A 139,570-nucleotide genomic window follows, 5' to 3' on the forward strand; every position below is an offset into this window, starting at 1 on the left:
AGGTTGCCAAGGTTTTAGTCTCGCTCCTTCCTGCACCTCCCAATAAGACATTTGCCTCAGCTGCAAAGACTATTGACTACGCACGATTTGTGATCGAAAAGGGGCAACAAGGCCCCAAGAGGGAGCTGATACAACCTCAACAACAGAACAATTCTTGTGATGCTCAATGGTTCATTCGCTTTGGTGATGCTATATCCAAGAACACCCTCTAACTCTTTCACAGTTTATCTGTATCCATGATCCATTCCGGATAGAAAGGAAAGAAGCCTTTTTTGGAGTACACGTTTTGTATTCTCTTCAGGCAGTTGACAAATAGATAGACCATCAAGAGAATAGAACTCATAGGAAATTATGTATTTCAGTTAGTACGACAATTTCAATCATACAGTATAATCTGAAGTATATTTCTAGTATTTTGCCCTTCATTATCAAATTCTAGGTCGGTGTCGAGTTTATTTCTTTATTAACCTGGCAACCCCAAGAACTTGAGGGATAACCAGGAGTAGTTCGGACTCTAGGAGATAAGGCTTCTTCGGGCTATAGTTTAAGGAGTAGCCTGTTACAAGTTATTAGTTTCTTCATTTGCGAGTAGTAGTTGAGATTGTTGATTCAGCCTCTCTAGGTCCGGCTTTTCCATCCTGAGATATCTACCTTAATTGAGAATCTGACCTGATGGCTTCAGAAAATGAAATTTTGATTTTTCATGATGCTATGATTTCCTGAGAAGTAATTTTGGCGGGGGAACTTGTGTTTTTCCATGGCCATAAAACCCTTCTATAGACTAAGATGTATCTCTCGGGTGAGGCATTTATTATCGACTGGCGTGTGCCTACTGTCTACTGTCTACTGTCTTCTGTTAATCAATTAACGTATGGAGTAATTTACGTGTCTTCACGGGATAGAGCAACCATAAGGATCAGCCTTTTGATCAATTAATTAATTCAGAGGCGGCAAGGTGTACCCGGACATTTGTGCTTCTCACGAGAGGTATTAATTATACTTATAGTTTGATTGTTGTCGACTACACTGGGCCCTTCATCTTCTTTTCCGATGTATACTTGATTGATATTTAATTTTTAGATAAAAAAGACAATATTAATGTTGATTGATAATTGATAAATTATGCTACTTTGGTGCTAAATATAAGTGCTAAAGTTTACCTTGACTCTAAATATAAAATATTAATCTATTTTTTTCTGTGAATGTATCCTTAATAATTGCATATAATAAAAGGGTTTTCATATAATGCACATGTTGAGAGATGATATTATAATAAAATTGACTTATATTTGTTATAAACAACTAATTTAACTAATTTCTTTAATATTCACAAATCAGTAATATAAAGAGAATATATATATATATATATATATATATATAATGAGAATGGAAACCAAAAAATGGATTAGTAATTTAGCATGGTGATCTCGCAAGTAAAAATCCTCCAAGATTGTAATTTTTTTTAAAAAAGAATTCATTGTTCTTTTTTTGGGGGGTCAAAATAAAATAGGTGAGATCGAGCCTCAATTGAACGTACATTTCTGGATACATGAGAAAATTCTAAAAACATGTTTGGACAATTCAAAAAAGAGTTCCCAAAACTGCTAGGGCTTTCTTGTACAATTCAAGTCTTGGATCCCCATTTTACCACTTCCTAGATGTTACCTTCGCCAGAATCAGCTTCTTCCTTTGAGACAGCTTCCATATAAAATAAAAGCTCAGGATATATTATCCCATTATTAAAGCAGCGACATTTTTTGGAGTTTTAACAGTATGTACAACCTCCTATGTCAAAAAAAAACTTCGTTGTATGAGTTGTAAAACAAACCAACGGATTAATGACAATTATAATGATTTAATTATGAAATTATACTTGGATCTGATTCTACCTGCCAACATACGCGCTTGATTAACATCTGGTCTCTCATTCATACACTGTAGGTATTGCTTCACACAGGGCCTATGCTCTTCTTCTTTGATAGAGTTCATCTTCTAGAAGTTGAGTTCAGAGAGAAAAATGGAAGATCTAAGTGATAGATATTCTCATAATATACTATATCTGCCAATAACCACTATGTTACAATTTGAAAGAGGGATATATTCACAGCTAATCACATACCTGGTTCTGAAGATGAAAGTAGCTGGGCCTGTTCTCCTTTAAGCCCTGGAATTTTGAATAAGTAAGAAGGTACACATGTATCATTTTAGATAAAATGTTCACTTTAAATATTCTAATAGGTTTTTCATGAAGCATGCTGAGAAAGAACCTTGGATGTTGGCTGCTTTTTTGTAGTAGTCTGCTTGGCTTCAGAACCCAGAGAGAGCTAAAAAATCCAGCCACAACAATATTTTTAAAAAGTGAACAAAAGGCATCCTCTTTGCTTTTAAGTATGCATTGTTATATTGGCTTCCAGTGGTATATACATGGCAAATCGCGAAGAAGATCAAAATTAAAACCCCTAAAGTTAATACCTTGCTAAGTAATTCTGAAGGAGGTTCATTCGACAACCTCTTGTCATTTATCCCCTTTTGAGAGCGGAAAAAACAAAATTAGAAGCGATTTCTTAAAAATTACAAAATTAAGCACATTTACCAAAATAACAAATTTAGAACAAACGAAGAATTAGAAAGAACATAAAATAGAATGTATTACCCATACGTTTTCCTGTTTGATATTTCGGAAGACGCCTCTTTCACCTTTAATCGAGAGTCTCTGATACCAGCACAATACAAATTGAAATAAGTTAGGCTTTGAAAAGAAAGAATGAAATGCACCCACACAGCAACATCATTGACAATAAATTACCAGTTTTGGGGGGCTGCCCCTGAGCTTGCTAGCAAGTTTACATTTGTCCTGCCTCGATTCATCAGTAGAGTTTTGTCTGTGCTCGAAAAAAACCATATAGAACAGAAAATTCATAATTGACCAATAATGCAAATTCAAGATATACAAGTATGAATAACTTGCAAGTCTTCTCTTCAGGTAGATCGCTAATACATTACAACACGTCCACCTCTACTCAAAATTTAGATGCTCATACCTTCTGAAATCCGTTGTTTCTCTATTTGAGCTCGAACTGCAGTTAGAATTATGAAAAACCTACAAAAGGAAAGACCAACCAGAAAGGCCTTCTAAAAGTCAGTACTGGAATAAGCGGAGGGGATACTTAACATAAAACTAAATCATCTTATTGACATGAAACAGCAATGAAAGAGAATAATTGCAGAGATGAGACGGTTAAAGCAAATTCTGTGATATTACTAACATTATTAGATGTGTGTTGCATAGCTCTCTTGGATGTCTTCAAGTGGAACACCTGAAAAAATAAATAAGTAATAAAGCAAAAGCAATCAGTAACTCAGAGTGTGCTTACTCGCACCAAATTGTTGATGGATTGCATATAAAAAAGTGGATTGAAAAAAAAACAGAGAATACAATGAACAAAAGCTAATTACATTAAACTCTGTCAGTTGCAGTGTCCTCTTCTTAAAGGATAATGAAGGACCCTCTAGGATCTGCCAAAGTCCAAAGATTGCTTATTAGAAGACTACATTTACATTCCTATGAAATTTGCATCTTTTTCTTTCAGAGGTACAAATTGAAAGTATCCACCTTTTTATTTAATGGCAGTGCTTTAAACATGTGAGAACTTGATTTTCTACGTTCATCTGATTCGTTGTTGGTTCTAGACCTGAAATTAAAACGACACAATTTTACTAAGCAATTTTTCTGGGAGAAATGTGTGGTATTCCAACAAAATGATTGAAAAAGAAGATATACTTATGTCTTCGTGCTCTATGAGCTGTTTCCAGGTTGAATTGTTTAGGAATAGTAACTTTCGGTTTAGAGCTTGAATTGATGTCAGCAGCATCAACCTGCGGAAACAATTCAAAAGTGCTAGAATACATTGCCTCAACTTTGATGCTAAATTATTTCATGTATAAAAACAAAGCAACATATAAGATAACATAAAATAAATAATTCTTTTTTGGACTACATACCTTCGGCTGCTTATGAGTAAAAGGAGGTTGATGCTTAAGATGTGCAACCTATCAAACAAATTAAAAAAAAAAAAAAAGAAGCAATGCCAAGTGCGTTCGATGTTAACTAATAGCATAATTTCTGGAATTTAGAAGTTCAGCTGAATATACAAATGAACTGAAAGAAGAAATCTAACAAATTGAAACAGAGCACCATATAAATTTTTAACCTCAACGACCACATAAAGTACAAACAATAAAAGAAGCCAAACATTCAGTTTTCTCATAAATAAAAGAAGATCTATTTCAATACAAAAATAAATACAGCAGCATTTCATTAATAGTGATAAAATGAAAATATATTAAGAGGCAATAACATAAGGGGGAAAGAGCAAAGAAATGAGCAGCGATAGCTGCAATATTAGATTCAGCCAGAGCAAGGAAACGTTTTCAAAAATGTCATGAGATAAGATAGCTATGAATTTGCGAGCATAGGATATCTGTACAAGGAAGAATATACAAAATGAATGGGAGCCAGAGCATCAAGAGATAAACCATTGCATACCTTGCGCAAGTAACCAGCTTCTAGCTTCTGTCTTTTGGTTTCTTTGCTATCTGTAGAACTCTGACTTGGAGACCTGCCAATTTAAGCGTAAGGGGAAAAAATTAGTTATAAGGCCAAAAAGCGGGGGAAAGAGACAGGTAGTAACCGAAGAGTGAAAGAGGGAAACTGACCAAAGAGTTCATTAAAAAAATATAAGAAAAGACATCTAAATTTGAGAAAGTTTCATATCCATATATTTTACAACTTTTCATAAAAAAGGGTACCACAGTAGTGAGTGCTTCGAGATTAGTTATATTCATTTACAAAGTAATAAACGAATCTTGGATTTAAAAAAGAAAAAAATCACATACTGAGGCAAAAACCTGGCCGAATGTTATTAGGAGGTGAGATATGATTTACACCTTAAAATTCGAGGGGTATTGAGGAGGTCGGAGGGATTCCTTTGCTTGGCTAAATGACTTGCCGTGGGCTTCATTAAAGTGGACATTTTTGAACGAGCTGACTTGAAGAGAGACTTTGTTTTGCCTTTTAATGCCTGATTATGACATTTAGGTCCTGAAAGTAAATCTCTACTTAGTAATAACACAAATATAAATCATTCAAAGTGAAAGATGTTTGGTCCACACGAAGCTCTACTGAAAAGTTAAAAAATTCCATTCCGCAGAAAAATTAATCTCCAAATTTATAATATTTAGACATATGGTGCCGATAGCCTTGTAGCTTGGTGACATGTATCAGTGGGAGGCCGCAGTCAGCAAGTATTTTCTTACATTAGTACATATATTCACACGTTCGTTCTGATTTCGCAGCATCTTTTAAAAATATTGAGGACGAACGGACCGGAAACTGTACCTTCGTTATCGCCCCCAACTGCTGAAACACCAAGCTCCATGCGGTGACCAGAATTGTCGCCAATGGTATTCGACCTTTTGCCATATCCACAGTCAGCTGGGATGCACATGATTTTCGATGAAGTGCCTTTTCCCAATCTCAACTTCAAGACATATGCTATCACAGCACAATGAACCAAAAATAAAATAAAATTCAGACCCAAAAATTCCTGCAGAGTCAATTAGAAATTTATAATGCAGCTTCTCAATGAGTTCGTGACTTTGTTCCAGGATTTACACCAAAATAACTATTCCCCAATCAAAGACAATTGAACAGCATCATTACTGTGATCAGATATAGAAAACTCGGTGTTCATAGAATCCTTACGTGAAGGCGGGTAGCTTCCTGCGGATTCAAACCACTGTTCAGCTTCCACGGCATCCAAAAAATTCTCCTGCTGAGAGAAATCATGGAAGCGAGGAGCGTCGAACTCATAATCAGGGTCAATGTCTTCCCCATCGGACAAGGGTTCTACCACAAACTCTTCGAATTCTTCTTCCATAACCTTCCTTCTCTTCTCATAGCCTGTCACATGAAGCAATGCTCAAGCAATGAAACTATCAGCTACCATCGAAATCAATTTATTAGGCTCAAAATGATTAGTCAGGGTCGAAAGCATTTTCCACCTCGGGTCCTCAAATGCTGATTTACTTTCTCATATAAGAGAAAGAAAGCTATAAAAGTTCGCTGCCTCAGAGATAAGCAAAACCACCACGCGAGGAGACGGTTCTTTCCGATTATCTTCCCTCCCTTTCTCTATCCTCCGTAGAGAATGAGATGAGGGAGAAAATCCCGGTCATTCGTTGCAAAACTCCAAAAACAACCTCGGATCTCGTCCTCCCACTCGTTCCTAGGAAATTCGTCGTTATTTATTTCCCGGAAAAAGAGAGAGAGAAAGTTCGAAATATTAATTTAATACCATTTTTGCATAGAAAAAAGAAAATATTTGGTTCTGTTATAGTATTTCTCTTCTGCAAATCGGAGAGAGAAAACAGTGTCGGAGAGCACGGCGAAGATTTCGTTGGAGACGAGGGAACGCAGACAGAGAAATCAATGAAAACTCAGCATGTGTAAGCGCCTGAGCGGGTTTTATATGTAGCGTAACGCCCCGACTCCCGGCAGAATCCGTGAATTTGAAATTGTTGCGGGTCCACAATAAACACTGCGGGAAATCAAATAGCCATATGACCATTGTATCCCTTTTTTTTTTTTTTTTCTTGAAGCATCCTTTATTTAATACCGTCTCCGCTCTTATTTATAAAATTTTATTTGTACTCTATAAATTAAATCTTATAATTAAGATCAAAATAATATGTTATTTTTTAAATTTAAATGAATGAAAGTTAATAGTCCAATAAATCAGATGGAAATGACTCCACTCCCAAGATACTTACGGTTTTTTGGTTTTGTGTTTTTTGCCATCCCACAACACTTATGGCTTGGTTACGTGGTTGGAAATGAAGTGGGAAATGCAAAAAATATTGAAGAATTAATTTTGAAAATAAAAATTATCCGTGTAACTTAATTTTAGAAAAAATATAAAATTATTAAATAATATTCATGAAGATATACTTCCATAATTCTATTTATAAATCATTTTCAGAATATTTGATTAGAATCAATAAAAGCCTTCAATTCTATTAGTCTTGTCTCAAAAGTTAATAACTTTTTAATTTTATCCTCATTTAATATATATACATTTTACCAAAAAAAATGTATACAATAATAAATAAATGACAAACTAGTATATTTAAGTTAAAAATTCAACCATGTGACTTACAAATATGATAGGAAAAATTTTGTCTCCATCTTATAAATAGAACTATAAGAGTAACAAGTAATAAACAAAAAGTTTGAAGAAGTAAAAAGTAAAACTATTATATGGTCATTGGCTCCATTTTTTAAAATTCAAACATTTTGTGTTGTATCCATCATTTTATATATATATATATATATAACATTATAAACATCATCTTTCTTCAATTCTAATCAAACCTCTTCATCATATATAAACTTTATATGCTATAAAATGACAATGAGATTGAGAGTGATTGAACATGTACCCTTTGTCACGTTCTTGAAAAGTAGGAACATGTGTCCCAGCAATTTCACGCACATACAGTGAAAAAAGGGAAGCTTCATTGGCTTGATCAGCATACAGAGGGAAGTTTCGTTTAATTTGTTTGATTCATTTGATGATATAATTAATTGTGGTTTTGAAATTCAAAAAAGCATTTGAAATGGACAGAAAGGGCAAAGAGTATAAAGACAGAATGGTCATTTCACTTTCCAGTCAGAAGACAAATCTGCTCCCGTGGAAAAGGGGAGGAGAGGAGCGTTTCCCATTTGGTAGTAATTTCCAAAAAAGTCCTTCACCGAATCTTTTTTCTGTTATTTCAGTTAAAGGATCCCTCCGTCTCTTTCTCCCCTTACAATCTTACATCAAGTGCCCTGGACTGGCCCTTCCTAATGGGCTTAAGCTTATAAATATTCCAAATTTTGTTATCTTCTCAAGTCCATCATATTGGTTCGGCTCGAGTCTAACAGCCTGTATAATTTTTTTAAAATAAGAGTATTACTTCTTCTTTTTAGTATAAGTTTTAGTTGATTAATTTAAAATATTAAAAAAATTAGTTAAATTAATTATTTATAATCAATAAGTTTTATCTTTTTAAGAATATTCTTGCTAATAATGTAAATTGGCAAAAACTACTATTTGATAGGATCCTTAACATGTGCAATTATTACAAATATTATTTTAAAAAAAAAAGATAAATATGAAAAATAAAATAAATTAGGATCTTATATTTAAGATCAAATTAAAAGTCAAACTAACTCTTATATTAAATACAGGGGATAGTAATGCATATGTAAAATCTCTAAGTGACCGCAAATAAATAATACTTCCTCTTGTCCTAAATTCAATGGTTAGGGTTGTTTTGATCTACCGATTAGGGTTCAATATAAGACTATAAACCAGCTCTTAATAATAATAATAACAACAATAACAACTCCAATGCCCCCAAAAATATACGTGTGTAAGCAATAGATCTGATTCCTTGATGATGGCAAAAATAAAATAAGATCTGATTCCTTGATTCTTTACTTGTCTCATCTCACATGTGATGGTGCAAAAAGATACTACTAAATAGGAAACTTTTCCTTTTCCTTTTTCTTATTTAAATTATATTGACAAATATACTTTAACAAAAATTGTAAAAAAGACCTTAAAAATAGAAAAATTATAAATAAGAACTCATTATAATATTAGTATGAGTTTTAATAATAATTGATAAGCAAGTGATAACAATTTTATCAATAGATCTCTATGTGTAATTTTTCAATTTATAAAGGTTTTTTTTTTTTTTTGCGATTTTCCCCATCCTTTAATCTCAAACTCACACTAACTTTTTTTGGCCGACTTTAAAACTAATTACATAATTCCTTTATTTCTGAAAATCAATATATATATATATATATATATCTTAAATTCTTAATGCATGCATCTTATACTAATCTCAGTAAGAATGTACAGGGGCCACGAGTATGGCTTGATATTACGTATCTTCGCAACGAAGGTACCAGAATGTATAAATGAGCTCACGGAAAAATAAGCACAAAACGAAATTTCTGAATTCTTCTACGCACGGCTCCTTCACCTTTCCCATGGGCTCACCGGCGATCCGTTCGTTGGTACCGGCGGCGGGGTTGCTAAGCCTGTGACAGTGGCCTGAATCCGGATCCTCCGAGCTGCGGCCATGAGGCTCGTGGTGCCTCTCCAGGGTGTGGTTCAAGGCAGAGGAGGCATTTTGCTTGGCTCTCTGATCCCCTGCGCTCTCTTTTACTTCCTCCAGCTCTATCTCAAACGGCATCGTTCCGATGAACCTTCTCGGGCTCCTCCAACTCCGCCACCGTCGGGGATCCCGCCGTTGGAGGGTGTTCAAGTGTCGTCCCTCGCGAATTTTCTTGCGGAACCTGACAATTTGCCGTATGACAATGTAATGGAGAGAGTGGCCCAGGATTCTTATGACAGATTCAATAATCCAAACGGGATGATTGAGCTGAGCTCGTCCGAGAACAAGGTTAGTTTGGTTTTCATTCTATCATTATTTGCTTTCGCAAAAGGTTCAATGTAGTCCTTCTATCCTCATTTATTGCTTTGACGTCAAGCTAGAGTCCCGTGCATTGTAGAACAAGGAGTAACATAATCTGTATATAGTTCAAGCCCATGAACATTAGTCACTAAATTTAATATTTTGTAATGTTAATGTTAGCTTGATGGTTTAGATAAATTAACAAGCCATTCTAAATAAATAATATTTAAATTAATTTAATGATAAATTTGACAGTTAGATTTTAAGACGGAAGGGCAGCATTGTATTTATGTATTTTCTATTCTGTTATGCAAGTTTTATAGTCAAATATATAATTTCTATGTTTGAATTTTTGAATAATGTTTTATACTTATTTTCATTACAAGGATTTAACTAATTTCATGAATTCAGTCTACATTAAATCCGATTTAAAAGGATCAAATTAAAATCTTTTATGAAGTTAGAGGACTCAATCATATATTGAAGCCTAAATATTAGTTTCTTTCAATGTACTTCTTGACTTAGGTTGGGTTGCATTTTTCTTGTTCTGGGGTTTGTGATAATCGAGTGTTTTAATTATTTGTAGCTCTGCTTGGATCTAATTGAGAAGTGGTTATCAGAGAACATGAAGAAATCGCTAGTAGGGAATGATTTCACTCTTAGTGTTAATGGGATTGCAACTTACCAGCCGTTTGATGGATTGGAGGAATTGAAAATGGTGAGATAGATTCTCTTTCAAGTGATGTTCTTACGTTCTGAGTAATGTCAGTTTAATTATTTCGGCCTTATTCTTGGACAGTATTGGAGGATCGAAATACCTGACTTGTTTATTATAACATCAGTCTATTTTTGAAGAAATATTGAAGAATATTTGAGAACAGATATAATTCATCACATTCTGTCTATAAAAGATAAGCTTGTAACGAAAATCCGGTCACTATAATGTCTCCAAAATTTCTTTGATCCTGCTTAGAAGACAATTTCTGTGCATTTCCCTAATACAAGGCATTTTGTTCTTCTTTTGTAGGCCATGTCAAATTTTATATCTCAAGTGATGGGAGGGATGGTGAAATTGGACCCGTCAAATATGGTGCTAACTGATGGAGCCACTCCTGCTATTGAGATCCTATCTTTCTGCCTGGCAAACCAGGGAGATTCTTTTCTTGTCCCTACACCTTATTATTCAGGGTAATAAATCAGAGCCTTCTGGATTCATGGCTCTAACTGATTCCAAAACCTAATGGATAATTTTTTTTTTTTTTAAACAGATTTGACAAGGATGTGAAATGGCGAGCCCGAGTGAACCTAATACCAGTTCACTGTCAAAGCAAGGACAATTTTGCTCTGAGCATCACTACTCTTGAAAAGGCATTCTCTCAAGCTCACAAGCCTGGAGTCAAAGTTCGAGGAATTCTCTTCTCCAACCCTGCAAATCCTGTTGGCAATCTGCTGACACGGGACATGCTCAAAAATCTTGTGCACTTTGCAGAAAAGAAAAACATCCATATCATTGCTGATGAAGTACTTGCAGGATCAGTATATGAAAGGGACAAGTTTGTGAGCATAGCTGAAGTTCTTGATTCAGAAGGCCTCGATAAGAATCGAGTTCATATAATATATGGCCTCTCAAAAGACCTCTCACTTGCAGGCTTTAGAGTTGGGGTTATATATTCGTTTAACAACACTGTTTTGGCTGCTGCTAGGAAGCTAAGTAGGTTTTCTTCTTTATCTGCTCCCACACAGAGGTTAGTTATTTCAATGCTTTCAGATAGAAAATTTATTATGGAGTATTTTGAAACTAACCAGAACAGAATAAGACAAGCGCGGAATGAACTTGAGGCTGAATTAAGTAATCTAGGAATCAAGTGTGCAAAGAGCAGTGCTGGTTTGTACTGTTGGGCTGATATGAGAGGATTGTTAAGGCAACCTCATAGTGACAAAAGTGAACTTGAGTTATGGAAGAAGTTTATAAATGTTTCCAAGATTAATATAACTCCTGGATCAGCCTGTCATTGTATTGAACCGGGATGGTTTGGAATTTGTTTTGGTGCACTAACTTCAGAAAACATTCCTGTAATTATTGGAAGGATTAGGAAAGTTGTTGAAACTTGTAAATCTTCCTGTTGAGGCTCCATTGATATTTTTCATCACATCAATAAAATCATCTACATACATGCATGCTCAGGCGCTGGTATCTGAAGTTATTCGGCAGATCTAGTGGGTATATGAATCTATTATAACTATAATAATATTTCCAAGTTGGAAAAAATGGCCTCTGAATAGTGTAGTGATGTGATTCATATGACTTACTCTCTTTGTACTTTGTAATTTGTTTAATTGTGCTTCTTCTTCTTTTTTTTTAAAAAGGAAAATTAATTTCTGTGGGACCCACTCAGACTGGAATTAAGTTATTTAAAACAGAATGTTGGGCCGTGCTAATAGGAAATAATTTTTCTAGGGATTGAAATGCAAGAAATAAGACACAAGAACAGTGAATCCTTATCCTATTAGGTGAAGTTAGCTACAATGTAGCACATTGTTATTGTGCTCTATTAATGACCAAATCTTTGAATAGATCGTTAAGCTAAAGGTCTCGTTCAATAATTTTGTTAAGTGTTTTTTTTAGTCTTTTTCTAGAGGACTCCACACTACTTGATCAATTATTCTCACTAGCGCATCTGATGGTTTTTTTTTTTTAATGTGTTTGAACCACTTCAAATGATTTTCTACCATTTTCATCCAATGGGATAGAAAATTTATTTTAAAGAAAACAAATATGTTAGGCTGTGATTATCCGTATATTGATGGAATCTCATAATGTTTTGTCAGAAGCTGTTACCGAAGTTAAAGGAAGGAATGTGCACATTTGAGTTCATTTAAATTGTAAAATCTCAAATAACACTCCGGAAGTAACATTCTTTTACAATCCATAATCCTAACGTAGAAAGCCCACAAAACCACACCAGAGATGCTAGAACTGCTAAACTTAATTCAGATTCATGTTGGATCAGTAGGGACAATGAGCTTCTGATCTTTGGGGAGCAGTCTCCCCAGTTAAACATTCCTTGATACAGCTACACCAGTTTCAGTCTGGGCAAAAACTTTTTGTCGAACAATCCTTCAATCATCTTGCAGCTAGAAGCAAACATGAAGCATCCAAAAGCTTCCTTTTTTCTAATACTCTGCGTCATCCATTAAGCCAATCAGTAAAACATGGTTTTGAAATGGAATTTCAAGTTTTTTAGACTACAAAGATCCTAGCAGAGGGAAGATGTGTTTAAAATTTTGGAGAAGGAAAATATTAGTTTAAATCGTCTGGTTTGGAAAATGAAATGAAGGAGAAAAAGAAATAAAATAAATAAGTTTATGAATGAAAAATGTCACACACACACACACGCCTAGATGGGAAAAAAGGTAACAGAAAACTCTGGTTAAGGATGAGCAATGATAATACGGTAAAATATATCCTTTAATAAGGGAAAAATTATTACATATCTCAATATCTATATATATATATATATATATATATATATAGGATGTTACCTTTCCATGAATGCTAATAAATGAGGCTTGATAGTCTTGCTTTGATTGGAAATTTGAGATGAAGAAAAAGGTTTTTATACAAGCAAACCCTTTTCGAGTATAGGTTTTCCTTATCACGACAAGCTCAATTATGAGATTTTCAAAAGAATGTAATGAAAATATTGGGTAATTATACTTAGATGGATTCGTGTCAATCAAAATCAAAACTAGTTTAATCATGGAATTGCCAAAAGTGGGCCATCAAGATTCGCATTGCTATACACATACTTCTAGTCAAGTGGTTTGAACTTCACAAGCAAACATAAAACTGTACATAATAGCCATAGATAGTTATGATTTGTGACGAAGATTTTTACTTTTTTTTTTGGGGTCAAAATAACATATTAAGAAGGTTTGACATCTTCTAAATATATATATATATTTATAATGAGTAATATTATTAAAAAATCACGAATAATGTTCATGAGTATAATTTTTCCCCAAAACAAAGACTAAATCATGTTAAATAATTGAAAGATTGAATTGCTTCAAATATTTTAAGATTCTCTCCAGGTGCAGGAGGATTCAGGTGTGAAGAAATATAAAATTAGAGAGGTTTGGTGGGCCCGCTGTGAGAATGATCTCTCTATCTCTCTCCACGTAGACCCTTGTGCACTTGGAGAGAAGCTCAGCTCGCTTCAAACACAAGAACAGGAGAAGAAAAAGGAGGGAGATCGAATTACCCTTTGAAGATCCCTGTTTCCCATCTGAACAGCTTTCCTTCTGCAGCTTCTTCTTCTGCTCATCATGATTAGCTCTCCAAGTGTTGGTGGCTTCCTTAACATGGCAGTGCTATTATCTTCCTCTCCATCAAAATCTCTGCTTTCCTTCAGTTCCAATGGAGTTGAAGAAGATCCAGTTTTCTCAAGGAAGCCAGTGTTAGGTGGAAACAATGGAAATAGACTCTCGAGGAAGGAAGCTCCAACCAGACTTGACCTCCCTGTTTCATAGCTGCTTGTGCTGCTTCCATTCTCAGAAGCTGGGGATGAACATGATGACTCAACAATCTGTTCACAGTGATGCTCACTCAATGAACTTTTCTGCAGCGGAATCTCAGAAGAAAGCTTATCTGATGCTGGTAAAGAAGGATCTGAACAACCAAATGACTCTGGTTCAATGCTAATTACACTGTCATACATATCAGTATCACTACATTCAGCAAAGCTGCTATCACAGCTTCTTTCTCTGCAGGCAACATGATATGCTGAAGATGAAGATGAAGATGATGGAGATGCCAAATCAATGAACTTGGCTTCTGAATTGAGTGAGACATGAGGAATTGGTGTTCCGGGCTTTTCCTCCCAAGCAAAAGGAATAGAGGCAACTAGTTTGATTGGAGGCTTAGGAACCTGAGAAACTGATGCTGCAGCAACAGTAGCAGAAGAAGTTGAAGAAGATGAAGACTCCATATCAACGAGCTTGGTTTCTGCATCGAGGGAGAAACGAGGAATGGGTGTTCCAGGCTTTTCTTCCCATGCAAAGGGAACAGAGGCGATTAGTTTGATTGGAGGCTTAGGAACCTGAGAAACTGATGCTACAGCAGAAGAAGAAAAACACGATGAAGATGATGAAGACTCCATATCAACGAGCTTGGTTTCTGGATCGAGGGAGAAATGAGGAATGGGTGTTCCAGGCTTTTCTTCCCATGCAAAGGAAATAGAGGAAATTAATTTGATTGGAGGCTTAGGAACCTGGGAAACTGATGCTGCAGAAGAAGAAGAAAACCATGATGAAGATGATGAAGACTCCATATCAACGAGCTCGGTTTCTGGATAGAGGGAGAAATGAGGAATGGGTGTTCCAGGCTTTTCTTCCCATGCAAAGGGAACAGAGGCAATTAGTTTGATTGGAGGCTTAGGAACCTGGGAAACTGATGCTGCAGCAGAAGAAGAAAAACACGATGAAGATGATGAAGACTCCATATCAACGAGCTTGGTTTCTGCATCGAGGGAGAAACGAGGAATGGGTGTTCCAGGCTTTTCTTCCCATGCAAAGGGAATAGAGGCGATTAGTTTGATTGGAGGCTTAGGAACCTGAGAAACTGATGCTGCAGCAGAAGAAGAAAAACACGATGAAGATGATGAAGACTCCATATCAACGAGCTTGGTTTCTGGATCGAGGGAGAAATGAGAAACTGATGCTGCAGAAGAAGAAAAACACGATGAAGATGACGAAGGAGGCTCTGGTTTCCAATCTTTTTTGGGGGTGCCCGGTCTTAGTTCCCATAGAAATGGAACTGAAGGTGGTTCCCTAAACCTGACCTGCTTCCTCTTCTCTGATTCATCCATTTTTTCCCCGCAAGGGAAAACCATGATTCTGATTGCTCTGGGGCATTTATATAATATGCTTGAACCTTGAAGTGGTGGGTGGGTGTAGTTTCCACTAACGCATGTAGTTTCATATTAACGGTGCCATTTTGTGTTACTGGGATTAGGCAACCTGCCATCCGTCTCTACTTAGTTCGCAAGTGCCTAACTAAGCCATGATCATTATCTGACTTCATCAAACACTATAAGACCCATTGACTTCCATTCCCATCAGTCCCCGCCTACTCCTATGCCTCTTGTCTTCCATTCATTTGTTCTGTTTTTATTTTTATGTTGTAATCCTTTTATCCTTATTAATAAAGTTGACTTTTTTTTTCAAATGAAAATTTTAGGAAGGAGTTTGGGCTGAACCCAAGTCAGAGATAGGATGCTTGATCCAGCTTCTCTTAGATGATACTACTTCTGATCTTAATTATAAGAATTAGTTGACTAATTTGAGGAGATTAAGGAAAGAAGTTAAGTTAGTTATTTATAATAAATAGGTGTTGTTTTTTTTAAAATATCCTTGCTAATCAAGTGTATTGGCTAGAATTATCATTGTTAAAACGACTATCTTTAAAAAAAATATATAAATACTAGAGACAAAATAGATTGACGATATTTAGGACCAAAATAAAAGTTAAACGAGATCTTATATTAAGTACAGGAGGTAGTACCATGTTAGGTAGGACAAACTTACAATAAATCGGCAAACATTTACATAGTCACCCTCAGATCTAGAATGCCTTCCCAAATGCTGTGAAAGAATTGAACCTCCTCTTTTTTTGATGAGGGGGTGCGATTCTTTATTTCTTTTTTCAATTAAAAAAGGCAATTCATTCTAGAAGATACAGAGCAGAGTGTGATGGATCTTACTTACATGGGCTTAACGCTTGAAACCTGATGGGATATTTTGCTGGGATGGCCCAAAATAACCAAGTCTAATTTTGTTGGATTGATTTGGACAGACAGGTTTTTCTCCATGTTGGGCCAAGCTAAGCTTTGTGACTAATTAGGCCTAACCCAGTCTTTATTACTACTTTCTGATTCATAATATAAGAGTTTGTTTAATTTTTATTTTGATTCTAACATAAAACTTCAATTTAATTTTTTTTTCATATTATTCATTTTTTTTCAAAGTAATCTTTATAATAATAATAGTTCTAACCAATATACTTGATTAGCAAGGATATTTTAGAAAATATAATACTTATTTATTACAAATAACTAACTTAACCAGTTTTCTTAATTTACTCAAATTAGTCAAGTAACTCTTATATTAAGGACTAGAGGTAGTGATAAATAATCTTTTTAATAAAAATTTATATGAAAAAAAAATCAACCATTTTCAATTTTGAAGTTTAATTTTTTAAGTGAACCTCCCAGTTTTAAAATAATTACATCGAAAGAAGAAATAAATGGTTGATTATTAAATGGGTTTCTACAATTCTATGGGCTGATGAGCTAAAACTTTTCATTTCTTCGGCCCACTTGTGGCTCAAGGCAATCAAAAGGTCAAATTCCTTAATCACTTTTTCTTTTTCTTTTTTTTTAATCTCACTTTTATTTTACCTACCCATTTTTTAGTAATTAATTGTTCTTACTCTTTATTATTAAAAGCATCTCTAGTCACTTGCTTTTTTCTAAATCGGGCAGTTGTTTTTCGAAGAGAATTTGCATACAAAAATGGGGAAAAGATCCCACCCACTGAAACTTCAAATAAAAGGTCATGTTTCAATAAAATAAAAAAAATAAAAATTTATGTATTGTACTTATTTTGTCGAACCACTAAAAGGATGGCCCAATAGAAAGTGATGGTATTTTTTTTTTTTGGTAAGAGAAAGTGATCGATATTTATTTATAAAAAGGTGAACATGTAAAATCGATGAGAGAATTTCATGACTAAGATTATGAAATAATTTTAATACACATACCATATAAATTAATTTGATCTTTTTTAAATTACATGTCTATCCTTTTAATCTTACCTATTTGACAACGAGTTCATTATCAAAAAAGAAACTAAATTTAAAAAGAATTATAACTCTATTTTTTTAGAGATGCATTTTCGCCAAAAAAAAATTTAGAGATGCATAAATTACTTGTGTTTTAATTGCGAAAATTTACACAATCAATCTCAAGATCAGTGTTAATTTCTTTGATTAAGAATACAATTCATTGAAAATAGTTTTTAAGAAAATTTTTGAAATCATAAATTTTATTGATTCTAAATTTAAAAATTTAATCAATTTTATATTAGTTGAATAGGCATTCGATGATAAATAGTAAAAAAAATATTTTAGTCAAAATAAGTCATTTTAGAATAATTTATTGTTTATTCATATGTGTGTGTGTGTGTGAACAACTTGATCGAAAAAAATAGATTTTTGTCTTTGTTAGATACTCTACTCTTGGATAATTTAATCAAACAATTAAATTAATCAATAGTGCCTTAACATAATTGTAGTTAGTCCTCAAGTGCTTCCTTACTTTTGGCCTTTTGATTGTTTCCATTTCATAAAATAAGTAAATGGAATGCTCAAGGGAACCATAGCTTTATTCCATTTACCCAAATTAATTATTATTTGGGTGGGCCCATCAACAATTTTATATCTGAGTTTCTTCTTTCCACTTCTCAATAATTACTTACGTGTATTAATTTAATTTCCAGATTAACAATGTCAGCATCAGATATCATGTGAATGAAGACCCAGGCGACCTATCGGTTAGCAATATTAAAATAATCCATTGTCATTATTATTACTGCCGTGTTCTCATTTATTAAATTTATTAAATAATTAAATAATTGATGCTCGTTAAGGTGTAACTTTGTTACACTGCATCCTAAAAGTTTAAACTCGTTAGTCTAAATTTTGCAAATGAACAATTATTGTTTTAAGCATATTAAATTATTACTAGACAATAACAAAAATATAAAATAAAATACTATCTACGGTCCTAATTATAAGACCATTTTTATAGACTAAAAATAAAGTCTTATAATTAGGACGAGAAACAGTATGTCTTTTCATCGATGTAATTGGGAAAAAAGAAAAAAGATAAATGGGGTGTTGGAAATTCTTCAGGCGTTTAAACATAGTTAATTATATTTTTTCCACAAGGAATTTTGAATAATGAAGGTTTTAACTTTGAATTAACTAATTACTCCATAACTTTCATAAATTCTAGAGGGGCCAAATCTTCAAATCTATTTAGATTATGACTTTACACAATCTGATCATTCTTCAAATCTCAGCTTTTCTGCTTTATGATTGTGAATACAGCAGATATTATGATTCAAATTGTGAGCTAACTGTGCCTTTCACATATGATGCAGCAAAACATCTTATCCTGATATTTGAAATATTTAAAGTAATTTGTGAATTATACATACAAAATTAATGTCATACCAAGATATAGGTGAACTAATTGCCTAGTAGTTCATGACCCATCATATGAACCACAAAGAATGATTCTAAAACAAGTGGTGCAGCCATGAAGAATACCACCATCAACAATAAATACTAAACAATGCAAGTATCAGTCATTGTTAACATGGATGGAAAATTAATTATAAGCTATCAGGGAATATTTCCACATGATTAGAAGAAAAAGTATTTATGAATATATAATCATCCTGCATTTCTTGAACAGAGTTTACTCAAAACTCAAATCATTTACACATTTATATGTCTATACTCCCATATACAATGATCCCACCAACATACTTCAGCTTATGTAAAATCAAAGCCACTTCAAATATGAAAAAGAAACCATATCAGAAAAAACAGAACCCAAGAGATCCAAAATCTGCACTCTGATTTCTCTTCTTTCAAAGCATAAAAGTATTTGTTTTGAGTAAATTCTTATGCTCTGATTCATCTAAATGGTCTAAATTTCTATCTGAACTGACTAAATTAACCGAACAGACAAGAAAAAAACGAATATTATTTCCTCATCCAAAATTATGAAAATCTCTAGCAAGGTTTCTGCAAATTAAGCAAACCAAGATTGAGATTGGCACACTGAAACAGAGCTTGAGCAGTCATTTCTCTCTCAAATCTGCAGATATAATTCAACCCAACAAGCAGCTCGGTTATGGCAGCTTCAGTCTTCTCTTTATTAGCAAAGAACAAAGTCTGCAACAGCAACACATTATTACTTTTCTGCACCAAATTCTGCTGCTCGAAGCTTCTTTCACTCTGCCACTTAATCATATTATGTGCCAATGGCGATAACCACCCCAGAATCCTCCCTAATGCGTCCCTCCATTCTCCGGCAAGCACAGCATCACTTGCACAAAACCCTACTCCTTTCAATCTTGACCTTAACGATGATCTTATGCTATTGGGCAACATAGCGTACAAGTCATCTCTTGCGTCCAGTCCAACCAAGTGAGGCGACTTTATCATCTTCTCCATCACTATGATCAAATTGGCATAGTGCAGAGCCAAAGCTGCAGCACCAAGAGTACTAGGAGGTGGGTTTAAGAGATTGCAATGAGATTCAAAAAACCCAGATATTGAATCATTCTTATCATCTTCAAGCTCTGGACTTTTCAATGGCCCAGAAACAAATGTACAAGAAGAAGCGTTCTGGTTTTGATCTGAGGGATAAATTACAGCAGAAGTTGATAGACTACGAGACAGAGAGGGAAAAGAATTGCCTATCGCAAAAACATGCTTGATTCTAGCTAGAACAGTGAAAATTGTCCTCACAAGCAATGGAACCACAGAATCGAAGGTTCTATTCCATAAAGATCTATCTTTCAGATCCTTTACCTCTTGTTTCTTCCAGAAAATCTTCTGTTGAAGCTCATATGCCTTCTTCTGCTCTTTGTTATCGTTACAGTGTTGCAGAGTCTTTCTCAGCCCACTTTCTAAAACTGAAATTTCGTCCATTTCTTTGTACAACGCTGCCGTGAGAGTCACGTAACGTTCCATTTTCTTGTGACAGGCTTCGATTTCTTTCGGACCCGACAGGACCCAGCGGTTCGGGTCGATCCCCGAACCGGCAAACCCGCGGAATATAGGGTCGAATGATCGGATATTCGGGTCTTGGCATTTGAGGCAGAGTCTAGAGACGGAATCGACGAGGATCCTGAGGTTTTCGGCGAACTCAGCGCAGACGAGGCTGAGGAGGAAGGACTCGTCGTTGGAGATGATCTTACGGACGCCTTCCAGGGAAACGGCGTCGTTTCGCAGACGGATTATGCTGGGATCGGAGAGTGAGTGAGAGAGGTGGAGGAGCTTCGACATGAGTCCAGCGATTTCGAAGGCCAATACTCCGACAACATGTCGTTTATTGGACTTGAAAGACGGCTTCTTCAGGAGACTCGGCTTCGAGGGTCGAACGGAGTCGAAGCTGTTGGTTACCGCAGTTTTGACCTTGACAAGCAAAGTTTCGAGGGCCATGAGGAATTTCTCACGGTGCCAGAAGGACGAAGGAGGAAGATGACGACGTGGGCACTGATTTTCTCTCTGGGTGGTATAAGGAAAAACAATGGATCATAAGTGGACGCAAGAAATGAAGATGAAGAGCTTGCGGAAATCCATGAGATAAACAGAACAAGAAAATTGCGGAACCAGAAGCTACATATACGAACAAGGAGGAGGAAGATGGCGAAGTGGGTAGTGACTGATTTATTTGTTGGTGGGTATGGGGGAAAACAACGGATCAGATGTAGAGGGAAGGAATGAGGACGAAGTGCTTGTGAAAATCCATGGGGGAGAGAAAGGAGAAAGGAAATTGGTTAAAGCTGAGGGAAACAGAAGGCATAAAGGAAGAAGGTGAAGTGGCAATGAAAGAAGAAAGGTAAGGAGAAGAGATGAGAGTGAATCGGAGGAATGAGGAGAGAGAAAGAGGGAGAGAGAGAGAGAGAAGGCGGAGGAAGTGGGGAGTAAGAAGGGGGAAGTATATAACGGCGAAGAAGAAAGAGAGGCACATGCAGATGCAGACGCATAGGGAAATTGTGGAATCAGAAGGGCCATGATGTACGAAATTACATATAAGGACCTCCATTTTGTCAAATTTTATATTCATTACATTTTTGAGAATTTACATTAAATGATTTTTTAAATAAGCTTTATAGAGAGTTAACTCGTTTTGTCATTTTGTCCGGGCTTCTTGCCTAATGACACTGTTTTGAATAAACTTTTCTAAGTTGGGAAACATTTGATTGAGTTAGATTTAAGTATTATCCATTAGCCCAATCAAAAATAGTTCTCTTAGAAGCTTTTTTTGTGTGCTTAAAATCAAATTCAAAATTTTGTGTTTAAATAGTCAAAACCTTTTTCATTAAAATCAATACATATTAGCTCTGATCATAATTATAAGATCTTATTTATAAATTAGGATTACAGGCAGTATTAGTTAGTATGTTAGTATGTGAGTTTCTCTTATTGTGTAAAGAATGGTAAAAAAAAAAAAAACTTGTTTAGTGACTCTTATTGTTAAGGAATAATTATTTAAAAATTAATTAGAAATTGGGGAAAATTTTAAATTATTATTGCAATTAAATTAGCTTAAACGATGCTTTCTTTTCAACACAAGAAAAACATCAAATAATGATTTTTGTCAAAAGAAAAGCAAATAATGAGCTTTTTAAATGTAGCCAATATGGGTTTTGAGATGTAATTTCAGGTTGAATTGATTAGTGCCAGTTCAGGTTATGATTCAGACGCCATAAAAGCGCGTAGAAGCTTCACCCATCATTACATTAACCCACTTTACTTTTTTCTGGTTGATTTTTATGGGAAGAGATGTCACACACTAAAGTTTTTAATTATTCATAAAATTTTAACTATATTCTTATTTCAAATATTTATTTTTTGACCCCTAATGTAGTTCTGTTCATTGTATCCTATAATGTGTCTAAATTCAACTTCTTTAAAAAATTTAATCAAGTTGCAAATTTTGTTCAGTATAAAATGATATGAATCTCACAACAATTACACTTACATATTATGATTTATATATAAACACAATCTTAATTAATTTTTATTTTTTGTTATTCTCATAATACTTATGGTCAAATTTCAAAAGAGAGCTTTATTTATTTATTTTTTGGGTGAGTGTTTTGAGGCAGAGGAACACTTTTTCTAAGATGATGTTATGTTATATTGTTGTGTAAGAAAAGAGGGCCATATCATTATTGGCTGTTTCTCTTTTGAATCTTTAAATATAAATCAATTGTTTTTGTTCTCATTGATTTGTTTGTTTCTTCTCTATTATTAATTATTTAACTACTCTCTTGAATATTACCAACTCCGATTTGATTTCCCTCCCAATCTGATCACATGCGAGGAGATTAATATAAGATTATAATTATTTGAAAAAAAATTAATTAAAAATAACTATGGTGTTTATGGGATTATTATTCAAATTTGGAAGGAAAAAAAAAACTTCAAATGTGTTTTAAGGTATTTTTCTCATATTTTGCTAGGAGATCTGATAAAACCTGATAGAACGTATGCAAATATTAAGGTCATTTATTAGTGTAATTTTGTTAAAAGGTTGGGTCTTGATTGTAATTTTTCCAAATGGAAAGAGATTACCATTTTTTGAAATTGTGATAAACAAGTTTTTATCTTCAAACCTTATCATGTTTTCCCATCATAAGAATCCTAGGTCATAAAGTTTCTACGTAATACAAAAGGAAAAAAGAATAGCTATGTCTATGCCGCTTTATTGATTTAGTAAATTTAATTATATTTATCACTTCAGTGATTAAATAGAATGCACTCAATGTTCCTTAAACAAAATTGATTTTGATTTTTTTATAAAAAATATTATTGCAGAAACAAAAACAGCGTCAAGAATACAAAGTTAAAGGAACACATAAACCAACATCAAAGATAACAAAGTAATAGAACACCTAATTTGCAGCCTGGTTTTGACTTTTTAAAATTTATTAAAGGTAACACTTATTTAGCAATTAACTAAAATTAACTAAGTTATTCTTAGTAATCAAGCAAATCCCATTTCGAGCTTAAAAGAGAGAGTTTGAATTTTTACTATGGAGAAAACCGCACTAACTATGAGAGTTATTCGGTTTAAACTAAATAATATTGCAGTCCTAAATATAATACCTATTTTGTAGTATAAGGTCTTATATTTAGGATCGGAAGAGTACTAAAATTCGGACTAATAATCAATAATATCTATAATAGATAATTGCTAAAAAAAAATCAAATACAATAAGAAATGCCATGTGAAGGCCAATGGTCTCTAAACTCATGTTGGGATTGTTTGAATAATAACAAAGTAAGAAGAGTATTAATAGTTAATCCCAAGAGGGGAAATATATAAAATTAGCATGAAAAGATTATATACATGATGCATGTGTTGGACTTATTAAAAATGAACATGGAATGGCTATAGCATGTGTGCCTATGCATTTGTGTTTGAAGTTTGAATTGGATTATTAATTAGGAGATTGTAATTAACACAGCTTCATGTGCATGCTACACAAAGTTTGGCACTGTCTGGGCATTCTTATTTGGCTTACTTCAATTAAATATTTGTTTCTTCTATTATAATAATTCATGTCATGTTTGCAACATATATATATTAGATACAAGAAGTTCAGATTCTTTTTTTTTTGCTTGAACAGGTTAAGATTCGAACATACCCCATAAAATCAGACCCTTATAACGTGGAGTTTTATTGTTGGATATTATTATTTATTTTATACAGATCATAACTACTCTTTTTAGTCCTTATTATAAATCACTCTATCAAAAGTGAAATAATCATCCTAAAGTATTCTAATATAAAATTAGATTATACATAAGCCAAGTAAATTAGTCTAAAGAAAAATAATAAATATAAGAAATAAAATAGATTGAGATATTATATTTAGTACTAAATTTAACTCTAAATTAGCTTTAATATCAAGAATGAGAGGAGTATTAATTATATATATTTTTAAAAGATTGACTATTTAAATTTAAAGCATTTTTTCACTTTTTAATAAATGAAAGAAAATTATTCAAAAGATTATTTGAGTGCAACGGATGCAATCTCAGTCAAGATCAAGATATAACTAATAAGCAAATTTGAGGATCGAGATTTGGTGTTTCACGTTTGAGACAATGTTTGAAACACAAATTAATAATGTCAATTAAACAACTAATTAAAGAAAATGTAGTAATTATTAAAGAGCTTAATTTGTCTTATTGCTTGCATGCATTGAACTTCAATCGCTCCAATCTTCATTTCCAAAATCAAGGAAGATACATTCGATTCTCTACCGACCATCGTATTTAAGTGCCCCCGAGCACATATATTCTTATCCATCTATCACCCCCAAAAAAAAAAAAAAACTCAATTATATTATTTTTTTATTTAAAAGTTTTTTGTCTATTTTTCTCTGCTACTATTATGTTACTCAAAACTAAATCACAGTTATCTATCTCATGCATGTTAAGAAAAGTAATTTAAAATTATTTTTATGTCTGCTCTTGATAGTTAATGTTTCTATCTCTCTTTACTTGTTGGCTTCTAAAATAAGCATTATTTAATGTTAAGTGTGGGAAAATTACAATAGATTATAAAATTTACAAGATATGAATATTATGATTCATTTATGCTCCATACTACAAACTCTTTATAAGACACTTTTAACATGTTTTACATAAATCAAGAAAAATCTTAAACTGTATTAATTCTCTATTAAAATATAATAACTTTTTAATTTTATCCCAATTTAATATATACGCATTTTAAAAGAATAACTGTCTATACTATAATAAATGAAGGATAAATAGTACATTCATGCTAAAAATTTAATGAAGTGTCTTATAAATATGACCAAAAACAATATGCTCTCTCTATCTTATAAATAGGATCAAAGGAGTATTTTAGTTATTTGATAATTTTAAAATATAAATTAATCTAACCTTTTGAGAGTGATTTTATCGAACGTTCTTGAAAGGACACGATATACCTTTTTTTTTAATAACAAAATATTATAGTCCATTCAATTTTTCATTAATATTTATGTATTTTTATAAGACATTGATAAAACAGATAATATTTTTAAATCATGATGCCTTTCACGAGCACAATAAAGAGAATGATGATTATATATACATATAGGCATATATAACATCGTTGACATTTATAAGGCTGCATATACAAATATAATTCAATTCTCTCGTCTCTCTGGATTTAAATAATAAATATTAAATAGTGCTCCTATTAATTAATGGATATATTAAGCATTGAAAATTAAAATTCAAGTTGACTTATAGTTTGCGTAGCTAGCTGTATGATTCCTTGCTTTAATCATGTGGGTAAATAAATATATAACTAAAAAGGTGCTAATAGGGATGAAGTGGTGGGATGATAATTAGTGATCATAGTGGTATAATTAATTAGGTAATGTGATGAGTTCGGAAAATTAAGGAATCTAAAATGACTTCTGACTTATTGGATTTGATATGCTTAATTTATCAATTTCCACTATGATAGTTTCCTACAATTTGGTCTAGTTAGGCACCATTCTTGATTTAAAGCAACCCTACAATACCCTGTTCACATACTATCAATTGAATAATTCCATACTCCTCCGGTCCTTAATATAGGACCCAATTATCGAATTAGTTTTGGTTCTAAATATAAGACCAATTTCTCATATTTATCAATTTTCTCTAAATTACCCCTATAGATACTCCCTCAACCATAATCAAGTACAAGAGGGAGAGGAGGTTTAAAAAAAGATGATTATGGTGTTTTAGGAAAAACGTGTCATATTTGTTATAATTAACTAACTTACCTAACTTCCTTAATCTAATCAAATTAGTTAAATGGGTCTTATATTAAGGACCGGAGGAATATTTTGTAACAAATAATAATTTTACAATCTCTATGTTAATTAAAATTTTGGAATGTTGTAAGTTTAGAGTTTAAGATGAGTTTAATTACTTTTTTTTTTTTGCATTGATATTTTTTCCAGCATATTTTTTTACATTGATTGATGGCTGATGATGAAAATTGTCTCTCAATTTTGAGATATTTCTAAATTAAGTATATTATAATTTTTTGACTAATTTTTTTATTGATAATTAATGCTATAAATTTGTAGTAGTTGTGCAATAATAACACTTTTTCTTAAATACTATAAGTGATAAGTGATAATGACATAGCATCTGATCGTTACTTAAAATAAAAAAAAAGAATTTGATCAAAATAAATTTATATTTTTTCCCGCATACTAATTGACGTTATATCACTTAATATCACGCATTAATTTGTAACTACAAAAAAGAAATTTAAAAAAAGAGAAGAAAAGAAAGAAACAAGACCCAACTCACTAGGGGATGATATATCATTTGTAGTTTAGTTAGGATAAACATATTATTGGGGTTCAACTGGTAATCATGAAAGTTTGCCTTTTTACTTTAATAATTAATAAATTCTGGCTAAGAGATTAGCATCTAATCTAACAATAATTAAGGTTAATTATTATATAGGCTAATATAAAAGTAAAGCCATTAAAGATAGTTTGGAAAGAGATTTAATGGATGTGAACCACACATAGTCCTATTGCACTATAAATAAAATAATGCAAGATACCCGCGCCCATAAACAACCATATAAATTGCTCATAAAAGTTCATTTAATTGGTAATGATGCAACTTTTGTTTCATAAGAATGCATACTTCAAATCCCTCATCATCTTTGGATTTTTTTTTTTTTAAATAAGACAGTTGTTTAAAACTAGATAAAATGACACATATATCAGAGGATGAACTCAACAATATATCTAGTATCTGACTGTTGGGTTAAGGTCTTTAAATACTCTAGTAGTATTCATAAAGGAATATCTAGTATCTGAATTATTTTGCCCTCTTAGATGTCCTAAAAGTTTATTTTCGTAATACTTTTATCATGAACTACTATCTATCGTTAAATTTAACTGTTAAAAATACAGGTCAAATCATAGAATTTAACAGTCAAACTAAGTGGATGGCAACCATGGAATATTTACTACAAAAAGTAGCTTCCAGGACGTATGAGAGCAAAAAAACAAAGATATTAAGTGTTTTTTGGTGGATACTTTCTAAACATTTAAGCCTTCTAACTCTTTTAAAAGTCTAGAAGATAAACACTAATAACTTGAAATTATAAACGAAATTAAATTCATGACCTCTCACTTATTAAGAAATATTTCATGTGGTTAAACTACATCAAGCTAGACAAATTAAAAACCAAGTTGAGTATCTATAATTTATAAACACGATGATATGTTATGCTGCTATTTTAGGTGGATACGAAAGACATACGTATGAATGTCAAAAAGAGTGGACCCAAAAATGGGAGTGGACCTAATAACAATAATAATTGAAAAGAGGGAAATTGTAAAAAGGCATTTAAATGTGAAAGAAGAGGAAATGGAAATGAAAATGGAAGGCTGTCTTTTCATGTCAAACCAAACACACTTCTCTTTTTTTCCCTTCTCATTGATGGATATGCCCACCTCCCCCCCCCCCTTCTTAGTGTGCCTTACTAGGATTCCACTACTTTCCCTTTCTTTATTTAATCATTTCATTTTAATCTCTTCTTAAATCATCTTCTTCATTATATCATCCATTAATATATTTATAAATAATTTATAAATTATGGGACCCTTCCTAATTTTAATAAAGTTTAAGAGTCTAACTTACATTACTTTTTTAAATCACAAGCAGTATTTATTTACAAGTTGTAATGCAATATAGGAAAATGTGTTAATTTTTTGTAAATTAATATTTCAAAAAAAACTATATAAAAATTAAGAGTGTGTGTCAAAATTACTTTTTGTTATTTTTTATCTCTTATTGAATTCCCCACGCCTCACAAAACACACACGTGTTTGCTTTTATAAATATTTAAAAAAACCTTTTCAATTTTTTTCTTCTTGCGGTCATCGGAAATGAGGGACTGTTGTTTCACTTTGACTAGACGTCATATTATTATATTATTCTTTAATTAAATAATTGTCCCAAAGTATTTTATACAAAAATATCAAGAAACCACATAAGAGAAATTGCGATAAAGGAAAAAAAAGCAGACATAAAAGAGAAGATGCTCACATTTTTTAAAGGATTTTTTAAAACTTATATTCAATTTTTATAATTACATTAAAACTTATATATTGCAATTAAATGCTTCATTGATTATGATAGTTACTCTACTTCTTCTGTTATTGTTTTCTTTCGATCATTCAAATAGATTTGAATGAATGGTAATATTTTACTTTTACTTTTGCTTTACTCATCTAAGTTGCGGGTAATATTATCAAGTTCGATTTAAAAACTGGTAAATTTTGAAACTGTGCCAGAAGATCACCTTAAAAGTATTATAGCAAAAGTGAGTAAATACAGGGAGAATTGCAATGAAGTCTCCGAAAAAAAGAAAAAAAAAACCTTCGGTTTCTTAATATAAGATTCTGTTTGATTTTTATTTTGGTTCTAAATATAAGATCCTAATCCACTTTGTCTCTCATATTTATACATTTTTTTTAAGATACTCTTCTAACAATAATAGTTCTAGTCAATACAATTGATTAGTAAGGATATTTTAGGAAAGACAACACATATTTATTACAAATAACTAACTTAACTTCTTTCCTTAATCTCCTCAAATTAGTCAACTGGCTCTTATAAATAGGACCGGAGGTAGTAATTACTAAAAAATTCTAATAACAATTTAAACAATCTGTAATAATAAGTTTCAGAGTAAAAAATAAAAATTTCTGTGACTTGTTTTATAATTATTTTACGAGACCTCATTGCAATAAATATAAATGATTTTTTTTTCGGAAAAAAAAAAAACTCCACAACTGCACTGAAGAACTAATGCGTACGTGTGTCATCATGATTTTGCATTACGTGGTAGGCCAAATGATGAATACCACACCCACGTGCATGAACCCTTCCGCACACCGGAAATAATACGCACAAAACTGACTTTTGGCTTTTAGTTCCTACGCGATTATTAAGTTTAGATGAATCTTACTAAATCCGGTTTTTTTTTCTAAGATCTACTTTCTCTGGTTTAAAATATAAGTTAAACTTTTTTAAAGATGTTGATTTTTTTATAAGATAACATTCACTTTTTCTAAACATTTAATGAGTTTTTTTTTTAAATTTTACCGCTATATATTCTCTTTCCTCTTTAATTTATTTATTACATCTTTTACTTATTCTCTTCATTAATAAGGATATGTTAGAAAAAAAAAATATACCTTACACATTTATTGTTTTAAATTAATTTTAATTAGTTTTTTTGATAAACGTAATAGATAAAGTTTAGCTTATATTTTGAATCGGAGGAAGTAATTTTTAGTTTAATTTAAATTACAAATTAAATCATATAGCAAGAATTTGATATAATATTTCAATTCTTCAGGTTAGAATGAATTTACTGTTCAGAAAACATTTATAAAAATCCTTATAAATTATTTATTAATGTTTAAAAATCTTCTATGTATGCAAGTCAAATTCTTATAAATGTTGCCTTGAAAAAACGCAAATCTTAAACTTATAAATAATACTACCTCCTGTCCTAATTATAAAACCTCATTTGTAGTCTACAAATGAGGTTTTACAATCAAAACAAAAAGTAATACTATTTTTGATTTTCCATTGAACTACAAATTAGATCTTACATTAAGAAGATAAAAAAAAAAGAAAAGTAAAATTTAAAGTGTATGAAGGAAATGTAAATGATTCAGTATGATATACACAATGCGATAACGGAAAAGGAAAGAAAAAACGATTCCTACACGATGGGGCTATAGGCTTTACTAGAAAGAGGAATTACAATAAGGTCTCAAACAAAAAATAATAATTAAAAAATAAGTTCCACAAATTGTCATTCTCATTATAAGACTTGTTATTATAAACTGTTGAGGTTGTTATTAAAACTTTTTGATAATTATTTCTTTTTTATGAGATTTAATTGTAGTTCCCTCCTACTAGGAAAGATTGATGACAACATTAATAATTAAAAAAGGCTTAGTGGCTCAGTTTCAGAGGTTAACATGGAATTTTCAGCTATTAAATACATTGATAAAATTTGGTTTGCGTGTCATATCTTGACAGGGGCTTTTAAATCCAACTTGTTTGATATTAGCGCACTGCATTTAATAAAGGTGACAAATATTTGATTGTGATCATAATCACAAACTTAAGTAGAATAGACTGGACAAATATTGCTTGTTTCATTTCCCATAATTCTTAGACCAACCATATATAACCACATTCATTCATTCACTCAGTGTCCTTTTCCACACCCACCACACCAGAAGAAATCTCAGCTAGGAGTGTGCATGAAGTCCAAATATCCGCTGAGCCTGTCCGAGCCTAAAAAAAATTGCCCAGCCCAGCTCAAAAAAAAAGAGCTAAAAAAAAAGGACATCTTTGAGCTGGGCATTTCATGGACAGGGCTGGGCATCAGGCAGGACATGCTGCCCTGCCCATTTGGCCCTGCCCAGATTATATATATATTATAATTTATAAAATAATATTAATATATTACATTTCTTTATCTAAAAAAAAAGTTATCTCCCTCCTCTTTGCAATTTAATTTATTATTATTACATGTCTATTAGTTTTCCATTTTAGGGGATCTAATTCTTCTAAAGAAACAGTAGTATCTTGTTTTTAACTTGTTCTTCGTGAGTTTTATTGTGTATATCCTATTATGTATTGCTGTTGTAGTGTTGGCTATTTATAAGTCAATCTTCCCCTCTATGCCATTAACAACTTTCTTTGTTAGAGAATGAAATTCATACATTACATATTTGTATAAATAAACAATTTTGAATATTTATGCAAGATAGAAAACAAGATTGGGATATGAGCATGGAAAGAAAATTGGGGTTTAATTATCTGAATTACATGTTTTTTTATTTAATTTATATTTAGTTATTTTGTATTAATTTTTTATGAACAAGTCATATGATGGAAAGAAGTTTTTTAGTTGTATGGACTACTAACCGCATTGTATCACATAATAAGTATTTACATATTAAAAGTGGTTATATTAAATTATTATAAGATTATAAGATTTTTTATTTTTCTTTTTACAATTATTTTCACCCTATTTTTATATGGTCTATGTTATTCCTATTAGCCAATTGTTTCAGTTTTAATATCTTTTTGCAATCCTTTAGGTAACATTTAATTTTTGCTACTTAAATGGATAATCAAGTTTCTATTACATCGCAATCCCTGACTCCCAATGGAATATCTCAATGTACTTCAACCCCTCTTCAATTTTTTCAGATGTTTTATTCTTTTCTCAACTTTCTGGAGATTAATACAAACCGTTTGAATTTCAAGACTTTAATTACAATCTTGAGAGTTGTTTTGTTCTAAATAGATTATGAATATTATTTATTTGGATATTTGCTAAGACTTGTTTTGAATTATTTTTGGATAATTTTAATGTGTAAAAATGTAAAATTATGAAATGTAATTTTCAGGTACGAATGAAATTTTTTTACATGTAATATTAATAGGTCATCACCACTTGGGCAGCAAAGCCCGTCCTGCCCAGCCAGCCCATGCCCAGCCCAAAATGATTAGGGCTTCTACCCATGCCCAGCCCAAAATGATTAGGGCTTCTATGGGCAGGGCCGGGCAGCGGGCTGCAAAATACAGCCCGTTCATACTTCGGGCTGGGCATCGTGCAGGGGTCCTGCCCTGCCCAGCCCATGTACACCCCTAATCTCAGCCAACATAGACACAAATTACACATTAAAAATGGCGTCCATTGATTAGCGCAAGCTGCAACAAATGCAAAGGAACCAAGAGGTGGCCATGCACAAATGCAAAGTCATGTCCAAATGGTGTGCGAGTAGATGAACTCCTCAAAATCAAAATGCAGAACAAGAATAACCCCATGTGTAGCTACAGAGTTCTCCAGATAAACACATGATATTGTGTCGGGCAGAATCACTTTCAATGACCTAAACATACAAGTTCCCTATTGTCGTACAAGAGATCGAAGTGAACAAGCTCAAATGCTATTTGTGACTAAACTACAACATTTGCAAACGGCTAACTAGAGAGGCATGGTTTTACAATTCACACCATACAAACTAAAAAAAGAAAAAGAAAATACCAGAGCTTCTAATGGTTCACTGTCTAGATTTCTTGTTTGCCTTGCTTCCAAATATAAGCTCAATTCATGTTCCATCAGCTTCATTCGAACTGCTCAAATGCTCACAACTTAGAAAAGCACAAGTTTATGGCGAGGATGCCACCATAGGCTCATCAAGGACAAAAACTGAAATCCCAGTTAAAGTAATTTTGGCTATCACTATCACGCCAGTGTTCACTGCTTGCACGGCTCGTTAGCTAGTTTGGCTGCACTGTAATGACTCACCCAAGACTTCAATATGATTGGATCAAAATTAGTCAATTGCCAGGAACTCGGCTTGCCCTGAGCAGCAAGGTTTCCTGAGCTACCAAGTATGACTGCATTCACAAAAAGCTTGTTCCAATGGACAGGTCAATCAGATTTGATAGAATTTGTGATCGAGTTGTTCCAACCTGCTGAGCAATTTCAAGCTGCTCCTCCAAAGGAAGCATTTCATAACTGCAACATTGTAGATCAAAGTGATTATACTATTCAAAACTAGGAACTGACAAATAAAAAGAAAAAAAAAAAAGGGAGCATCCCACATAAAGAAGTTTGAAATTACTAAAACAGCTTTGGAAATAGCTTTTGACAACAAGGAATTTGCAGTACATTTTTGTAGAAATTCTTTATTTGGGATTTAGTAATTTCAAATTTATTCTCCCAAGAAAGAAAGAAACAAGGGTAATAATTATCCAAAACAAGGTCAGCCTATAATTTCCCGATATATTTTTTTCTCTCCGTCAAGCAATGATTGATTAACCTTTCAAAAGATGAAGAAAATTACATAGAATATGTTAAGGTGCTATCCAGTAGCGTTGAATAATGATCTTGAGATTAAGTTTCAGTGTCAAACAACGATCTTGAGATATTCCATTATAAGTGAGCATGACTACAAGGAGAGAAGTTATTCTAGTTGCCCATCAACATCTTCCTAGAAAGCTCCATCAATCTTAATTTGATCAAAGCTAATAACACAGCTTGAAATAATTTCTCCCTATAGATTACTCACTGGCATAGCAGCTCACAGTCAACTATACTGTCAGGGCCTGGTCGATGAGCTTTTCCATTGGAACGAAACTGTCTGAAAGCTTTTGGATTTAAGCCAGCAACATGAGGTACAGCATCAACAAGCTTTTTCTGCAAAGATTGCAGCCTCCGAAATGTAATTTCATCCAGTGGCGCAATGCAACCGATACTGCCGTCAAGGGTACCAAATAATAAAGCAAAACGATTTGTTTTATCTGACCCTGGACCAGTGCCAGTCCGGTCAGAAGAGGCAGTGGACAGCATCTGCAAACGCAAGAATTTAGTCACATGTGCTCCAACATGAAATTCAGCCCTTGAAAGAAGCTTCTGTCCCTTCCAGCTTTCTGACATCTTTGGTGCATAGTAAAAAATCTGCTCCCAGGATAACATTACTTCAGAAACAAAGGAAAAGGCTAATCGACTCGACATAGAGCTACGTGAAGAAATATTCTCACAAAAGGAACAACTAAGGCAGACAGCACTACATAAACATACTAAACTGAGGAGGAACTCTTGAAGATTATGAGAATTTAAAAGATCAAATATCAAAGAGAAAATGCCTAGAAAAGAAGACAACATATTGATCATATTGAAAAGGTTCCAGAATACACTGATGAGAAATTCAAGTAGCTCAGACAATGACTAATGAATTAAAGCAGCCCCAATTTAACCATCCGGCAAGAAAATTTTTCATATCCACAAATATTTTCCTTCAAAGACATTTTTTTGGCCAACTTCTTCAAAGACATTAGATACATAGTAAATTGCATCACATAACGTTCAATTCCCAATAATTATAGAAGATATAAGTTTGCCAGTATTCTTTTTCCTTTTTCTTTTCCATAACCAAAACTTGCCGACCATGAAGATTCAATCTTTAAACTGAAAGAACTTGACATATTTGACCAACTAACTATTGTGAAAGTATAGATTAAAACAAAGATATTGCTGCATAATCGTAAGGCATACCTGGATGTTCTTTTGATCATCTGAAACCATGAGACTCAAAGTGCTTCCATCAATCAAAAACTCAGTTGCAAAACAATCAAGAGAACCAAAATCCTTGGCTAACAAGCTAAGTTGAGCACCCTGTTCCTTCCAATTAAGGAAGTAAATGCTTTTATGGATGTCACCAATAAGTATAAAGTTTTTGACCTGCAATGAGATCAGGAATAAATTACAAAAGAAAAAAAATAAGCATTTGAAAAATTTCTATTAAAAGCACAAACTTTCTTGGGGGCAAAGAGAAAAACAACCTGGGGAAGCTATCTTATTCTTTCAAAAGACAGTTAAAACTAAACAGAGAGCCGAAAAAAAGCTTGTAATAATGCTGAGGCATATCAGCAATGGAAGCTAGGCTGACAGCACCACGAGCAGTACATTACAAAAGTAGGCAAAATATTATCCCATAACATAAGCAGGGACAAAGAGATGAATAAGAGCATATTACTCAAACCAAATACATGAGATAGCCCCAAAAGCTGCACACTGAAACAAAACTTTGGCCTCTCTATTCTTACTAAAACCTAGAAATAAGCAATTGATGATATCCAGGTATCTGAATTTCTCCATTATTATTCTGTCTTTCTTGAGCTTTCTAAGTTGCAAACTTTGTCATATTTAAACATCCCTAGATATTATTAAACATCAAAAGTTTATTAAATATAATATTCTCCTTTTCATTTAATGTAAGGTCATATTACAATGTTAGGATCTTGACATGTATTTATTGATTTTAGAATGTGCTGGAATCTGAAATTTTATAGCATATGCCGTTCAGTAATTTTATTATTTAGCAAGGAAACCCTTTTGACTAGTAATCCTCATTCGACTTATCCAAAGCTTGGTGGGCTTATATTAGCGGGGATATAAATAAGCTGCCTTGCCCACTTTATCGTTGGTCTTGGCATTTTAGGTCTAGATTCTATGCCCTCTTGGGAATTTACTTGTTATATGATGCAAGAGTCCTTTAATATTGGCAACCATAGGATCCCTTTCATTTACTCCAAACTGTGGGAAAGTGGGCTGGCTGTTAGCGGCCCATGAACCAGTATTTTACCCTAAATCTCCTAGATCATTTAATCATAAATGCTGTAGTCCAGGATCATTTAATCATAAATCCTGTAACGGTCAGATTGAGATAAAATCTGATCATATCTGATTATTATCCTATCCCATGATTCTAGAAGCTATTTAGGGAAACCAAATCAGATCTATAATAATTAGGAATATTCTTCCCCATCCTATAAATCATGTAAATTGCTATTCAGTGAAATATGTTGTGAATCATTCAGAAACACTAATATGGTATCAGAGCACTGATCTGAAAATATTCTCAATGGCGTTCAAAGCTGCTCTTCTGCAGCCACGCGCCTTCGCTGCTGAGGGCAGCAACTCCGATCCCTTACAGCAAGGGACACCAGCCCTAGTCCCTCAGTCTGATGCGTTCTCCCAATTCCCGGTTACCCATCGCCTAAATGGGCATAATTACCTACAATGGTCCAGATACGTGTTGATGTTTGTTCGGGGACGGAATAAGGAGATCTATCTTACTAAAGCTCCACCAGCGTCCACCGACTCCCAATTTGCAACATGGTGTGCAGAAAACAACCTAGTAATGGCATGGCTTATTAACTCCATGACTGCCGATATAGGAGAAAACTATCTTCTTGCCACCACAGCCAAAGAAATCTGGGATTCTGCTAAAGCTACCTATTCTGTCACCGAAAACACAGCAGCTTTGTTTCAGGTTAAGCGACAACTCCATGACCTAACCAAAGGTGATCAAACTATTACCCAATATTATACTGCTCTAATGAAACTTTGGCAGCAAATAGACCTCTATAAGGTCCATGAATGGCCCAGCACTGCAGCAGCCATGTATTACAAAAAACTAGTGGATCAAGAACGCTGCTATAAGTTTCTTCTTGGTCTTGATGATTCCTATGAGGATGTGCGAGCAAGAATCATGAGTCTCAAGCCACTTCCATCTCTACTTGAAGCATTCAACACTGTTAAATTTAAGGAAAGCCGAAAGGTATTAATCACTGCCTCTAATATTTCCTCTACTTCAACTAACTCCTCTATTCTCGCTGTCAATGGCCCACAAAGTGATCCCAAATCAAAAAAGGGTAATAAGTGGTGTGACCACTGTCACAAGAGTGGTCACACCCGAGAAGTGTGCTGGAAGCTGCATGGCAAGCCTCCAAACAACAAACCTAGGGGCAAACCTGGCAGCAAGGGAATGCTAGTAGGTGTTAACTCTAATGAAACCATTAGTCATGATGAACTGCTGTTACTGCGCAAATTTTTGGATAAGCACCTGCCCTCTACTCCTGACAGTGAGAACACTACCCCTTCTGTCACTCTAGCCCATGCAGGTACTGCTCTCACTCATGTTTTTCATAGCCTGACTACATCTAAAAATCTATGGATTATAGATTCTGGCGCAACTCATCACATTACTGGATTTAAGGAATTATTTTCTGACTTTAGTGATTTTTCCATACACAAAACTGTGGAAGTTGCAAATGGGCAATTTGCTCAAGTCAGGGGCTCGGGAACTGTGATCATTACTCCTAATATTACTCTACATAATGTCTTATATGTTCCTGAGATTGAATGCAGCTTGCTCTCAGTACAACAAGTGGCTGAAAAACTTCACTGTCTTGTTACTTTTGATAACACTAGCTGTGTTTTTCAGGACTTGGCATTAGGGAAGAAGATTGGCGCTGCTAAAGTATGGAATGGCCTTTACTATATACAAGGGTCCTCCCTACAAAAATCTATTTGTCATTCTGTCTTATCCCCTATGCCCCTTGATGAAATAATGTTGTGGCATTCTAGATTAGGCCACCCTAGTCTACGCTATATGCAAGTTTTATTTCCAAATATTAATGATACTGCTATTGCTGAATTTCATTGTGACACTTGCTATTTTGCCAAACAAGTTCGAAATACTTATTCTTCTCACCCATATAATCCTTCTCACCCCTTTTACCTTATACATAGTGATGTTTGGGGGCCATCTAAATCTGAAACACATTCCAAAGCTCGTTGGTTTGTAACCTTTATTGATGACCACACAAGATTAACTTGGGTTTTTCTAATGAAAGATAAATCTGAGGTTTTTTCGCTTTTTCAAAATTTCTATACCTTTATTAAAAATCAATTCCAAACCTCTATCCAGATTTTGCGAACTGATAATGGCAAAGAGTATTTAAATTCCTCTTTTACAAATTTTTTAGCCACTAATGGTATCCATCATCAAACCTCTTGCACCTACACTCCACAGCAAAATGGCATCTCTGAAAGAAAAAATAGGCACCTACTTGAAGTAGCTAGAGCCCTCATGTTTGAAACAAATGTTCCTTCAAGATTTTGGGGAGATGCTATACTTACTGCTACACATTTAATAAATCGTATGCCTTCCAAAGTCCTAAAATTCAAAACTCCTCTCCAGACACTTCTTGAGCATTTTCCCAACTCTGCCCTCTTTACCTCCTTACCTAAAAAGGTATTTGGTTGCACTGCTTTTGTTTACAATGAACATGGGGGGAAACTGGATCCTAGAGCAATAAAATGCATTTTTCTTGGCTACTCTTCAAACCAAAAGGGATATAAATGCTACTCTCCCATCACTAACCGAATCTATATTACTATGAATGTGAGATTTGTTGAAACACAGCCATATTATCACAAATCACCTATTCAGGGGGAGAATCAGGGAAATAATTGGATAATTTGTGATCACTCTGACAAGCAAACAGAACCTTTAACCTACACAAACCCTTCCATGCCTCTAGATATACATATTACCCCACCATCTATACCTGCCACATCTCCAGAACCCCAACACAGCCTTCAAAATAGCCCAGAAAGGACTGACCAAACCCCAACCAGACCTGAAAACTACCTAAACAGGCCTGTACCTCAAAACAGAAACTTGTTTGAACCCCTAAACTCTATTTCTGATCAAGATATGACTGAAAACTTGATAGAATCACCTCCTCATAGCGAAGAACAGCAAAACACTGAACAAAGGCCCACAACTAATCCAACACAGAATCATGATTCTGCACCTCAACCTAGTCCTGAAGATCTCCATTGGCCCATTGCTTTAAGAAAAGGTAAAAGGAGCTGTACTCAGCATCCTATCAGTAAGTATGTGTCTTATGCTAAGCTCTCTCCTCATCTAAAGACTTTTGTAGCTAACGTAGAAAATGTGAAAATTCCTAAGAATTTCAATGAGGCTATTTCAGATCCAAATTGGAAGCGAGCTATCGAAGAGGAATTAAGAGCTCTACATAAGAATAAAACCTGGAAAATTACAAATCTGCCTAAAGGTAAGACAATGGTAAGTAGTAAATGGGTATTTACAGTAAAATATAATCCAGATGGGAGTATAAATAAATATAAGGCTCGGTTAGTTGCTAGAGGGTTTACTCAAACCTATGGCATAGATTATCAAGAAACCTTTGCTCCTGTAGCAAAACTCAACACTGTGAATGTACTATTGTCTATTGCTGCAAACTTGGACTGGTCTTTACATCAACTTGATATTAAAAATGCCTTCCTAAATGGAGACCTAGAAGAAGTTTATATGGAAATCCCTTTGGGGATGAGAAATTCAAAAAACTGTGGGAAAGTTTGCAGGTTATACAAATCTTTGTATGGACTAAAACAGTCCCCCAGAGCTTGGTTTGAGAAATTCTCCCAAGCAATTAAGGGACAAGGCTACAAACAATGTCAGGCTGATGATACATTATTTATTAAGCACTATGATGACAAACTAACAGCTCTCATTGTATATGTTGATGATATAGTATTGACAGGTAATGATGAAAAAGAAATTGCAAGGCTGAAGGAAAATTTAGCAACAAAGTTCGAAATAAAAGACCTGGGCCCACTACGATATTTTCTTGGGATGGAAGTGGCACGAACAAAAAGGGGGATAAGTGTATCCCAACGAAAATACACACTGGACCTCCTAAAGGAAACAGGGATGCTAGGATCTCGGCCAGCCAACACCCCAATGGAACTAAACCAAAAGCTGACAATAAAACCCGATGGAGAAGCAGTAAACAAAGAAAGGTATCAAAGGCTAGTGGGGAAGCTCATCTACCTATCCCACACTAGGCCTGATATTTGTTATCCTGTTAGTGTAGTAAGCCAATTCTCAAGCAGTCCCCAAAAGGAACATATGGTAGCAGTTTACAGAATCTTAAGATATCTGAAAAAGACTCCAGGACAAGGACTATTCTTTGCAAAAGGTGACTCTAGAGAAGTGGAACTCTTCACAGACGCTGACTGGGCAGGCTCTAAAAGGGATAGACGGTCCACCACTGGTTATTGCTCCTACGTATGGGGAAACTTAGTAACCTGGAGAAGCAAGAAGCAACCGGTAGTTTCAAGAAGCTCAGCAGAATCAGAATATAGGGCTTTAGCTCTAGGTATTTGTGAGGGGATATGGCTTGTAAGGCTTCTTAAGGAGTTAAAGATGGAAGGCAAGGTACCAACAAAGGTGTGGTGTGATAATCTCTCAGCAATAAAAATTGCCAACAATCCTGTACATCATGATCGCACAAAGCACGTGGAAATAGATCGTCACTTCATCAAAGAAAAGATTGACAATAAAGTGATTGACCTAGCCTACATACCCTCAAGATATCAAATTGCAGACGTGATGACAAAGTCCTTAACTCAAGAAAAATTTGAAGGTTTCAGAAACAAGCTAGGAATGATCAACATCTATTCACCGGCTTGAGGGGGAGTGTGGGAAAGTGGGCTGGCTGTTAGCGGCCCATGAACCAGTATTTTACCCTAAATCTCCTAGATCATTTAATCATAAATGCTGTAGTCCAGGATCATTTAATCATAAATGCTGTAACGGTCAGATTGAGATAAAATCTGATCATATCTGATTATTATCCTATCCCATGATTCTAGGAGCTATTTAGGGAAACCAAATCAGATCTATAATAATTAGGAATATTCTTCCCCATCCTATAAATCATGTAAATTGCTATTCAGTGAAATATGTTGTGAATCATTCAGAAACACTAATACAAACAAATGCAGGTTATATTCAAGTGAACTCAGTTGGAGCTTTTTGAGATATAATTTTGCTGGGTTGATTTTCTCGTGTAAATAAAGGTATGATAGATTCTGATGCTCTTGGCTTAGATAGATATTGCTTGGAAATGGGTAAAATAACAGGAAGCAAGAAACATTTTGAAATGGCATTATTGAACATTAATTGAACAAAGATGTGCACATGGAGACTGAAGATAGATGCAAGCTAAAATTTCAAAGATTTTTTCAGTTGACTTTCTCATCGCAAATAATAAAAGATTTGAGAAAATATCACTTACAATGTTTAAGCTCACAGCATGCAATGGTGGAGCATCAAAAAATGCAATGCCATTAAGCTCACTACCGGTCCACTTGTGCAAAATAATTTTTGGACCAGAAGCTATTAATAGATGACCTTGCAGTGAGGCCAAAGCAGATATGGCACCTTTCAACTCTTTTGAGTAGACCTCCGTAGCCTGTAAAGTAGAATAAGCGATATGATGTCCAAAAGAAAACATTAAGCTAAATCAGAATCAAAGACTTTAAATATTTCATCGCTTCCCAGAAAAGAAGTTCTAAATTTACCAGCGGTTGACTATTATCAGTGTTTTTTCCCAAAGAAAACAGAAGGACACGCCCTCTTGCAGCAACATCCTCTCCTTGCACATAAGCAGTGCCAATAGCTAAAAGTGTTTCATTCTCCTTTGTTTCTGTATTCTGCAACAGGCTTGCACCAATAAGATTTTGTGAACAGAGAAGAAGAATGAAAACAAGCAACTACGAAACTTACAATTAAGCACACTATTTGCTTCAAAAACTAAAGAAAGACAACTTACCAGCAGTATAACCATTCTCACAGTAAGGGCATTTTCAGAACTTTGCATAGGTATTGTTGCTCTTGTTTGCCAAGGGCCACCAGATTTATCTGGCTCCATAATACGGATCTCAAATTCATCAATAGTGTAAAAGCGGTTTTGCTCATCAGAGCTCAGATTCTGATTCTCTGTTTGTTGGTTGACCTCTTGATCACCCAAAGATGAAACAACTTGATTAAGTGGCTTGAGAACCTGACAAAGATGGACAACAGAAATGCATTACTGCCTGAATGGACAAGCAGAGACAAAATGGAACAAAAAGAAGAGACAAACAAGGAATCAATTTGTTCCATCTCATTGTACTACAAAGAACAAACAAAATATGTACTCACAGGAACTGACACTATAAGTGGGTATAAATTCTTCTCTGCAAAGTAGGTTACTTGATGAGGAGTAGCTTTTAATGGAATCTGAGGATATAATAAAACAAGTCAAATAAAAAATGATATAAAATTAAATTTTTTTTTATATGGAAAGGGTACTTAGAGTTGCAAGACGAGCTTCCCACTTTCTGTACAGGCCAGTAGCTATCATAGCTTGAGCCAGAAGGCAGTTGGCAGATCTTTAAAACACCCTAAAAAGATATTTTGAACATAAATGTCAGCCACAGTTGTAGATCTGGTCACTAATAAATTATCCACACAAGGCAGAGTTACAAGATGTACCTGTGATGTAACATATATGAGACCATGATTGCAGTTCACATTGTGAAGGACAGTAAAAGCAACAACAGACCCATCGCATAGCTGACATAGAAGAGATTAGTGAGCTAAGTTGCATTCGCATGTCAAATTATGACCAACAACAAAACAAACAATAATTTGATTTTTTAAAAAAGGAATAAAAATTCAATTAAAAATTATTAGTTAAAACTTAATCTTCTCAACAATTTCATATCCTTCCAATTGTACCCTTGAGAGAGATAAACGCCTACAATTATAGTAGTCGATTAAAACACCCTCTCATTGATTACATTAATTTGTTAGGGTATAATTCAAAGTAAATTATAAAAACTACACATGCATTTGTTAGGGTATAATTCAAAATAAATTATAAAAACTACACATGCCCTATACTTTGGACCAAGCAAATCTTCTAGACACTGGTGTGAGTAAAAAACAATTTTCACAAACCATTTTCCTCTTCAATAAAATAAGACCGAGATTCGTTCTAATAGAGGGAAATGAGTTCTACAAAATTAGCGTTTGATAATTATTTTGACATCATTATTCTTCTATAATCACCTTGTCCTGTGATCTTTGACTCATAGCAACACAGGAACAGAAAACGAGAGATAAAATACAGGCCCTTCTCATTCTTTTAAGGGATCCCCGAGTTTGATTACAAATAAATAATACATGGAGTAGAGAACAGAAAGAGAAGGATATCTCGTCTCAATATTCTACATTCTGCGATGAAACCTGAATATAGCAAGGCTTCTCAGTATCATTGTTCAATATTGAAATTTTAGTTCTCAGCTCAGGCCCTGGGTCGGCAACAGTAAATTTTGAAAGCATCTGATAATCCAAAGTTGTCTTGATTTATCTACTTATCATCTGTCTCGACAATTCTTGATCATTAACACTTCCAGATTTCGACATTGTTGATGATTTGCACTTCCAGTTTTAATTTAACCATTAATTTTGTCAGCAAATGAATTTAATTAACATCCAATTTATCCCACTTGTTCTGTGTGAGTTCTCCAATAAAACATTCTGTACTTCAAAAAGTATGAAATTTATTAAATATGCCCATTCAGAGAAAACCATTTAAATACTAAAGGGGCAGTTTATCACATCACACTGAACATCTATAATTGCATATTGATGGATTGGTTCTGACCTGTGGATGAACACGAAGACGTTCTCTCAGCACCATAACCCAAGCAGGTCTAGACCCCGACAAGAAAAAACCTTGGTAACCACCTATATTCTTGAAAATAGTAATTCTCTGAGAAGGGGATCCACTTGATATCTCCTCCCTGGCATATATATCTAAGGGGACACGAACATATCTCAAATTTCTAAGCCTAGAAGCATTAGTGCCATTTAGGCCCACAGGTCCTTGTGCAGATGCTGAATCCTCAATCTTGGAAGTACCATCTGAACCTTCATAAAAGTAAGCATGGTAACAAAGAATTGTTCCATCACTCAAGATCCCAAAAATAAATGGGCGGCTATACTGCCCTGACCATCTCTGCATCGCCAACTCTACAACCTTCATATTCTGTACATTTTCCTTCCTGCCTTGGTTAGTCACTTCACCAGAACCTCCATCAACTTTTTGAGAATCTTTTGATGCCTCCGTCACAAGAGTATCGACAAGGTGGCTCTTTCCAGACATAAAATTTTCCACAGAAAAAACACAACCGAAATTTGGGGTATCAAACATTTCAAGGGCACCACTTTCAAAACAAACAACACAATAAATATCCCCATGATCTTGAACTGCACCGTCAGTGCCATCAATTGCCTCACCAACACCAGTAGAAAGCCATGCATCAGTACTTGTCTTCCTTAGCCATGGATCAGGTCCCTTATCATGGTAAAGTGTGCAAGCAGATACTGGTTTTTTTGAGCTTTCAAATGAAGGAGTGGTGACAGAAACAGTGCAGGTAGTTGGATCTGAATTAAACATACAGGAAAAAGGCATAAGAAGATGAAACCCTGCAGCAACTACAGAAACCTTATCCATCATATTTAGATGTTTGTCCTATGTCCTCGCCAGTGGAAAGTGTCCAAAAAAAAAATTATGAAAACAAATTATATGTGAAAATATTAGAGAAAATATGCAAAGTATTATACTACAATAGCAAGCTTTATCCCACTAAGTAAGGTGCATTACATGAATCGTACAATACCATTGTGTTCTATGTAATGTATTATACCACTGGGGAAAAGAATGCTAACCAAGAATTTACCTCCAACCAAAAGTCGAATACTTCCATCACTCATTCTGAGTAGTACATATGGATCAGCAATGGAGACAGATGACACAATAGCATTCTCAGGTCCAGAACTAGATTCAGAGCTTGAAGCTCCAAAGTTTACATCTTGGGTCATAAATGACCCATCTAGGATGCGAGCACCACGTTCATAAACTTGAATTACTCGACGCCTAGGTTCATAACCAGGACTAAATTAGTCATATCAGAGTAAGGTTATTATAGGTACATAATGACATTTAAATGTAATGCTAAAAGAACAAAATTCATCATTTCAAATATTGCAAGAGCAAAGGATTGAAATGAACACAAGGCACCAAAAATGGGAAATATAAGTTTTGCATCTTTGTTCCTTTTTCAACAAGTCAAGTCAGCCCATGTTTATAAAAAATTCATCCCATAACAAGAAATGAATAAGTCGTGGAATGATCATAAAGATAGCCATAAACAGAATAAAGAAAAAATGGACATTCGGATCATTTTCAAAATAAAATCCAGGTCTACAAAATAATAAACAGATAAATGAGAAGTTTAGTTGAATGGATATAAGACCAATAATGTTATATGGTAATGAACGTGGGCTTTAAAAGAACAACACGAACATAAAGTTTGTGTGGCATCTATTGAGAAGAAAATGATAGAAAATCATTTAAGGTGGTTCAAATATGTACAGAGAAGGAAATTGTAGGCACTGATTAGGAGGTTAAATAGTTAGTTGAGAGTCGTGACGAGGGATAGAGGAAGACCGAAAAGATCGCTTCATAAAGTCATTGAATGGAGCTTTTTGGTGAATAATGTATCTAAAGATTGGCACTAGATAGCACAAGTGCATTGTGTTATCAATGTAACCAATCCCATCTAGTAGGATAAGGCTGCTTGTTGTCTAGAAAATAATAAATAACCAAAATAATTAAAGCCCGGAACTTTTGGTTTTTTTTTTTTTTTTGTTGAAAAAAAAATCCTGGAACTGGGCATGTTAAAAGTCCAGAAAATCCTTCAGCAACAAGTTAGCCCACCTTCCAAATAAGTTCCCAGCAGCAAGTGTCTTTCCTTGAACATAATAGTCAACACTTTCAGTAACCTCACTCAGAAGATCAGCTGTTTCCAGTACCTGATGGTAAAATAGTATCAGTCATCGTAATGAAACAAAACTGCATCACCGCCTTTTCCCCCTCTAAATTATGTTAAAAGGAAATTTTGATGTTAAATAAAAAAATAAAAAAATAAAAACAGAAAAGAGATTAAACAAACGAAAATTGATAGCAAACATTTGGAAAGTGCATCCATGGCCATGCAGAAATTGGGCAAAGGAGAAACTCAAGTCGGCAAACTCCCCCTCCCAAAAAAAAAAAAAAACTTTATGGCGTTAACAGGTCCTTTAACCTTCAGAAAATACACCAGCATTCCACTATAAAAGAAGACTAGATGAGATTATGTAGCACTCTTCTAAACAACACTATCTCTCTTTCTGTGCCTCAGTCCATGAAGAAGACTGTTAAAATTAGGAAGAAGCCCCAAGCAAAATCCTTGCCTCTAGGACATCTAAAGACAAGGAAATACCCCTGAAAATTCAAGCATTCCACTCTAGCCAAATATACCAAACCACTGTAAATATTGCACATTGCCACAAGTTCATGAGTTATAGCCTATTTTTTCCATCCAAAGCCTTGGAACTCATGATGAAGCAACGGTTCTAGATCGCACATGCATACTCCATTCAGACCAATTAAGAACGTAGAAATAGATAAAGGTCATAACATGGTGGACTCTATTAGGTCTCCAGTTACACCTCATTTATTCTACTTCTATGTTGTCCAAAGAAAAGGAGCTTCAGTTTTTAAGTTGCGTTTTTCAAGGAGGAAAACTTCCTTAGACAGATAGTGTTAATACTTATGAAAATGCCTCCCCATCCAGACATCCTAACTCTGTCGCAAACAATAGCAGATGACAAACAAACAGCATACACCTCACAATTGGCCATCCAACATCATATATTCAACTATAATGAGGCTCTCATGACTACCTGAATCTCCTACTGCCAACCGATTGTCAGACATTCCCATCCCAAACAGCACTAAAACTAGCAACCACTAGACACAATATGTATCAATTATAGCTTATCCTTCTAAAATCAAACATTCAATATATATATATATATAGTTACCATAGTACGAGCCTCCAAACTTATGATAAGATAGGCATGATACTCATCATCATCATCTACCAACTTGGAAGAATCAGCATTATGAGAGCGTGTGTTCTTATGATAAACAGTCCAAATTCCTTTGCAACCAGGAAGTTCAACCTGAAAATATGCAGAACACATAAAGAGAAGAGGTTATGATAAGACATGATGAAATATTTTTTACCACTTCGCTGCCTACTTTTCATAAGATAATACATAAAAGAGCTTCCAATTTATTCAGTGTAAAATTGTCTAATGAAACAACCAGAACAAGTAAGAGCAATAAACCACAATCAAATGTTTGTTGTCTTTATGAATAATGAATCTATTTCAAAATCAATACAATATAGCATTAAAAAAACGTCAGAAACTTTGGCACAGTAGCACATAGAAAAAATTACAATTACAAGATTATTTCATTAGCATAGGCAGCAAGATTAACAGTCCTTTCTATTTTTAGAGGAGAAAAACTTTGTCATAAAGGCCCTAAGCATACCTCAGTTATCACTTCTGGACGAACTGATTGCCGAAGAACACAGAGTGAACCATTCTTTCCATGACCAGAACAGCATACCTACATAGTTGCACAAGATTTGTAAATCAATTGACGGCGGAGAACTATGATCATAACTTTGGGATTTAAGTCAATGCCCAAGGAATGCTAAGATGTGAACAATATGAATCAGGCATACGACACAATTTTTTTCTCACTCTTCCATTTTATCCCACTACCAAGGAATGACAGTCATATTAAGGAAAAAAATGAATAGGACCTCAACTCCATCAACATGCAGAGAAAAAGCACATGTAATGGGAAATTAAAAAGACTGACCAGTTCATAGTTACTCTGTTTAGCAATTCCAGTTGCATTTGCATCAGCATTTATCCTTAAACCATATGAGAAGTCCTTCAAAGGACCAACATTAATCAACGAATCCCTTACTGCAAATGAGAAGGTTTTCTGCAGGCACCATGTATCGTGTTCAGTAATTCAGCAAGTTTAATACACAAAGTTCAGAAATGACCACTATTTCATTGACGACTAGAAGAGTGAGCTGAACACATGAAAGATGTCTACTTTATCACTTCTGTGGCCTTTCCTTTATGCAAACTCAAACATTACCTGTGCTGATTCTGTTTTATTTGGCGTAGATCCAAACAGGGAGAGCTCCTCACCACTAACCATATCTTGCAAAGCATCAGAAGGAGACCTGCGTAGTCGCTTTGCTGAAGGACCATCACCTTCTATATCACCAACCTGCAAAAATCACAGGAGGATATTTGTAAACAATGTTAGAGAGAGAAAACCATATCAACAGATAAAGATGCGAAGGAATTCCCTTGAATAAACTTATTGAACAAAGAAATAGCTATACTAATTTTCCATCGAAGTTCAACAAGAATAGCTTATTTGTACCATTCAGAAATAAACCTCTTTTAAAGAAAATCAGGAAAACATTAAATATGATGATCAGCGAAGGTAAAGACATCCAATGTGCACCTCTTCCTTTAGATTGGATGACAACATTGAAACCCCAGATCCACAAGAAAATTGCACCAGCATACTGTCTCCTAATCGGCTAGCGAGGAAAAACAAAGAATTCCCAATTGTTGTGATACCCTAAAAGAGTAGCAGATATTCAAAATATGTTGAAAATCAAGCTTTAAGGTTAAATTCAAATCTAGCAGAACTAGCACAATATGTTAGACTTCTGCAACTTACCGATGACAAAACTGAAGCTTTTGATTTGGAAAGATCAAGTCTCTGGACAACCCTGAAAATAGGGAGACAGCTGTTGATTTATGCCATCTCTTAAGTATAGGATGCTCAGTCATGCTTGTAGTTTTATGTTTATAGGACAATGAGTAACAGTAATATTATTCAAATGAATCCAATAAACAAAATAAATAATGTGAAACAGTGAACTGTAAGAGAACAAGAATGACCTACCTTCCATCATAAACAAGAGTAAGCAGCAACAATTCACCAGTTTTTGTTGACAGTAAGGCCACATCACTCAACAACCAAGTTGCATAGGCAGCATCAAGTTCCACGTTAAAACTTGATCTTGGCATCTCTTGACTGGAATGCAATTAGAAGTTATCAAAATGTGAGGATAAATCTAGAATCGCAGATCAAACAAAGTCCACAAAAATTTTCAGCACCATGAACATCACGACAATAATTTGCAAATAAAGGAGTAGGCAAGTTTGTGTACAACATTACAAAAAGGACAGCAACAGAAGCAAAAACAAAAATATAAAAATCAAACTGAAAATGAAATAAAGCAGAACAGAACATACATACTCTTGCAAAAACACGACATTCAAGTATATTTAATAATACAGTCATTATTTTCTTTCTTTCTTTCTTTCTTTTGGTTAAAACCCATTGAACTTCTCAGTACTAATGTATGTTGAATAAATAAAATTAAATAATTCAAATCTCCTTTGTAGGAGAAGAGAGGTGGGATCAGTACCTACTATCAAGTGAAACAGCATAATTATTCAACGCCAATGCACATGAAGCAGACTGCAAAAACAAGTTGAGTAAACAAACATACATGAGAAAATGCAGATACATATGTAAGTAGGTATTGCCCATCCTTTTCTTCTCTTTATCTAAAAAATGAAAGGACACGGTAGTTCAGAGAGAAAAAAATTTATGTTCCCATTTATTTCTCATTTTATAACCCAAAAAAAATTGCAATTGAAAAGATATGTAATAGTCAAGCTACATCGAAGTAAGTACCTGACTGTGATAATGAATAGTATTAGCACCAAACACAAGAACACCACCTATTGGTGATGGCACTGCAAGAAGCTTGTAGACATCATGAGGAAGATTCTAGCAATAAGAAAAATCAGATAGCTTCAACATTTCATGCAATTAGACTTATCCAAGGCACCCAAGACACATAATATATGATAGATTTCATGTAACGCAAGTATCTCATAGTTATAGTGGAAGTTAAGATGCTAAAATAACGGACTCAACAGATATGATACAATCATTTTCCAATTTACAAATGACTGACCACTTGATGGGATCTAACAACTCAAACAGTAGCAAACAAAAAGGAAAACATGATTTATATTGAAAGGAAACTATTTGCTCACCCTTTAGAATACCTATAACTACAAAACATGAGCAAGTGACATGAAGCCTTCAAGTAAGAGAAAAGGCAAACAACAATGACTAGGGGCCAAGGAAAAAAAACGGATAGTAGTCAACAAACAGTAATCTATAATCTATAATTATTTAAACTTGCATCAATTTACCATATCATATTATCATAACAGAACCCTGACAACCTGTTCCCTATTTCCTTTCCTTTTTTTTTTTTTGGTTTGTTCCTTACCCATTAAGCCATTATTACACCACTCTTCCTCACTTGTTTTTATCTTCATCCTTACAATCACCACACATCTTGCTACCTCCACCAATACTACTCCAACATTCATTGAGGATATCATTTTTCTACTTACGCCCAATGAGTTTATTACCATTATAGAAGTTATCTCTAAGTATCACAAGATGCAATCTTATCTGGTTCAAAGGGCTAAACCAAGACATTCGGTAAATTAACTTCATGCAAGACCAGGTGATAACATTTCAGTAATACACGATTCTCCATAGATACCCAACATATTAGAAAAAGGATTTTGATTTGCCAGAGATTCTGTGTGTATAAGTTGGTCGATCATTGATGTTCTATACAAATTAAACTTACAGCAGCTGACCATATGAGTGGATGCTGCTTCAAAGTTGTACTGATACTCAGTGCAGATATCATGCAAGTGTGATGCTTCCATGAGACACGCCCAGACCAAGTAAGCTCCCTTTCATGCAGTATCACCATCACAGGTTCAATATAACCTATATAATGAGTTATACTAATCTTTAGAAGATTTCTAGAGTGTAAAATAAAGGAATAAGAATAAAGTACTCGTTATTTAATTTTATCATTCAAATGCGATTTGCCAAGCATTATATTGTACTAATAAACAGTTACCAAACAAGGCAAGACATGCTCAAACTCAAACCTCAGTCAAATGCACAGAAACCCTACCCAATTAAATTTATTTTGCACATGGTTAGCTGATAAATTAGAATTTGTTGCCATCTCTTCATACATTATCCAGTGGTTGGTTTTGCATATTGTATCTTTGGCACCCGTACCCTACAGCCTTGGAACAATGAGCAATCTATCTTGATAAACTTTATAGGGTTTGGAACGAATAACAAAGCTGGATTTTGCGAGTGTGCAGATTTTGCAGCATTATAGTGCATTAGGTTAACAAGGAACGGTTTAATATTCAAGGATGACTTCCTATCTCCCCAGTTGCAGTGGAAAAATAGCTTATACGCATTCCATTTGGCATTTGCACAAGGCCCATTTAAAGGGCGTGTCTCAAATCGACCAAGAGATTGGTCTTGTAGCATATCATGCTTGATCATTATGGATTGTTGGATGTCTTCTTTTCTTTTCCTTCTAATATTCAGTGACAACTCAATAAAAGAATATCTCGTCCTCATCCCTGATAATTCGCTTCCCCCTTTAAATTTTGAATTTTTACCCCAAACTAACATAAAGAACAAAGAGAGGAGTGGAAGGGTTTCCATCTTATTTATGAGTTAAAAGCTACTACATGCCATTACTTTAGAATTGAAAAAAAAAAAAAAAAAGAGAAAGAGTCAAAATGGTTTTCCCTCTTCTGGTTTGTAAGTTAAGAGATGATGCATGTCATTCTTTTAGCATCAAAGTTTCACGGGTGGACAGCAGATTTCAGAGTTCATTTTCAGATAAGAACCAGAATTTCAGATGTATCAGTATATTTCTTTCAAAAACAAAAACTTACAAAAGGAAGCTTGACAACCTTATGATTGTAAGAATTATGTTATGTAATTAAAATTATAAATAAGGAAATATTTAAATAGGATAAATAGGATTTAGATAGGATTTAATTATATTAGTAGGATTTGGATAGATTAGGATATTTAGATAATATTTAGATAAAATTAGGATATATATTTGGATTTATATCTATTAGGGCTTTTGATTATAAATAAGTACTCAGTATCCTTTGTAACTAAGTTTTGGAATGTGATTAGAAATTATTCAGTTTCTCTTGGTCTTCTACTCTTCTCTAAGTCTCCTCTTTTTCTATTACTCTTTTCCCCTTTCTCTTTTCTCTTTCTCTCTCCTATTTCTTTACTTTCCTTAACAAATTACTTTCAAAAAACAATTGTTCATAGTAACTCCATCAGCCATGTTCCACAACAAAAACTTGATCCAAGCATGACTCCTGTAAACATTGTCTTTAAATTGTTAACATTTACAAGTATAAAACCCACAAGAGCCCATCAGTCAGTGACACTCCATAATACAAGAGTTACAATTTTCTCGCTACTCAATAATACTTGTCACACTCACCATGTACAAATGTAAAATCTTTTACATGTCTCATGTCCAAGTCTCGTAGACTCATCATGTAAGAAGACTCAATACGAGCAGCAACTGCAGCTCCAGAACCCAAGGCATCGTCCTCTACAACTAAACCAGACCCAGCCTGAAAATTTTCATTGCATAGATAAAAGAAATAAAAAAACAACCAAAAATATAATTAAAGAACAAAAGTTCCCATGGGGGAATACACAAGAAAAAAGAAAGATAAGAAATCACAATTATAACTCTATTGCAGACTAATTATACACTGAAATCCAAGTCATCTGATCAAGTGAAATGCGAGAAAATCATATATCACAAAAAGGATTTTAAATTGACATTTATAAAGGAAGATAGACCTGTGTAGCCTTAAGTATAATCATTTGCAAATCATAGACAAGAACTCCGCCACACCTGCCTTGAGGATCAACCTTTACCAATGGGCCTCTTGCAAATTGTTCTCTGCCTCTTTTTAAATGGAGCCACTCTGGACCTTCAAAACAATGCAAAGAACTGCAAACAGAGTAAACCATACACAGATGAGCAACAGAATTCAGACAGAAACGACAGGTGTTACCAGAAAGAGAGAAAAGGACAGAGTATATTCATTCGACAATTTGGAAAATAAGGATAGGTACAGCATATAACCCCCTTTTCCTAGCCACATCATCAATCACACTCTCTTTCCTCTAACTAACTCTCAGGCAGTGCGCACCCGAGCTAAGATTATTTACCATAATATCCTCTATAGGAATTAGCATATATCACCAGGTGAATACATGCACAGTCAAGCAAAGAACACCTTGAACTCAACTATAACTATCAATATGAATGAGGTATGCATAAATAGAATCTACAAACCAACAAGGCGAATACGGAATACACCACCAATCCCAGCAAATCACATTGTTAACTTAAGGATGTAATACACAACAAGCACACACAAGTACATCCATATAGAGATGAGAATTAAATTAGAATAATGACCATGCAAATACAATTATGATCATAATACAATGGTATTCCTTTAACCTAAAGACATCCCAAATAATAGTATTATAATTTCAGACAAAATGGCATCCAAAATAAGAAGAAATAGTGCCATTATCTCCTTGAAATAAACAAGCTCCACAAAAAGACTTCCATGATTCCAACCACTAAGAGAAACACCCGATAACTTTCCAAACCCCATGCTATGGGATATGATTTGCGACCACAAATGTCTAGCAGTGCTCGACCATCTCCATGCTCAATTTTTCAAACAAATTAAGAAATTTTAATAATAAAGAAGAGGATAACATATACCTCCTCCTATATAAATAATAAATAAAAAATAAATTAAGCCAACAGAAAACTGGAAATCCATGTGAAAAAGTGAAAATATAAGAAAGAACCAGCAAGGGAATAAGAAAGTTAACACTGTAAAACCCGCAATCCCACTATGTACCTGCCAAAGATGCCTCCTATAAAAATAATGAAAAAAGGATACCAACATTTAACATCATCTTTTCTAAAATTACTTCCTTCGGAAATAATCATTCCCATTCAATAAAACATAAAAAGAATTTTGAAGGGGTCCCATTAAAATATTTAAAATACAAATACACCTTATCCCATCTAATCAAGTTCAATCAGAATATTTCACGTCCTTATCATTTCAGGTAGAAAGCTCTAAAATTCCTCCAACCATTTAAAAATTAACTGAGGATATAGCACGTCAAGAAACACACAGACAAGTCTGGCAAAATAACTCTTAATCCAAGTTACACAGTGAATTTGAACGCAGATTTTTCCGTAAGTCACCTTTCCTTAAACATGTAATCCAGCTATACAGTTCATTTGAATGTACATTTTTCTACAAGTTATCTCTCCGTAAACATGATTAAGATTTTCAGTGCAGAGTAGCATAAAGCAAAAAATCACCCTTAATAACAGAATTTAACAACACAAGAGTCTGTGTGAGTGTGTTCAAATGACGGTTTGAAATTTCCCCTCACCTTATTCGAAGTCCATGATTAGAATCATCATATTCCAGAACTGAAATTTTCGCATCTTTAAAAGTTAAGATGATAGAATCTCTCTTCCTAGAAGCTTCACCGCCTCCAATGCTCAATACCTCCATGGTTTCGACATTACCATGCAACCTGGAGCGGATAGGAGTCATAACAAAACTGAACTAATGCGCCCAAAAGACTGATTTTAATTCTAAATTCCAGCGTGGGTAAACTGAACGCAAATTTATTCTCCTTTCCCTACTCTTATATCCAAAAAGCGGCAAACCTGTAATGGCAAGCCAGCTCAAGCGTGGCCCCAACAATGCCATCCATGAGACCACCACGCCTGGATTCCACATTACCCTTCGGCTCTCTGCCAACTTCTTCTTGCACCCTCACAATGTACACTTCCAGTAAATTCGCCGCAGTAACGATGAGATTGGGAATGGGACCAATCTCGCGCCTCGCCGGCCACTCCGAGTCAAGGTCATCGGTCTGAATCGGAGGGATTTGAGGTACGAAGTCAGCGCGAGAATGCGTGATGAACCCAGAAGCGCAATTCTCTATGCCCGTCGGGCAGTGCATCATCTTATAAGCAGCAAAGCTCATCTTGAGAGTGAGCTAATGCGCGTACAGTAGCAGTGGAAAACGGAAAAGAAGGAAATGCAAGGTACAAAACTGAAGCAGGCTAAACCCTGAACTAGGGTTTTGCTTCAGACCGTGCTAAACTGTTGCCAACCCACGAATGTGTAGGTTGGCTAACTTCAGAAGATGAAATGAACTCGCGGGAGCACTCAAATATTCCAGCACGTCAACGTTTTGATTTTGTCGGGCTAGAATTTTGGGTTTTGACTCATATTTAGACAGAATCTCATGAAATTCTTTTGAAACAAAAGGCTTTTTTTTGCCATGAAAAAAGAGGATCCCCCCCAAAAAGAAAGAGGATTTCATAAATATAAATAGTGCAACATTTTTTACATTTTTAACAGGCATTCATTATATTAACAAGAAACAAAAACCGGACCGGTCTATGAACCGGTTAAATTAGTGGGTCAAGGGTTACTGGTTCAAGTCGGGGTTAACCCGTAATCAAACCGGTTATCATTAAAATAATATAATTTTTAATTATATGGCAAATATATTATATAACAATAAGAATAAAAAAATACATTTTGTGCCTAAAAAATATCTAAAAGTTGACAGAATTTAAATTTTTCAAATTCTCATAAGAATAAAAATGAGTATTTTTTTTTAAATATAAAACTTGAAATATTAGCATCATACGGATTTTATATCTATTTTTTTCTTATAAACTTAATTAGAGGTAAACCTATACCTGCATATATGTAGCCTATGTCATGATCACCTATACCTGCTAGTCTACAAGTTTAGATGGGAAATAGGGAACATGGGCTTTAACCATTGTTTTTTCCTATTATCGAGCAATTTTTTGGATGTCATTATTTTTTCTTTTTTCAATGTGCAACACTGAGCAAACTGCTGATATGATATCCCTGTATCACCTCAATCCCATACTTTCTTCCTTCACAGTTCACACACTCTTCTACTTCTTCTCTCTACTCCATTCGTCCTTCTCCATCTTTTGCTTGTCTAGATAATAGAAGAAAAAAATAGAGCCTGGGGAACAAGAGCTCGGGCATGGGCTTACTAGAAAAAAACAACAGTGATGGAATGAGGAGTGGCTAAAGCCTAGAGCAGTCGCCACGCAGACAAGAAAAGAAGACGAGTTAGAGTGACGACTCTCAAGCAAGACGACGACGACAGAGTTTTCCTGTTTAGGGATTTGGAGAACACAATCACGAAGAGCAAAACAAAGAAGCAAGGACAAACGAAACCAGTGTTCATGTAAAGTCGGAACTCTTCGTTTCCTTTATTTCTTTTTTTTTTAAAGAAAGAGAAAAACTATCCGCCATAAAAAAGCATGATCCGGCTAACCCAGCAAACTAGTGGGTTACTCCAGTTATATTCGGTTCAGAGTGGTCTGTAACAGTTTAGTCTAGGTTAGGTTTTCCCGGTTTAGGATATGAACTAGACAGGACAAATGACTGGTTCGCCAGTTTTCGGTTTGAACTAGCTAGTCCGATCCGGTTTTTTGTACAATGTATATTAATACTTTTTTCATAGGAAAAATTAGGGAAGCATTCCTTACTAGAAGCTTTATTATACAGTACTTTTTTGACTTGAGTTTTGTTATACAGTACGATGCTTTTTTTATATAATAATTTATAAAATCATTCTTATTAATAAAATTTCAATAATAGACTCTTCCCTAATTTTTTTTCAGAGTTTATGACATCTGACCAGAAGCCATGAATATTACCATGGTACAAAAAACGGGACCAGACTGGCCAGTTCAGACCAGAAATCGGCCATTTGTCCAGTCTGGTTCATATCCTAAACCGGGAAAACCTAACTCGGACTAAACTGTTACAGACTGCTTTAAACCGGATATAACCGGAGTAACCTGCTGGTTGCTGTGTTAGCCGGATCATTTTTTTTTATGGCAGACAGTTTTTCTCTTTCTTTCAATAAAAAAAGAAATAAAGGAGAAGAAGAGTTCCGACTTTACATGAACATTGGTTTCGTTTGTGCTTGCTTCACAGCTTTAGTTTGCTCTTTGTGATTGTGTTCTCCAAATCCCTAAATAGAAAACTCCGTCATCGTTGTCTTGCTTGAGAGTCGTCACTCTAACTCGTCTTCTTTTCTTGTCTGCATGGCGACTGCTCTAAGCTTTAGCCACTTCTCATTCCATCACTGTTGTTCTTTTCTAGTAAGCCCATGCCTGAGCTCTTGCTCCCCAGGCTCTATTTTTTTCTTCTATTATCTAGACAAGCAAAAGATGGAGAAGGACAAATGGAGTAGAGAAAAGAAGTAGAAGAGTGTGTGAATTGTGAAGGAAGAAAGTATGGGATTGAGGTGATACGGGGATATCATATCGACAGTTTACTCAGTTTTGCACATTGGAAAAGAAAAAATAATGACATCCAAAAAACTACTGGATAATAGGAAAAAACAATGGTTAAAGCCCATATTTCCTATTTCGCATTTATACTTGTAGCAGACTAGTAGGTATAGGTGATCATGACATAGGCTATATATATATATATATATATATGTGTGTGCAAGTATAGGTCTACCTCTAGTTAAGTTTATAAGAAAAAAAATCTATATAAAATCCGTATGATGCTAATATTTCAAGTTTTATATTAAAAAAAAACTCATTTTTATTCTTATGATAATTTGAAAAATTTAAATTCTGCCAACTTTTAGATGATTCTTTAGGCATAAAATGTATTTTTGTTATTCTTATTGTTATAATATATTTACTATATAATTAAAAATCATATTATTTTAATGATGACCGGTTTGATTACGGGTTAACCCCGACTTAAACCAGTGATTCCTTGACTCACTAATTCAACCGGTTCATAGATCAGTTCGATTTTTTATTTCTTGGATATTACTCGTATTAATGATGATGTTGGGAAAAAACAAATTGTCAAATTAAGATCCCTTTGCACAATTAATTTTCTAGTCAATAACTTTTAGCTAATTTCTCCAGCAAAAATGCAAAAAGGAACTACATTTTGAAAACAAAAATTAGTAGTCCCTACAGGTTATTATGGTTGAATAAACAGTAAAATCTATTTTGCTGTACTATTAAGACTTTTATCGTTTTTTTTTTTGCCAACAATTAAGACTTTTATAGTTTAAAAATTTATGATAAAAATTTTCTGCACAACTTATAATTAAACTAAGTCTTATAATTTATAAGATTTTTTTTTATTTAATCGGCATGCCTAACTTTTGTAAACATTTATTAAACCGGAGCAGATCGTATGCGTCTTCAATCTAAACGAGAAGCTAGATGGATTCACGACCTGTGAATCCACATAGAAAGAATGAAATATTTCCGTGAAAATTTTAAAAAACAAAAGGGGTGATTTGCCTCCAAGAGAAGAAAGACAGTTTACAGATGGATCCCAATCCAAGGCTTAAATATTAGAAAGGCTTCAACCAGTTATACAACTTGATCAATCGAAGATACAAAATCAAAAGACTGAGTTCTTGAACTCTTCTCCAAAAGCTTGTCGGGATACTGAGAAAACTGCAGAGCCTCCAATTGGCGTAGCGCAGAATTTGGAATCAAGATGTCTAAAAGGACCATCATGCAGAAACTTTGTTGGTAAACTTGCACTGAGAAAGAGAGTGGTTTATTTGCAACCTCAATAAGTTACTGAAGCAAAGTTCTTAGGCCTGCTGCTTGAAGCTCAAATCAACATCACCGTTCAACTGTAACAAACAAACGAAGCGGAATAAATTAAATTAATATACGGAAATTATATGGATATGTCCTCTTCTCCTCCCGGGGGGGGGGGGGACACTTAAATTTTGCTAGAATTCTACAAAATTCTCTTGTATTTTCAAAACCTACACAACCATCCCCTGAAGCAAGCCTTCTTTTTTCATTTTTTTGGGGGAAATTTGTATGCGAATGAATATCAATGAGAAGTCTCTAAAATTTCAACAAATAAGAGATTTGTATAATTTACTTTGTTTCAAGGAAAGTCTGTCAGTTTTGAAAAAAGAAAAGATTTTTGTATAAGTTCCGCAATATTCAACGGAGCTTTGCATTGTTTTGGAAAAAGTGAGATCTATGCACGTTCAGTAGAATCAAGAAGGTCTAATTCATTTTTTAAAAAAAGGAAAAATATAGGAACTATTGAGTAATGATTACAAGAACCTAGTAAAAATAATCAGAAAGAAAGAAAGAGAAAGAAAAAGAAAAAGGGAAATCTGTTCCCCAAGTATGACAAATGGCACATTAAATATTAGGTAGTCATGATCAGTCAAATACAAGCAACTGAGCTGGAAACTTACCAATGTAGCAACTTCTTTGGCTTTTTCATCATTGAAGCCCAGGGCAGCCAGGATTTGGTGACCAGCTGATTCTTTTTGTGACCAAATTCCTAGGAGCAAATGACTCACGGTTATCTCCCCACCTTCACCTGCAACTTATGAGCTCATGTTACAACAAGAAAAGCCAAAACACCAAACAAGATATCTCCAAAGTTGTACAGAGGCCACAACCCCAGGCTCAAAAGACAAAGTGCCAAAAGCTATGCCTTGCAGATCCGCAAACGTGGACTTCGATAGAGTGGCAATTAACTTTATGTCAGCAATGATTTAGATAGGATTTGAACTGACTAGGAACATGGCATAAAGCTCGAAGTTGAAAACCTATATTAGCATGATGCATTTACTGAAGAATTCATAATATCAGTGGCATAAGTTCATTCTGTCAACATGATGCAGAACATAAGTTTTTACTGAAGAATTCATAATATCAATGGCATAAGTTCATTCTGTCAACATGATGCAGAACATAAGTTAACACTTGAGCATCTTTCTCACAGGTGAGACACACGAGATGAACTTCTTTCTGCTTGACCCACCATATAAAACACAGGGACTTTTATTTCACGCACCAATAACTCAACCACAGCAAATAGTAAGCCTCCATTTCAACATATATTTAAGATTAATTTAATTTCTACACTCCAATTGAGGACTTTTTTAAAATAACAGACCCTACATGAATAGAATTGTAAGCCTTCAAAACCGAACAGCTTAATCTAGCTGAACAATTGTACATTCATGGCATTATATACATATATATATAAGAGGAAAAAATTAAGTATTTCTGGGAATGGAACTGATAGCCAATGTATAGAATTAGTTATCATATGATTGAGGAAACCAACAATACCTGACTTCAATTTCTCTTCAACAGCCCAATCAACGGATTTTTGAGCTGGCTCAGTCAATGGAGGATGCTCAGGACTAAAGAAGTACATGTCAGATTTCCCAAGAAGTTCTAATGCTTCTTCCCGTACTTTGAGAAGAGTAATTCCATTAGCTCGCAAGAACTTTGCCGCTTTACTTGTTCCTAGAAGGAGAAAAGTAAAAAATTGCTTGAGAAGCACAACATAACGAAAAACTAAGGTGGTATACAAAAAGATATACAATAAAGAACATAATTACATAGTTTAACTTCTTAACACAGGGATGAAGTATTTTGGTAACATAAATGAATTCCATAAGAATTTTCATTGTTCCACAGCTTTTTAGTTCCGAACAACTAGCTTGAAAGAATCACACAGGTGTTGAATCATAAATTTCTTTTTCCTTCCCTCTTTCTCCATTCTCACAAAAATTGTGAAGAATAGACATTTCTTAAATATAGGAACAAATTTGCATGGCTATACACCAATATGACAATGACATCAACTGAAACAAGAAGACCTAGGCAAGAAAGCAAATTATGGTCTTTTTCTACAGTACCAGAAACAAATTTTAAAATATTCTGTTTACATCCTTATCCATGGATGTTGAAAGTAGGACTTGTCAAAAAATACATATAACTCCCCACAAAAAGGTTAAACATGCCCCATTTAATATGATAGAAGATATGCTATTCAGTATAAATTCGGTCAGATCAACTACCAATGTTTGACCACTTATATTACTGTAACTTAAAGGGTAGTCTTGTACCAAACCTTCTACTAAAATACCCATCAGAAGGGCTTCTGTTCCTGTGTTGGGATACTTGAGCTTCCTCGCTTCCAATTCCGCCATCACAAATGATTTTATCGCCCTTGCTGACCATCTAATTCCACCGAAACAATTACCCCACGAATCAAAATACATGCACTAACATTTAACAACTTGGTATTGAGAAAATTTGCTTCTGTGAAATTGCATAATACAAAATTGACCCTCAAAAGTGACAAACTCATCACGGAACGATCAACAGCTCCAAGTTTTAAACTTTGAGAACTAAAAGGCATGCGGGTCTAATTATTTAAGGCCAAACAGCTAGTTTACTATTTTCATAAGAATGCACTCACTTTGGAAAATTCTCAGGAGTAGCCGCCGGGGGTTTCCTGCAAAAAGAAAAAACCAGAAACTTTAACCGACCTAAAACCTTATCCGATCAACCCATCACCATAGCAAGGATTTACCATCAGTAAGGAGAAACCTACGTGGACGGAAGACTAAGCGAGACGGTGGCGGATGCCGCACGGCAATACTTGCCATGGGGAAAGGAACGACATGGGCTTGAGGTTTGAATCGCGATTCTTGTTCCGAATAGGGAGCTCAATGTGAAAGTAGAAGGTAATTGTAGGTGGTTGGGCTTCGAAGATGCTGAAGAAGGAGGAGCCTGAAGAGAAATTGTGCGTAATGAGGGGGAGAGCGCGGGAACGGCGGCCATTAGAGAAAAACTATAGAGGGAGAGGGAGTCAGGGAGAGGGGTTTTCTAGTGGGTTTCGGTGAGTGAGCATGCCGTCTTTCATGAAGGACCACTCGACGCTCGGAGATAGGAAGGGTGAGCTTTGGAAGAAACGTTCTAAGTTCGAACAGTGGAGGGGCTCGCTTTTCCTATCTGGGATTTTCTCTAAAAATTAACAGTTAATGGTACATGTATTTTCAGGGGGAAAAAAACTGTTGGGAAAACTTTGGAAAAAAAATTCTAAAAAATCTTTAAAATTTTAAAATTTAAATTCAGAAATGACAATAAAAATATATTGTCATTTATTTTTTAAATATTATGAATTATTATTAAAATATGATAAATAAGTGATTTAAAATTTTAAAATTTAAAAGTATTTTTTTTGGAATTCTCCCAACTTTAAAATAATTATAAATCAGATCTAAACATTTTGCAATTTCATTTTGAGCAAAAGATTGATTTAATATTATATTTTCATGATGATGAAAATATTCTTCAGTAATTAAAAAAATTACAACATTCATCATCAGTGTCACTAGACTTACTAAAACCTTAATTTTTTTGACCATGACTAAAACCTTAATATTTTTGTTACCATGACTAAACTACTTTGAGCAAACAGATGGTTTGGTCTGGGTAGTTGATGGTTCAGATCTAAGAAGGTTGGATGATTGCAAAATGGAGCTGGATAACCTTTTGAAGGAAGAGGTTTGTTCGATATTTATTTTTCATCAACTGAGCAAACTTGCTTACTCAAGTTATTCTTTTGGAATATTATATCATTAGTCCATCCTCCTCTTGTTTGACTAGCTTAAACTGCTATACATGCTTTGAGCTAGTCTACCACGTGTACAAGGCAGCATGCTGCTCAAGGATTGCTGCCTTTTTAGTAGTCCCTTTGCTTTTCCTTGTAATAACTTGCTTCTTTACTTCTGAGAAGATTTATCCACTTAGATTTAGAAGAAGAAATATTTTCTGCGACAAAACCAACCAAAGTATTTCCTAGCCATACCAATTTGGGATGCCAGATTGAATCCTCTTTCTCTGTCATAGTCTACATTTTTTCAAAAGTGTTTAGCTTGTAATACTCGGTGTTTTCATATACAGAGACCATCTGGAGCATCTCTACTGATACTGGCAAATAAGCAGGACATTAAAGGCGCCCTTACACCTAAAGAAATAGCCAAGGTGTGCTTATAGTTTGGGATGCTCCTTTAATCAGTAGCATCTCAGGAATTCATACAATGACCATCACTAAGATTATGATATTAACAACATATATAGAGTGATGATGCTACATCTATGATCAGAAGGCTGATATCCTAATTTCATAGCATATGCTGGTACAATTTCATGTTTAAGTTGTTTCCACCTGCTATGTACTAAATAAAACTCCAGAGGCAGTGGTAGGTGGGTGCTATAGCCCAGAATGGGGGCTTATTATTGCAATTGAATTCGCTGGCTGGCTCATGATTGTAATTTGTAATTGTATTTGCTCCTGTTATCACCAAAAAGGAAAAGGGAATGAAAGAAAGAAGAGGCATCTGAAAAAGGATTTTAATTTCTGAAATGCTCTCTTACACAGGTGCTGAACTTAGAAGCCATAGCTGTGCCCTTTGAACATGGCGGTGCTCTGAGCTGGGTAGTTCCAAGTTTATTAGAATATTTAGACTTGCTATATCTCATCATTTTATCTGAACTAAATTTGACTACCGGGGAGATTAAAAATAATTTGCAGTCAAATGTTAAATTTCAAAAACCTTCCAAATATGATGACCATGAAGGAAGATTTCTTGGATTTTATGCAGTTTATGGAAGGTTCAAAACCGATAAATATAAATTGTTGTACTGTCTGAAGAGGAGCAAATACATGCTCCTCTCTTTCAATTCTTCTAGTGTCTTGTCTTCATCAATTATTCTTCCTTTTGCCCTCCCATGTCCCACCTTCGTTATGCATGCTCCCGTCTTGATTCCTCATGGTTTGCTCTCCAATATGAAAATGACAATATACTCTTTCCCTTCTTGTTTTTTTTGACGAGAACTCCTTCCCTTCTTAAAAGACCAGAACTCCTTCCCTTCTTAAAAGATAGAAAAAAAGGTTTATTTTGATTCTAAATATAAAATCCTAATTTATTTTGTCTCTTAATTATTTTCTCAAACTCTATTTTCTTATTTGCCAAATCAAACTTTTTTCATATACTACTTCCGGTCCTTAATATAAGACTTTATTTGACTTTTATTTTGGTCATAAATATAAGATCCTAATCCATTTTGTCTCTCATATTCATTTTTTTTTCAAGGTAATCCTTTTAACAATGGTAGTTCTAGCCAATATACTTGGTTAGTAAGGATATTTTAGAGGAAAAAACCTATTTAAGACAAATAAATAACTCAACTTATTTTCTTAATTTCTTCAAATTAGTTAACTAACTCTTATAATTAGGACCAAAGGTAGTATATGAAAAAGGTTTTTATCAAGATAGTTTTCAATACAAATGAATAAATGGCACTTTTGGGAAAAAATAATATATTTTTTTTATAAAAAATTACTGTAGCTAATTTTTTTAATCTCTATAAATCTAATTGTTATATTTAAGATGGAAGAGAATACTTTGAAAATTTACTCACCATTGGACATGTATGCCTGCAAAGTGTTAACACTATCTCCTCAAAATCTCAAATATTTACAACTATCTAACCAGCTATCAAGTTCGCATGTTTGTAACTCAAAATTCAAGAATTTACAGCTGAATTAAAGCTAACTGTTAACAACTACCACATCAATAATCTAAGACTGCCACGTCAGCTTTTTACACCTATATCAATTATCTACGACTGCCACGTCACCTATTTACACCTGTCTCTTCATGATTTAAAAATGAGGAAATCCGAACGAAACAAACAAGTTTATGCTCAACATTCTCAGTGCTTAGTACTACCATTATTTACGTGAATACCGGTGCCTTGCACGAAGAGAAAAGCATAAAAAGGGCAAAACTTGTCCTGATTTCACTCATATATTCGGAACATAAATTGCAGGGTGAATTTGTCATCAGATGCTAATATAGTTCCCGGAAATATTTCTTTATTGGCATTCCAATGCCTTGATTGATTCATATTCATTTCAGCGACTGAATGCTCGTTTTTACATCTATATCGCAGAAATCTCGATACGTGAGGTTGCAACATTCTCATTCATTCCGTGATCCCAATGAGTTTTGATTTTCCCCCTGCTCTAGGTATTCGAATTACGTTGAAAATCATGCCATTCTCCTCGTGGCCCGGAGCTATGGAGTTCAATGCCGATTATATATGATCGCCTTCTGATGTAATGCAATAGTTAATATTAGACTGCGAATATTTTATAAGATATTTACTCCTACTTTCAAGTGTTTTTGTTATTTCCTTGATTATTTGTGGGATAACAGGGGCTTTCTGGGGCATTTTCGCTACTGAAACCTCTGGTTTTGTTAATCTTACGTTGTTCTGAAAGTTTTTATGCTTCAAGAAGCAGTTTAAATTCAGAATGTCTTCCCATCCGAGGTCTCTTTCTTGGATTGTGGTTTCAATGGGGGGATTAGCTGTGTTTTTAATTCTTGCTTCCTGGGTTCTTATATCTTATCCCATTGGTTCCACAGTCCATAAATATTTCTACGGTGTAGAGAGTGTTGAAAAGTTTGATTTGCCAGTCTCTTTAATCAATAGCACTTTTACAAATGTTAACTTGAATGAAAGCTTAGATCTAGTACACAATAATGCATCTCCTGATCTACAATCTCCGACAGTTTCCTCTAGCTATGTGTCAACTGATACCAACAGAGAACAGAATGATACCATAGCAAATTCATCAGCACCCTTCCATGAATCTACTTCACCAAAATTTCCAAAAACCATAAATGGAGTAGAAACTTCTGCTACTGTGGCTTCTAATCCACAAGCACTTGCGGTACCATTGGTATCCAGGGAAGACGCGGTTAATATTAGCTCGTCCATTCATTCAAGTTCAACTTCTGCAGCGGACAGTGGTAATAATTCCAGTGATGTCACAAGAAATGTTAGAATTAACAAGCCTGCTTCTGTGGATTTGATTAATGGGTCTAGTATTACGACTACGTCATTAAATGGGAACACTACGCCTCCAGATTCCACATCAAGGTCCATTCCAGCATCATCTGATACGCCAAAAAATGCATCCGTTTTAGGTCTAGTTGATTCAGGTTTGTACTTCTTATCCTTTTGCCCTGCAATTCATCATTTCGTTTGCGATCTTGTTGTATATGATCAATTATAAAATCAAGTTCTTATTTTTTTTTTTGGCTTAGTTTTCTCTCTTTCTCTAATGATCTCAAAAACACTGTTCTTTAAGACGATGTCATCATTATTTGAGGTTTTATGTGCTCAATATAATATAATAATAGCTACTACCTCCAGTTGACTAATTTAAATAGATTAAGAAAGTTTGCTAAATTAGTTATTTGTAATAAATAGATATTGTGTTTCCTAAAATACTTTTGTTAATCAAGTGTATTAGCTTTGACGTTTGATGAAACATTTAAGATATGCAACTAGTATAAGGATTATCTTAGAAAATAAATGAATAAATATGAGAGACAAAGTGAATTAGGGTTTTATATTTAGAACCAAATTGAAAGTCAAACTAGCTCTTATATTAAGGATTGGAGCTAATATTATCTTTTCAATCAGGAATTTTTGAACACTATCATTTTTAAAATGATGTTTGCTTTGTATATTGTGCAGGATGTGATTTGTACCAGGGCAATTGGGTGCATGATCCATCAGGACCATTATATACAAACAATTCATGCCCTGTATTAACTCAAATGCAGAACTGTCAGGGTAATGGAAGGCCTGACAAGGATTATGAGAACTGGCGATGGAAGCCCTTTCAGTGTAACCTTCCACGATTTGATCCCAAGAAATTTTTGGAGATAATGAGAGGGAAGACTTTGGCTTTCATTGGAGATTCAGTAGCTCGAAATCAGATGGAATCAATGTTGTGTATTCTTTGGCAGGTTTTTTTCTTTATTCCATACTTTGTGTAAAAGTAACTTTACCACTTGCTTAGCATCTTGAAGCTACGACTTATTTCTATGTCGTTAAATTTCGGGAGTGATTGGTTCATGAGCATGCTAAAGAGTTAAAGAGCAGCCTGATGTATTTTATGCGAGTCACGTCGACATTTTCCCCTCAAAGATGGGACCGAGTGGTCCTCCATTTTTCATGCCAACCTCTTTCCGTAATAGTTATCCCAACAATGGAAGGAACCTTGGACTTAGCAAGATCAAGCCTTAGTTTTGTGCCACCGAAATGGTTTTCTTGCCAGAAAGTGGCAAGATCAATTCAGAAACCTTTGATGCAAATTCTTCTTCATTTTTTCCAAAACATGTTCAAGGATAGTTATCAAGTATTCAAGTGGCTTTTCCATTACATTGATAAAGCATCTTCATACCAACTGTTACTCTAATGGTGGTTGATGATTCCCATCACTTCGTTATATGTCGCCTGTTCTTGTGTGTGTGTATCTGTCCATTATACCTGTACATGTGTGTGCGCAGTGAGCATGCATTTAAGCATCCATTAATCAACAGAGAAATGCATGACTGGAAAATATGTTTGTTTTCAGGTAGAGGTACCCAAGAACAGAGGAAACAGAAACATGCAGCGATATTATTTTAGGTCCACATCTGTAATGATAGTTCGGATATGGTCCTCTTGGCTTGTGAAAGTCACAAATGAGCCATTTGATTTTGCTCCAGCTGGGGTGGATAAGCTGCTTCTTGATGCCCCTGATGAAAAGGTCATGAACTTTCTCCCAACCTTCGATGTGGTTGTCATTTCTTCTGGCCACTGGTTTGCCAAACAGTCTGTGTACATACTGAACAATGAGATAGTAGGAGGACAGTTGTGGTGGCCAGACCAGTCTAGACCTATAAAGGTTAATAACATAGAAGCATATGGGATATCTGTTGAAACAATCCTTACTGCTTTTCTTAACCATCCAAATTACACTGGGCTTACCATTCTGCGCTCCTATTCACCAGATCATTATGAGGGTGGGGCTTGGAATACTGGAGGATCATGCACTGGGAAGCTTAAGCCTCTTGCTGCTGGTGAACTGGTGAAAAATGGGTATACTGACACAATGCATGAGAAACAAGTCAATGGGTTTAACCTTGCAATAAAGAAGGCAAGGAATAGATCAAAGTTGATATTGATGGATATCACTGATGCCTTTCAGTATCGCCATGATGGTCATCCAGGTCCATATAGGAGCCCCGACCCGAATAAGATTACAAAACCTGGACCCAATGGAAGGGCCCCACCACAGGATTGCTTACACTGGTGCATGCCTGGTCCTGTTGATATTTGGAATGAACTTGTGTTTGAAATTATCAGGAGAGAATATAACAGTGGAAGGTCATCATGAAGTTCATTTCTTTTTAAAGGTATTGCTATGGAAAGCCCTATTTCATGACAAGTGGAGCTTTTCGACCTACCTAAAAAGTTTGTCAATAAGAATCTTTAGGTAAATATAGAAATCCATCTTTGGGAAAAGCTCTACATTGGGAGTTAGAATTTTTCATTGCAACACCCTTCTTGCGATGATCAAGCTATATGTGTTTCTGCACGAGCCGAAATATGCAACTTTGAGAAGAGAAGAAACTAGTTTTAGGAAGTTTGATTCATTTGAGGACTAAGGTTTAGGAAAAAGTTTCTATAGAGTTTTCCAACAAAAATATAATACATTCATACTTTTCTACTGTTAAGCTATTGGAAATTTGGAGTTAGTTGGTGCTCCTGGATAGGCTAAATCTGTTCACTTGATTATTTTGTATCTAACCATATAGGCTATGTCTATGACATGACTTTGGACATCACCTTCAGCAATGTAGTTATTTATTTATTTATTTTTGCCTTCATTTAATTTAGTTGTTATCCGTTGTAATAAGTGAGGTATATTTTTGTTACCAATACGTTTGTCGATTTGACGTAGCGAAAGATATATAACAATGCCTTCCTCTTACTCGGGACATGTCTGCTGTTTTTCAGTCTTGAACCAGCTATGGATTTTTGTTCATTAATAAATGCCTGCAATTTTCACCCATGTGAACACATTTATAAATTTACTGTTTATTACATCTTTGAGGTGGTAGGGGTGATGTTTCTAATTAAACACTTGAAAATGTATTGGCATGAGAACCAATTATAGTGAATAATATCAATGTTAATATAAGAGCTGATTGACTAATGTAAATAGACAAAAAAAGTTTATTAAGTTGGTTATTTATATAAATAGGTGTTATCTTTTTTAGAATACCCTTACTAATTATATGTATTGGCTAAAATTACTATTTGATAGAATATTTAACATGTGTAACTGTTACAAGATGGATTTGGATCCTATATTTAAAACCAAATTAAATGTCAAACAATCTCTTATATTAAGAATCGGAGGTAGTAATTCTTTAATGATTGTTCTATTTTGCTGGTAAAAAAAACGATTATTCTATTCTGTTTTAATCCCATATTGACGCCTTTTTATTATTTATTCATTATGAATATGAATATAAGGTAGGAGTCTAGGAGACTCATTTTCTTAGAAAAAGTAATTTAATAAAATAATTTAATATTTACCCCGTTAAAAATCAAAATAATTTTTTAAAATTTATTTTTTAGAAAATTTACTAAAGGAACAGAAGATTTTGTGGAAGTATAATTGAAATAAACGAATTTAGAAACATTTATCCAGTGTAATCGGTAAGATCAGGCTCGTCATTAGATGAAAGATTTTGGGGATCATCGTCCTGATTTCCAATTACTAACGGGCGATTTCAGGCTGCTTACCTGAAATTCATATTTACCCCCAGGATTAGTAATATTTTTTTTTGCCATCACTCCCATAATTATTATTCATTGTTCTTTTTTTTTTTGGGACTTATTATTCATCATTCGTTTTCTTGGAGAGAACGCCATACGATCGGCCCAACGGTTAAGTATTGTAACGAAAAATTAAAAACCAAATAATTTCGCTCGCAACGCTCCGAAACGGACCAACGGCTATAGTTTCTCTCCTCATTTTTATCTCTCCTGCTTTCTAATTTCTCTTTCCCGAAAATCTCAATTATATTTTCTCTGGAAGATCATTCCTCCGGACCTCTCCTCTCCTCGGGAGCGCAGAAAAAAGAGAATTTGGATTTCCAACACAACCTATTCCCCGCTCTCCCGTTCAGGTTAGTGCTTGGATCATTTGTTTCATCTTCATTTTGTTTCTTTTATTTTCTCAGAATCTTGTTTTCGAGGAAGGTGACAGAAACAGCAGCGAGATTTCCTTGTTTAGGACAGAGGGATTAATAACTCAATTTAAATATATCCTTTTCACTCTTGAACCGTCTCTCTGTGGTTGTTATTCTCAATTTCTCACTGTTGAACCGTCTCTCTGTGTTCTCTTTCTCTTTTTCTTATGAATCATATATTTCTATCCCGTTTTTCAGAGCTGATATATGTATTAATGGCAGAATGCTCTGTTTTTCGTTGGAATTTGAAGTAACGAGTTCTGAACTTCTGATTGATCAATTATCAGTTTTCACTAGCACCACGGGGGATAATGAAAAGAACAATTACTATCTTAGTTGTTTTCATTTTCGATTTTGGACAGTTTGTTTTTTTGAGGTCAAAGACAATGGGATTAAGACAAATGATATTCTCACAGTAGGCAGTAATATAGGATAATATGTTCTTCCAATTAGCTCTTCGGCTTGTCCCATGTAATAAAGGTGCGGCGTGGATTTTTTTTCCCTTCAAAAGTGTCTATAAAGAAAACACTACGTGCTGCATGTTCGGCAATTAAAAATTGAGGGATTGATGCCCGTCCTTTAGGCAATCGCTTTGAATTCTCTCGTCTCAATTAAAATTCTTTTGTAGTATTCCTTGTGCGGGTGGATTTTTTTTTTTTTTTGGAGGGAGACAGGAACACAATTTGAGCGTTCTGTCATTCTAACTGAATCTAAGATGATGGATTCCTGTTTCTTGTATTCGTTTTGCTAGGGCCTCTAAGATGATGAATAATTCTATGCTGGCATTCAATTTCTCTTGATTGGCTGCTCAACTAGTGAGCCGTCAGTCTTCTCATGCAAGTTTTTTTTTGGCTTCTGTAGATGTGAAGACATTTCAATTTATAACACCATCGATTCCCTCCGCTTTGATTTTTTTTTCAATGCTTCAACCTTTAAAATATCCTTTAAAATAGCTTGTTTTTGCAGATAAAAGTGCTCCAGAATGTCTAAACTCCAAAATGACCCTTTTCTACAGTACGAAACAACTTGCGGATCACTTCTATATGAGCTTAAGGTATGCATTATATTTTTCTGATCGATATTGTAAATCTCCCTCCCCCTCCCCTCAAAAGCCCAGTATGTACCATTAAATTGGAGGTGATCTCATCAAAAGTTCACTTTCCATGATCAGAACATTTGGGATGAAGTTGGGGTGTCCAAGACTGAAAGAGATAAAACATTATTTGAGCTCGAACAAGAGTGTCTACATGTGTACAGAAGAAAAGTAGATCAGGCAAACCAGTCTAGAGCTCAGTTAAGGCAGGAAATCGCTGATTCTGAAGCAGAACTTGCAACCATCTGTTCAGCAATGGGAGAACGACCTGTGCATATTAGACAGGTTAGAAACATCCTGCACATTTTTTTATTGACAAGGATATTTTGTAGATTGCTGATTTATGTGCTTTGAGATAAAGCCATCTTAATGAGCTAAGTTGCAAAATTTTTTTCCCGAAACTATTATAGAGATCTGTAGCAAAACTGTATCTATGTGGTTACCATATTATGTATCAAATGAAGAAATAAAGAGGAGCAATTTGCATTCTTGCCAAAAGATGATAAAATTTAAAATAACTATCTGATACTATTTTGAGTTAGATTTTTTGCTGTTGACATTATTTGCTATCCAATTAGACTGCTAAGGAGGACTGGTTCTCTCTTCCTTTGTTCTTTTTCTAGTCTGATAAAAAAGCAGGAAGCTTGAGGGAAGAGCTTCAAATTATTCTTCCAGAGCTGGAGGAGATGCGGAAAAGGAGGTTTGACCGAAGAAATCAATTTCTAGACGTCCAAGAGCAGATACAAGGCATATCTAATGAGATCTATGGCCCCGAAGAATCTGCTCTTCTGAAAAATGATGTGGAGGAATATGATCTAACCTTGATAAAGCTCGAAAAATTGCACAGACAACTGCATACACTTCAAAAAGAAAAGGTCAATTGTTTTCTGTTTGGTCATATTTGAACAGCTAACTTTGGTCCTCTTTGGTACTGATTATGCTTGTATGCTCTTTTTACGCAGAGTGAACGTCTCAAAAAGGTCCAAGACAAATTATATACACTAAAATCTTTAACTTCAGTGCTTGGTTTGGACTTTAAGCAGGCGCTCTGCGATCTTGATCCTAGTTTAGGGGACTCTGAAGGATCTAAGAGTGTAAGTAACGATGCAATCCAGCAACTAGATGCTGCTATACAAAAACTGCGGGAGGTTAAATTACAGAGAATGCAAAAGGTAAATGCTGATTTTTCCTTTTCATTCTTTCTTTCCTTTTGAATTAGAATTTTTTGCTCTTATTTGAGGCTAATGATGGGAAAGACATTTGCTCTTCGTCTGGCAGCTTCAAGATCTTGCGACGGCTATGTTAGAGCTCTGGAACTTGATGGATACACCAGTCGAAGAGCAACAGAAGTTTCAGAATGTTACTTGTAACATAGCTGCTTCAGAACATGAAATGACTGAGCCTAACACCTTGTCTATGGAGTTCATTCATTATGTAAGTTATGGTTAGTTGGATTATGATAACGATATTATTTATTTTACGCGGTTCATAATTGATGGAGAACTTGTGCTTTAACGCAGGTTGAGGCCGAAGTAACTAGGCTCGAAGATACAAAAGCAAGCAAAATGAAAGAGCTGGTGTTGAGGAAAAGAACAGAGCTAGAGGAGATTTGTCGAAAGACACATTTGGTTTCAGAAGGCAGTGCAATCGAATGTGTTGTTGAGGCTATAGAGTCAGGCAACTTTCTGCCGAGTGACATGTAAAGACTCGAATTAAGTGTGTCTCCCGCTAGCTAAGCGTGTGCATCCTCATTTCTGCTGCAGGATCTGTAGACCCAGCTTGTGTACTTGAGCAAATTGAGCTTCAGATTGCCAAAGTAAAAGAGGAAGCGTTTAGCCGAAAAGAAATACTTGAGAAGGTTGAGAAATGGCTAGCTGCACGTGACGAGGAGACTTGGTTAGAGGAATATAACAGAGTTAGTTGGTTACATCCTCCTTTAACATGTTCATTTTGGATATATCTCCTTTTCAATTTGGCTGCTCATTTTGTTTTATCTAGGATGAAAATCGATATAATGCTGGCAAAGGAACTCATCTTATTCTCAAGCGAGCTGAGAAAGCCCGTGCCTTGGTTAATAAAATGCCAGGTAAACATTTAGATCGATACATATTTTAATGGTTTGCCTTAAAGTTGTAGACGGCATTTTTCTTTTCTGGCCCAATGATATAGACAGGACAAAGCTAAGCTTGAAAAATGAACCTGCATAGCATACACATGATCTTTTCAATTTCATGCTAATGTGCTGTTAATAAATTTGAAGGAAAACAAAAGTATTCTTGTGTGCTCTCTTGTTTAATAAAAACCCTTGATCTGAATATACATAAAATAGGTTTAACCCTTGAGTTAGATAAATATTATGTTAACTTGACATAATCAATATAATCTTTTATCCTAAAAAATTATGTTAATACTAAAATCTATAAAAAAAATCAATCAATTAAAATAAATATGAGAAAAATATATGAAATAAAATATTTAAATATTTGAACTCTAACTCTGTGCTTCAAGATGGGGTTGATTAGCATCTATCCTCCAACTTGAATATTAGCTTGTCAAACTTCCTTGAGCTGACGCCTTGGTCATCAAATCTGCCACTTGTGTGTTATAAGAGACCTAGCTGATGTTTTTCCCACAAGAGAAAATAGTATTTTAAGACAAACATGAAAAAAAATACAAAGCCCAAAAACAGAAGTCCATCAAAACAAAGTCCTAAAACTATTTACATTCTAGATAGATAGCACAACAAACCTAATTCTAACAAAAGATCAAGGAAGATGCTGCGCTCAAGAAAGTCAAAGCCCTTGCTGTCTCTTCATCAAAATATACTAGTAGAAAAATTTCACCACCTACATCAACGCCATTGTAAGGGGTAAAGGTTCAAAGAAAACTACCTTAAACATCCTACAGTAAGAAATACTCATTAATCAAATCTGGTCGTTTTGCGGCGTTGAGACTCTTGTTGCCAGCCTTTTGTCTGAATGAACACGCATGATGTAGGCAAATGAGGGATCGATGACAAGGTTTTAGAGCCACTGATTAGATTCATGGTAAGAAGAAGATATGGCAAGTGGTTGATATTAGTGAGTAGAGGCAAAGGGCAAAAGGATGAAGAAGAAGGTGGTGAGAGCAACTCGAAGGAAGATGAAAAAGAGGTAGTGAATGAGGGCATGTCAAGATTAAGAGAGTCATGACTTGTGAGAATGATAGTAGTTAGTGTTGTCCCCTCTCAAACTTATTGCTCTCACGTCTGTAACGAACACTTCCCAAGCCTTCTGATTCACTCTCTGTCTTGGTACTTAAACGAAAAACGTTGTCTTTCCTTGCCTTCTTGCTTTTGTCTTTACAAAATGCTCCTACTTCAATTCTTGTATTCTCCAGAAAAGGAGAAAAAAAACTACTTGGTACTAATAAAAAAGACACTCTGCTGTGTGAGGGAAGTGAAAAGAAAACATGTCTTAATAAAATGACTAGTTTTGATCAGTGAGGTTTTTTTAGCCATTAGATGAAATAAATGGTCAAGATTAGGGCATCAGGGAGGGCACTGGACGAGGGGTAGCTAACACCCCCTCCCAAAAATCTGAAGCACTTAGACCAGCCAAATGGAGAGAGTAGGAGGAAAAGGAGAATCCGTTCTCAACCACATAACAAGCAAAACCGGTTCATGAATCACATTTCCATGACTAATGCTTCGAATAATGCACCACCGACTGGAACCACTATCATCCCTCTTAGAGATAGAGTGGTTGAAAACTAAGTTCATCACTATCATACCTCAAAAAATGGGAATTGAAGCTTTTAGGCCAAGATATGATCTATACCTTCAAATTACCAATAAGGCTAAAGTTGCCACAATCAAACCCTTTAGATTTGAATATTGTTATACAGACAAACCACACCTTTATCAAAAACCCAAAAAAAATTGACGCCGATATAACAAAACATAGACATCTCTAACCTAGCAAAAAATGTCAATTGCAAATCTACAGATCTAATTGATGTTAAACATCCCTTATTCAACTTTCCCCTTGATGCTCCCTCATCAAGCTCTAAAATCACTTTTTTGGCCCATGGTTATGTTGCACAGCTGTTTAAATCACTTGTGTTCAACACTCAGTAATGAGTTTGGATGATCACTCATCAAGCTTACCTATTTACCTATTTGCACTCAGGAGCATTCTGAATGCTTGCTCATCGAGCTTTAATATCACTTGTTTAGCTGATGGTTGAGTTGCGCAATTATTTAAATCACTTGTATTTGTCATTAAACGATTCCCCCCTCTATCTTGGTAAGCTTAGGGAGCATCCAAAAAAGGGTAGAATCCAAAGCATGCTCGGTAGCAACTAGAGGATGCTTATAAATGGACTTGATGCCATATCCTAACCAAAAGCCTTAAAATAGTGAGTTTAGGGAGTGATCTATTTTGGAGAAGTGAAGGAGAAAAGAGGTAGAGAGTCGAGATAGAAGGGAGAGAAAACAAGAAAGGAGGGGGAATTCAAACTAATAGAGAAGAAGAGGGAAAAGTCACTACTCAATATTATTCAATTCTTAAGGCTTCTACAAAATAAGATATACGAAGGGAAGCAACAAGAAAGAAGTTAGAGAGTCTAGATAGAAGGGAGAGAAAATAAGAAAGGAGGGGGAAATCAAACTACTCAATATTTTGTAGAGGGGAAGAGGGAAAAGTCACTACTCAATATTATTCAATTCATAAGGCTTCTACAAAATAAGATCTGTTGATAGCTATTTATAGCCTAATGGGTACCTAAGTGGGATGGGTAACCCTACTCCAAAAAGGGAAGAGGGAAATCAAATTACTAGAGGGGAAGAGGGAAAAGTCACTACTCAATATTATTCAATTCATAAGGCATCTACAAAATAAGATCTGTTGATAGCTATTTATAGCCTAATGGGTACCTAAGTGGGATAGGTAACCCTACCCCAAAAGTTAGCTACTGAGATGGGAGAACCAATTCACTTAAAGACTCTATTGAGCATTACATTCTATTTAACGTGGGACTTAGTATCCCATACTACCAAGTTTCCATCAATTGGCCTATGGAAAACCGACTTCTCGGCAGCTACACTTTATGACACTTCACTCAATATCCTACCGATCAGAACCCTCCGTAGATAGCTCTCTCTGGGACTGTCAACAGTCTGGATCTGGTACTAATTGATGGGTATCTAAGTGGAATGGGGAGCCCTACCCCAAAACCTAGTTGTTGAGGTGAGAGAATCAACCCACTTAAATACCCCATTGAGTGTCCTATTCTACTCAATGTGGGACTTGATATCCTATGCTATCAAGTCCCCATCATAGCCTCAATTCTAACCCTAGGAATTAAAAGAAGAGCACTCTATAATCTTAAAATTAAATGTAAATGACATTCAATGAAATAACTAAATATATGAAATTTCTTAAAGTTCTAATCAATCATTATTTCATATCCCATCATTTCTTCACGACTTGAAGAACTTAGCTCCTAACTCACCTATGTGTGATGTGTGTGTGATCTCGAGATGCGTTAGTCGTCCTCCAACAACAAAACTTGACTCTTCAAGGTGACTTGAACAATAGTGATGTAATGGCAATCAAGACTTTTAAGGTAAGTCAGCGCATGCAGACAAGAGGGGTAGAGAAACTAAAGAGGAGGGAGAGAAAAAGTAAAAAAGGTGGGGGAAGTTAGACTAATGAAGGGGAGAGGGAAAAACTCATTATTCAATATTATTTAATTCATAATGGGTCTACAAAATAAGATGTGTTGAGGGTTATTTATAGCCTTACTTCTAACCATAGGAATTAAAGAAAGAACATTCTAGAATTTTAAAATTAAATAGAAATGACGATTAATGATGATAGAAGATAACTTTCAAATCAACATTAAAATCAACTATTCTCTAATAATAAATAAAATTATGAAATATCTAAAATTTTTAATCAAGCACTATTTCATATCCCATCATTTTCCCCCGCTTAAAGAACTTGGGTCTTGATGAGTTAAAATGGAGGCATAAATATGGGGAAGGAAGGGTGGGATAAAAATCTCAACATAGCACTTTGATCAAATGCTAGACAGATTGCTAGTAATACATGGCAGTGAATGTATCATCATATAAGAAAAGATAAGATTCATAATGAAGATTGATGAGAAAGAGTTGGCAAGATATCTATTGAAAAGAAAATTATATAAAATCTTTTAAAGGGGTTCTGATATGTAGAAGGAAGGTTGTTGGAGGCATGTTGAGGAAAATAGAATGGACACTTTTGAGTTTTGTGAAGAGGCTAGAGGACAACCAAAGGGAACATTTAACAAAGTCCAACCTAATAAAATAAGGCTTGTTATTGCATTCAATCTCCAATAAAATTTTATACCAAACTTTTTATTGAAAAAAATTATAGTCACCAATGTGTTGCTTGTACTTGTATATACATTATTACGATGTCTTTATGCACAGCAATGGTGGATGCCTTGACTTCAAAAGCGATCGCATGGGAAAAGGAAAGAGGAATTGAGTTCACATATGATGGTGTATGTAAGATGCATAAATGAGTTGGCCTTGTTTTGAAAATTTGATGTCACTTATTGTCTGTATGTTACAAGTAAATCCACCCCAATGTCCAAATAGAGTACTGCTGTGTATATTTCAGATCTCTCTGCTTTCTATGCTTGAAGAGTACAATACACTACGGCAAGAGAAAGAGCAAGAACGTCGTAGGCAACGAGTATGGATCTGTTACTGCATTGAAAGCTCAGTCACATTCTTTGAAGTGTCATTTCAATAGATAGTGTATATATATATATTCCTTCATTTCAATTATAACTTGTCAGAAAAATTTTATCGTTGTTTCAGGATCTGAGGAGACTTCAGGGACAAATAGTAGCAGAACAGGAAGCAAGATATGGGTCAAAACCTAGTTCATCAAAGCCTCAAACTCCGAGAAAGGCATCTAGGATGCCCGCTGGAGGTGCAACTAATAAAGGACATGGTGGAGCAACGTTTCAAACAACAAAACATGATTCGAAAGGTACTGAGTCACGCTCAACGAGGAAGACCGACAATGCTCACCAACTTGATGAATACAATCATTTGGATGATGGCGACTCTTCTTTATCATCAGGTAGTTTCTATTTAACTGTTGCAACTTACTGTTTATGGTTTGCAGTATTCTCACTTTGTAAGAATTTGGTAACTGTGTTTCTTCCTGTTTGGCTGAGAAGAGAACACAGAGATCAAGCAATCATTACACATATTAAGCCGCCTATACTCTGGATTAAGGAAGTGGTAAGAGGGTGGGTGGGGTGTGGGATGGTATAGTTTCTAGGTCCAAAGATTGTTAACCAAAAGAGCATAATTGTTGGTAAGATCAAAATTTTGCTTCTGTTCTCTCTCTCTTTTTTTTTTTTGGGTCCATTTTCTCATCGAAAGCAGTGAAATAATCAATCACCATGAACAGAAGTTAACGCTTATAATTTGCCAACAGAAGAAGGATATATTTGTTCACGTTTTCCTTTTTTTAGACGATGATGCTCCAACAGATTCTCCCCACTATTCTTGACGGCTTTGTTATAAGAGTGCTTGTGGTGGACCCCCGGAAGGTGTAGGCATTTTTTTTGTCTTTCATATTGAAGCAGGAAGTCAAAGCTACATCAGCTGATAAATTTTCCCATAATTTCTGGCTGGTATATTTAGCAAAGCTCTTTCCTTGGTGTTTGTGTTTCACATCGGTCCCACAAAATAGCCATAAACAAGAATGTATATATATTTCTTACCATGTTTCTCTCATACTTCATAGACCACATTCGAACTCTCACATGTTGTCTTCCACCTCCTTTGATTATGCAGCAACAATGTACGGCGTTGCCGGTGTCACTAGAAAAAAGCATTCACTTCGTGACATAAAATCTCCTATGACGAGACAACCTTTTTGTCCTATATCTTCAGCAACAGTATCATCAAGAGCAAACATGGCAGATAAGTTGAGCGTACAGAGCGAAAAGTCGCAGAAAGTCATGGCACTAAAAAATGTGTCATTCACTACTCCCTCCAAGATAGCGGCAACAATGATAGAAGAAGATGCTGAAGAGAACAAGACTCCCAAAGTACTGCCTATCCCTATCCCCACCACACCGTCGTCGGCACTTTCAGTCTCCATGAAAATGGCTATGACTCCGGCCTCCTCCTCCTCCCCTGTCAGTTCCATTTGGCTGTGACTCTGTGGTTCAAGAGATAGAATACTCCTTCGAGGAGAGAAGAGCTGGGTTTGTGTTGTGGTAGCATTTTCTTTTAAAGAAAATCATTTGAATTCTTCTGTGGTAGAGAAGCTTTCAAGTCAATTGTAATTGGCTTCCCAGTCATGTACGTATATATAGTCTATCATATTCTCCATTCTGGAGGTTTTCTAACTGGATACTGTTTTGCTGTTTTGCTGTTTTGGGCTTTTTATTTATTGGAAACATGTCTCTCATTTTTGTGCCTGTAAAAATATGCTTGATTCGTGTCACTTGCGTCCAAGGCTATATATTTATACCCATAAACAAGAATCTGTGAGTGATGGCAAACACTACAAATGGCCAAAAAAAAGAAGCCCAAACAATGTAGGGCACTGGAACTGGACACAAGAATCCAAATCCAAGAATGGGTCAACAATATCAATAAATTAGTGTAAAAATTCTAGTTGATTACAGCAAATAGGACGAAAACCGGCACCCAGACAAAACTACCCCCTTTGTTTAATCTTATTGATTTTTTCTCACTTGGGGTATTATTGCTCCTGAATTGTATGTAGCACCCTGCAATAAAGTTTATCCCGCGATGAAAGGGATTGGTGCATATACATTTCGCATTTATTTATCTTCCCAAACAACACTATCATTTGAATTGGACATGTGAAACAATCTGAACACGCGAGGGGACACTGACAACACTGTTTTATTGTTTGACATGCTTGCAAATTAGAAAAGGATCATAATTAGGATGTGCAAACTTTAACGGCTACAAGAGTATCAAGCAAGAATGCTTGTTCCCAGCCCACAGTCCCAAATTTTTCACAGTTGTTTATAGTATCACTTGGCACATTGGAATCTCTTTTCTATTTTTAAGTTGTTATGAGAAGAGATTATTTTAGAGGTACATGTTCAAAAATACATATTTAAACATTGGAATCTCTTTTCTATTTTTAAGTTGTGATGATAAGAGATTATTTTAGAGGTAAATGTTAAAAAATACATATTTAAAAAAATTTCTCTAAAGTAGTGACATAAAAAATTCAGAGTTTTGAAAATTTAAAATCTGACTTAAGAACCTTACAGTCATAAACATCAAATTAACCACTTGCTTGTTGCTTCTTGTGTCCTTTCTTTGCATTGGGTCTAATTCTTTTATCTGTTTGTTAGATTTTAGAGTTATCTAATTTGCTGTCCAATAAGAGATTAATTTTTCATTGTTAATATGGGAAAAAAAATTTTAAAAAAAATTTTCTTTTACTATGACACTGATTGAATAATTTATTTTTAAAAAAATATTCAATAAACAAACATAAAAAAGAAGGTGAAAGTAATATTTGGGAGTAAAAACATTTTTACAATTTTTAAGCACCCTTTTACGAGAGCATATAATTAACTTTAACTTTTATTTTTCACCAAATAGAAATATTTATGGTATCATATGCTTCATCATCATCCAATCTAATGTATACTGTATAATTATATAGTATAGATCTTTCTGGAAATTATTAAAAAAAATTATAATGTGATAATATCTTAATTTATTTTGATTATCTCATTGAGTGAGGACTTTTCAATTTTAAGAGTTTTGGTCAACTTTAATTTCACTGTAAAGATAAACAACTTGTCAGTAGTTGGAGCAATGGGGATGGCCAGAAGCTTAACTTTACAGCTTTGTGGGTATAAATATTTAAAGATCTTACTTAAATAAACGACAAATTCAAATAAAAAAGGTATTTCCTCTCTTTTCGAAAAACAATCATATTCATTTTTTAATTTGTTCAAATTCAAATTAGGTGCATCCCTATTCACATTCATGATTCATTTAATAGATCTTAAACCACTTTTTATTAAATTTACAAGACGGACGTGAACCAATTTCTTAACCGCAATTTATACTTCCAATTTTGCAATTAAAATATTAATTAATAATTAAATCACCAATATTTAATTACTTCATTAATCTTATTTAATTATAAATTTTCAATTTTCAACTTTATTTATTTACTACTCCTTTTCCTGCAAAACCCTAAATTCACATATCACGCCGGAGAAATTTGTGAAGCAGATGAGTTAATTTTCTCCGTAATTGTTGATATTTTTTCTCGAAATTCTGGAAATTTTGAAGCTCTCTGTAGTTCCTGCAATGGTGGAGATTTGAGTTTCAGCACTGTATATTTGTCTCAGAAGAGGTTCAACTTCTGCGATTGCACTGCTAGATTTTTCGTCTGTTTCATCATTTCAGAGAAAAAGCTTTTGATCTGTTGAAGTTTTCTGTCAGCTTGCAATTTTCCTTTTTGAGCTCGAACGTCATTGTTGTACTATTTCTGGGTTTCCTTCTCCTGATTCAAATATATTCCTCCGCAGAAAGCAACAACATTCAAGATTATATATATTATTGCTCTAATTATTTGGGTTAAAAATAAGGTTTGAAACCTTCAATGGCTGGGGTTTAAGCATTTTTTGAGGTTTTGGTGTTTCTTTTGTTTTCTCTGATTTATATAAATGGAGGAAAAGGAGAGTTTTGGTTCTGGGCTTGTGCTGAAGGATAACGATGCCCCGGACAGCTTCCACGTAGCTTCGAGGAATGAAAACTCCGGTCAGTTCACCGGCGGGACCGAAGCAGCGGCTCCGGCTCCTGTAAGTGCTCCAGCAACGGTGACGGGGACGGCGACTCCAGGCACAGATGTTAAGAAGAAGAGAGGGAGGCCAAGGAAGTATGGTCCCGATGGCTCAATGGCCTTGGCGTTGTCTCCCATGCCGATTTCGTCGTCAATTCCGTTGACCGGTGACTTCTCCGGTTGGAAGCGGGGCAGAGGGCGGTCTGTTGAATCTACGAAGAAGTCGTTTAATAAGTATGAGGTCGAAAGCTCAGGACCAGGTAGTTTAAATTTTCTCGCACTTTGATCTTTCACTTCAGTTACTGCTTGAGCTTTGTTTTACTGTAATATCTTTTGCTGGTTCCGTTTTACTGTTACATTTGGTCTCCTCGAACATGGGATGACAATAAGTAGGTTGGATTCTTTATAGCCTTGTCATTTACTTCTGAGGCATGGGAATCTTATCTGACTTTTTCCTTGGTACATATCCAACCATGTGGACGGTTAACTAATTCCTTTGATCTTTCTTTTATCAATGCATATTTATTTTCTGGGATTCGATTAGTGTCTTTATAATGGTATAATGGGACTTGTAGCTTAGATTCCTTTCAGATCTGGAATAGAAGTTGGAAGGAGGAAGGGATAGGTTACTGTAAAATCTATAAAAAGGTGAAGTCAAGTCATCTATCTTTTCAGGAAGGGCAAGATTTTTTTTTTTTTAAATAATTACAGAGAAAGTGATGGACTAATAGGAGGGGCTGACATGTCCAGTTGTTTCCCGGCAGAGACCTCAAACTAAAATGTATTTTTAAAAGCATGCTTCCTGCCTTGCAGGATATGATTGGCCTGGAACCTTGGCATATTGCTAATTAATGATGATGAGCAAGTATTATTCTTGAAATGACATGATTTCGAATGAGTACTATTCATATTTATATTATCGCCATGGATGAAAGAGTGAACTCTGGGATGATGGTTTTAAATTCTATGAACGTTAGTGTTCTCTGTGTTAGATACATGTGCATGTCACAAAAGGCAGGACTTGTGACACTACATTTTATGGTAGTTAATTAATTTGTTATGTTCAGCTTTGAAGCAGGACATGCTGATTCTTTATATTTAAAGGCTCTATGCTGGTTCTAATTGTTTGACGCAGCTTTAATTGTCTGGTTAAAAAATAGATTTATATACAACAGAGTTTATTAGTTTAGATATGACATTGATTGCAACTCCTGTATGAGGCCAGAGTTCTTAACATGCTTTCCCCTTTGTTTTCTTTTTTTTTTTCTTTTTTTTTTTAAAGAAAATAATTGTGGTTATTGTATTTCTGAAAGAAATGAAAAGTGTGTTGCATATGTCTGGATGCTGCATGAAGTTTACTTGATTTTGTGAATTCCTTTTATTTAACGAAACAATAAGTGCAACTGGATCGTGTTCCAGAAATTGTCATTCTCAACTAGTAACCAGTTATTCTCCGTCTCTCTATTCATTTATCTACCTACGTTTTATAGGTAATGGACTCGCATACTCAGTTGGTGCCAATTTTACACCTCATATACTTACAGTTAACGCTGGCGAGGTATTCATTTCATTTGCCTTTTGGCTCTAGATATCATGAATTGGTCGGATTCTATCGTCTGTGTATGATATAGAAGAAATGCATGGTTAATCATTTCATTACTGTGTACCATGCCATAATTTTTTAATCTGATGTGTCAAGCGTAAATTACCTAGGCACACGTGATGTATTATATTTTCCTTTTTGCATGAAAAAATGTATGTTTTTAATAATTTATTTATTTGAATAAAATGTGTATGTATTTATGTATGCCTGCATGTTTGCCAATATTTATGACATGCCTTTAACAACCTATGAAATAATTGTGTGAGATTGAAATTGTTCGCTTCATAGTAATTATTAATGACAATCTAGTCTTTAATCAGGAGTGGTGGTAAACCCCCCCCCTTTTTATACAGAGTAGTGTTAACTATATGCTTCAGTGAATTCGTACGAGTATTTGCATACATATGCCTCAATATGTTGTTTATATATGCATGCATAACATTATTATAATGATAACAATCAATGGAATCATATCACTGTTCCCGAAGATTGTGAATGCAGGAAAATAAGTGTGTTGTCTTTGTTGTATTTGTGTACGTATTCTGATTTTCCACTGGTCTGCCATAGGATGTCAACATGAAGGTCATGTCCTTCTCTCAACAGGGATCTCGTGCCATTTGCGTTCTTTCTGCGAATGGCATGATTTCAAATGTAACACTTCGACAACCAACTTCTTCGGGTGGTACTTTAACTTATGAGGTGAGTGTAGTCCTAAATACTTCTCTACCTATAAAGTTCATATAAAACAGTAAGTGGGTTTCAAAATATGTAACATCGACATTCTTTGCGCAAATGCAACCTGCTCTTTCTGGCATTGCACCCACTAGTCGATGTTAGTGTTAGGTTTTTTTTTAATTGTACTTTTTAATATCTTCCCTTATTAGTGGCTTATTCGATGCTTTTATAGGGACGATTTGAGATTCTTTCTTTGTCTGGTTCATTTATGCCAACTGAGAATGGGGTAACAAGGAGCAGATCTGGTGGAATGAGTGTGTCTTTGGCAGGTCCAGATGGTCGAGTGGTTGGGGGTGGACTTGCTGGTCTGTTGGTTGCTGCAGGCCCTGTGCAGGTACACTATCTTAGTTTTAAGGGAATATTCATTACAAAGTTATAATATTCGAGCACTTTCTGATGTTGTGAAGTCTACGTTCTTAAAAGCTCAATCGCTGCAGTCTTTCATTTTTATAATTGAGTTTCAACACTGGCTACATGTTGGCCTGAGTTCCCCAAAATCTAACTTGTGAGGGGCAATTTAGAGATTACATATGAGATTCACTTAGTAGTTCAAGGTTTTTGAGTTGAAAAGACACTTGACACCGGTAAAGAACCAAATTACATTCTCATACATTTTTTACGCCTCAGGTTGTCGTGGGTAGTTTCCTTCCAGGTTACCGGCAGGAACACAAACACAAGAAGCAGAAGACGGAGTATATATCTACTGTCACACCTCCCCATTTTAGTCCTGTCTCTGACCAAGAATTTCATGTTAGTTTTGGAGGAGTAAAGCCTATTCTAACACCAGCTTTTCAAGGAGACAATGCTGCTTGTTTTAGCAATGTTCAAGGCTCCAGGGACTCATCTACCGATGATAGATCGTCCTTTCCTGAGAAGGAGTCCAACACCAGCCTATCAAATGCTGGGATTCCTGCTTAAACATGGTTGCTGGTAATGCAATATTCTTCCCAAGTCACCCGCATCTAGGCTCACTCACTCTTTCTGACACTTGACATTTAACCTGTCAGGTTCCGGATCAAGGGACCTTGATAGTCAGATGAGTGTTTTTAACTGTTGTTGTACCAGTTAAAACTTAGGCGTTAGGAAATATGTTTGTTGGGTAGGCTTTCATGTGTCTGTTCTTATGATGTATCTGTAGTGTAACAGTTAGATGTAGGAAATACGTTGTGCTATTTTCTTCCTTTTTTCCACATTGGCTCGGAATGACCGAAATGTTGAGTGGAATGCGGGTGTCTTCTGAACTGTAACACTAAATATCATTTGTTGTTGAAAGAAAAAATTGCACCCGAGTTTTCATCGTTATTTTGGTTTCTTATTTTCGAGTCTCTCATTTGACATCTGTGATAAACTTGTTTGATGTTGGTGGTGCTTCTCTTGAATTGAAATTAGAATTAAATCATTGATTGGCTCTACGATAACTTTGCTGTACTCGTTCAACGGTTCAAGTGACAAATGATGATATGTAAAAACCTTACGAGAGGTTAGATGGTAGATCGAAGAGCATCAAAAATGGAATTCACAAATGTTCCTTTCTAGCTGGATTTGTAAAATCTGAATATTTTCAACTGATAAACAATTTGTACTATCCCACTTTAATCCATTCTTTCTAAAGTTTAAATTCTTAATTTTTAATTTCAATTAAACATTTGAATTGGTATTGACTCGATATGAACCACACAAAGTCTAGAAAATAAATCATACTAATTAAATTATTATATATTTAGAGAAACATAAATATTTTAAACAAAATTAAATAATTATATATACATCGCCCTGGAGAAAAAATACCTAGACTGAAAATCCAATGGATGCATCATAAGTAAATTTTGGGGCATGATTTCTAATTTGTCAGTTCATGATTAAGCATCATCAAAAATTCATCAAAAGGATTTATACCCAGATCATTTCAAGCAACAAAAAGGAAAAATAGCTGTAGTAACACTAGGGAAAACGAGGGTGACCAAAAAATTTCCTCAGATTTCATCGTGTTCAGAACTCATTTTGCTATGCAACATTGAATCTCATGATGACTATTGAATTACGTTATCCAAAGTAAAATGCAACTCCATTGACAAAACTGTATAGGTCTAATTTTTGATCTTTTGGGACTTATGGAGAGTCCTACTTCAATTCAAACTCATTCAAAACTTGTACTCACAAAATATTTGACACTTGAGCCTATGATGGTGGCAAATGTATAAATATAGGGCGCTTGTTTCCTGCCCTAATGGGAGAATCTGCAGTGAAATCAGCGAACATCGATCAACTCAACATCAAATACAAGCCAAGAATTTGGAGGTATGCTTCCAGCACGTTTATCTCCATAACTGTAACCAAAAAATATAACCCAACTTAGCACAAAAAATACACAGGAAAGTTTTACAAAACGCTCAACCTTTTGAGGGATCCGGTTCCGCATATTTAATCTTTCTTGGTTGAATTATAAATCAGAATTGCAGCTGAAACTGAAGAGCATCAATTCTAGAGATGGCGAAGCTCTTTGTTAGATTTACCCAAATCATTTAAATACAAATCATGGGGTCATAAATATGATACCCCATTTATGATCGGGTAAACAATTTTCAGCAGCAAAACCAGATTAAAACAATCAAGAGTTAAAAGAGGTAATGTCGAAAGGGAAATTTAATTAGTCAATGGGACCGCTGAAGATAACAAAATGCAAGGAAAATGAGGCAAATTCATACCCCATGGATGGTGGAATTGTGATTCTTCTTTTGTCCCCAATTCTCATACCTGAGGGAAAAAAAAGAAAAAGATAATTACAGTAAAGGAATGTTGTGACAGCTTCAAAAAGCAAGTAATAAATTAATTACACATTTCTCCTAAATTTTGTTCAACTCACACAAACATTCTATTTTATATTTAGTCCCATTTTTTTGATATCAAAATACCCTCCATCTATTTTAGTAAAAGATGTATTTAAGCAAATGTAAATTTGAAAAAGTATCATAACTGTTACTTTAAGGGAGATCTGTGTATATTTCAAAATATAAAGGCATATCAGTCTCATCAGAATTCAAGTAAATTTAGTATATATTACCATTGACCCCAACGTCCCAACCCTTTATGACTTGCCCTATACCTGCAAATCAGAAAGAAATTAGGGAAAGATAATATGCAGGTAAAGATATATTTTGCCCACTCACATCAATAAAATATATACCAAGGCGAAATTTAAAGGGTGCTCTTCCAATATTTGAGTCAAATATTTTCCCATTTTTCTGTAGCTTGCCAATGTATCTAACACTGATCTGAAAGAAAACTAGATCCCGTGATTAGCTGAACAGATTAGAGAAGTTGGGAAAAGAAACCAAATACTCTAAAGTAAAATTATTGTAGTAGTGACGTAACATGCATAAATTCGTTTGTGGTTATATCCATCATGGCCATGCGGGAAATACCAATAAAAATGCCTATAGCCAATGTCAAAGGTTATTTCTTTTTTTCTTTTTTTTAATTTACAGTGCAGCGAGTTTAAATCACATGAACTGCACCCTGGACCAGAAGCATCAGAGCAACTATGGATAAAGTAATAATTAACAGAGGTGCTTAATTCAGGATGTCTTTCAACTTATTTCTTAGCAATTGCTCTATATCACTAAACCAAAATACTGAATAATTTATCTGACATCACTTCACGGGCATTCAGACTTAAATCAAGATAAGTATAAATAAAGATTGAAACACGTGAGCTCCTAAAATATTGAAACTTGTAATACATAATACATAAGTTCTCATGCCAGAATGGGAAAAAAGCTGTACTTGGAAAAAAAACACGCATAATCATTATTCAGACATTCCAACCATCTAAAAATCAATAAGTTCAATATAATGAACGACCTGTTTTCCAGCAGTAGCTTTTTTGCCATCTGGTTTACCCATGGATAGTTCCTCGACAACTAACCCATTTGGGAAGGTTCTTATTTGAGATGGCTTGGCTTCTATTTCCTCCTCTCCTCTCTCAGAGGGGGATATATTCTGATTTCCCGTAGCTGTGGAAGTTTGATTTGCATTAGTTCCCCCTTCATCCTTAGTCTTCTTCTTCTTCTTCTTTTTCTTCCCATCAAGAATGCTGTCCATAGGCACAAGAAATTTAAACAAGGTGATTAATTACAAAACTTGATTACCTTCAACTTAACGTTCGTAAAACATAAGCTCACAACACATCAGATCACATCCCTTCTAGTTCCACATTTTTGTTTCAACCTCTCACTAAATCTACAAATTCTAACCCCAAAACCTTCCTTTATGTCATTAGCATTAATTTGCAATTTTAATGGTTTGAGCTGCTTCAAATTACAGGCTATTCAGAGTTTCTAGGAGCAAGAGCTTGTATTTTGTGAGCACTTATGAGCTTAATCTGCAATCTACAATGTTAATAAAGGAGAGATTTCAGTACAAATGACTGCACTATGATCTAATTTCAAATCAATGAGAATTCCCCAGGTAAGGAAGTTGACATGTTATAAAATACTTTCCCTAATTTATTAAAACACAAGAATACAGTATGAACAAAACAAATCGATGATCTTACTTTTCATTGTATGCATTTCCTTTACGCTGATCCTCAGCAGGAGAATCATGATCCGGGCTGGGTGTTATTTTCACCTCAGCAGGATGCTTACCATCTGAACTAGCATCATGAGTCTCAATGCTATCACCAGATACTTTAGCACTGTCCCCTTTACCTTGTTCTTTCAACTTCTTTTTCTTTGTCTTTTTCCTGAAATCATCATGAGAAATATTTAGTGCAACACAGACTTCCAGCGGGAGGACACCAGGGGGGGTCGATTCTTCTCTTTCTTGTAATACAATTTTATTTTGTTTTCATTCCCCTTACTCCTAGAAGAGTGACAGAAAATGTCATAATAAAACTAGTTCTTAGAAGTAATCAATCTAGTATCTCACCCTTCAAGATGCTCATCTTTGTCAGCACCTTCAACTTTTCGTTTCAGTGTTGCAGCATAGTCATCATCTTTCACTTTCTTTTTCTTGGCCTTCTCAGTTTTCTTATGTGTCTTTTCTCCTTTTGCTTCTTCCATCAGAGAAGTAGAAATTGGAAAACCATCTTCATCTTCACTTTCCAAAACATGGACACCCTTATCACCCCTAACAACAATTTGCTGCTGGGAATTTTTGCCATCCTTGGAGTTAGGCATTTGAACCTTTTTCTTTGACTTCTTGGAAGCATTATCTCCACTTTCGGGCTTATCATCGTCTACTATTTCCTCAATTACCACTGTAAGAGAAGCAATAGATCATATAAACTTGATCTGCATATTTCAATGTACGTTAAAAACATACTGTGAATAGTGCATCATATGGGATGATTACTATGTATAGCTGCAATACACAGAAAAGATTATAATGGTCACTGTTTTTGTATTGAATATAACATGTGCAAAGAATGACCAATAATCAGATTAACATTTCATCAATAAACATTGATTTGAGCGCTTCTCATGCGTTGTACTTGGGTATGACAGTCCAGCGGACATAAGATTTGAGACTATATTTAATTTAATGCTCATGCATCTGTCTATATAAAACGTCTTATAAACACCTGTTAGGAATAATAACAGAAACACGCATGCTGATTTGATGGTTTAAGAAGGTTCAGCAAAACAATCAAATTACCTCCACTGTTTGGGACAGGTGAAGGTGGATAAGACTCAATATCACTATCATCAATGAAGCCATCCGCATATTCATCTTCAGTGTTGTATTCAGAAGACTCCTCTGTCTCTGTATCGGCAATACCCTCTCCAAAAGAATCACTTTCACATTGTCATAGGGAAACATGGGAAATATATAATAGTAATATACCGTGTACTGTCTTCATCAAAAATTACACACACACACACACACACGTGAACAAAATTAAAAATCAGATCAATGGCACTTATTCAAAAAGGATACTACTCATAGTCATCCCTAAGTTCATCCCCATCAGCAGCTTCAAAGAAACCAGAGAGATGGATACTTCGTGGACCAATGACTGAGAAGGCCACTAAATCATCTTCATCAAACTCAAGATTCAAAGGGCACGACTCAGTATTATTTGGCAGCAATGAGCATAAAAAGACTGGATTTTTATGTCCAGTAGAACATTGGAGAATGCTTTTCTCAATTGATGAGCCAAGGCCTAAGGTTGCCTGAATTATTAAGAGAGGAAATGGAGATACATAAGGAATCAACGTTGTTTGACTCAATTTAGAAACATTGAAGTCCCCCATGCATTTAGCAGACATATGGATACAATTATACATGCAAGTACATGTATGCTAATCACTAAGAGTCCCTGGTTAAGTTGGTATAGAAGAATCACGAAATCACCTAATTACACTTACTGTGGATGCTCGTTATGGAATGGATTATAGTGTATAAGATAAGGCAATGATAGCTCTAAGTTTATCATAGTATGTTCAATCAACCTGATTCTTGACTTGCAGAAATAAAACATATTACAACCTTAAGAGCTATTATAACTTAAGAAGCATGACCATTGGCAATTGACATGACAAAATTATAAGTATCCGACACAACATAAAGCGTAATGTTGTAAACGCAGGACATAGATATGGACAAAGCTCCTTGCTTGAGGTCTCTATGCTTCCTAGAGTAATAGCAGAACTCAGAAAATCAATGAGAACTTAAACTAAGGACACAGCTTCGATTTAGTATGTGAAAAATAAAAACTTGGACTTCAATGTGCAAAAGAGACCTGAGTTACATGAAGCTTCCCCTGCACATTGTCCGCGTGATAAGGATAAGGTTTCCCAGGTTTCACTTCGATACCTGCGGTTAAAAAGGAGAATTACAACTAAAGAAAAGTAAGTCAAGGGATCAAAATCATCGAGGGTCAATAAGAAAAGGTCAAAAGCAGCAAATCCCTCTATCCAAGAAATAAAAGTAAGAATCAAGATTCATTTCTAAAAACGGGATGCGTTGGGATGCTGAGTGAAGAACAAAAAAAACTAGCCGAGAAAACTTTAGCTACTGAGCCCGTAATCAATCCGGGAAAAATAAATGAAATGCGAAAGAAGATAAAAAAAAAAAAATTATGAAGAACAACGAGGTTACTAACCCCAGAATCCCATTGTTCCAGTGAAATCCTCAATGACGTTAGGGTTTCAGGATTCCACAATGGAATTCGCAGCTCTCTTAAACCCTTGACAGCCCGTCTTAAAAGGCCAAAACCCTACAGTTTGCACATGCAGTGATGCGCCGTCTCAGCTCAGGTCATGAACAAAATGTAAATGGGTTACCAAAAAAAGAAGAATGTAATTACAATTAAAAAAAAAGATGAATGTAACACTGATAGCTTCTTCTGTTTTAAGGTATAAAATAATCAGAAAATTAAATGTTTCAATGTGTAAAACTTGTTAATTAAAATATGGTACATATAATTTCTCAAAAAATTACGTATTTATTAGTATAATAGTATAATTGCGTGTTTAATATATACTACCTCCGGTCCTTAATATAAGACCATGTTTAACTTTTATTTTGATCATAAATATAAGACCCCAATCCATTTTGTCTCTCATATTTATATTTTTTTTCCAAAGTAACCCTTCTAACAATAATAGTTCTAATTAATACACTTGATTAGTAAGGATATTTTAGAAAAGACAATATCTATTTAGGACAAATAACTAATTCAATTTACTTCTTTAATCTCCTCAAATTAGTCAACCAACTCTTATAATTAGGATCGGAGGTAGTATGAATTAAAAATTTTGAAAAAGATAAAAATTTGTTGTATATTTTCATTATTGCCTTAATGGGGCCACATGCTTCCACCAATAAACGATCGGTTCTTTTTTTTTTTTCCGTATAACTTTAAAAATATACAAATATTAAGTAGAATTTACTTGAGTTCATTTTAAAAATGACCAGAATTGTGCTTAATAAGCTACTTCATGAATTACGAAAAAAGTACAAAGCTTTGAGTTTTTAGTGACAAAACAATGACAATTCTGCCGCTTGGCAAAGCTTTAACTTCCCTGTTTTATTAATTTACGTTTTTCAAAGGCTAAGTATTTGATTATTGGACTAATAAACTAGAAGATATTCAGAGGGTGTTTGGCAAAATCAAAACTAAAGTTTCAGAATCATTTTTTTATAAAACGAGATAATCTCCTCTGTATATTTAAGTAAAAACATTTTTGAAACCTTTCTATCCAAACACCCTCTCTAAGTGTGATTCGCCGTTCTCTGTTCAGTTCACAATTGGCAGAGGCGTTGGGTATCGACCACGCAATACAAAGAATAACAGGGCAGATACTCCAGAAGCCGCAGCTAAAAGCGCAACATCGTTTCGGCTCTGCGGCATCGCGTTTCTTTTGCTTTGGCCTGGAACAAAATTCGAACTTTAATCTCATTTTTACCAGTCGTACATAATTTGATCATCCCCTGTATCACTGTGGAATCACACCATCAACGAGAAACCAATATGGAGAGCGCATCGGAGCTGGTAGAATTCCCATTGTTGTTGACCCCGATCGATTCCAATTACAGAGCCTGCACTATTCCTTACAGATTCCCGTCTGATAATCCACGCAAGCCTACTCCTACCGAGCTGTCTTGGATTGATCTCTTCTATAATTCTATTCCTTCGTTCAAGTACGTTTTTTAGTCATTTTATTTATTTGCCCACTACTTCCCAGAATTGCATGTCACACAAAAGGAAGCACTGCTTGTGTCGAGCGTAATTACTTATTTGCCTAGTTTATGCGACTGGTTCTTGATCGTTTGACTGTTGTGCAACAAAATACTATTTCACATATTTCTTCGTGCATTTTCATATCTGCTCTTATTCTTGGATGGGTTCCATGATCTTTGCATTGATTAGTTTGATTCTCGTTTCCAGTCAAAACCTTTCAGAGCATTGATTGATGTTGAATTTAAACAAATTATATGCTTTATGGAATGAATAACCATCACAAGGCATAAAAGACACCATCTTTCAGCTTTCCAATGGCAGCACGGCTTACTTGTAGAATTTAGTTTCTGTGAAGCAGTCGCCTCTAGTCCCAAATGGCAGCTTTCATTAGGATTTGCAATTGTTACGGTCCCGAATTTTCAGGAAGCTACTTTTGTCGTTCTGCACACCGTCATGACCCGAGTTTTTGTAGTGTCCGTTGGATCTCGGTTGTATTCACAAGCATTTGTCTTTACTTAAATTGTTTCTCCTGTACTGTTTGATATCAAGGCTAGATGCTCTTCTTGTGAGTTATAAGTTGGTACTTAAGTTGTCAATGTCTGCTACAAGGCTAAACACACAAAGATCGTTGTTCTCAAGCCTCAGAAAGCCAGTCCTTCTTTTGAAGATGTAGCTCGGGAATATCATGATTTAAACTTTAGACTAGCAATTTATAAATTTTCCTCGGAAATGGGTTTGGGTTAATTTGATACTATTGCTTGCTACCAGAGGTACTACGAAAGGCTGGTTTTTGTACAGGTATTCGAACGGAGTCCTTGGAAAGCTAGAGCATTTGAATGTTTGGTAATTTCAATGCTGAAAAAGGACCAAAAAGAACATGTAAATATTGAAGTGTTCAACAAATTAATGCTATGGTTTTCAATGTAACTTGTGTGGTTCCAGTATGAGTTTAGACAGCTGAAGGGGTAGGATATATTGGGCTTGTTATGGAATCTCCCTGGACCAATAGAGGAAATATTGAGAGCCATGATGCGGCTCTAATGTTTTAATTCGTTGATTTGTACGGGGTAACGTTACCTAGCATATTAAGACTTTGGCTTTGATGGGTTCTACAGTTGCTAGAATCATTTAGGTTGTAACAAAATGAACTTTTAATGCTGTCTGCCTTAGGATATAGATCGGAGTACCTTTGAGGTAAGAGAATAAAGTTGAGAATATTAATGAAGATGCTATAGTCACAGTTTCATTACATTATAGAATCAATCAGAGAGCAGCTTGCTGTGATAATATGTAAAACTGACCACTCCATTTATCGCTTTTGAACTTTTCTCCTCGAAGGGTAAGGAACACTGTTCTAAGGTCTAATTCTATAACCTTCTGTTTCTCTAGCATAATTAAGAATGCTAAGACATTAAATAAGACTTTACACATTTAAATAGTGGAAACAAGCCAAAATACAACTCATATTCATCAAACACAATGGCTTATAAAGTATTCCTAGATCTGAAGATATCAAAGTAATCAAAGTAGCAGCCAACTAAACCTATGAACCCTAATAGTTATGGCTTAGTAAGGTTAAGAAATATAATGTATTTTTCTAATATACTTATAAAACAATTGTATGTGTTTACATCAGCAATTAATCTAGTATTATACAGGAAGCGTGCAGAGAGTGATACTTCTGTTCCTGACGCTGCTTCCAGAGCTGAAAAATTTGCTCAAAGGTGATCTCTTGCTGCTTTTTTCCTACTTGCATGAAAAGATTTATCGTGTGCGTTTTTTAGTTAGCAACATTGAGATGAGCATGCTTTTGGAAAGTAAGCTTGGATGAAATATTTAGTTCTTAGGTTTGGAGGGTTAACTGATGACAGGATATTTATATGATCTCTTATTCACCTTAAATGCATTTTCTTGTAAAAGGTATGCTGAAATACTTGAAGATTTAAAGAAAGATCCAGAAAGTCATGGTGGGCCTCCAGATTGCATAGTATGTTCTCTGGGTTATTTTGTTTTTTGATTTAGTTTGTCCAAACCCCTGAAATAGCAAAAATGTAAATATATTGGGTGATATATCTAATTTCCTCCCATTTTCTCCCTTTATAATATGGGGCGGGGGATATTCTAGCTTCTCTGCAGACTTCGTGAGCTAGTACTTAGAGAACTGGGATTCAGAGATATCTTCAAGAAAGTCAAGGTAAGTTTCATTCTGAAATTTCCTGTCTTTTATGCTGAAGTAAAGCATCAGGATATCTGTTTTGCACGAGGATAAAGGCACATTGAATGGCATTGTTTCCAAATATGGAAGACTGAAAATGATATCTACTACCATTATTGAAGATTTATTAAAAATGCTGTTATCAATCTTATTAAGAGAGGTGTAAGAATGAGATTTTGACATATATGTTCCTTTTCATTTACCAGTGATTTGTGAATTCTTTCGTGATTATATGTACTAGGATGAAGAGAACGCAAAAGCCATCTCCCTATTTGAGGATGTTGTTCGCCTTAATGATGCAATTGAAGATGAAGGCAAGCGACTTGAGAATCTAGTTAGAGGGATTTTTGCGGGAAACATATTTGATCTTGGCTCTGCTCAGGTTGGTTATTTTTCTTTTACTGCAATGACATCTAGATGAGTCCACATAATTAAAAATGTGGACCACAGTGAACTAAGCCTGCTTCTTGATGTGAGCAGATATTGTTTTGTTAAGCCATGTCTGTTTGTAATATATTTTTCTTTACTCTTTCAAATTAAAAGCCCTATGCCCCCCTGCTTTTGCTTCTGGCTTAGTTCCTCTGGTGGATATTGGCTCCATAGTGTGGCTAATCATCACTCAAATCGATGCTCCTTACCTGCAGTTAATTGGTATTGGCCAGTGTTTTTGGTTAGTTGTTTCTGGTATCACCTTCCTTGAATGATTGAAAGCATAGCCTAAAACTTTTGCTTCGGAAACCAGATATATGGAAAAACATAAATATGTTCTAGTATGTATGTTAGCAATACGGAGGTTATACGTTTACCAGAAAATAATTTGTTTTGCCATATTTTATTTTTATATGCCAGCAATTTGATGATTATAGCAATGCTTAGTTTATGTATCACCTTCATCTTTTTACGATTTCTTGAAGCTTGCAGAGGTTTTCTCTAAAGATGGGATGTCCTTCTTAGCTAGTTGTCAAAATCTTGTCCCTAGACCTTGGGTTATTGATGACCTTGACACTTTCAAAATGAAATGGAGCAAGAAGCCCTGGAAGAAGGCAAGTATAGTGTTTGTGTGTTATATAAGAAACAAAACAATTTTAACATTGGATTTCATCTCTTTTGGCATATTTTATGCTGTAATAGTGTCTTAATCTGTTTATTCTAAAATGACAGGTTATCATATTTGTTGATAACTCTGGTGCAGACATCATTTTGGGTATTTTGCCCTTTGCAAGGGAGCTTCTTCGGCGTGGGAGTGCGGTATGCAGAAATCCATTTCTGTTTTTTATTCCTAAAAAGCACAGTTGACAATGTATTGAAGTTTGAAACAGTTGTAATTCATTTTTTTTCCCTTGGTGAAGAGCTTGAGGATCTGCTGTTCTTGTTATTTTGCTTTTCATTTCACAGGATTCATCAAGAAACTAATTACTGAACCTATATTTGATTTTCAATTGACTATGTAATTAGACCTATGGAATTCTTTGTTCTATTCATAATATGTATTGTTGTTATGACTTTCATGTTTCAGGTGTTTGGTATCTTTTCCTTAAATATTGGTTTAAAATTGAGATTGCTTTTCAATTTTTCATGCGTGGTCGAAAAAGGAAAAAACTTGTTCTTGCACTGCTCCACCTTCAGCAATGTTGATGAGATTCTATTTCGAATTCAGGTTGTATTGGCTGCTAATGACTTACCTTCCATCAATGATGTGACTTACCCTGAGCTAGTTGAAATTATATCCAAGGTAATTGCACATTTGATAAACTTTTGGTATTACTATATAGTTTGCTAAATGTATAATGTTGGTCATCAGCTAAAGGATGAAGAAGGGAGGCTCCAGGGTGTCGATGCTTCAAATCTATTAATTGCTAACTCTGGCAATGATTTGCCGGTAAGAAAATAAGCTGTGTCACATATATATGTATATATTTGTTAGGTCAGTGGCTTGACTGATAATCAATGCTTTTAATGTTTTTCAACTTGTTGCAGGTTATTGATCTTGCGAGGGTATCACAAGAGCTTGCATATCTGGCCAGTGATGCAGATCTTGTCGTCTTGGAAGGGATGGTATGTTTGTCACTGGATATTAGTGGATCATTATAGTCACAATGATCAAGATGCATGCATTGTTGGGCTATGACGGTCAAAACAATGTAGCTAATAAGGAATTAGGATTTCAGCAGGTGGGGTTAAGGATAACAGGACTGTCAAGCATTTTTTGGAATATAATAAATGAGTCTGGTTGGAGGAATATTCTGATGTATCTTTTTGACCCAGAGGAAAGGTTCTAGGCAAAGATTGTGGAAAAAGGGAGAAACAGATTGCCAAAGAAGACTTTCTACATTTGGTTCCTTAGACATCAAACCGAATGATTTTGGACTGTACAATCCATGGAAGCAAGCTTCATAGCTTCTTGAATAGTAGTTCTAATCTTCCATCAGAGTTGGAGACATTGACCCACCTATTGTGGAAGCACAAATTCAATTAACAAAGCAACTTTCTAAGCCAATAAGGTTGGGGGCCCTTGCTTAACAGCTCAAGCTGTTGGGTCAGGTAATAATTCTTGACGTAGAAAAATAGCTAGGTGGATCAAGGGGCTTGATGTTCTAATGATCAATACACCCAGTCTGAATCAAAAAGAAGAAAGAGGGTTTTAGCATGAAGTAATGTCTATAGCAATATACGAGGCTATTATTGTATGTCTTGATCATCCTTTGTCTTCAGTAAACCACAATGAGCCTGCACTTTCCCTCTTCATGCCACTTATAAATAAAAAATGGGAACACACCTGGAGACACTAGAAAAGTCCAGTAAATTTTTTTGGACTTATGAAACTTAGCCAAAACCTGGAAGTGGAGCATATTTGCCTTGCATAACAAATGGGTTCTTAAGGTCTCATACATGTCTATTGTTGGAGAACAAAGAATAGTTTCAAGTCACAAATTATACTATGTTTTGGATCCTTGGGATTTTCGCATGTCAAGGCGGAAATTGTAATTCTAGAGCAGCCAGGGGATCTTTTGATTTAGAGAAACTATTGTCTAATAACTAAGACACTTTGTAATGTTGCTATCTTAAAGTTGAGAATGTTGAAATTTAATTAATGAGAATGAGGTTAGCTTATCATCTCTGTGGGGTTTCACCTTTCTCATTCATTCATACAAAGGGAATTGGAAAATTCTTTCCATATCGTCAACCCCATTAAGCCATTTCACGCCTAAGCTGCTATGCTGTGGCCTTAATTTCCCAAGAATACAGAGTATTCAATCTGCCTTTTCTTTCTTTCTTTCTTCTTCTTCTTCTTCGGATTGGGAAACTGCATAGATCATTAACTGATGGCCCTCCCTCTCCCTTGGGTTTATGCCCTGATCAACTCTTATTTACAGCTACCATCTTTTTCTTTTTCTTTTTTATAACTCAGTATAAGATCAGCATGTGATCTTCATTCTCACAGCTTTTCACTGGGACATCTGACTTTCCCAAGTCTGGTTCCATTATATGGTATATTTACAGGATATGTTACCTGGTATAGGATATGATGGAAACTTGGTAGTTCCTCTTCCACGTTTTTTTAACTGTATTAAGCGATGTCAGTTAAAATGAGTTAGAAGCTGACCTTTTTTTCCCATTTGAGACAGGGTCGTGGAATCGAAACAAATCTTTATGCTCAGTTTAAATGCGATTCGCTCAAGATTGGGATGGTAATGCATTTACCACTTTTAGTTGCTTCTTACTACATGAAAAATTGAACCTTTTTTTTCCTTTTTAAGTGCATGTTTCTCAAGATGTCAGCGAATATGAAGATGAGATCGTACCAATTGGCTTGTTGATGATCTTTCAGAAATGTGATTGGTACCATGAAATTTTAATTTTCAGGTGAAGCACCCAGAGGTTGCCCAATTTCTAGGAGGACGTCTATATGACTGCGTATTCAAATATAACGAAGCATCCAGCTTATAAGGATTAAGCATCACTCTTTATTAATCTGCTAATGCTGCTTATGCGACACATATATTTGTTTAGGGTTTAGTATTTCATTCTGGAATTTGAAACACGCTTGCATTGATTTAGATATCCTGCTGAGTGCATGGCTTGCGTAACGCAGAGACTGTAATATTGCTTTCTCGTATCATCATCACTTGAATCTGTTACCATCTAAACTCTTGAAATTATTCTTCTCCTATGAGGAAATAATTTTGCATTGATGTTTTACTCAGATCATTATTGGTATTAACTTTGTATGAGGTGATGGATTTATATAATACCTATAAAGACGTGTTACATTTCCTATAATATTTTTACTAAAAATGTGTATTAACTATAACTGCTATTTGATAAAATCTTTTACATGTATAACTATTGCAAAAACTATTTTATTTTATTTCACCAAAAAAAAAAAGTAGATTAGGGTAGGACCAAATTGAATGTCAAACCAGCTCTCATATTAAGGATCGGATTTAGTATTGATTAAATATAAGTAAAATTATACTTCTAATCATCTAACTTTATACCATGTTTTAGTTTGGTTCTTTGATTTTATAAAGTAATTCTTTAGTTCTCTAATCCTAACACGGTTAATTTTATGAGTAAAGTAGTATTCAATAGCCTGATGTTATTTTTAAGTTACATCTAATATTCTAATTTTATTTGTGGTGTATTTAATATCTTGATATTATTCTTTTGATGCATACAACCTACCTCTTGGCCTCAGTTTGTAGCCATGATCTTACCATGCAATAATATTGTTGGTTGTGGTGTCCTTTTATTCTTAAATTGTTCAACACTTTAATTTAGTTGTCAATTTGGGTCATTGTTATAGTTGTAAGTGGAGTTTTTCATGTTTTGCCTCATAAACTTTCCCTCAAATTGGCACCCGTCATCCTATATTTGGTTATCTGTCTGAAATTCTCCTATTTTTTCATAAAATATAATTGGTTATTTTATAAAAAAATAATAAAAAGATAAACCATAAAGACCTAATGACGACCATCAAATCCATTTTGCTAATTAATTGATTGTATGATTCAGTTGACTCTGGTCATGCTAGCTAAACGTGATTTAGCCACCAACAAATCCATTTATGAGGAAGCAATGGCGACATGTTACGTGTGTTTCATTTTCAATTTGTCAAAAGTGTATTTATTAATTTAAAATTTGAAAATATTATTATAATGTAGTTTATGTTTGTATTTTTTTTCTTAAAGAAATCAGTTTAATAAACCGAAGATTGTTTGAATAATATATAAATTTAAAGTGTTTTTAATGCATAATTACTAAAAGGATATGCATTTGGTGGTATATAATTTTTAATATTTTGAATAAAAATACATTAAAAATATATAATTTAATATGTTGAATGAAAATATCCCACATGTTTTCAATTTTCTTGGCCAGAAACACTCCTTGAAATTTTTTTATAAGAACCCAGATCACATTCAATGCTGGTGGAAAAAACAGGAAAAAAAAAAAATCAAAACGATTGCATTCAATTGGGCTGAGGTGGGGAAAAAGAACCCAAATGCAAGATTACAGATTCAAGATCCATTGTAAAGAATTAGAAATTCAAATTTCATGACAACAAATTGGACGCCAATAATAAATTTTTTTTTCCAAAAAACTTAATTTGATTGACTAATAAAATCAAATCACGCCAACTACAGAGTTTGGAAACTGATTTTTAATGGTGATTTTTTACGGATATATATGACATTGATATTAATATCAATTTAGACAAAAAAAATTGAAATGTGACAGTTTTTTTTTAAAATTAATATATGTGAAGAGAAGAAATGGTATTATTTAATTTGGAAGTTTCATTAAATAAATATCAAGGGATTTTGTGTTTATGGTGTGTTTACTAAGGAAGTGAGGCTATCGTAGAACTAAAGACACTTTAATTATTACAATATTACAAAAGCCGAATCTTCAGACTGGCCCCCACCTCTCCCAAAAAAAAAAAAGTTAATATATGAAATTGATGGTGTGTTTGAAATTTGAAATCAGATGTACCTTACTCATAACTAATAATAATAATAATATATTTACATATTAATAATAATTAGTAATTAAAGGCACATGTGAGAATATGAATTATGTAATCATGAATGATGATGATAATAGACAATTCATGATAGCTCCATAAATAAAAGCATCGTATAAAAAGTTTTGTTTTATTATACCATTATTTTTTACATATCACATGGGTGCATTGATGCCTATTAACTCACAAAAAAGTGTTTAGTTACCACTTTCAAAAAAAAAAAATTATTTAGGTTAAGAAATTATATCTAGAAACCACTAAAAATGGTTTATTTGCAGGTATCATTTTTTGATAAACAATTCTCTTGACTAAAATGAACTTTCAGAACTTCTTCTCACTTAAAAAAAACTCCCACCTTTGCTAGTCAGCGGGAGTCACCACTGTCATCTACGACTGAGGAGTATTTGACAAAGGATGGTTAAGATGATATTTTATTTATTCATTTATTTATTGCTAATTACATATAATTTTTTATTAGAGATAATTTATTCGAGATACTGTCAGGTACTAAAAATAGACACATCTCCTAGTAAGGTTTTGAACATTAGTTCACCACATTATGAAAATTAATCCATTCTACTAGATTCAACCCCTATAGTTTAAAATGAGATTTGATCTCACTGTCTTTTAGTTCCTAACAATACATATAATTATTGAGCAGCTACATCTTCCTAATAAAATGGTATAAAATAACTATCGAACTTCAAACTTCATGGCATATGAAATCACTTGGACAGCATGGTAAACACTGCTTCTGATTCTAAATATAAAAATTAACTGATTAATTTGAATAGATTAAGAAAATAAATTAAATTAGTTATTTGTAATAAATAAGTGTTGTCTTTCATAAAATATCCTTACTAATTAAGTGTATTAATTAGAACTACCATTATCATAAGGACTACCTTAGGGGAAAAAAAGTATAAATACGAGGGACAAAATAAATTAGGGTCTTATATTTACGACGAAAATAAAAATCAAATAAAATCTTATATTAAGAACAGAAAATAGTATCAACAATTGATTAGTGAATAACCGTGCTATCTTAGTAAGTGACAACTATTTTCATAAACACAAATTTAATTGCAAATTACTATAACAAAATAGTGGACGCTCATACCATTTGAGTTAAAAGGTGGGGAGCAGTAATGTCATTTCACCGAAATATTAAAATCTCATGCAAGAGGATTGGTCTGAAAATTAGCAGTATTTTGGAGATTGATTTGGGATTTTACAATTTTGGAGGTATTTTAATGTCCTTTTCCCTTTGATTTAAACAGATGGACTTTTCTAATCATTCATGCAATGAATCTAATGATTGTCATAATTAATTAAAAAAAAAAGCATTGAAAGCAATGCGTGTACAGCTGCTTTAAAATCAAGTGTAAATAATAAAAAAAAGAAGGAAAGAAACTATTTTATCATTTTGTGGTAACTGTAGAATCAGTTGATTGTCTTAAGCTCTACTCAACTAAATTATATCTTTTTCTTACAAAAAAGGGTAAAATACTCAACAGAAAGATATTTAAAAAAAAAAGGAAATTTTTAAAAAGCGCCCAATTATAAGGGTTGCTTCTGAGCACATCACTGCATAATTTGGGCGTTCATGGCTCCAAAAAGTTCATAAATAAAGAATAATTTTTTATTTTATTCTTTTGGTTTTTGGTTTAAAGGTGACTAAGACATTACACCTCATATGCTTAACAACCACAACACATGCTTCAACTAGCTTTGACCTTTTGTCCCTTCATTTTTTTCTTTTTACTTTTTTTGCATGTATATTTCCAGATATATAATAAAATAATTACTTTTCCGACCCTTTCTAATCCTTCCTCATCGGGGAAAAAAAATCCCCAGACACACTTTAACAAGTGGTCCTAATAATATTTTAAATTTGAGTATAACGTTTACATATTTGTTTGTGTATATATATATATATTCAACTTGATTAAAAAAATCCCTGCACTCATTCTTCGATAAATAAGCTAGTTAATAAAATTTGTATCAATTTTTATTTTTTAAAAAATATTTTTTAAACTATTATTATTAATTACATGTATTAAAAGAAAGTTTTTATCCATAGTTTTTAATAAAAATAATTAAATGTGATGTATTAGGATAATTAATATATGTTTTTATATTGATTTTTTTATAAATTAATTATTTACTTCTTATATTTAAAAAAATATTAATGGATGGGAGATGATGAGAAAATCAAGGGAGGGCTACTTTAATTCATGGAGTGGTGGCTGCTGCTCTTCGCAGATGTCTTAATATTATGAGCTTGTGATCTTATGTTTTACATGGAATCTAAAATAAGTTCACTATTCAATACTTATTAATAATTTATATAAATTCTGCGACGAATTTTAAATATTTTTTATATGTTATGAAAACTCGATACTTGATTATTAAAAAGAATCAAGGGCATGTTTGAATGAAAAAAACATGTTGCTTGGACATCGAAGGCATAAGCAAACAACTTACTACTTCTAATTCAAAATATATAAGAATTAGTCAAAAATTTGATTTAGTTCTAAATATAAGACGTTAATTTATTTTGTCTATCATATTTATTTATTTTTCTCACATAGTAAAAGGTTTTCATTCTAATGTACATGATTAATAAGGATATTTTAGGACAAATTACTTATTTATTATAAGTAACTAACTTAACTAATTTTTTCTTTAAATTTACAAATTAGTTATTTGCCTCTTTTATATTAACAATCTCAGTTAGTATTAATTATTTGATGTATGAAAGGCCTATTTTGTTTGGAATAACTTATAATTAGATTTTTAATCATAATTTATAAAATAAAGATAAATTTTATTTCAATCTATGTAAAATATGTTTATAAGTGTTTTTAATATTATTTCAAACGCGCTCGTATTTTGAGTGACAACGATTGACTGACGGGTGAAGCCTAAAGTATGTTTGGAGATTTTCTATTATCTCCTTATTATATGTTTGGCTTGAGATGGATGTTGAAGAGAGGAGGAGATAGAAAAAATTTTAATAACTCATTCTAACAATAAAAAAAGCGGGCTTATAAAGTTTTAATGAAAAAGACATGAGATAAAACAATAAAAAATTAAATTAAAAATTTTTAATCTTACTTTTCTATTTTTCAAAATCAAAATCATTGAAAAATTTTTTCTTCATCCCTTTTCCACATAGACTACTAGAGGTCATAAAGCCTCTCCCACACGGGAGAGGAATATTTCTATTTAACTTCCTCTCCACTTCTCTCTGTTTATTATTTTTATTACTGAATTAACATCTAAAGGTTAAGATTTAATATTATTATAATATTAAATAATAAAAATACATATAAATAAATTTAATCTATGTTTATAAAAAAATTAACCTACATATGAATAAATATTATCATAATCATGATAAAAATAAAAGAATTATAAAAGAATTTTTAAAAATCTATTGATTATGTATGCATATTAATTTCTAACTGCTTTATATATATATTTTTGTTTAAAATTAATATTATAATAATGCCGTTATAGTGCATTAAGTCTACACTATTAGATATTGGATATTGATTAATGGTAGAGACAGTAAACAGAAGGCAGGCAGTGGAGATGAAACTAAATGGAGACATTCTTCTCTCCTCACACACATTCTAAAATTTAGGATTAATCAACTATTTCTCCTGTTGTTTCTCATGTCAAATTAATATAAGATCTAGATAATTAATTTGTAAAAAAAAAAATTTAGCTAGTTATTTATAAAAAATGTGTTGATTTTTGTTTTGAAATGCACTCTTCAATTATTATTTGTATTTAAACTATCTTTTAATAAAAACTCTTTTACTGAATAATTTAGAAGAAAGAACTATAAATTTAAGAGAAAGAGAGTAACAGCTAAATATTGAAATAAAGTTTTGTTCAATATTTTTTACCTCTCAATTTTAAACAATTATAACTTCTCCTTGTTTTTGAAAAATATTATACCTGGTTTATGAAATAAGTGATTAAGTGTCATATTAAAAACTCTCTCCGATTCGCAAAATATTATGAAAGTAATGACTAATAAAGCTAAAATTTAAATATTTGAAGAAGTCCATATTACATTAATTTTAACATTCAAAAATATTTAAAGGGAAAAATGCTTAAACTCAAACCTAAATCACTTAATTTTACTTCAGACTTACTCAAACCTAGAATTTTTTTTAGCTGGGAAAAATTATTTTTTTAAAATCTATATATATATATATATATATTTTGCCTCTAAATCTATATATGCAAAGACTCTCGGTTTTATTTTAAAAGTTTCTCAAGTTAAAATATTCAAACGTAATCTGTCCTTTTTTCTTTTTTCTTTTTAACACAAGAATAAAATAAGTTAGAGTCCACCTTTTTTTGGTTGAGAAATACAAATTTCGTTGGCTCGTTGTGCGTCCCCCACCTCTGAACAAACGTTTCTATTCCTCCTCCTCCACCTCCTCCTTCACTCTCTCCCCATGTCCCGTCCTCATGCTCTCGTCTTCTCCTCTTCTTCTTCTTCTAGCTCGCACTGACTTCTCTTTCCCTCTCCCTCAATATACACCATATCCCTCTAAGCAACATAATTCTTCATCCACCAGCTGGTGCTTTTACGCTTTCCTCCTTTTGCACCACCCACACTTCACAATTCCCATCTTCACTTCTTGTTTCACCGGCGACGCCCACAAGCTCCGTCGCGTCGGGGTGTGACCCTTTATGGCTAAATGCCCCAAAACGAAACACACTGTCAGCTTGGTGCACTTACCACAAGCTCAACTTCATATGAGAGCCCCGTTCTCACCTTAAATCTAAGAGAACCAGAGAAGCCCAATCTCAACACCAACTCGAACTCCATTTGTGCAATGACTTCCCCGAACTCAACATCCCCTGACCTGCTTCCTTCCGCTGCGGTTGAGGACATCGCCATCAAGGCTGTGAACAAGCGCTACGAAGGCTTGGTCACTGTGCGGACCAAAGCCTTAAAGGGCAAAGGAGCTTGGTACTGGGCGCATTTGGAGCCTATTCTGATTCGGAACGCCGATTCTGGCCTTCCCAAATCCGTCAAGCTCAAATGTTCTTTGTGTGACTCCGTTTTCTCTGCGTCAAACCCGTCCAGAACTGTGCTTCGGAGCACTTGAAGAGGGGAACATGCCCCAATTTCAGCTCTGGCTTGAGACCCAATTCTTCAATTTCGCCTATGCCCATATCTACTGTGGCTTTGCCTAATTCAAATAATCACAACAAAAAGAGAAGCTCTCCTCACATGGCTGTTACCTCTCCTTATCAAAATCACTCCTTAGCGTTGGTTGAGTCCTCTCGATTTTGTAGTGAACTGGGATACTCACCAACCCAACTTAACACGGGGACAAATCAACAGCATTTGATTTTGTCGGGTGGGAAGGAAGACTTATGTGCATTGGCCATGTTTGAAGACAGTGTGAAGAGGCTCAAAAGTCCCAAGACCTCTCCTTGTCCTGCTTTGAGCAGGGAACAGCTTAACTCTGCTCTAGAATTGCTCGCCGATTGGTTTTACGAGTCATATGGGTCTGTGTCTTTATCAACCCTTGAGCACCCCAAGTTTCAGGCCTTTCTGAATCAAGTGGGTTTGCCAACAAATTTGCGTCGTGAGATATCGGGTCCTCGACTTGATGCCAAGTTCAGTGAGGCCGAGACTGAGTCAGAAGCCAAAATACGAGATGCAATGTTTTTCCAAGTAGCTAGCGAAGGCTGGAAGAACAATAATTGGTATAACTTGTGTTGTGGAGGTGAGAATTTGGTTAAGTTTACTGTGAATCTTCCGAATGGAGCTAGTGTGTTCCAAAAGGCTGTCTTTACTGGGGGAGCTGTGTCTCCCAAATACGCAGAGGAAATTTTGTGGGAAACAGTCACGAGTATTAGTGGGAGTTCTGTGCAGAGATGTGCAGGAATTGTAGCAGATAAATATAAGGCCAAAGCGTTAAGGAACTTGGAGATTCAAAATCATTGGATGGTAAATATCCCTTGTCAGCTTCAGGGCTTCATTAGTTTAATCAAGGATATTAACAACGACCTCCCACTTTTCAGGGTTGTCACTGAAAATTGTTTAAAGGTTGCAAATTTTGTAAACAATGAATCCGATGTCAGGAATTGTTTCCTCAAGTTCCGGATGCAGGAGCTTGAGTATTCTGGGTTGCTTCGTGTTCCTTCACCTAAATGTGATCCTCTTAAGAACTTTGCATCTGTATTTCCAATGTTGGAGGACATCTTGAGCTGTGCTAGAGTGATCCAAATGGTTATGTTGGAGAACTCGTTTAAGGCAACATGCATGGAGGATCCGCTAGCAAGGGAAGTTGCTGAAATGGTTCAAAGTGATAGGTTTTGGAATGAATTGGAGGCAGCTTATTCACTTGTAAAACTTATCAAAGGAATTGTTCGTGACATGGAGGTTGAGAGGCCACTGATTGGTCGATGCCTTCCTCTTTGGGAGGAGCTGAGAACCAAAGTGAAGGAGTGGTGTGCAAAAATAGCGTAGTGGAAGGACCTGTAGAGAAAATACTTGAAAAAAGGTTCAGAAAAAATTATCACCCTGCATGGTCAGCTGCATTTATTCTCGACCCGCTCTACTTGATTAAAGATACAAGTGGAAAGTACCTTCCCCCATTCAAATGCTTGACACGTGAACAAGAGAAAGATGTTGATAAGCTATTGACAAGGTTAGCTTCTAAAGAAGAAGCTCATATTGTGTTGATGGAGCTCATGAAGTGGAGGTCAGAAGGGCTGGACCCACTTTATGCTCAAGCTGTTCAGATGAAGCAAAAGGATCCAGTGACCGGGAAGATGAAAGTTGCAAAATCCAAGTAGTAGACTTGTTTGGGAAACTTGCTTAAGTGAGTTTAAATCCCTGGGGAAGATTGCAGTGAGGCTTATTTTTCTCCACGCAACCTCGTGCGGATTGAAAAGCAATTGGTCTTTCATGAGAAAAGTTGCTGGGAACAAGCACTCAAGAATTGCATTGGAAAGAGCTCAGAAAATGATATACATTGCTGGTCATGCCAAACTTGAAAGGCGGGACATATCAAATGAGGAAGAAAAGGATGCAGAAATGTTTTCCATGTCAGGTAGTGAGGATGGCATGCTGGCTGAGGTCTTTGCTGACGCACCCTTAGTGTAATATTCTTTTCTTCTGAACTCCTATAGAATTCTGTAATTCTAGAATTTTTCATATTCTTTCCAGATCCCTTCTATTTATCCATATTTTCTGGTGGAAAAATTTTGGTGACTTGTGATTGAAATGAAACAGAAGGATAGTCGAAGGAGTCTCTAAAGCATGTTGATGACTGAGGCATCACCTTGGGTTTTAATGAATTATCAATCTTTCTTTCATTCGCCATTGTTTTGGGTTATGGTTAGAAAAGAAGGAACCCTTGCTGATTCATTGGCAAAAGAATCTTGGAAGAGAGCGAGAAGAATGTCACACGAATTTTGTGGAATGAATATAAAAAAATTGGCCAAAACGATAAACTGCATTTCAGTTTTTCTGTAAGTGCCTATGGCATAATTTTGAGTTACTATATCTCAAAACCAGAAAAGGTCTACAATGCATAATTTATGATTGGTTGTTAACCTTAACTGTCGTTCCTGTGTTTTTAGCCGTTGAGAGTGCTGTTGGAAACTTGGTATCATGTATGAAAGCAAAACATCCAGATGTTAAAACATGATTGTTGGAGCAAAATTTATTTTATTTATAAAGACGCAATAACTAAGTTGTAAAGATAACATACCTTTTATTTATTTATTTTTTCAAGGGGCTTGGGATTTAACATGATCCTTTCAGATAAGAAGGATGTTAAAATAGTGAATGGCATTTTGTTGATATCTCAGTTGACATGGTTATGACTTCATATGCCATAACACAATAATATATTTTCAAGGCTTTGCCTGTGATGTTAAATTGTGTAAATCAAACTTTCTCACTGTTTGACTACCATGGTCGTAACACCATACACTTGCTGAGTTTGACCAAAGAACCAAAGACGAAGGCCTTACTGCTTTGAGCGGACTGCTTGATTTAGAAGTTCAAGATGCACAGATTCTTTGGCAAAGTAAAGAGTTTGTGCTTGTCAGTTGTCAAGAAGAGCTTATACTAGTAACTATTCCAATTTCTCTTTAATAACAAGAACTGGGTAAATTCTTGGATACTTATGATTGGATGAAGAATTTCACATTCAATTCATCAGTTGTGTCTCCTTGTCATAAAGTTGTTGAAAAATGCCACAAGTCAACATGTATTAAACAAAAATACTATGCAAACCAGTGAATCAGTAACTTGTCATAAATCCACTTTCAAGCACACTCAAACTTCCAAAATGGTACGTGCATGTGATTGCTCTCTCTCCTAGTCTCTTTCTTCTTGAGAGGGCCGTTAATGCATGTGACTGCATATCCTCTTACAAAGTCTCTTTCTGTGTTTCGACAGTTTATGACATTCTCACAACTCCTTTCCTTCTAGTTTCTTTCTTTCATTCTAATTAGAGAAACATTGTTGCAGAGTGGTCCTCATGATGCTTGGCCCTAACTAAAGATCATATGATTTTGGTATTTCAATTTTGAATAACACACATAAAGACACCCATATATATGAAGAGGAGTAAATATCAAGAAACTCATAATATGTAAGATTCTAACTCATGATGGAACAATATCTCACAGATCATGGTGTACTCTTGCCACTAGATGCTGTTTGTTTTCCTGTGGAAGGAAGCTGCGAAGTTTCATAAAAGTAGCATCGGCTCCCAAATTTTGAATGTTACCTTTTTTTTTTTTTGGTTGCAGAGTTGGAGATGCTTGTACTAATAGGGTGGATAACAAACATAAATTTGAAAATTGGTCATGACACATGACCTGGGTCAACCTCGGAAGAACACAAGAAAGAATCTTGGTGGCCAAAGAAGACGCACTTGTAATAGAAAACCTGGCAAGCATATCCCTGGGCGTGTTTGTTTCTGCAAATTTGGTTAGGCCCACAATGGAGGGAGTGGTTGTCTAAGTCATTGCTTTAATCTGTCATGGTCAAAGAAAAGTGAGGTATGAATGGCTTTCCTTCACATCTATCCACTCTCTCTTTCTGTGTTTGTTGTTTCTGCTCAGCTAATTGTCCCACAACCTTTGGTAACTTTTGAAACAGTATCTTTTTGTGATAATTTACTAGTTAATCATGGGACCATGTGCGTAGTGTTTATCTGATATTTGGTAGTTTGCAGAATTAACCTCTAGGCTCGCCATGATTGCTGAAAAGTCTCTGGGAAAGTGGAAGCAAGATTGAGGCCGAGAAAAAGGTGGAGGCAAGGAGGCCTGTCGGCATGAGGAGCTACATGATATGGATGAATGGTATACTGCAACATTGTTTATCTGTTTTTGCGTGCAATTTCAGGTGATTATATTTTACCTGGAACAGAAACTTGCTAGTTCATGGAGAGAAAGAGTGATGCAAAGAAAGCAAATATAAAATATACCCCCCCCCCAAAAAAAAAAAGAAGAGAATAATGTCTTCTTTACAGTATTGTTTGCAGTATTATACTTACTGGCAAGAATCTGGACTCCAACTATGTCCATGATCTCTCACCATGGATCGGAGTTTCTCCACCCACCTCAAAGGCTAGACATAATGAGAGAGAGTGTCTCAAAGTCAAACAAGGAGGTAAAAGGAAAAGATGTGGGCCTGAAGTAATTAGTGGTAGAGTAGAATGCTGTATTGCTGATTTCATATCTGTTTATCTTTCTACTCAATTTGGTGTAGTGAGAGTCCATCATGTCGGCAGGGCCAAGCTATTCTGACTGCTTACCAACCAAAAGGAAAGAAACCCTCTATTTATTTTTATAAAATTAATTGTTATTATTGTTATTTTGATGTAAAGGTTTTATTCTTTGCTTGTATTGCATGGCATAATTTTAGTTTCATTGCATAGTGGCTCCTTCTTATATGGAAGAGGAGGTTGTGATGATTGGCACAGGACAATACTTTCTTTTTTGCAAGAATCTTCCCGCCTTCAATGTTCCCACATGATTAATCTTTATTGTCTATTACTTTTTACTTTTTTTTGGTTTCCCGCTTCTACAATTCTCATTTCTTTGTAATTAGAATTGAAGATCATTTAGTGTGAGTTACACCCAAGGTTTTTCGTACTTAGACTTAGCGTTTTATTTTTAATATGATTTTTCAAATGAAAATTTTAATTTTTTTTATTAACATAGTCATCAATAGCTGTTATTCCGTGCATTTCCCCCGTTTATCAAATTCCAATTGGCTAGTTTAATACCACAAAATATTAAACTATTATATGATTATGAAAATTTAAATAATGGAGATTAGTGTATTTCTTTTTTAAAAAATAACGATAGTGGAGTAAATGTTATTGAAAATTTTGAAAAGAGAAAATGGGGATGAAAATAACGTAGAATTTCTTAAGAGTGAGGGAGATTAGTTGGATAATATTCAGATATTACGAAAGCTGTCTTTGTTGAAAATAATGAAGAGTTACTGAGTTAGGGTTTGCCGGTTTGGTATTTTGAATAAATTTGATGGTATTGAAAGAGGAGAATCCAAGCACACTATGGTGATAAGGTCAAGACAATTAATCATAAAAATAATGATAATTAAACAACTGATAGAAAATAGAACGCTAATGATGATGATTAGACAAAAGTTCTTTCTCTGCCCTAACCTTTATGTCACATAAAATTTTCTCACCACAACCTACTGGTATCAATCCCTAAAATCTACATCAATAGACTTTAAAAAATGTGTAAAAATTCTATCTTTGTGAGTCACTTTTATGCTTTTCCTCTCTAGATGCTTTAGGATTTATTTGAAGTAAAATAATTATTTAATTTTGCAAAGCAAACTATGCAAACTTTAATGCTAAAGCGAATATTTTGGTTGTAATTGTACAAGCAGATTGATTATTCCATTACCCCATATTTGGTCTTTTTAATGTCAATAAGCTAACTAACCACAAAAGCTTGAAACTTCGATATTTGGATTTGAAAATTCTTAAAGTGTGATGATTACAATTATGACATTCTAATAATAATTCTTCTATTGTATCATAATGTGGTCAGTGAGTTGCCAATTTCAAAATCTATGGTTTGTTTAATTTTGTTTGTCAAATCAATTAACTAGGGCCTCTTCCTCTTTAACTACCCTCAGTTTTTTATTATTAAGAAATTAATTTTTATATAAACCTCATTTCTATTATCAATTATTTATAATATTGCAATTTATGCCATTGAAAGAGAAAAAAGAGAATATAGAATACTACCTCAGTTCGTCCTCTCCACCAGCTTTTCTTTTTCTTTTTTTTTAGGCAAAAAGATTATGTGAATTGGATCCCATAATTATTAGGATTAAGACATGTTTTCAAATTTAAACAGTTACTTACAAGCACAGAGTTGTTACAGATTGTCAACTAATAAAATCTTCATATTAAATTGAAATTTTAACCTATAATTTTATGAGTTATAAATCAAATTCTTACTAGTTGAACTAACTTTTGTTAACTTTTTTTTTTCCTTCTATTTAAACATTGTTTTTTCTAAGCTTATAGATAACATGGACAAAATATGACTTTAACCTTTAAAGGATTCTTATTTAAAATTTATTGAATTAGGAATTTCAATTGAGTTGATAATAAAGTGTCTTTCAATAAAAAAATCTTTCACTTTCCCATCTCTCTCTTTTCAGATATTATTTTCTTGTCTGATAAAAGATCCTCCTGCCATGTTTATTGCCTCACTTTTTTTTTTTATCTACTTTCTCAATTCCAACTTCTCAATTAATTTATTAACTAAATTGAAATTCAAATACTCAATCTCACTAACGATGACAAGATCCTACTATAAATGAGATTTTCTAATTGTAATAATGGATTCTTGTCCCATTTTCTTTGCAAGGTTTCTGGCTAGAGCTAAAGCTAATAGTAGAATTGGATAAGCATGTTTTGTTTGTTATGAGCTAGACATGAAGAGCTAATTAATTAAGCAATAGGTTCTCAAGCTTAAAAAATAAATAAATAAATAATTGGAATTGGTGTATGGTTGCTTTGATTAGAAGCCATATTAATAACAATGTATTATTGTACTGTTATCTATCACATGGTGTTCTACTTTGCAGTTTCCACTTATATAGTGTTTGACCCTACAAACAAACTAGGCCAAAGCAAAAACAAACAACCAAACATCTCTCTCTCTCTCTCTCTATTTAACATTTCTTCCCTTTTCTCATTCTGTCTCTCTACTTCTTCTCCCACCAATCTTGCCGTTAATTGGCTCTCCTGCTCATAACTGGCCCCACTTTTCAATTATATACACTTCTTCACCTCACTTTAACTCTTAGATGAAAGCTAAGCTTGTCTGGATTGGAGAATATTGAGGGGGAAAAAATGAAGTGAACTAAATGTTTTATTGATTTTCTTTTCTTTTCATCTCTTTTCTTTTTCTCTTGATTATTTCAAATGAATAATTATTTTAAAATTTTTCCTCATATAACTACACTCTATGACTAAAAATAAATATTGCATCACAATTTATATTAAATTAAGAAAGTGGGTCTTCATAAAAAAATAGATAATGGGTCCTAACATTAGACAAAAGAGAAAGAGTTAGGAGAATATGACATGTAGTTTGGTAGAAAAAGAAAAGGGGGGTTGGGGTAACAAATTAAGTATAGTGACTCATATAATGTCACCAATCAGCAAGATTTTGAGTACTCCTTTGGATTACTATACACTTTGGGAAAGTGACCACCCTCACCCTATCATCATCATCATTCTTACTTGAATGCTTTATTTAAATTTTATTCCCTTTTCCTTTCTTTCTCCAAAGCAATGGATCCACTTCTTAATAATATCTCATCCCATAATAATGTTCAACTTTCCCTGGCTTAATTTTCCTTTTTATTTAAAAACAATTCAAATAGACCTGAGAAGAAGCCTCAAGATTAAGCTCAAGGATAATTTACATTTTGATTAAGAAAACAGGAAGATAATTCAAAGATTTGGGAAAAACCCTTTGTTAATTACTTTCATTATGATTTTTTGTCGTATTAGTTAGAACTCAACACTCAAGAGACTAGACAGTAGACTATTACACCCATGAAGTCTCCATTTTACCTTACCTTACCTAACAATAGTGGTTTATTGTATATGGTATGATCCTCACCTAACTAGCTTTATAGTATTCTTCTTTCTTCTCTCCTTCTTCCTCTTAAGTTATGTTTGGTGTAGTTGAAGGAAGGATAAATCATTAAATATGAAGTCATTTATATGTAATATTTATTATCCTCTTTTATATATATAAAAAAAAATAGTCCTTTTGTTATTAGTACCTTCACTTTTTTTCCCCTAATTTTTATGATTATTTTCGAGTACAAGTATGAGAATTATTGATCACCATTTTTTTTGTTTCATTTTCTTTTGCCAAAAAGTGTCTGTATGCTGGCAATCCAAACGATTGGTTTTGTTGTTTCATAGGCATTCAATATGATAGGCCTTGTTAACTTTCCCTGGAGAGCTCACAATATGGGCCATTTGAGCAGCCCGTTTCTTATTTTCCAGGCCAATTTTACTTGTTCAATGCTTAGATTAGAGGTCCATTTATCCAAATCAAGACCCCTTTTGTATATTTCAGAAGCACAGAATAAGATTTTAAAAAACAGTATTGTTTGATGACCTGCTACATTATTATATAAGGTATTATTTTAATTTAATCAACCAAATCAACTTATCAAATCAAAGATCTGGTTATTATTCCTATGAATATAAGCGAAAGAAAATCATAATGCTGAGCACCACCTGGCCAGAACTCCTACGGGATGTAGCAGTTTGCAGATGAATATAAAAGTGAAACAAGTTTTTAAGTGCCTGATTCTTAGATCACAACCTTTTAAACAGAATACCGTAGCTTACACTTCAATTAATAGCTGGCTCTTAAATATGTGTCCTGCCAAATAGAGGAGCAAGTTGGGTCGGTTGCTTCTTATGTTCTAAGAATTGTCTGCACATCCCTCATGAATCCCCCGTTCAAGTGCAATGTTGCATTTAGCGAGAGCAGTAGAAATGTTTTGTTTTCACTGCAGTCTATGTTTTCTGGCTAATTATGTCATAACCCAATGTTCTCTTACTTGGAGAAGATTTTTGTTTTCCCAAAAAATATTAATACAATCTTTAGCTCTTAAAATTTTGTCTCATTTTGATTTTAATTCCTGAAATTTGAAATCGGTGGGTTTTTTTTTCTTTCCAAATTTGATTTCATTTGGATTTTGGTCCCTGAAATTTGACTTTATTTTGATCAATATAAAGATTTTTTGTTCCTAAAATGTCTCAAGGACTAAAATCATCGGTTTCAAATTTCAGTGACCAAATCAAAATGAGATCAAATTTTAAAAACTAAAACAGATTCGGCGATTGCTTCTTTGGGGAATTACCAAAAGACTTTCAGAACATTTAGCTGTTTGCAAGTCCCATATACATCCTGTACTCCTTGAAAATCAAAGCATAAATAGAGTATGAACATGTTGATTGGAATAACTTGTACAAAGACATTTAAATCATGTTCAAGCAGTGCCTCGAATTACCTAATAGAACCTGGATCTGGTTCCAATTACAAACTTGATGTACAAGTCAATGCATTCATACAATGGAAAGAACAAAAAGCTTTGGTTTATTCGTATATAATACATATATACACATACTGCATCACATGTAAAAACAAATTCTGATATCATCTTTTGACTTGTTTCATTTGGAAGACGGAGTAACCGTATAGTGGCACTGCATACCATCCTAAGACGTCCTATTATTCAAAACTCGTCAAGTAAATCCAACACAGTAAAAATATCATTCCATAAACGAAAAGGGTACTCTTGAATGAAAAGTAATTTTGACACGACCAAATCATTCAGCATTGACTTGGGCACTGGCAGCTTCCATCAGTCCATTGCGTATCTGCTCACCGATATCCCTCACATGACCAGGTCCATGAGGTATAAAAACTGTGGTATTCTTTGAAGAGTTTCCAAGGTCTTTAATTGTGTCAAAGTACTGAGTAATCATGATGAGATCCATAACCTCCTTAGCAGATGTGCCTTCCACCTTGTGAGAGAAGTTCAAGATGTTTTCTCTCAAACCATCTGTAATCGCTTGCCTCTGCCTGGCCACGCCAACTCCACCCAAAAACTTAGCTTCAGCTTCAGCTTCTGCTTTTTTAACGAGAAGAACCTTTTCGGCTTCTCCTTTGTACACACTAGCAAGCTGCAATCTTTGAGCTGTAAACCAAAATCAATCCTCAATAAGTAGGTTTAAGTGCACGCAGATCAGAAGGGATGACATGAAGAGTATCAGTAACCGCTGACACTAAGTTAGATGATATGCAAAATCTTAAAAATGACAGGTCCGTACCACCAATTTGTTAAGTGGCTCATCAGATAATCTCAACAGTTGTTAAACCAACTGATTGTTTAACAGACAAGTCAAGGAAAGAAGCATTTAGTACTCAATCGATTATCAGTTAAAACTTTAAGAACCAGGTGGAAATAATAACTAATGTATGACTGATCTGCATGTCAAAAATAACAAAGCACCAAACCTTCACCAAAATCCCCATAAAATTCTGCATAACTATAATCAAGAAGCCCCTGACCAGATATATGACAAAAAACGTGGAAAAGCAATGGGAATCAGAAAGTATTAACATAATGGGTTCATAAAATCTTTCATCACTAGATTATTACTTACTATTGATTCAGTGTATCGCCACAAGGATCAACGGAATTTTTCAAAACAGATTGCCTCTTGTTGGTCTACTTCATCTTTCCAAAAAGTTCAAATGTTGGAAATGGATGCCCACAGAATTTCAGAAAAAGGGGTGATGAAAAGGATAAAAATATAAACTATATGGTATCCATATGGATAAAACTACTATGCTATTACTTGATATGAGTATGTTCCAGAGAGAATGTGACAATACGCAAAATGAAGCCATAGCAAACACAAATTATAGTTACCTGCATTGATCTCATTCATTGCGAAGCGTACAGCGTTATCAGGTATAATATCAACCATCAATATGTGTTCTATGTTATATCCGTATTCTCCCATCACCTGATACATGAATTTGAGGTTTTACAATGCGGCAAAGTTACCAACAAAATCAAGTATAAGGAATTGACTGAATTCACAATAGTATCACCATGCATAGGCTACATGGTTTTCCTGCCCATAGCAAGATGACATAATATTATAATTTTCTCACATATTAATACCAAGAAACAGAGAATGAACCCAAATATGAGGGACTCTTATGCCAAGACCATCTCCAAGACTTTTACATCACAAAAAGGAAGAATTATTTAATAAAAGCTGTACCTTTTCAAGTTCCTCCAACACTGCTTTGGCAACATCACCTTTTTGTTCAAAGAGTTCATCCAAATTCATTCTTGGAACAAGAGCACGAACCACTTAAATGGCAACCCACATAATAGATAGTCAGAATTTAGGAAAGGAAAATCCAATTCCAAGAAAAGTGAATAGCCATAATTGAGCAAAAGGAAGTCTTAACACTTCCTGGGTACAATAAAGTATACCATCAAAAACGTAAGCCTGGATCTGTTCTTTGGGGTTTTGCAACTCATAGAATGCATCATCAGCATTTTCTTTAACAACTCGGTACTGAATTGAGCAAAGCAACTGAACAAAGACGTTATCCTGCAGCATGAACAAGCACTTCCATATTAGGAGTGAAAATGACACAAATTTTGTACTACACAATTGCAATTTCTAACAAAATTAGAAAGAATTAAATCAATGCCCACTTAAGCATAAGATACGTAGAAGCATTTTCTCTTTCCAGATAAATGAGCCAGATGTATTCAGACCCTGATGGACCCAAAAAGAAATTGAAGAGATCATAACTGAGTCCTCCCAGGAATATTTCTTCTTAGCTGATCAGCACCAGCATGGATTACTTTAATACTCACCTCTAACCTAGAACTTTAACAACGCTAACACAATAAAACCACGAATTTGAAGTACGAAGAACAGGGCTACACCCCCTTAAAAGTATGAATGATCCATATGAGCCATTCAAAATGAAACTATTTTGCTATGACACCTTTACTACCACAAAATAGGACTCATCAATCAACGAATCAAGCAAACATGAAAAATAATAAATAAGTCTTCTTTCTTGAATTTCCGCATGGATAGCACCCGCTCACAATGGTTCGCTTCAACCAAAATAAATTAATGCAATCAACTTACAATTACAATACAGAAAAATTGAAAATGATAAGAAGGGAATTGTGAATTATTATTACTGAATTGAAATCAAGAACTGAATTGCGCAAAAGGAATCATAATATGAACAACTGAAGAGAGAACCTTGGTTTTGGTCTCGATGCGGACGTCAAGCGATGAGACCCTGGTGGAAAGAAGGCCGGCGAGGCATTCACCGGCGAATGGATTGAAGAAGTGGAAACCAGGCTCAGCCAACTTGTAGAAACGACCCCATCTTTCCACAACTCCTACGTTTGACTGCTGAACGCATCCACAGAATATGCAGAAGGAGTTCCCCATATCTTTCTTCCTCCTTCTCTGTATAGCAATAAGCGAAATGCAAAACCCTTTCTTTGTCGCTTGATTTACAGTGAAGACGTAACAACGAGGATATGACGCTAACGCGGCAAGTTTCTACCGAGGAGGAAACGATCAGTAAGGCGGTTAGAGAGAAAGTGATGATTTGTCCTTTTCGTTTTATTGCCCTCCAGAGAACGAAATGTTGCGCTTCGTCGCGGAAATTGAAGTCAAAGAAGCCAAAAATTAATAATAGAATTCCATTGGCAGGAAAAAAAATATGGAATTCCATATATCTACGTTCTGAATATAATATACCAAAAACAATTACAAGGAGCTATATGCAATTTGCTGATTTAGGATGTGTTTGGTTTTGGTATTATATTAATTGAATAAAAATCATTAAATCTACGTGAAAGTATCTTTCTCCATTCTCCTCTTTTTTTGTCTCCTTTTTCACTTTACTATCAAATGGATTGAAATTTTAACAACTAAGATTTGATGTATATAAAAAATATATGAATAAATTTAAATTATTAAAATTTCACCTCAAACCCATGGTGAAAAAAATAAGGGAAAAAATTTACTTTATTATAAAATATTTTAATAATAGCATACAACTATATGCTTGTATAATGACTAGTAGAAGCCCTTACATGCAAATGAGAAACTCCTAGATACTTTTCAAGGTTAACAGTTGATCCAACTCTCATTTGTTGGCTCAAATCATTTAGGAAAAATAAATAAATATGAATACATTATCTTAGTCTTGCTTTGCCACTTGGGAAAACTAAATAAATATGAATACATATATCTTAGTCTTGCTGTACTCACTTTTTGTCCTAGAACACCACAAAATCTACTGAGAACTCGATTCATCACTTCAACTTGCTTACCTGCTGCTTCCTTAATAACATGGGATCATCACCTAAAAAATAAGTGAGGAATGAGTGACGTTCTTTATCAAGCTTTAAAGGCTTCCAATTACCATGATATATTAACCTTATTTTCATTTAAGTAGTTAAGTTTCTCCGTTCAAAAAGTAAAATTATACATAAGGAAAAACTGAATCCCCTTACCTTATTCCTCTTGCAGGTTTGAACTTCTCATCAGAAGGTTCGTTGTTCTATAAATCATTCTTGAGGAATCAATGCAAGCTTGGATAACTTCAAGCAAATTTCCTTCACTTCCAGCTTCTTGCAAACAATATTCTAGAACAAATCTCCTTTTAAGTCTCTCATGGGACTTTTTTAGATCAACTTTAATCGCAAGAACTCCGTTCTTAATTCGATTTCTCATTTCACATGAAATGAGTAACTTCTTGAGCCACTATAGTATTGTCACTTTATCTTTCGGCAATGAAACTATTTTGATGTTATCCCATAATCCTGTCTACAATCCTTTTTAACTCTTGTGGCCAACATTTTGGTAATAATTTTGTAGCTTATGTTGCATAGGGATATGGGTCTATAGTCTTTCATCTTCTTAGGTTTGTAAATTTTTCGAATAAGGGCTAAAGAAGTGTTGTTGAGGTCCCAGATGCTCCTAAGCCTTTCAAACACATTCTTAACCATATTACAAACATCAGGACTCAAAATAGATTTGTCAAAACTAATGATAAAAGAATGTTTGAATACCATTTAAGTAAATGGCATTCTAAATTTCCTAATCAGACACTTTTAGGCAAAAAAAATCCACAGCCATGTTCTTCAATCCAAATATCATCACCATTTTTTAGGGCATCATTTCTGTTTTTCCTTCTTCTGATAGCCGTTGTAGCGTGGAAAAATTTTCTATTCCTATCATCCTATTTCAACCAATGGCGTCTTGACTTCTAGTGCTGGAGTAATTTTTCCTGATGAGTCAATACTTTACCATATTCCTTCCATAATTCAATTTCCACTTGTCTGAGATACTGGCTGCCCTTTCTGGTTCTTGCTTTATCAATCCCATCTATTTTCTTTTCATGGGGAATAATGTTGACTAGTACTCTTCTCAAGTCCCATTCCTCTGCTTCCTTCTCAAAGCTTTTAATTTTCTTTTTAATGTTCTCCGATTGTATCAATTTCTAGAAGTTGTGCTATTTCAATGCAGTCCCAGAAATGTCTCATACTGGTAGAGTTAGGAGGTGAACCTCACAATTTAGCAGCAACCCAATTTATCATTGACTAATCTTCACAAGAACCTCGCACAGATATTTCTTCAAGAAGTAGTTTGGTTCAGCACACAAGTGAGCAAAAATTTTGAGTCCAAGTCTGAATAAAAAACACGAAGAAGCTGAGTGCTAGAAAAATTATAGCTAACAGAAACTTCAAGAGTGTGTGGATTAGCAGCTTTTTGGAAGTGATTTTATAATGTACGAGGTAAGTAAGTATGTTAGAAGAGTTTTGTTTTGACTTACGTAAAAATATTTATGAGAAACATGCTTTATTTTGGTATCTTTTTTGAAACTTTTAAGAAGATATTCCTCTGTATTTTATCCTATGCATCGTCCGATATATGATATATACGCGTCTATGTGTGTGTATGTATGTATAGACAACTTGTAACATATAAGTTAATTTTAACTATATATATATTTTTAAGCTAAAATATATATTTAGTCCTTTAACTTTGTATAAAGTTTTAATTTGGTCTCTTAATTTTAAAAAGTATACTTTTGGTCCTTTAACTCTAAAATTTTTCTGAAAAATAATAACATTAAAATCTTAAATGTTAATAAAATATTCTCAAATATTAACATATTAAATTTAATTTTCAAAACATCCATAATTGTTACAAAAAATAATCATTGAAGCCTAATGATTTTAAGGTTAGAGGACCAAACGTATGCTTTTTAAAATTAAAGGACTAAATTGAAACCTTATATAAAGTTAAAAGACCAAATAAATACTTTAGCTTTTTTTTTTTTTTTGGCTCTGTAATCGATTTCTTCAACCTTCGTGACTTGTGAGCAGTTAGAAGAAAGAGGAGGTTACGTTACCAGTAGTATGCTAGTATTGTACCAGAAGAAGTAAATGAATCACATGGCATATAATAATTAACTAGTGTGTTGCCGATGGTTCATTCATTGAATATATACATATATATATATATATATATTGTCTTGTTTCTTGTCAAACAAAACAAAACAAAACATCACGGAGAGAGATCCATCTGATTCTGATACAAATACTGAGTACGTATACGTACGTGTCACTGTATCTACAATCAATTAATTTCATACAGACAGACAACAAGATAGTGGTACAGTACAGGGTACCATATCTAGATTCTAGCGTATTCGAATTATGTATTCAGAGACACCCATACAAAAATCATTCATTCTGCAGAATCTACATACCGTCCTTTCAAAAGAAGCCATATATATACATACATATATATATATATATATATATAATTCAGTGTCTCTTGTGCTCCCTCTTCAGAATTCACGTTCTCTCATTCATTTTCTTTCCTCATCAGATGGATCCAACCCCAAGCAATGGACACTATCCTTCTTTTGGATTTTCTTCGCAGCAGAAACAACAAATTTATATTCAAAACTTCTTTTAGCTTGTGTTTGGTGTACGTGGAGATAAATACCAACACACAGACAATTTTTTTTATTACTATTATTACTATACATCAATGTCTATTATATATTCATCATGTATAGTTATTATACAATTATATTACTTCCTACTACATGCATATATATATATGTGTGTGTGTACAATGCCTGTTTATATATATTTATCTATATCATATCAGTTGTATTTATTTGTGTGTGTACCCTTTTCACAAAAAATGATCAACGTGATGCTTCTAATAAGCAAAACGTACGTTGATCCTAATTATCTTGCTAATGAATTAAAATGAGAGCCTCCTATATATAATTTAATTTGATTATTAATAAAGTTGACTGCATTATTAGTACCTGGGATCTTTAGTTTATATCTTGTGGTAAATATTAATGAAAAGTCTGTGTGTTGGCAAGAGGATGGGGCAAATGGAGAATAAAGTAATGGAAATGAAGAATGAGAGACAGAGAGGCAGGGAAGTTAGTGAAGGAGGGTGGCATGTTGGGGCTGATGTTATAGGGATGTGAGGCAAGCTGGGATGTGAAGTAGATCTGTGTTAGGGTTTCTGTGTGCACAAGGAATCAAATAGGACTTGTGAGTTCGGTATAGCCAGCTCATTTTCTTCTTCTTTTTTCCCAGTTATATAAATATATATATATATATATATGCTAACTTTCAATTAGGGTTCTAGCTCTTGGCCTACCTCTGTCTAGCTATGTACCCTTTGTTTTTATATATAAATTCCTCTAACAAGTTGTTGATAGATCGATCTTTCTGGTTTTTCTGTTTCAAGCATGATTATTTTCTCTCTGTTTTTTTTAATCTTACATAATATATTTAGTTGAGTCAGGAAGGAAAATTTAAGATTAGGACTAGGATACATCCTTCAGGGCTTAAACAACACTTAAAACCTGCAGAAGATAATATCTTGAATTAGCTAGTTAAAGCTTAGTTATACTGAGTTAAAATTTACGAACTAAGTTACAAGTAAATCAAAATTTTAAAGACTAAAAGATTAAAATTTTTTTATTAATAATATTAACTAATGAGTTTGGTGGTCTACAGAGTTATAGGATTATAGTTAAAGACACTCCCTTTTATAAAAGCATTGTTCATGTTACAAATGAACCTGCATTGCATGTGTTTGTAAGCCTAACAACATTGGTTTGCTTCTTAGTGGCCTAATTAACATGTTTGATATTTTCTTAGAGAGACGTCAATTCTTAATAAATATTGTCCAAACTGAAATTAATTTGCAAGAAAATCAAGGTCAATAAACAATAATAATTAAAGCCATATAAGTAGGAATGTCACATAAATTTTATGATTCATGAATATCACAAGATTATATTGAACAATTCTTAAAATTCATCTAATTAATAAGCTACAAATACATGAGGGGGAAAAATCCAATAATATAACTTAATTATGTTTAAATTGATCATCTAAATCATTTGAGTGAACCCATATGGACCCATATATATAGGTGAGCCCCACCTTTATTAGCTTACTTGAACAATCAAGGGAATCTAAATCTATGCATTGAACTATTAAAGTTTTTTTCCTTCAAATAACGATAATATGATAATTAACATTACTATAAAAAAATTAAGATTCCAGCTGTATTAGATCCTAAAATGAGAAGAACCTTTTTTAGTATGATTTTTTAAAAAAAATTCACAAGACTTAGACACTTAAAAATTAATTAATTCCTTCTAATCTATTTAAATGGCCATTAATATCATGATTATTGCATTATTCATTAATAAAGAGGGACAATGTTTGATATCTATAAATATATACTACCTCTGAATCTAATTATAAAAGCTAGTTGACTAATTTCAGGAGATTAAGGAAAAAAGTTAAGTTAGTTATTTGTAATAAATGTGTTGTCTTTCCTAAAATATCTTTGCTAATCAAGTGTACTGGCTAGAACTACCATTGTTAGAATGACTACCTTGTGAAAAAATGCATAAATATGAGAAACAAAGTGAATTGGAGTCTTATATTTAGGATCAAAATAAAAATCAAACAACATCTTATATTAAAGATCGGAGGTAGTAATTAATATTTAATTGCACATATATATACATGACAAAGCAACGAGATTTAGTTTTCTAGGTGCAGAGGTAGTTAGAAGACACAGGACCTACCATGTGGCCAAAAGTAATTATACACCCACACACACAATATACATATATATAAGCAGAAAAGCGTTCTCATCGATATCAACTTCCAAAGGTTGAAGGCAGAGGAATCTCAGTCAGTCACAGAAGAGACTGTATGGCTTCCTGGTCTGCAGAAAATGCCACCAAGGCCTATCTTTCTGCTTTCAAAATGGTGAGTCTTTAATTTCAATCTCCTCTAATAATCTAGGCACACCACTAAACAGTCTTTGTCAGGTCCCCATACCAGTTATTTGTTTCTGATATGGTTTAGATTTTGCCAGACAATCGTGGGATTTAAGTGTAAGTTTGAATTAAGGAAGACTGAGACTATCTCTTCCACTGTCAGCCCTTTCTTCTTCTTCTTCCTCTGGGCTTCACTCGACTCACAATTTTAACGTATCCTCTCCTCTAGCTTACGCCGCCATACATGAAAGCATCAATCTTTAAACAAACAATCCATCACAAGCCATAAACATAAAAAAGCGACACCATGCAGACGGATATATTATATTGATGTCTTTAGCGATTATCGAAGAAAGAAATAATGTGGAGACGAAGAGATTGTGGGGCCCATTCTTTTCTAGCTTTTCCCTCATCACCTCCTAACTCATCACGGCATCATGGTGGAATTATTCATCAATATATCAATATATATATATATGTATATATAAGTTACAAAGTGTCGCATTATTTCTCTGCACAACTTCTTCCTTAAGCTGCGTGCTCACTTATAACTAGTTTGATACACACCCATTTGCGTTATAAAACGATGAGATCAAACTATTCATAATGGGTTTTTCAACTTTTTTGGTTGAATCAGGGTGAAAGAAGTAAGGAACCAGACGTGACAGAGTTCATATCAGCTGTTGCAGCAGGAAACAACGCACAAACAATGGTGGTGACTTCTGCATCAGTCCCAGACTCTGCAATCCTACTAGCCATGGTGGCGGCGGCTCACCAAACTGAAGGCCGAGTCATCTGCATCGTGGGCAGGGCCGACCACCTAAATCCCACCAAAGCTTCTCTGGGCAACATCATCGTCGCAGGTCAAGTGGAGTTCCTCATCGGAGAACCTCAGCATCTGCTAACATCATCAGAGCCATGTAAGAACGCAGACTTCGTACTCGTCGACTGTGAGATTGAGAACCACCAAGAGATCTTCAACGCCGTGTGTATGGGGAAGAAGAAGAAGGGAAGTGGGACGGTGGTTGTGGGGTACAATGCGATGAAGTACTGCAAGGGGACGACTTGCTGGGGAAATTGTGGGACAAGAACTCAGTTATTGCCGATAGGAAAAGGGCTGCTTGTGACGAGGTTTGGAGATTTTGGAGGGAATAATGATAATAATGTTATTGGGAGTAGCAAATATTGTGCAAGTGGATTGCGAAAATTTAGGAGTCGTTGGGTTGTGAAGGTTGATAAATGTACTGGCGAAGAACATGTTTTTAGAGTCAGATTGCCACATGATAAGGTTGTTCCCGCATGATTATATGTATTCAGCAAGATTCACTACGAAGATTTCAAGCATCACAAATTTATTTCGTTCAAGGATTTTAGTGATAAGAGATGCAATTTTTTTAGAGAGACTCAAAAAGAAGAGGGGAGACCACATAAATATATATACATATAGCTAATTGTCATTGTTAAAATAGAAACGATGTAGCTTCATATGTTTTAATGAATCACAGAGAGGTACTAAGGGGGAGTTTGGAAACCTTTTACAATGACTTGCAAAAAGTGTTTTTACGCAAATCAAAACAAAATTTTTCTCTTATATTTATTTTGCATATCATAAAATTATTTTTCGAAAGCTAATCCAAACACCCATTAATACATATTTGAAAAACAGAAATAAAGGGTAGTAGTACTAACATGGTCACTTCGGGGGCAAACATGCATATCTAATTAATTAACTTTCTCTTTATACGCGTTTTACATATTTCCCCTCGAAAATGTAAAAATTTAAAAATAGATAAAATATTTAAAAAATAAATTTAAGTCTGAAATTAGAACCTAAATGATGATCAAGTTAATTAGGCTTGGTTATGTCATCTAATTTCGGTTTTAAGCTAGTTTAACATCTAATTTAGTCGTATATAAGACTTTAATTTATTTTGTCTCTGATGTCTATCTATTTTTTTTTAAGGTAGTTTTTGTAGTAGTTACACATGTTAAATATTTCATCGAATGGTAATTCCGATTAGCAAGGATATTTTAGAAAAAATAATATCTATTTATTGCAAATAACTAATTTAACTAATTTTCTTAATCTATTCAAACTAGTCAATATTCTTTTATATTAAGGACTGGAGGTAGCATATAATAACCTCAGATTTTAAGCTCATATTAGGTTGTTCAACTAATCCAAATTAAGTTGAGTTCTAGCTATGATTAATGTAGCCCTTTTCTTACGTTACAGTCTAATAATGAGCTTATTGAAAGCTGTAATCCAAATTAATATAGGAACTATCAAACACTAATTTTCCACCTTGGTATCGTTATTCAATACCTAAAGTCTAATGTTGAAAGGCGCAAAAAAAAAAAGTTGAAATTATTAATTAATCAAAAGTTACATTTGTGGCCAAAATTTTTGTGAAATTCAAGGTTAGATATTATTGTTAAGTGTTATTTTTAGCAAATGTAAAAAAGTCAACTTGACATATAATGAAAGTGCTGTGACATGGTAGTATTTTATACGGACAAGTTTTGCTTCGTGTATAAAAAAGTTTACAGCCAAATATCGCGGCATTAGTGATTAGTAATTTCGGTAAATTATAAGTCTTTCGGGAATTATTATTGTTGTTATACTCGTCCGGTTCTAAATATAAAACTCTTATACACATGAGTATAAAGATCTTACATTTAGGATTGGATGAGTAATTATTTTATAAGGCAATCACAACGCATGAACTAGGACATTAGCACCACTTATCTAAGGAGGTGTTTAGATGAAACCAAACCATGGTGTAGAGAATAGCTTCTGAAAAATAGATTTTAGGAAGAATAGATTTTGTGAAAAAATGATTTTGAGAAGTGAGAGTGTTTGGATAGTTGTTACCAGAAGCACTTTTTACATGTACAAATTACTAAAAAGGATATAAGTTAATATGATAATTATATAAAGGATAGATTTTATAATATATTTTGATTTGAAGAAATAAAACTGTTAATAAAATAATTTTTACTAACATAATTAATAATATATAAGATAATATAATTAATAAATAATTATATTATCTTATATAAAATAATTCAGGGTAGCGACGACGAAGCAAGGGCAAACAGGGGAGCTGAAACTGTCGGTGAGTGATTTCGAGCTGGGCAATGGGTGAAATAATTGGGGTATGCTTGTGACCGGTGGGTAATTTCGAGCTGGTGAAATAATGAGTGAAATAATTGGGGTGTTTTCGGTCAAATACTGTTGGCCCCTCTAATGCTTCAAATTTCAGTCCCCAAAAGCAAAAATTTTTCACTTCTGGGCAAATCATGGTTTTACCACATCAAACCAAGGTTTCAGAACAAACCAAAGTTCTGAAAAAATTGATGCTATTTGGGTGATATCCCACTCAAACCATAGTTTTGCTTCTCAAACCATGGTTTTGGGTAGAGCTAGCGGGCCCAGCCCACCAAAAAAGGCGGACTCGGGTTGGCAATATGCCAGCCCGCCAAGGTGCGGGCTATTCCAGCCCGCACCGTTTTGAGCCCGCTCCGCCGCGGGCTGGCCCGTTTTTTTTTTTAAATTTTTCATATAATTCCTAATATAGTTAAAATATTTTGACCCTCAAATTCCACATGAACAATTAAACATTTCCTTTTTCATATGATTGCATAAGTAATTAAACGCTTTATATATTTGTGATTCTGTGTGTAGTTATACAAAGATCATCGTCCATCTTTTATTTTTCATTTATTTGTTGTGTCACTATAAAAGCCTTTATAAAATTAAATAAACATGTGATACTTATACATTTATACATAAAATATCTACTTAATTAATTTGGATAAGAAAACTAAATTACTTTGAATAAAAAAATTAGTTAAATTAATTATTTATAAAAATATATATTAGTTTTTAAAAATATATTCTTAAATTATAAATTAATCTTCACTTTATTTTATCATAACTCACTACTCAAATTCAAGATTCGAAGCCTAATTTTAACATTTCAAATTAAGCTCAACCTATATTAATGATAATAGTTTTTATTTTTTAAAAAAACTAATATATAAGCGGGCTCGGGCTGGCAAAATGCTAGCCTGCCAAGGTGCGGGCTACTTTAGCCCGCACCGCTTTGGACCCGCACTGCTGCGGACTGGCCCGTATCTGCACCGCCAGCCCGCATTACCACCTTTAGTTTTGGGAGCACCCAAATAGGCCCTAAGTCACAATCCCAAAACTTACTTTAATTTTGTTCAAATAACACCAACAGCATGGTTTTTTTTCCTCACACGCGGGGATATATATATATATATATATATATATATATATATAAACTTGCACAAATCCTCCAAGAATAAATATTGCATAAAATCTCTTCTATGTAGATAAAAAACATTTTCTCTGAAAACAAGAACAATGTTTGTTTAATTTTTGAAAAAACAATTATTACCCGGAAATATTTTCTTTTTCTTTTTCATCTGAATTATATATATCCAAAAAGATTAAGAAATGGAACCTGGCCACTGGGGTCATTAGGTTTTTTAAAAGAAAAAAGATAAAAAAAGGAGTTTCTGACAGGATTTATTTAGTGCATACATAAATTTGCAAGTGTGTATATATATATTACATTATAAAATGAGTTTTATATTTAAAATTGAAAGAGTATATGCATAGATACACAAATTTATATAAAATGAAAGTTTTAATTTTAATTCTAACGGGCCTATTGGGCTTGGGCGTTGGGCTTCACTTGATTAAAGCTAAACGGAAAAAACAAAAGGAAACAAAGCGGCAGCCTTCTACTGTAAAACAATGATGTGGGAAGAACCAAAAAGGACCTTGGTTTTTTTTTTTTTTGCCAGCACAAAAAAGGACCTTGTTTAAAAGATAGATTCCCATGTTTATGCTCTCATCCCCATTTATTTTTTATTCTTATTTTGTATCAAATAGTCCTTTAAAACCAACTCCAAAATTTCTATTTAGAGTTGGATTGCAAAGGAAAACATAAATTAAAAAAATTCATCATTTAATCTCTATAATTTACAGCAACTTCAAGTCTTTTTTTCCCCCAAAAAAACATCCTTATACTTTTCAAATCAATATTTTGTTGCTTTAGTTCATATTTTCAGTTTTCTATGGTAAAAAAATCCACATCTGCTTAACCCCACAACCTTTTTCAAAAACTCGTGCAAGTACAGTAGTTACCAAACATGGGAATTGCATGATTGTGTCAAGGCACTGAATTGACTGTGCTCTCACGGAAGTTATAACTTAGCTGCCAGCGGGATAAAATTGATGCAAACTACTTTTTCATGCCATAAATATAAAAATTAGGAAATAAATTTACGTTAATTTTAAATGTTAGACTTTTTATCCTTTAAATTTATAATTTTTCTTCAAAATTCTTCATATTAATCTCACCTATTGAAGGGATTTTATATCAAATGAGAAGTTTTCAATACAAGTGATTAAAATAGATGGTTTAAGGAACCTAATGCATTTTTTCTACAAATAATTATGTTAACAATTTTTAATATCTTCAAATTAGTTATATCACTTTTATATTTAACATAAAAAAGTATATAGAAACCAAATAATTACACAAATATCCTGTGTTAGGTTAAAAAAACGAAGAAAGAAACAAAAAGGAAGGAAGTGCCAGCTTTTAAAAAAAAAAATCTGAAATGTCTTTTTTGATGGAAATAAAGTTTGGTGGAATGGCATATAACGAATCATTGAGGCTGAGAATGAAAGATATGCATGCCTGCTCCTCTTTCACTTTCTTTGTTTCACATCCTTTCACTTGATTACTCAATTCATCATTTCTACTCTACTCCCTCACTCTAGACTCTAACCTTGCCTCTTCCACAAATACACTGCTACTTCTTTATTAATCATTAGAGTGGACCCCATACAATTTATATGAAATACAAAATAAATTACAATATTTATAACTTATAAATATCTTAACTTTTGCTAATAGCTTCATGATTTAGTGATTTTCTAAATTACTAATTTAATCTGACACAGTCTAATAGCACATTATCAGATGATATGTGAGGTATACATAAGTAATGTAATATTTGCTTATATTGGTGAGGGATTTCATGTTTATCAATCCTATTAAATGCAAAAAACTTAATCCAAATAAAGTGTGTTTGAGATCAAAACAGGCGATCAGACATTTTTCTTTTTGGGAGTGATGTTCATGCCCATGTCATATTGAGCAGCCATGTCAAAGCTTATGTGTTGCCAATAATGGTCGGTGACAGTGGAGCCAGACTGGGTTTGCTAGGTATGAGACATAATAATGAAGTTTAATTCTTAGTTGTTTTTTTTACTGAGGATAATTGAATAGGTTCTTGCAAATTAACCTGCCCTTGTCATCATTCTCAATGGCTGTAATGAATCATTATAGGCTTTATAGAAGCTTCACGTTCTTAACCTTAAATAAGAGTCATGTTACGTAAGCTTGGCATGTTCTAGGGATGAAGGGATCAAATTCCAAATTAAACAAGGTCTTCTAGGTCCAAAGTTAATCATCAAACGTTATTCTTGATCAACATTAGTGAAAAGAACAAGGGAATCAATTTTGAGAAGAAAATGCATTCCACAAAGCGAAAGCTAACTAATGAAAAGAAATTTCACATAAGAACCCTAATCTAAATTACAGCAGCGCCTGTCCAAGCCATTCCCAGGAAATCCAGTCCTTAAGGACACAAAGCGATGCTAAAGCCTTACAAGAGGTCGCACCCCCCATGAACATCTAACATTTTGAAGGTAACATGGTTTAAATTACACTGAGCCATTCAATTCAGGGACAAATATTGAAACTTTCAAGTTCTAGAACGATGGCTTCCATCATTGGCCTCTCAAAAGGAGACTCATGGGAGCAAAGCAAGGCCATTTTTGCAAGCTTCGCAGCCTCATATTCAATGAATCTGCCATGGAGATTTGGGTCAATGAGTTCTTGAGGTCTGGAGGATTCTGCAGCGAGGCGCATAGAGCTAGTGATCTTCCTTTTCCCTGAGAGAATCTGAAAAAGAAGTACTCCAAAAGCATACACATCACTTTTCTCTGTGAATCTGCCAGTTGTTGTGTATTCTGGAGCTAGATAACCCTTTGCTGCACTAGCCTTCAGTACTGAGAAGACAATGTCATCAGTAAGAAGATTGTGAAGGCCAGAATCTGAAAGCATCGGGTTGAATCGCTGATCGATGAGCACTTTCTCAGCTGAGATGTTTTGGTGAACAAGGGCCGGCTTGTTTGGTTTGTAGGCATGTAAATATGCTATTCCTGTTTAAGAAAACAAGGTTCAGCTGACATAGACAAACTAATAAAAGTACATGAGAATTAAGCAATTAAGATATAATTCACAACCTAGTACAAAAATCTGCACAGGTCAAGGGTTTAGTAGTGGAAAGTAAACTTTTCTGATCAAGTTAGGACAAAGGGCTAACCTTTAGCAATGCCTTTAACAATAGAAACTCTAGTTGACCATTCAAGGACACGTCCTTCGCCTTCATTGACATCGAGGTAGCATGAAAGATTTCCATTATGAACAAAATCATAGACCAGGAAGCACTCGCCTCGCCCCCTTGAGCAACAAAATCCTCTCAACCTCACTAAATTCTCATTCCTCAGTGAGGTCAAAACGTGTAGTCCCTTCAAAAACTCAGAGTCATCACTCTTGCAGCTTGTTTTACTGATTCTTTTAATGGCAACAACAGATCCATCTCTTAACATTCCCTTATATGTTGCGCTGAAGATACTCTTTCTCAACAAGTTCAAGTCTGAGAAATACTGAGTTGCAGTCTCCACCTCTTCCAAGTTGAACCTGAAACTATGGAACGCATCATGGGTGTCCCCCATGAAATTCCGGCTTTCAGCCAAAGGGTCCCACCCATTAGAGTACTCAAGGCTGGCCAAAGGAGATCCATTTTTCTGGTATGCACTCTTGGCTTGGTTCATGATTAGACTATTATCCGAGATATCAATTGAGTTTCCAAGCTCTTGTTTTCGCCTACGATATTGTGTGAAAGTTAGAACACCAATTGTTGGCACTGCAATTGCAAACACAACTATGCCAACAATGATAGATGCTGATTGTTTAGGTTTTGATGAATTTTGGCAATGAGTTCCATTGCAAGGAAGTGGGACATTTGCAGTTTCTGGTATATCTTTGGCTGATGTACCACCAAAACTTGCTCCATATGGTTTATCAGGTCTCTCCGGATTACTGTGATCTGAAGCATTGCAGGTTTTCAAGGATGAAAACCCTAATCCACATAATCCCAGATTGTACTCATACAAAAATCCTTCATCTAGTCTCTTTAGAGCTTTGATAAACCAAAGAAAAGAGAAGAACACAAAATAAGATATGATGAATCAAACCAAAGCAATAAGCAAATAGAATGATTCAATAGGAGTTGTCATTCTTACCAGGAGGTACGTTTCCAGAGAGGGTGTTGTTGCGAACATCTAGAACTTGAAGCGAAGGAGCATCGGCTAATGTAGAGGGAAGGGAGCCAAAGAGGCGATTAGAGCTTAGGTCGAGCCTCATTAGCATTCTCAAATCACCTAAACTTGCAGGGATGGCACCAGCCAATTGATTTGACTGCAGAGCAAGAACTACAAGCTTCTTCAGTGAACCAAGTTGTGTTGGTATGCTTCCTGTCAACTGATTATAGCAAAGCTGCAAAACTGCATCACAATTGAGAAGTGGAATCTGAGTAATTCAGCATAAGCCAAGTTTTAACTTTTGATCATCAACAAGACAGTCTTACGAGAAAAGATAACAATAACAGTAAGTAATTTGCATTGTGAGAGCAAATAACGACAGAGCAGGCTCTTAACAGTCATGAAAGTTGACAATGCTGCTTTCTGAAGTCCTTATGATATAATAAATACACAGGAAATGAGACTCCGTGGTATAATAAATACACATAACCTAACTCTAATCTTCATTGAAACTCAAGGCTAAAGAGAGTTTTTTTTTTTTTTACCCAAAAAAAAAAAAAGACTAAAGAGAGTTCTTAAAGGAACCCACAGGATCAAGCTTTCAAAGGAAAAAAGGTACCTTTGCGGGAAAGAAACCCAGATTCTAATTTAAGAAACAGAAGTCAACAAAGGAAATTAAACTGTGTGATCCTGCATGCGTATGATGCATTATGTACAACAAACCAAGCTCAAATCGTTTAGAAAAATCCAGAAGTGAAGAGCTCTTAATTTAACACGCAGGAACAACCTTTCAAAACAACAAGTTCAGATCTTTTTAACAGAAACAGAGCCACTTACCTTGCAGGTTCTCCATTTTGCCTATCTCAGGAGGGATTTCGCCAGACAGATTATTCACATTCAAATACATGTCACTTAGGTTAGTCAAGTTGGCAATTTCTCTGGGAATAGTTCCCTGCAAGGAGTTATAATGCAAGTAAAGTCCTGTAAGTTGCTTGAGCTCTGCAATGGCAGGCGAGAGCTTCCCTGAGAGACCTTTTCCCTGCAACGAAATGTTAGCCACTTGACCCTTCTCGTTACAACCCACTCCTTCGAACGAACCACCACATAGTTTTCCATTAATAGTCCACGAAGATAGATAATGGCCTTTTGGGTCCAAAGCAGCTTTGATATCCATAAGTGCTCTTAGCTCTGTATCCCCACATACCCATTTTGAGTTCAAGAGTGCAAAAACTAGGAGAGAGAAGAGGAAAGTAAGTGGTGAAAAAGAAAAACCCATTTTTGCAGTGTTGCTTGGATGATTTGGGTTTCTTTTCTTTCCTCTTCCAAGTCTAACTCGGGCAACAAGCTATGATTTTGAAAACGAAGTTGGTATTTTTTTGAAAATCTCTCACAGTCTCACAGAGCCTTGCTCTGAAGACTGTTCTTTCTCTTGTAAGTTTAGCAACAAGCTATGATTTTGAAAGAGAGATAGTATATTCTATTTTGAAATCCCTCTCTTCTCTCTCTTTCTCTCTCAAATCCTTATTGTGAAGACCAAGTATGCCACTTTTTCTGCTTCCATGTAACGCTCTGTTCCTGTCTTGTGGTTCATCTTCTGTAGCTCAGAAAGGGAGAGGGAGAGAGAGATAGAGGAAGTGACAAAAGTTGCAGAGACGTGGGTGGAGAGTTACAGAACAGAAACCTGAAAGGCCGAATGGACCTAAGAGGGTGGAAAGTGGGACAGCGTACAATGGGTAGAAGCAGATCTCATGGGATTTTCACCGTTGGATGGGATTTTTAATTCTAAAAGCATGCAAGGAACGCTTTAGTACTTCCTGCTCCAAATTCTGAGTACCGCAAAACTGGAAATTTCAGATTTAAGCTCTTTTTTCGTTTTTGGCAAAAATGAAGTCTTCTTTACTCCACAAGGATTTTGTCCATCATCACTTGTGCAGCATCCTCAGTTCATCTCATATACTATCTTTTATCTTAATTATAAAATTTTATTTATAATTTATAAATAAGATTTTATAATTGGACTAAAGATACTACTATATATATACATATATACCTATCACAGACATATAATGTTATCCAAACTTGTAAATGGACATTTTGTTATCAAAAGACTAATTTTTTCAGCGTAAAAAAAATTACATAAATGAGCTTCGTCTTTCTTAACAAAATGATCAAGAATTAAACTTCTGATAACATACTGCCTCCGGTTCTTAATATAAGATCCTATTTGATTTTTATTTTGGTCTTAAATATAAGACCCCAATCAATTTGTCTCTCATATTTATACATTTTTTTTCAAAGTAGTCCTTCTAACAATGATAGTTCTAGTCAATACACTTAATTAGTAAAAATATTTTAAGAAAAATAACATCTATTTAGGACAAATAACTAACTCAACTTATTTTCTTAATCTCTTTAAATTAGTCAACTGGCTCTTATAATTAGGATCGGAGGTAGTACTTAGGAGACATAATAATCGGCCGTGTTGTTAATCGACACTCATGAATATTTTTTCAATGCAATTGCTAATTTTAAAAAAAATTAAGTATGTCAATACTCTGCATATTATGAATACTACAACTTAATGTTAATTATATTATGATATGTACACATATTCATGTATTTATTACTAGCTAGAATGAGAGGAAAATAGAGAATGAACATCAATAAAACAAATAATTATACTTGATATGATATGAAAATAAGAATAATATTACATTTATATGTTTAACTAGATGAAAATAATAAATAAGTGTCCTCCTACTTAAAATAAAATGTATCAGCTTTGCACAAACTGAATACAATTCACTTATAATTTGTGTCTATGAAAATAAACCAGATGTTGACTTGTGCTCTATTTCATATCAATGGAATATTGATTTTCTTGTTTTTAGACAGTAAGCTACCAAATAATACGACCACATTGTTGACTTCATCATAATCCGTGAGGAGTGGTTTGCAAAATAAAATAGGAGGAAGTAGCTAGGGTTGGTAAAAGAACAAGGGCTATATCATAGAACAAACAAGGAAGAAATAATGAATTATAGTAATAATTAGTTCAAAAATTGAAATGACATTATTAATTAATTGATTTGGTTATATGGGAACAAAAATATACCTAATGTCATGAGTAATAAAATGAAGGCAGCATGTGAAATTGAGAAGGATGGTTACTTAGTGACAAGATTTCATTTGAAGGAATCATCCTAATTAATTGTTGTCATGATCATACATAGTTGTCATTATTTATTATTATTTTTTTCCAATCAAATAGGGAATCTATTTCTTGATTTCTTCGTTACAATAAAATGTTATCATGTTTTCTTATTTTATTTGCCTGTCTTGACAGATCAATGTCTGAGTCAATGTTTTTTCTTTGCAAGTTCTACTAATTTTTTTTAACCATCAATTATGGATACTGTCAGTGGAAAATACTTAAAAAAAATAAAGCAGATCGTACCTCGTACTCCCCCAAAAAAAATTGCGAACTGTTATATGTTGATCTGTCTTTTGAATTTTAAATTTTCGTATAAAAATTATGTAGTAAGTCGTGACAAGTTTGTTCCTTCAATTTTAATTCAATACTACCTCATATTCTAATTATAAAAACTAATTGATTAATTTGAGAATATTAAGAAAAGAAATTAAGCTAGTTATTTGTAATAAATGAGTATTGTCTTTTCTAAAATATCATTACTAAGTAAGTGTATTTGTTAGAACTATTGTTGTTACAAAGACTATCTTGAAAAAAAATACATAAATATAAGAGACAAAGTGGATTGAAATCTTATATCTAAGACCAAAATAAAAATCAAATAAAGTCTTATATTAAAAATCAAAGGTAGTATAATCATAGTAATCATGTTATCACACCCTGTGTGCATTTTAGTATCGATTATGAGTTAATTAATTAACATGACAATAAAATTGGAAGATCTAGCAATAATATGTAATGTATCTTTCTTTAAGTGTAATTCAATCAATAAAATCTCCAAAAATCAATTTATTCTTAAAAATATATGTAATTAAAAAAGCAGATGTTTAGATCTTCTCAGGGATCATACATTATATGGAGCATAATATGAACAATATAATTTTTTCTTGATATGATTTGTAATAAAAACCTATATAATTAAAAAAATATATTAATAAAATTGATAAAATCATGACAAAACGCAGTATTCACCTACTACCAACAATCAGTAACATAATCAATATAGCTGTAAAAAAAATTGTAGGGAACCCCATTATTTACCATTGTTATTGCTCATTTTAATCATTGTACCAATATACTGGGACGGGGTCACTTTTTAAAATAAAACAAAAAAAACAAATCATATGTGATGATGCGATGGATTGATTGGAGTTTGAAGGAAGGAATGGATGGCAGAGATGAAGGTGGGTCCCGCAGACACCCCAACAAATAGCCTCCCTTCTCTCTCATCACTATCAGTGCTTTTCAAATTCAACGGTTCAATTTTGTTTCTCACACAGTTCCACATGTTCTTCTGCGAGTCCAAGCCCAATGAGCGCACACACCCCCATTGACATAAACAAATTAATTATGAAATGGTATACTAAAAAACATTTTAAAAAATATTTTTATACAAATTGGGATAAATTTTTTTACATACTTATTTTGTATATCATAAAATTACTTTTAAAATTATGATTTGATTCTTACAAAAAATTAGTACTTTATTTTTGAAAAGTTATATTTAGATTTTAAGAGTAAGTGATAACTTGAACATCAATGATTATTTTACTTTAAAAAGTTGCAACTTTAGTTTTAAGTATTGACGGTATGTGGTGCTTGTTTGAAATTACTTAATATGAGTATTTTTATATGAGTCGAGATAAAATTTTTATTATATATTTACTTTATACCCCTCATGTCCTTAATATAAGACTTATTTAACTAATTTGATTAGATTAAAGAAGTTAGTTAATTATAAGAAATATGACATGTCTTTTTTCTAAAATACCATAATCATCTTTTTTAATATTCTCTTTCCCTCTTCTACTTAATTATGTTGAAAGAGTATCCATAAGGTAATTTAAGAAAAATTGATAAATATGAGAAATTAGTTTTATATTTAGGACCAAAATCAGCTCAATAATTAGGTCTTATATTAAAGACCAAAGGAGTATTTCATAATTCACGGTTAAAAAACTTTTTCTAGATGCTTAAAGACCATTTCAAAAATAATTGATGCTGCTCTTTGCTCTCTTTACAGCTAGCATCTGTAGCATTCCTCTGGGTTTGCAGCTGTTGTTGAGGAATTTAATTTGGTAATTGTTAGTTTTTGCAATATTTACTTTCTCTCTTGTAAATTTTTATGTAGGTTAGTTATGTTGTGTGGTGCCACACTGCTATTTTATATGTGATTAATATATTTACTTTTCCATATAATGTACTTGGCTATTTCATTAAAAAAAAAGAATAGGATTTATAATCGTAAGTGATATTACCATTGTTACAGCTCAAATTATTTGTAACAATAATTTAGGAGCACAACATGAAATGCATCTTGAGGGATATTAAATAAATAAATAAATAAATGTGAAGGAATATACACATGTAAATTCTGAAGATAACCTTAAACGATAAGGCCAAAAAAAAAAAACAAAAGAAGATAACCTTAAATGATGGAATGTGTCTCGACTTCTATGATATAGAATCTCGTGAAAGCAACACAACAATGGCAATGGTTAAAACAGAACCACAATGCTACTTTTGAGTTTTGACTGTAACCAACATTTGGGGTGAAATAGTTAAATAATAAAATGAAAAGTACTTTTATGTCATTATCAGTAGTTTTGTTTTTGTTTTTAATTTTCTGGCCAAACCATTACTACCAGTTTGTTAAGTTAGATGGGAGTTTTTTGTCTTTATGAAGGAAGATTCCCTTTACAAGGAGAAGCTGCCTCAACTGTCAAATTAGCCTCTTGGAAGCATTTGCATATTGAAATGCAAAAACCTATTATGAGGGACGGTATCACTGAAACTTGTCTTGTTTTGCCAAGTGTCTTATAGTCCATTGGCATATATATATTTCCTTGTGAAGGAGAGATTACGAGCTTAAGTCTGCCTGTAATTTTACGCCGTTAGTTCCTGCTCTTTAAATTCTTTTTTTTTAAAAAAACCTATTTTGTTATCTTATGATTTTTTTTGTTTTTAAATCTTGTTTTAAGATCACTCTTGGTAATTTTTTTATATTTGCAATGAACAAGTTATGAATTATCAACAATCAATTAAATGATTCATCTGGATTAAATTTTTAATTGCTAACTAACTCCAACTTGATTTGTAAGATGACCATCAAATTTGATTACTACCTCCTCTTTTAAATATAAAATTTTGTTTGTAGTGTGATTTGCACTATAATTTTGATCTTATCTTTAGAACTAGAGGTAATAATTATTCCTCTAGTCTTATTTATAAGTTTTAAATTTGGAGAGGGGTATAATTTATTTTATAAGTTTCAATTTACGTTTTGTCTAAATATTTGATGCATTTTTTATTTTTATTTTTAATTATTTATTTTCTCTCCTTTGCTATACCTTCTTGTCACAGTTCTTTATATATTATCTTTCATCTTTTTTTTCTTTTCATTTGATTAAGGATATTTGCTTTCGAGGCTTGGAACGCAAACGTTTTTTATCTCTC

The 139,570-nt window shown here is 34.2% G+C and overlaps 16 protein-coding genes and 1 pseudogene across 22 annotated transcripts in view; 9 read left to right on the forward strand and 8 right to left on the reverse strand.

Annotated features, from left to right (window-relative positions):
- Positions 1–349, forward strand: part of LOC114715747 (LRR receptor-like serine/threonine-protein kinase ERL1) — a 7,823-nt gene extending 7,474 nt beyond the window's left edge. The window contains exon 27 of the mRNA XM_028900624.1: positions 1–349. This exon is cut by the window's left edge and continues 151 nt beyond it. Within this exon, the coding sequence (XP_028756457.1) occupies positions 1–212 (212 nt within the window). The 3' untranslated portion in view covers positions 213–349.
- Positions 350–1,432: 1,083 nt separating this feature from the next.
- LOC114715751 (uncharacterized) lies at positions 1,433–6,326 on the reverse strand. Of its 4 annotated transcripts, none has more exons than XM_028900633.1 (18): positions 6,064–6,326; positions 5,765–5,962; positions 5,399–5,554; positions 4,948–5,101; positions 4,547–4,619; positions 4,003–4,050; positions 3,782–3,876; positions 3,614–3,692; positions 3,457–3,516; positions 3,267–3,317; positions 3,042–3,100; positions 2,807–2,882; positions 2,660–2,713; positions 2,473–2,526; positions 2,268–2,324; positions 2,120–2,164; positions 1,890–1,992; positions 1,433–1,785 (listed from the first exon to the last, which is right to left on the reverse strand). In XM_028900633.1, the coding sequence occupies exons 2-18, from the start codon at positions 5,937–5,939 to the stop codon at positions 1,766–1,768; spliced, it is 1,359 nt and encodes a 452-aa protein (XP_028756466.1). In that variant the 5' UTR covers positions 5,940–5,962; positions 6,064–6,326; the 3' UTR covers positions 1,433–1,765. The 4 variants fall into 4 exon arrangements, with proteins under 4 accessions (XP_028756466.1, XP_028756465.1, XP_028756463.1 ...); XM_028900632.1 differs by having other exon boundaries at positions 1,890–1,989; positions 2,654–2,713; XM_028900630.1 differs by having other exon boundaries at positions 2,654–2,713.
- A 2,740-nt stretch (positions 6,327–9,066) lies between these two features.
- On the forward strand, positions 9,067–11,705 carry LOC114715748 (probable aminotransferase ACS12). The gene is made up of 4 exons (XM_028900625.1): positions 9,067–9,519; positions 10,118–10,249; positions 10,559–10,719; positions 10,800–11,705. Exons 1-4 carry the CDS (start codon positions 9,196–9,198, stop codon positions 11,656–11,658), a joined length of 1,476 nt encoding a protein of 491 aa, XP_028756458.1. The 5' UTR covers positions 9,067–9,195; the 3' UTR covers positions 11,659–11,705.
- Positions 11,706–12,366: 661 nt separating this feature from the next.
- Positions 12,367–15,415, reverse strand: LOC114715750 (NADPH oxidase activator). 3 transcript variants are annotated; one of them, XM_028900629.1, is made up of 4 exons: positions 15,285–15,415; positions 14,850–15,023; positions 13,797–14,516; positions 12,367–12,713 (listed from the first exon to the last, which is right to left on the reverse strand). In XM_028900629.1, the coding sequence occupies exons 1-4, from the start codon at positions 15,399–15,401 to the stop codon at positions 12,606–12,608; spliced, it is 1,119 nt and encodes a 372-aa protein (XP_028756462.1). In that variant the 5' UTR covers positions 15,402–15,415; the 3' UTR covers positions 12,367–12,605. The 3 variants fall into 3 exon arrangements, with proteins under 3 accessions (XP_028756462.1, XP_028756460.1, XP_028756461.1); XM_028900627.1 differs by having other exon boundaries at positions 14,850–15,415; XM_028900628.1 differs by having other exon boundaries at positions 13,797–14,508; positions 14,842–15,415.
- Positions 15,416–19,021: 3,606 nt separating this feature from the next.
- On the reverse strand, positions 19,022–21,298 carry LOC114715749 (uncharacterized). The gene has a single exon (XM_028900626.1). It carries the CDS (start codon positions 20,831–20,833, stop codon positions 19,397–19,399), a length of 1,437 nt encoding a protein of 478 aa, XP_028756459.1. The 5' UTR covers positions 20,834–21,298; the 3' UTR covers positions 19,022–19,396.
- Positions 21,299–32,260: 10,962 nt separating this feature from the next.
- On the reverse strand, positions 32,261–54,876 carry LOC114715752 (cleavage and polyadenylation specificity factor subunit 1). Its single transcript, XM_028900634.1, has 26 exons — positions 54,393–54,876; positions 54,110–54,256; positions 52,472–52,625; positions 52,101–52,236; positions 50,397–50,542; positions 49,415–49,510; positions 49,143–49,195; positions 48,614–48,745; positions 48,386–48,437; positions 48,164–48,283; positions 47,786–47,920; positions 47,495–47,623; positions 47,159–47,236; positions 46,642–46,782; positions 45,494–45,588; positions 44,454–44,650; positions 43,376–44,157; positions 42,199–42,279; positions 42,042–42,107; positions 41,866–41,943; positions 41,495–41,725; positions 41,244–41,375; positions 40,958–41,134; positions 34,554–34,739; positions 33,568–33,956; positions 32,261–33,014 (listed from the first exon to the last, which is right to left on the reverse strand). The coding sequence occupies exons 1-26, from the start codon at positions 54,713–54,715 to the stop codon at positions 32,900–32,902; spliced, it is 4,371 nt and encodes a 1,456-aa protein (XP_028756467.1). The 5' UTR covers positions 54,716–54,876; the 3' UTR covers positions 32,261–32,899.
- A 3,161-nt stretch (positions 54,877–58,037) lies between these two features.
- On the reverse strand, positions 58,038–61,541 carry LOC114715744 (ATP-dependent Clp protease ATP-binding subunit CLPT1, chloroplastic). The gene is made up of 6 exons (XM_028900621.1): positions 61,174–61,541; positions 61,039–61,074; positions 60,688–60,797; positions 59,898–60,077; positions 59,009–59,136; positions 58,038–58,420 (listed from the first exon to the last, which is right to left on the reverse strand). Exons 1-6 carry the CDS (start codon positions 61,401–61,403, stop codon positions 58,379–58,381), a joined length of 726 nt encoding a protein of 241 aa, XP_028756454.1. The 5' UTR covers positions 61,404–61,541; the 3' UTR covers positions 58,038–58,378.
- On the forward strand, positions 61,472–64,911 carry LOC114715756 (ADP-ribosylation factor-like protein 2). Its single transcript, XM_028900637.1, has 5 exons — positions 61,472–61,517; positions 62,044–62,129; positions 62,529–62,609; positions 63,007–63,073; positions 64,850–64,911. The coding sequence occupies exons 1-5, from the start codon at positions 61,472–61,474 to the stop codon at positions 64,909–64,911; spliced, it is 342 nt and encodes a 113-aa protein (XP_028756470.1).
- A 36-nt stretch (positions 64,912–64,947) lies between these two features.
- Positions 64,948–68,113, forward strand: LOC114715742 (protein YLS7). Its single transcript, XM_028900618.1, has 3 exons — positions 64,948–65,248; positions 66,177–66,454; positions 67,066–68,113. The coding sequence occupies exons 1-3, from the start codon at positions 64,948–64,950 to the stop codon at positions 67,867–67,869; spliced, it is 1,383 nt and encodes a 460-aa protein (XP_028756451.1). The 3' UTR covers positions 67,870–68,113.
- Positions 68,114–69,601: 1,488 nt separating this feature from the next.
- LOC114715741 (65-kDa microtubule-associated protein 3) lies at positions 69,602–79,307 on the forward strand. 2 transcript variants are annotated; one of them, XM_028900616.1, is made up of 13 exons: positions 69,602–69,673; positions 70,703–70,790; positions 70,908–71,114; positions 71,453–71,704; positions 71,792–72,001; positions 72,108–72,263; positions 72,350–72,506; positions 72,593–72,744; positions 72,828–72,915; positions 77,287–77,360; positions 77,480–77,554; positions 77,683–77,950; positions 78,676–79,307. In XM_028900616.1, the coding sequence occupies exons 2-13, from the start codon at positions 70,719–70,721 to the stop codon at positions 79,041–79,043; spliced, it is 2,079 nt and encodes a 692-aa protein (XP_028756449.1). In that variant the 5' UTR covers positions 69,602–69,673; positions 70,703–70,718; the 3' UTR covers positions 79,044–79,307. The 2 variants fall into 2 exon arrangements, with proteins under 2 accessions (XP_028756449.1, XP_028756450.1); XM_028900617.1 differs by lacking the exon at positions 78,676–79,307 and adding an exon at positions 78,351–78,506.
- Positions 79,308–81,096: 1,789 nt separating this feature from the next.
- LOC114715743 (AT-hook motif nuclear-localized protein 1) lies at positions 81,097–85,316 on the forward strand. The gene is made up of 5 exons (XM_028900620.1): positions 81,097–81,936; positions 83,167–83,234; positions 83,847–83,978; positions 84,187–84,348; positions 84,642–85,316. Exons 1-5 carry the CDS (start codon positions 81,561–81,563, stop codon positions 84,930–84,932), a joined length of 1,029 nt encoding a protein of 342 aa, XP_028756453.1. The 5' UTR covers positions 81,097–81,560; the 3' UTR covers positions 84,933–85,316.
- A 655-nt stretch (positions 85,317–85,971) lies between these two features.
- LOC114715745 (peptidyl-prolyl cis-trans isomerase FKBP53) lies at positions 85,972–91,259 on the reverse strand. The gene is made up of 11 exons (XM_028900622.1): positions 91,123–91,259; positions 90,760–90,833; positions 89,955–90,190; positions 89,673–89,812; positions 88,944–89,274; positions 88,570–88,758; positions 87,876–88,107; positions 87,199–87,286; positions 87,076–87,117; positions 86,720–86,768; positions 85,972–86,341 (listed from the first exon to the last, which is right to left on the reverse strand). Exons 1-11 carry the CDS (start codon positions 91,133–91,135, stop codon positions 86,263–86,265), a joined length of 1,473 nt encoding a protein of 490 aa, XP_028756455.1. The 5' UTR covers positions 91,136–91,259; the 3' UTR covers positions 85,972–86,262.
- Positions 91,260–92,263: 1,004 nt separating this feature from the next.
- Positions 92,264–99,140, forward strand: LOC114715746 (uncharacterized protein At2g17340). Its single transcript, XM_028900623.1, has 12 exons — positions 92,264–92,663; positions 94,362–94,427; positions 94,624–94,690; positions 94,829–94,897; positions 95,160–95,300; positions 95,833–95,961; positions 96,080–96,166; positions 96,576–96,650; positions 96,720–96,797; positions 96,896–96,973; positions 98,545–98,607; positions 98,783–99,140. Exons 1-12 carry the CDS (start codon positions 92,494–92,496, stop codon positions 98,864–98,866), a joined length of 1,107 nt encoding a protein of 368 aa, XP_028756456.1. The 5' UTR covers positions 92,264–92,493; the 3' UTR covers positions 98,867–99,140.
- Positions 99,141–105,383: 6,243 nt separating this feature from the next.
- Positions 105,384–108,557, forward strand: LOC114715753 (uncharacterized; annotated as a pseudogene).
- A 6,925-nt stretch (positions 108,558–115,482) lies between these two features.
- On the reverse strand, positions 115,483–118,645 carry LOC114715754 (protein PPLZ12). Its single transcript, XM_028900635.1, has 5 exons — positions 118,361–118,645; positions 117,565–117,685; positions 117,347–117,438; positions 116,986–117,082; positions 115,483–116,247 (listed from the first exon to the last, which is right to left on the reverse strand). Exons 1-5 carry the CDS (start codon positions 118,553–118,555, stop codon positions 115,877–115,879), a joined length of 876 nt encoding a protein of 291 aa, XP_028756468.1. The 5' UTR covers positions 118,556–118,645; the 3' UTR covers positions 115,483–115,876.
- A 5,753-nt stretch (positions 118,646–124,398) lies between these two features.
- On the forward strand, positions 124,399–125,769 carry LOC114715755 (uncharacterized). The gene is made up of 2 exons (XM_028900636.1): positions 124,399–124,455; positions 125,104–125,769. Exons 1-2 carry the CDS (start codon positions 124,399–124,401, stop codon positions 125,767–125,769), a joined length of 723 nt encoding a protein of 240 aa, XP_028756469.1.
- A 5,329-nt stretch (positions 125,770–131,098) lies between these two features.
- LOC114715757 (probable leucine-rich repeat receptor-like protein kinase At1g35710) lies at positions 131,099–134,565 on the reverse strand. Its single transcript, XM_028900638.1, has 4 exons — positions 133,741–134,565; positions 132,886–133,146; positions 131,904–132,782; positions 131,099–131,739 (listed from the first exon to the last, which is right to left on the reverse strand). The coding sequence occupies exons 1-4, from the start codon at positions 134,177–134,179 to the stop codon at positions 131,258–131,260; spliced, it is 2,061 nt and encodes a 686-aa protein (XP_028756471.1). The 5' UTR covers positions 134,180–134,565; the 3' UTR covers positions 131,099–131,257.
- Between the last annotated feature and the right edge of the window lie 5,005 nt (positions 134,566–139,570).

This window comes from Neltuma alba, unplaced genomic scaffold, assembly GCF_004799145.2.
Source record: "Neltuma alba isolate B1F8T4 unplaced genomic scaffold, ASM479914v2 tig00011610_pilon, whole genome shotgun sequence".
Classification (NCBI taxonomy): domain Eukaryota; kingdom Viridiplantae; phylum Streptophyta; class Magnoliopsida; order Fabales; family Fabaceae; genus Neltuma; species Neltuma alba.

Coding starts and splice junctions, on each gene's coding strand:
- LOC114715749 (XM_028900626.1), bottom strand. CDS start 20,833: ATGGCCCTCGAAACTTTGCTTGTCAAGGTCAAAACTGCGGTAACCAAC.
- LOC114715741 (XM_028900616.1), top strand. CDS start 70,719: ATGTCTAAACTCCAAAATGACCCTTTTCTACAGTACGAAACAACTTGC. Junction 71,705..71,791: donor ATACACTTCAAAAAGAAAAG/GTCAATTGTTTT, acceptor CTTTTTACGCAG/AGTGAACGTCTCAAAAAGGT. Junction 72,745..72,827: donor GGTTAGAGGAATATAACAGA/GTTAGTTGGTTA, acceptor TGTTTTATCTAG/GATGAAAATCGATATAATGC.
- LOC114715754 (XM_028900635.1), bottom strand. CDS start 118,555: ATGGGGAACTCCTTCTGCATATTCTGTGGATGCGTTCAGCAGTCAAAC. Junction 117,439..117,564: donor CCAGGCTTACGTTTTTGATG/GTATACTTTATT, acceptor TTGCCATTTAAG/TGGTTCGTGCTCTTGTTCCA. Junction 117,083..117,346: donor TGTTGGAGGAACTTGAAAAG/GTACAGCTTTTA, acceptor TTCATGTATCAG/GTGATGGGAGAATACGGATA.
- LOC114715742 (XM_028900618.1), top strand. CDS start 64,948: ATGTCTTCCCATCCGAGGTCTCTTTCTTGGATTGTGGTTTCAATGGGG. Junction 65,249..66,176: donor TGATACCAACAGAGAACAGA/ATGATACCATAG, acceptor TTGTATATTGTG/CAGGATGTGATTTGTACCAG. Junction 66,455..67,065: donor TGTTGTGTATTCTTTGGCAG/GTTTTTTTCTTT, acceptor GTTTGTTTTCAG/GTAGAGGTACCCAAGAACAG.
- LOC114715756 (XM_028900637.1), top strand. CDS start 61,472: ATGCCGTCTTTCATGAAGGACCACTCGACGCTCGGAGATAGGAAGG. Junction 62,610..63,006: donor CACCTAAAGAAATAGCCAAG/GTGTGCTTATAG, acceptor TCTCTTACACAG/GTGCTGAACTTAGAAGCCAT. Junction 63,074..64,849: donor TCTGAGCTGGGTAGTTCCAA/GTTTATTAGAAT, acceptor GTGGGATAACAG/GGGCTTTCTGGGGCATTTTC.
- LOC114715748 (XM_028900625.1), top strand. CDS start 9,196: ATGAGGCTCGTGGTGCCTCTCCAGGGTGTGGTTCAAGGCAGAGGAGGC. Junction 9,520..10,117: donor TGAGCTCGTCCGAGAACAAG/GTTAGTTTGGTT, acceptor AATTATTTGTAG/CTCTGCTTGGATCTAATTGA. Junction 10,720..10,799: donor CCTACACCTTATTATTCAGG/GTAATAAATCAG, acceptor TTTTTTAAACAG/ATTTGACAAGGATGTGAAAT.
- LOC114715751 (XM_028900630.1), bottom strand. CDS start 5,939: ATGGAAGAAGAATTCGAAGAGTTTGTGGTAGAACCCTTGTCCGATGGG. Junction 3,877..4,002: donor TTACTCATAAGCAGCCGAAG/GTATGTAGTCCA, acceptor TTGTTTCCGCAG/GTTGATGCTGCTGACATCAA. Junction 2,527..2,653: donor TCAAACAGGAAAACGTATGG/GTAATACATTCT, acceptor CGCTCTCAAAAG/GGGATAAATGACAAGAGGTT.
- LOC114715743 (XM_028900620.1), top strand. CDS start 81,561: ATGGAGGAAAAGGAGAGTTTTGGTTCTGGGCTTGTGCTGAAGGATAAC. Junction 81,937..83,166: donor GGTCGAAAGCTCAGGACCAG/GTAGTTTAAATT, acceptor TACGTTTTATAG/GTAATGGACTCGCATACTCA. Junction 83,979..84,186: donor GTGGTACTTTAACTTATGAG/GTGAGTGTAGTC, acceptor ATGCTTTTATAG/GGACGATTTGAGATTCTTTC.
- LOC114715744 (XM_028900621.1), bottom strand. CDS start 61,403: ATGGCCGCCGTTCCCGCGCTCTCCCCCTCATTACGCACAATTTCTCTT. Junction 60,798..61,038: donor ACTCCTGAGAATTTTCCAAA/GTGAGTGCATTC, acceptor CGGTGGAATTAG/ATGGTCAGCAAGGGCGATAA. Junction 60,078..60,687: donor GATGGGTATTTTAGTAGAAG/GTTTGGTACAAG, acceptor TTCTCCTTCTAG/GAACAAGTAAAGCGGCAAAG.
- LOC114715745 (XM_028900622.1), bottom strand. Junction 88,108..88,569: donor GGAAATGCATACAATGAAAA/GTAAGATCATCG, acceptor GCCTATGGACAG/CATTCTTGATGGGAAGAAAA. Junction 87,287..87,875: donor AAGCTACTGCTGGAAAACAG/GTCGTTCATTAT, acceptor GTTTTCTTTCAG/ATCAGTGTTAGATACATTGG.
- LOC114715755 (XM_028900636.1), top strand. CDS start 124,399: ATGGCTTCCTGGTCTGCAGAAAATGCCACCAAGGCCTATCTTTCTGCT. Junction 124,456..125,103: donor ATCTTTCTGCTTTCAAAATG/GTGAGTCTTTAA, acceptor TGGTTGAATCAG/GGTGAAAGAAGTAAGGAACC.
- LOC114715746 (XM_028900623.1), top strand. CDS start 92,494: ATGGAGAGCGCATCGGAGCTGGTAGAATTCCCATTGTTGTTGACCCCG. Junction 92,664..94,361: donor AATTCTATTCCTTCGTTCAA/GTACGTTTTTTA, acceptor AGTATTATACAG/GAAGCGTGCAGAGAGTGATA. Junction 95,301..95,832: donor TTGATCTTGGCTCTGCTCAG/GTTGGTTATTTT, acceptor GATTTCTTGAAG/CTTGCAGAGGTTTTCTCTAA.
- LOC114715752 (XM_028900634.1), bottom strand. CDS start 54,715: ATGAGCTTTGCTGCTTATAAGATGATGCACTGCCCGACGGGCATAGAG. Junction 41,135..41,243: donor CTGATAATAGTCAACCGCTG/GTAAATTTAGAA, acceptor TCTACTTTACAG/GCTACGGAGGTCTACTCAAA. Junction 33,015..33,567: donor GACTGTGAGCTGCTATGCCA/GTGAGTAATCTA, acceptor ACAATGTTGCAG/TTATGAAATGCTTCCTTTGG.
- LOC114715757 (XM_028900638.1), bottom strand. CDS start 134,179: ATGGGTTTTTCTTTTTCACCACTTACTTTCCTCTTCTCTCTCCTAGTT. Junction 133,147..133,740: donor CAAAATGGAGAACCTGCAAG/GTAAGTGGCTCT, acceptor ATTGTGATGCAG/TTTTGCAGCTTTGCTATAAT. Junction 131,740..131,903: donor TGTTAAAGGCATTGCTAAAG/GTTAGCCCTTTG, acceptor TTTCTTAAACAG/GAATAGCATATTTACATGCC.
- LOC114715750 (XM_028900627.1), bottom strand. CDS start 15,401: ATGGATGAATCAGAGAAGAGGAAGCAGGTCAGGTTTAGGGAACCACCT. Junction 14,517..14,849: donor TTGATATGGAGTCTTCATCA/TCTTCATCATGG, acceptor GTTGATATGGAG/TCTTCATCTTCTTCAACTTC. Junction 12,714..13,796: donor GAAACAGGGATCTTCAAAGG/GTAATTCGATCT, acceptor TGGATGACGCAG/AGTATTAGAAAAAAGGAAGC.